The sequence below is a fragment of the Carassius auratus genome, chromosome 35 (assembly GCF_003368295.1).
Source record: "Carassius auratus strain Wakin chromosome 35, ASM336829v1, whole genome shotgun sequence".
Taxonomy (NCBI): Eukaryota; Metazoa; Chordata; class Actinopteri; order Cypriniformes; family Cyprinidae; genus Carassius; species Carassius auratus.
In genome coordinates this window covers 19,097,328-19,209,585 of record NC_039277.1, presented here as the reverse complement: position 1 = coordinate 19,209,585, position 112,258 = coordinate 19,097,328, and the positions used below count along the sequence as shown (strand labels likewise).

At 38.9% G+C, this 112,258-nt stretch overlaps 5 protein-coding genes and 1 long non-coding RNA gene across 15 annotated transcripts in view; 3 read left to right on the top strand and 3 right to left on the bottom strand.

Annotated features, from left to right (window-relative positions):
- LOC113053945 (neuropeptide FF receptor 1) overlaps positions 1–3,472 on the bottom strand; it is a 16,094-nt gene extending 12,622 nt beyond the window's left edge. The window contains exon 1 of the mRNA XM_026219101.1: positions 3,259–3,472. Coding sequence (XP_026074886.1) covers positions 3,259–3,472 — 214 coding nt within the window. The remainder of the gene's footprint in view (positions 1–3,258) is intronic.
- Positions 3,473–13,484: 10,012 nt separating this feature from the next.
- LOC113053944 (uncharacterized) lies at positions 13,485–16,418 on the top strand. Its single transcript, XM_026219100.1, has 2 exons — positions 13,485–13,888; positions 14,411–16,418. Exon 2 carries the CDS (start codon positions 14,559–14,561, stop codon positions 16,416–16,418), a length of 1,860 nt encoding a protein of 619 aa, XP_026074885.1. The 5' UTR covers positions 13,485–13,888; positions 14,411–14,558.
- A 23,550-nt stretch (positions 16,419–39,968) lies between these two features.
- LOC113054765 (mothers against decapentaplegic homolog 4-like) lies at positions 39,969–49,233 on the top strand. 4 transcript variants are annotated; one of them, XM_026220552.1, is made up of 12 exons: positions 39,969–40,264; positions 41,241–41,578; positions 41,657–41,831; positions 41,914–41,943; positions 42,071–42,280; positions 42,811–42,936; positions 43,063–43,170; positions 45,338–45,388; positions 45,468–45,645; positions 45,721–45,889; positions 46,897–47,035; positions 48,174–49,233. In XM_026220552.1, exons 2-12 carry the CDS (start codon positions 41,339–41,341, stop codon positions 48,383–48,385), a joined length of 1,638 nt encoding a protein of 545 aa, XP_026076337.1. In that variant the 5' UTR covers positions 39,969–40,264; positions 41,241–41,338; the 3' UTR covers positions 48,386–49,233. The 4 variants fall into 4 exon arrangements, with proteins under 4 accessions (XP_026076337.1, XP_026076335.1, XP_026076336.1 ...); XM_026220550.1 differs by having other exon boundaries at positions 45,462–45,645; XM_026220551.1 differs by having other exon boundaries at positions 39,969–40,265; positions 41,238–41,578; positions 45,462–45,645.
- A 6,035-nt stretch (positions 49,234–55,268) lies between these two features.
- LOC113054764 (transcription factor RFX3) lies at positions 55,269–70,109 on the bottom strand. Of its 5 annotated transcripts, none has more exons than XM_026220545.1 (18): positions 69,931–70,109; positions 68,721–68,792; positions 65,744–65,859; positions 63,802–63,893; positions 63,023–63,272; positions 61,480–61,554; positions 60,449–60,630; positions 60,245–60,364; positions 59,943–60,067; positions 59,753–59,865; positions 59,549–59,664; positions 59,314–59,468; positions 58,574–58,671; positions 58,317–58,466; positions 57,191–57,399; positions 56,879–57,032; positions 56,739–56,781; positions 55,269–56,100 (listed from the first exon to the last, which is right to left on the bottom strand). In XM_026220545.1, the coding sequence occupies exons 2-18, from the start codon at positions 68,749–68,751 to the stop codon at positions 55,838–55,840; spliced, it is 2,292 nt and encodes a 763-aa protein (XP_026076330.1). In that variant the 5' UTR covers positions 68,752–68,792; positions 69,931–70,109; the 3' UTR covers positions 55,269–55,837. The 5 variants fall into 5 exon arrangements, with proteins under 5 accessions (XP_026076330.1, XP_026076329.1, XP_026076332.1 ...); XM_026220544.1 differs by lacking the exon at positions 69,931–70,109 and adding an exon at positions 68,937–69,837; XM_026220547.1 differs by lacking the exon at positions 68,721–68,792 and having other exon boundaries at positions 65,744–65,976.
- A 2,417-nt stretch (positions 70,110–72,526) lies between these two features.
- Positions 72,527–94,356, bottom strand: LOC113054762 (zinc finger protein GLIS3-like). 3 transcript variants are annotated; one of them, XM_026220541.1, is made up of 11 exons: positions 94,151–94,356; positions 92,888–93,207; positions 90,465–90,633; positions 88,624–89,545; positions 82,412–82,573; positions 82,223–82,333; positions 80,085–80,217; positions 79,714–79,813; positions 74,945–75,075; positions 73,200–73,373; positions 72,527–73,115 (listed from the first exon to the last, which is right to left on the bottom strand). In XM_026220541.1, exons 2-11 carry the CDS (start codon positions 93,168–93,170, stop codon positions 72,979–72,981), a joined length of 2,322 nt encoding a protein of 773 aa, XP_026076326.1. In that variant the 5' UTR covers positions 93,171–93,207; positions 94,151–94,356; the 3' UTR covers positions 72,527–72,978. The 3 variants fall into 3 exon arrangements, with proteins under 3 accessions (XP_026076326.1, XP_026076327.1, XP_026076328.1); XM_026220542.1 differs by having other exon boundaries at positions 72,527–73,112; XM_026220543.1 differs by having other exon boundaries at positions 92,897–93,207.
- Positions 94,357–108,103: 13,747 nt separating this feature from the next.
- Positions 108,104–110,939, top strand: LOC113054885 (uncharacterized). The gene is made up of 5 exons (XR_003277457.1): positions 108,104–108,272; positions 108,964–109,010; positions 109,141–109,220; positions 110,685–110,728; positions 110,908–110,939. It is a non-coding gene; the product is annotated as an uncharacterized LOC113054885 (long non-coding RNA).
- Positions 110,940–112,258: the final 1,319 nt, after the last annotated feature.

Below are 112,258 nucleotides of genomic sequence, written 5' to 3'. Positions count from 1 at the left end.
TAAGCAAGTCACCCAGATGCACTTAAAACTTTAGCAGTGTCTCAGACATGATGAACATAGATAATAATCAGTGGAGCGACCTGTTGAATCTGAAGCGTCATATAAAAATAAACAACAGGCCAATTAACCCAGTTTACAGGCTCAATTAAATGTGTTGCGATAAATGGCTGTGTATTGAAAAATAATATTAAACGTTTATTTTATTGAGTTGTTTTCGCAGGCTGCACGCAACCTGACATCATATTTTGCATTCTATCTTCTTCCTAAATTGTATCTCGAGATTAGAAAACATTCAAATGCATTGGAATCCAATTGATGAAAAAAATATATATATCAAAAACATACCTACAGCTATAATGCAGTCAGATTTGCGAGTATGAACTCTGAAGAACTGGATATTTTTAGTGACTCTAAAACATCCTTTGCAACCACGAGTGACTCATGAGCTGGATATTTTTTAAAAAGTGCATTCAGGGTCAGATTCAAGAACAAATTAACAATATTTCACACAATTAATGTACTGTAGTTGGATTGGGAGTATGAAGTCTCACGATTTCTTTTCATTATTATTATTATTTTTTAATGAATCTAAACATATGGTGCAAGTGACCCCTGTGAGCCAGATATTTTAAAGAATGTTTACTAAAGACTCTGGTTTAACAAATCCTTAAATGAATGAACACACTAAGAGTGGTTCTTGAATTTTATTCACTTAACAAACATCATATTACTTTTATCCATGTTAATATGTTATGAGAAGCATTCAGAACTTCTCTTCTCTAAACAATTAAATGTCTTCCTATGAGCAGAAAACAACAAGTTTTCTCCTTTTTATCTACTCAAATGAACACCAATTAACATATTGCAAATCCACCATTTAAGAGGGCTGTTAGTCAAAAATGACGATGCCTACAAAGCAATTTAAGATTATAATAGCATTAACATTGACATTTTCTTTAGATAGCCTAATTAAAAGCAAAGTTTCATTTTTTTTTTTTTTTGACAAAAGAAGGTAGGTGTGCATTATACTAGCTTTAAGCAAATATACAGAATTAATTTGTTCAGCCATATAAAACATCTTTCTCTGGAAAAACAGGTGAGGGCCTATGCATAATACAATCATTAACTGTGTCACATAAAATGCAAAAGATGCTGATTGCCAAGGACTTCACACAGCATTGGGTTTAATGTGTTAATGGGTGATGAAGAAACCAGTGTATGATCTATACACCAAGGATGTATTTTACTGGCCTAACTAATAAAATATCATGCTGTGTTGTTTTGCTGGTCAGCTTTAGCAGTTACTGATTACATAAATAGGCCTAGAACATGTGAGCAAAAAAAACCTCAACTGACAGCCATTCAATAGCATATTCTGATAAAAGTCATTTTTTGAAAGACAGAAAGTCACAAGAGATTTCATCAGTGACACATTTTAGATCAGTTAGAATTGTGAAACTGACTTGAGGTATCGGTTTACGGTCTGATAGTGTAATGTGGGTTCAAAAATGGTCACAAAAATTGAATACCCAAGAAGCAAAGTCAGTCACTTCAAAGTTTGAGCACTTTCAGGGTTTTACGTGCTAGCAGAGCAACTAGAAATGCTAACATATAGCCCTCTTCAGTGGTCTCTTGGACTTTATACTGACACCTACTGATGTGGAGGTACCATCACACAAAAGCAAAGGTCTTCAGTTGAAACCATACCCTATATTCATCAATTATTAATTCTGCAACCAAATGTGACTGATAATGAGATGGCTACCAAGATAAAGTGAACAATATTCATGTGATCTCAATGGCGGCCACCATAAAGGAGCTTTTATAGACCACAGATATGACCTATCCAACACATCATCATGAACACTTGCCCAACATTACTATTAATATCGCTTCAAAAACAATTTTTTGCAACATATGTAGAGATTATGTAAGATTCATTGTTTACGGAGGTGCGCTGATGAAAGGGATGTCAGTTTCATTGTTTATGGGTTTAAGTTGGACTGTCATGACAATAATAGAGCAGGCCTTTCTAATGCTTTCAAGAGGAACATCACAGTGTCATCTACGGAGATTAATCTCAACAACAGAGACACACCTAAGAATATCGGGTTATTTTATCATTCAAATTCTCCACAATGGCTGATTTGACGCTCGTGCTCATAAAAACAATTAAACCAGTTTCTCGAGTTTCGGGCGCTTTGCAATTTACCGCGGGGCAGAATCATGTGCTTCCATTCGCTCTCTCAGAAAATCTCTATCACTGCTGTCACTCTTCAGTGGCATCAAATCAAAAGAATCCATTTAATGCGTCAAACTCAGCAAACATGCCTTAACTTCTTGAAGTAGCAATTAACTTTTGATACTTGTGTAAAACTGCATTGATTTCAGTTATGGATTCACCTCCACTATTAAAAATAAAGAGGTTTTCACAGCGAAGCCATAGAAGAAAAGAACCCTTCTGTGATGGTTCTTAAAAAAAGTTAGTGTGAAGAACATTTAAATAATCTAAAGAACCTTGAATGGAAAGGTCAGTGCATGTTCTTCATTTAACCTTTATAGATGCCAATAAAGAGTTTTGCGCAGTAAAGGTCACAAGTAAAACCAAGAGGGTTAATTTTCGGTAAAGCTAGTCTACACAAACCTTAGAAAACTGTTTTACAACATACAGTGAACAACAGGGCATAGACCCCACCACATTTGCTAGGTAACGCTAATACAACAAACATATCAGTTTTAGAAGCATTGGCTGCATTGTGTCTCATAAAAAGTTGTGCTCAAAGCTTCACCCTTTTATAACATCATTTATCATTTACCTATTATAATATAATTTAACAATAAAGCTGATATTATCTGTATACTATTTAGGGGTGCGCGATATATCGGCGATGATTAGTTCACATCTAGTCAGTAAAGCCGGTTATTTAATCAGTGGTAAATTCAATCAGGTGCGTGATTTCAACACAGAGCAGTTGTTAACTGACAAACAGCGCAAATCCACTTTATTATCAGCTTAGATTCATGCACCTGATGGGATTTAACCTACTGCTGATTAGATAAGCGCTTTACTGACTAGATGCGCATTAATCATCAGCCGATATATCTCTTGCACCCCTATTACTATTATGCCTATATTATAGGGTTTTTTTCCCAAAAGTTTTTAATTTTAGATTTTTAAATGTTTAAGTTGTAGTGGTTTTATTGTTGTTTTTATGTATTCTAGAGTTCAAATAATAAATAAATAAATGGAATGCTCACTTTCTTGTTGTTCTGAAGATGAAGACAACTTTTTCTTTCTCATTGAACGGTAAAACCGTGAATTCCTGCGTATCGGAGCTCTCATGGACAATGTCTCATCGTCGTCATCATCATCATCCTCGCTGGGCAGATGGGGCACTGGCGCCTGAGGTTTAGGCTGGACCACTTGAGGTTTATGTCCCCACTTCATTCTGAACAGGGCTGTCATCGCCATCAGCTATCAGTTACAAGAGCCAGCAATTCATGGAATAATCCCCATCGGACAAGCACAGCAGGAATTCCCATCCATACTGAATCAAAAGTTCAGGCTCCCAAACACACAATCCCACCACAGTCACAGAGAAGCTATGCACCCTTTTTCTAGATAATCAACTCTCTCATTCTTCTTTTGCCTCTTTCTTTTTCCTCTGCCTGAGGGACAGGCGTGTTGTTACTGACTAGTTCAGAAGTCTAAAGTCTGTCTTTCTCTCTCTGAATCCTCTCCTGTCTGGCAAACCTGTCCCTTTGGCCCTCAGTGTCAAAGTTCTCCCCCTCCTCCCTCTCATTCATTCTCGCCGGCCCAGCCTCCCTGTCTCTCCCGCCCTCTTTGTCCTCCTCTATTTCACTTGCCTTACCCTGTTCTCTCTTAAGCGCATAACTTTCAGCTCCACGTGTCAATCAAACCGGTAGAGTTAGTCATCTAAAAAGCAGATCTTGTATTTTTTAGTTGTCACTTTGCTAATATGACGTTGACACCTCACCCATGATGTCTCATCAAACATCACTATGGACTTCTCCCACACTCTTTACAAAGGCTGGCGCTGTCAAAAAAGACCTACAACAAGTATGTTAAATACAACAAAATTACTGGAGTATGTTTTTACACAAAATGCTATTTTAATATTTTCTACTTCAGAAATTTGTGGTAAAATTCATTGTGTTGCTTGCTGTTTCTTTGGTTGTGAAATTTGGTCTTCATGTTTGTTTTTGTCTTTTTAATTTATTTTTTTAGTTAGAATTTTTGTTAAAGGCAACATTTACATTTTTTTCATTTGTGTTTTTCATCTAATATTTATATTTTATTTCATTTAAAGGGTTTTTAATAGTTTTAGTCAAAAAAAAAAAAAAATACAGTCAGCTAAGTACTCAGGGTTAAAAAGTTCTCTCTCTCCTGCCTGGCCAAAAGCTCTCAGTCTAATCCCATTGTGCTCCTGCTGATTAACACACATTGACAAGCACACAAAAGCACAGACACACACACACACAGATCAGAATGTGCATGCAACCACAAACATTTACCGAAAAATAATCCTAAAATTTCTATTGAAGCATGAACTTCAAACACACGCACATGGAATAACATGCATCAAGCAAAGACGTAAATAAGGCACACCTGAGTTAGGCAATTTCTGTCACAAAAAAAAGGGGTTTGATGTCTCTTACCATTACCTAGTCAAGCCAAAGATCAGTATGATACAAGGAGAAAGAGCATGCATACATGAGAGAGAAATAAGAATATTGTAGGCCTACTTTGTTGCCAGAATTGCTGGATAATGTAAGTTAAGCAAATTAGAGAAAACCAAATTTACAGTCTTCTTTTGAGTTTGCATGTTGCCATATATTTTAGATTTGGTATGTCCCCACATAGACAGCTAGGTTGAATGTGTGTGACTCTGGGTATTCAGAGTTACTGAGTGTATAAAAAGCCTGCTGTCTGTATTGAGTTTTGGGATGGAATATGGATTCACTGAGTCTGCGGATTTCTGGAGATTGTGTAATGCCAGTGGAAAGAGCCCTGCGTCATGTGACGGGCACACCTCACTCTTATAAACTTCACCTGTGAAGAACAGGTGTGCCGCAGTTCTACAGGCTACATGAGAAACTGCCCAGCCTTGTCTAAACGATCATCAGCAGTGAGATCAAAGTCCCTGTGATAGCAGTTTTACCTCTATAATGCTTATTCACTAACCGTGTGAACAAATATTGTTTGTGATGTTGCTTCATATTAGCCTATGAAAGTTGCTAATATTTTTATGTTTTTAAACATATGCAAATAAATAATCGTTTTAATTATAGTTGTCATTAATACTTAAATAAATAAAGTGGAATCATAGGGGGAAAGGGCATTTCAATTGAAGTATTCCTGGAAAACCAGCTGAAGAGCAGTTTAGAAAGGCTAGGAGAATGGCTAAAACCAACACAGGCTGTTTTCTTTAGCATTTTGGTGGTTTTATGAGTCATTAACAGTGGAACTTGAGGTTTGTCATCATCTAGTGGTGAGGTTTGCTTCTTATGCAGGAGGGCCCTATGGTAGGATACTTCTGTACATGTGTTCACTTTAAAAAAATAAAATAAAAAATGAGATGTCTTGTTTCCAGCCAAAATATTAAAAAAAATCTTAAATCAAGAAGGATTTTCTAGACAAGTAAAAACTATTCAAAATTAAGTTAAAATTAAGTGACATTTTGCTTAGAAAAAGCAATTTAATCTGCCAGTATATATAGCGTAAGAAAAATAATCTTATTTCAAACAGAAAACATGATTATTTATCAAAAACACTTAATTTGGACTTTTTTTTATTTATTAGAAAAACATTTTTTGCATATATGTTGCTGTGAGAAAAAGATGAATGTTGCTGAAAAAAAAGGAAGTCAAAATGATCATTTTGGCTTTTACAATGTGCCATTTCACACACACACACACTGTCTAAACCCAGCAGCTATCAAACAAATATGTTAAGTTATGAAAACATTATTTCCAAAATGTTTTTAAACTTTTTTTTTTTGGTTATACCATACGAACTTTAATGGATACTGTCTCTCCATATCACCGTATGCTCTTCTGTATCAGCCGTGCCACAAGGATGCACTGTTTTCTTTCAAATCAAAGCTAAATACACGGAGAAACAGCACATCCTTGTGATGCATACGCAGCATACATTGATTTGGAGGGACACAGAAGAGACTGTTGACAAAGGAATTGTTGAATAAAGTCATTATTTTAGTTTTCTTCTCTTACAAATAGTATTCTCGTTGCTTCATAATGTTACGATTGAACAACTGATGGCATATGGACTATTCTGACAATGTCTTTCATACTTTTCTGGACCTTGACAGTGTAACTTACTTGAGCCCCTTTCACACTGCCATTCCGGTAAATACAGGGGTTAAGTGTTCCTGTAATTGTTCCCTGGTCGCTAGATTTGGCACTTTCACACTGCCAGTGATGACCCGGTATATGTGCGTGCTTTCACACACAACCCTTGAAGATCCCGTAACGACACGTGACATCAGCGCGTGACGTGTGATGTATGAGTCGACTATGCTTGGCACGTTATACTTTAACTGAAGCAAACAAACGATCTCTGCGTCAGCGCGGAAAGTGAGAAACTAACTGATCTCTGCTTCATTACAGTTTGCACATATGTTTTCGTCGCGAATGATAACGCGCATCATCACTTCGATACGGAATTAGATCTGGCTTTTGTTCACACAGCGCTCGTTCCGGATCGATTACCGCAATGTTACTATGTCCCCGACCCGGGTTCGATTCGGTAATCAATTCCGGGACGTGGTTGCTTTCACACAGAAGGCGACCAGGCAATGTTACGGGAATATTGCGGGTCCGACGTGCAGTGTGAAAGGGGCTTTGGCGGTCTATGGGACAGTCACAGGCCTCCCGGTTTTCATCCAAAATATCTTAAATTGTGTTCCAAAGACAGACAAAGCTTTTACGGTTTTGGACCGACATAGGGCTAAGTGATTAATGATAAAATTTTCATTTTGAGGTGGAGTATCCCTTTAAGGAAACGTTATGGGAATGTTATTTTGTATGCTCTCTGGACGCTGTGAAGCAAGTGGGCTAACATTTAGAAAACTGTTAGAAGTGAGTCCAAATAAACCTTGGCCTACCATAAATATAAATATAGCTAATATCAGAAAATACACTAAATAAACCTTCTATTATTATTACTGGAAGAACGTTTGTTCATGACATTCATAACATTAGCCAAAGTTCTGAGAACGTTACTCAGGGATCTTTCTGTCTAGTATTATGACGGTAAAGGCCGGGACACACCAAGCCGAATTCAAAAAACTAGGGGCGACGAAAGCCAATGGTGTTGTCGCCTTGCGTCAGCGACGTCGGACCAAAAAGCTGCGCTGGAACTCAGTGCACTACAGAGCCCCGCACATGACATGCAGGAAAAAATATTAGGCTAAATCGTGTGCATGATTTACTAATTCATTCCCTCAATATACTAAAACGTGCACACGATTACTATAGCGTTCACTCGATTTATAAATTGTGGCCAAGATTTACTAATTCGATAGTAAATAGTAGTGAAATAGTAAATTGAGGGTACGCAATAGTAATCGTGAGCACGTTTTAGTAAATTGAGGGAACAGATTAGTAAATCGTGCGCACAATTTATTTATTTTTCTTGCATGTCATGTGCGGGGCTCCGTACTGCACAGACTACAGCCGAAGGCAAACTAACACGTGCGTCCTGCGCATGCATGAGAGGAACAAGCAGCTATTAATAGTCTATATATTCGTCATTCAAAAGGAGAAACTGAAACCAAGATATACTAGATAAGTCAACAACAAAAAAACAGCGTTTGCTTACCGTTTTGAGTATCAATAACTTTAATCATTTTAAGTGGCTAAAGTTTGTTATGAAAACATTTGCATATTAGAATGATTGGGAAAGATCACGTTACAATTTAAACGGCCTTCTGTCTCTACCCCCTTCATTAACATGCTTGTTTTCATCACTTTTGCTTTAATTCTCTGCACTGACTTTACTAAACTGAACATCCAATCAGAGCTCTCACTCTCGCCGAAGGCCCCGATGCAAACTGCCACTGATGTGAGCCACACGAGAGCCGAAGAGTGGAACACACCAAACAAACTAGCCTGACCTTTGCTCGCCATCGGCCTGACGACAGCAAACGGCCAATCTGAACCATGCTACGTGTAGAGATTTTACCCACTGATGATAGTGACTGTGTTTCTGCCACGGCCACCACTGTATAAACTCATGCCACCCCTGGGATTATTTGTAGTAGGTTCTATTAAATTAAATGCAGAATGTAAATACACAATAGTTTGGAAAAAAAAGGTGAAAAAATAATAATTGCAGCATTGTTTATTGTCCCACAGAGCTGCATTAAACAGTGTGTAAAAAACATCTAAATGGCACTTCAGATGCAGTTTCTGTTTTCTCTGCATTGCAAAGATAAGTTTTGTTGTTACCGATTGCAAACCATTAGGCCACAGTGGGTGCTGGCAGTAGTTGTAGGTGGGTTAGGGAGTTAATGAACAGTGCTCTCTTCCACCCTCATGGGTGCCCTTGAGCAAGGCACTGAACCCCCAGTTGCTCCCCGCCTGGGCACTGGATATATAACTGCCCACTGCTCTGGGTTTGTGTGTGCACTTGGATGGGTTAAATGCAGAGCACCAATTCCGAGTATGGGTTTACAATACTTTGTAAATGACATGACTTTTACTTTCATTTGCTTGGCAAATGCAGATTTTTGACCTAAAAGATGGTGTACACTTTTAGAAAAAATGGTGTAAAGGTAAAAATTCATGAGTCAGCTGTCAGTACAATTAGAAATAAGATATCAGCACAATAACACACAGCAAAATATAGTCTAATTATCGTAATCGCTAAAATCCCAGAAATCACAGAGATAGGCTATATTTTTTTGTCAATATTGCAAACCCTTAATTTTTTGTCTTTATTTTGATGTGCCACCCCAAGATTCTGCAGGAGCCACAGCTATACAAGAGAACACAATAAAACCCACACTTAAGTGCTTTATGTGTCATATTTGTTGGTCAGATTTCATAAGAGTTCATAATTATTTTACTGTTAACATGTAAGCATGTCTAACAGAAGATTGAGGTTCTTAACCTCATATAGTGTGAAAGCAAGTCTTTGTGTGTGAAAAGGTAACTAGCACACTTGGCTTCTAATCTGAATGGAATAAAGCCCACAAACACCGCGCGAGAGGCTGACGCGTGAGCGACTGCAGCTGTAGTTTCTCTTTTGGCAGATAAACCTCCACCAGTTTCTGTCTGACTGACTGCAGAGTTCAGCTTGTCTGCAACGGAAATATAAGTATACAGCACCCACTCGACCAACAACAGACAGAGCACGCGATGCTTCAGCAACTTTTTTCACAACTCATCTCCTGTGAGGACCTAAAACTTGCCTTAAAGTGTAGATAGCGGCAGAAGACAGCAAAAAATTAAAATTATTTTCTGTGGGAATGAACTCCAACGTAACGTGAGTATCCGCGTGTCTATTCTTTATAACGATCTACTAGGTACCAGTTTCCGCCAAACGCAGAAATATCCATGTGATCGTGTCAAAGTCAATTCCATTAATTCAAGATCAGTAGCCTATCTTTTGGATATATAGCCTAGGCTATATTTTGTTTTATTTGTTAAATATCTAGATATAACGTTGTTGTCATCATAACAGCTTGTCATAATTCTTGATTTAGGCTACTAAATTCATTCAGTGGTAAAAAAAAAAAAAAAAAAGGCAGCAATAAAAATTTTCTAATTTCGGTGTTTTTACAATAGAATAAATGAAGAAGAGAAGACAATAACTAAAATAAAAATTCCAAGGAGACCACATTTCCGTTTGCCGCCTTCAACACTGAAATCGTCAGAGAATTTCCATTTGATGGCGTTTGATCTCAAGTCACAATACAGATTTAACCTACATTTGACCTCCTGTTTGGAAGGAAAATCATTCATCTTGAATCGTTTCTAGAAGATATAGGTCTATTTATCTGTTTGATCCACAATTGTTTCTAAATAACATGTATCCTGACCATGTTTCTCAAATACAGAAATTCAGTATTTTAATGATGATACACGGATGTGGTTCGTTCCAGTAAACGTTATTTGCAATGTAGATTTTCATATATTGTTTGTTTTATATGACACATAGGATATAGGAGCCTCACCTCTACAACTCAGGGCTGGTACTGGGAGCACCTGTTCACAACAGAAATTATAAAAGTAACTGTTAGCTTTTACTCTACACCAAGGCACAATAAAGCTTTGTTTATTATAAGCATTGGCTGCTTATGTCAGGTGTAAATGCTAGAGTTTTTTTTTATTTATTTTTTTAAGTTGGATGGATTCTGATTGGCTGTCAGTCTTTTTATTATTCAACAGCTGAAAAACAAAATTGTCTTTAAAGTTATTCCAATGATATCGATTATTCAGGAGAGACAATGCAGGGAGGATGGAAACAATGTGTTTAGTTTCAGGGTTCAGAAAATATAATCTCTATTTAAAACCATTTTGGCACATAGAGTAAGAACTAAGCGATGCCAGCTTGATAAAAAAAAAAAGCAAGTAGCACATTTCATCAGGCAGGATGTGTTTTAAGCATGAAGCTAGAAAAACCTCAAACCTTTCCCCTATATTTTGAAAATACTGTGTGGTAGACCGTCCTGAGAGGTTGCTCAGGACAGTTCCAGCAAACTGGAGTAAACTAGAGCTATGATGTCACAAATGTGCATACAGTATGTATACTTTGTTCTTTTAACACCCCCCAAAAAAATGGTTTCCGTCTTGATTTCTTTAACGTATCTAAATATTAAAGACAGACACTTGTGTTTCAAACCCAAACAAGTTTGATTATCATGAGAACAATAAAATATGTTTAAAATACAAAACATAATCTTACAGTCATCTTTGTTCTTGAAAGCCTTTATAATGCTCAGTGTCATGAGTACAATGTGGGTCTATAATTAATTCATAATGTCTGCTCCACAATAATAGATCTTTCAACCCGCTATATAACCATGTACCATATTAGCTCATATTTAGACAGAATGGGCTGATTCTGGATTCATTTTTAGTGCCTGTTTGTTTTAATATAAATATGTCAAACTTTCATTATAAATGTCACCAACCAGTTATTGCGCCTATGTTCATTCTCACCTTTGTACAAATTTTACTGTTTGCACCAAGTGTAAATGGCAAGAAGTAACATCCTTTTTACACTTTAACAAAATAGAAGTACTTTACTATGATGCAAATGACTGTCCCGCAGGCCTGCTATTCTTCCTCTGAAAAAAATCATCATCAGATTACTCACCTGTTTCCAAACCTGTAAAACATTATTCCTGGAACACAAAGGCAAATGTTAGGCAGAATGTTTGTTTGTGCTTCTTTGCATTACAATAGCCATTATTTAGAGGATTTAAAAGTAGTTCTTTTGTATTCTATTAATTTAAATGGTAATTTTTATTAAATTTTTTTGAAAACTCCTCTGTTAAAACGTATAATAACCCATGAAGTTGTATAAATGATTAACACTTAAAAACAAGGGGTGGGTAATTTAGGACACAACACATTTTGGGTTAATTTTACCCAGAATATTGGGTTATTTATTTAAATCCTTGAAACTTTTGTAAAATACTCCACACAACCAATGGTTTGCATGAAAACTTATTAGCGGAAAGCTTTATTAGCTAATATTTTTATATCATAGTCATACATATTGCCTACATTTAAACTTGTTTAACAAATATTAGAAGTAAAAATTAAACATTAGACAAAAGTAATTCACACATAATTGGCCAGTCTCTGTTTGGTGGGGAACTACTAACTTCAGAACTCTTGCAGTGTAGTATTTGAAAGTGAAAGTCGTGACAAATTGGTGCGCTGCATTTAACCCATTCAAGTGCACACACACGGCAGTGAGAAGTGAACACACCGTGAACACACACCCGGAGCAATGGGAGGCTATAGATCCTGCGCCCGGGGAGCAACTGGGGGTTCAGTGCCTTGCTCAAGGGTACTTCAGCCATAGGTATTGAGGGTGGAAGAGAGCACTCTTCGTTCACTCCCCCCCCACCCACAACTCCTGCCAGCACCGAGACTCGAACCTGTGGGTTACAAGTCTAACTCTTTAACCATTAGGCCACAGCTATCAATCAGACACACAACTATTTGTTATATTTTACAAATAATATCTAATGATATACCTAACCAAATGGCCAACTTTGAGGGTCTATGGACCCCTCCCCCAAAATGCAACAAACAACTCAAAAGTGCAGAACAGGCCTCTAGTTCCATGACAAGCAAAGACAAACCATCTGATAACACTAGTTTGATTGCTCAAAAGAAAACAGCCAGCTCTTACTCAAGTCTCTCTAAAACAGACACGTAATGCCCCAAAAAATGGCTCCTCTGTAATTAATTCATAGGAAAATCCTTCTTTGAACGAAAGCGTATATCCTTCGGGTAATTGTGTAGATTATTGCTGTTTTTGTATATTGTCTTTTGTATTGTATACTGCTTTATGCATGCCTATGATAGAACGAACCACTCATTCACGTAACTTTACATATACCATGTTTGGTCTTTATGAATTTGTCTTCAGATTATCTAAATGAGAGTGTATATTATGTTTTTACTTATGCAACCATATTAGTAGTGTTCTAAGAACCTTTAGTAGTTTTTGCATTCAACAACCAATCAAATTACATATGCAAAATACCATGCTCTAAGACAGAGTCGTAAACCTTCCCTCCAAAAGTGCAAGTCACCATTGGCTCTGTGACCTCCCTGAAGTGTGAGCGCAATAGGAGATAAAGCTCAGTCAGTCTGCTGCTCGGTTAGATTCTGAGGAGATGAGGATGTGAGCTAGAATGCTTCTGCAACACTTAAGTCTGCAGCAGGCTTCGGCCTTGACTTTACATTCACCAACGATCCTTGGATCTCAGCTGACGTCTCTCTTAGATCTTCTCCATCTGGGAGAAATCTCTCCCGACCGCCAGAGTCAGAATAACATCTTTTTGGAGTTCATTAAGAAGGTGATCGTGACTCCTACACCACCGAACTTCCAAACCATCAAGACTTTCGTACATTTAACTAAACGAAACAGAGGTTTAGTATAAGCTGTAGACCCCGTTCTAAAATTACGCTGATGGTTTTACCAACTGACTCTTTTCATTCTCTGGTTTTCCTGATGGTTTCAACCAACAAGCCTTATTTGGACTTTGCCATGTATGAGTGATTGTTTGTTTGTTTGTTTGTAAGACTAGTTTGTGTTAGTGTTATTAACTAAAACTCTTGTTCACAAATTACACGAGCTTTCTGATTTAGCCTTACAAATTAATTGTCCCTTTACGATTCTGATCCTTACTACATGCTCTAATGCATTATTAGTTTTTTTTTTTTTTTGTGGCCACAAAAATATCCTTTCTTATAGTTTATATGAAATTATGCTAAATGTTCGCTGGATGAACACATAGCACATGTACGTCAACAAGACGTCTGTTAAAAATCGCTTCATCTGGTAAGCATCTGCTGTGCACAAACATCCGATAGACATCTTTAAGATGTCAGATTTACATACATTCTAAATCACAAACATCTTTGTAAAAAAGGCCACACGCAGGTTATATTCATTTGGCTAAGCTTCCCCTGCAATACACCACACTCAACGCACACGCAGCATCCATCCTGTGAGCCAATCAGGACTACATGCAGGATGCGAAAGGTCAGCGGTCCCGCCCACAGAACGGAGTTAGAGCGATCGGGAACGCGGACAGATGCGAGCTGCACTGTAGCGATTTATATTTGCCAAAGTTGTGTGCGTGCCTAAAAAGTGAGTAACAGTCTGCTCATCCATTGCTTTCTATATTGCTTGTGAACATTGAACTGCTTTGAGTGTTTATAAATTAATGCATGCGATTGACAAAGACGAACTCGCTGGTAAAGATGTTCGTGTGTATTTACATACTAGTTTATCTCACATATACTACCGCTATGTTTTAAGGACATAATCTGTGTGCTATTTAATCATTATATGGTTTATTTAATATATATCTAATATGTATCGCTCATTTCTAAGAGTTAAAGCACTCTTTTGGCGCATGCGCATTAATGTTCTAGACAGAGCGGCTCCATCTCTGTCCTCAGCGCTGAGAGGTGTCGGATTTCAACTGTGCATTATTAGTCATTTCTAACAGCGCATTTTCCCATATAATTGCACATGTTTCTTATTTGATTGTTAAATCACTGTATTTAATATATTCTCTGTGTAGATACTGTGTTGTTGTTATACTCATTGTGACCACTGTTGTTATTTGTATTTATATATATATTTTCTTTTTATCTTTATTTGTAGAAAACCACACACACTCATGCAAATTCTGTGGTGACAATAAATGGGTTAATCCCGTACAAGTCTTTTACTGGACGCCCCGTTGTGGATCTGTTGCCAACCAGCAAATACATTTAAAAGAGAAGAGCTACCTGTAGCCACTCAATTTTACATGGTCCTTCGAGCCGGAGCCCAGATTTACTACGGAGAAATGTCACAGCATGAAGAGGATGAGCCGGTCGTGCGTGCCAGGAGGAAGACAGTCCTCCCCGTGCGATATGAAGATTATAATCTCAGCGGCTTCACTCTCCCAAAGCTGTTTCCTGAATGCATGTCACCACATTCTCAGCTTCATCCTACAGTGCCTCCCAGCCTAGAACCAGAGGACTGTGCACGTGCAACTGGGATCACTCCACAACAGTTACCGCACAAAGAGCTTGATAACCCTCTACAGTGGTCTGACGATGAACCATGGGGCTCTGAAACCAGCATCCTCCAGCGAGAAAATAGGGACCTAAGACTTGCCCATGACAATCTGCTACAGACCCTGCAGACAATGCAGCAAGAAAGGGACACGTTTCAACAAGCTACAGATCGGTATTCACAAGAACTTTCTCAGTTAAAACAACAAATGCAGCAGCTACAGATTCAAATGGTGCAGCAACAGCCTGCAGAACAGTTTTCTCCACCGGTCACTCCTACGCGACCTGTACCTGCACCACGCCGTTTGTTGAGAACACAACAGAGTGATAAGAGCATTGCACCACTGTCAGCCCCACGAGTCAGGCCTGCTGAGTCAGATCAGCCTGAGCACAGTTCTGAAACATTCTTAGCTCCAACCGCTGTCCCCAGCACAAAGCCTACCTTGCCGTACCATACATCACATTCTGAAAATGTCAAGTGGGATGAATCAAGGGTGGAAAGAACCTATTATTCCAGGGCTGAGATGCCTGACAGGCTGAGTTGTACATCATATGAGCCAGAGTCAGCAGTCCCTCCATCCTTCGGGTCTCCCAGACGCTCTCACCTGCCATGCAGAGCATCCAGTCCGGTTCCGCCCGAGCTAGAGCAGATGTACCGAGGTCCAACCCCCACAATTCCAGACTTCGTATATCCAAACCCTAGAGAATTCTCGCGGCTCAAGATAGCTCTGGAAAATATTCTGCCAGCTACAGCCACTGAAAGATTCAAATTCCAAATACTTACTGATCACCTCAAACTAGAGGAGGCCCAGCTTATCGCCGACTCATACAGCCATTCACAACAACCTTTCACAAAGACCATGGCAGCACTGGATCAGCAATACGGACAGCCACATCAGCTCGCATTGCAACGCATAGCAGAGCTCATGGATGGTCCAAACATAGCCAGTGGGGACATTAAAACATTCCGACTCTTCGCCCTCAAGGTTCGTTCCCTCGTCGGCATGTTAGAACAACTAGGAAAGAAGGGCACCTTTGAGTTGCAGTGCGGCTCTCATGTCTCCCGGCTCCTAGGGAAGCTGCCGCACGATCTCAGGTCAAGTTTTCGGCGCTTTGCACATCCCTACCAAGTGCCAATCCCCACCCTTCTTGATCTGTCAGAGTGGCTAGAGTATGAAATTCAAGTGCAGGAGGACACAACAAGGTTTGCAGGAGCCGGTCGTCGTGGATATCCAGCACGACCACGAGAAGTGATCAGAGACCCCAAGCCATTCACTAAAAGTGCCACCATTCTGCTTGGCACAGAGAAAGCACCTCCATTGACAAAGATGATACCTACGGCCAACAAGCCTGTTTTAACCCCTTACTGCCCTTACTGTGACCACCACAAACACTCCCTCAACAACTGCAACAATTTTAAGCTGCTTACCATAGACCAGAAACGGAACTGGATCAAAGACTGCAACAGATGCTGCCGCTGTGGAAGGAATCATCAAGCTTCAGAGTGCAATCTGAGAATGCGCTGCAAACAGTGTAATAGCCGTCACCTTCTGGTCCTTCATGACATCAATCTCAGGAGTGAAGACCTCCCAAAGACTAACCCCAAATGAAGGTACTTCTGCTAATGCCTGCCTCCTCAATACTATGAACGAGATACTTCTCATTCGTAAGCCTCCTGCCAGTCGAAAGGTTCTTCTGAAGATTGTCAAGGTCATTCTTCGAAACGGGGCACACAAGATAAAAGCTTATGCCATCTTAGATGATGGATCGGAGAGGACCATCCTTTTGCACAATGCTGCTCAACAGTTGGGCCTGAAAGGTCAGCCAGAAGATCTTCCACTTCGCACAGTTAGGCAGGAATTACAAATGCTCACTGGTGCATCAGTGTCATTTCATATCTCCCCCCTGTCTCAGCCCAGCAAACTGTATCGCATAAAGGGTGCATTCACAGCCCAGCAGCTAAGTCTTGCTGAACACACACATCCGGTTAAGACTTTGAGAGAGAAATACCACCACCTCAGAGGGCTTCCTTTGAGCCATTTAGAGTCAGTTCGCCCTGTCCTGCTCATTGGATCAGACTATCCCCACCTCATTACAGCAGTGGAGCCAATCCGTCTAGGCCCCCCAGGGGGACCAGCAGCTATCAAGACTCGTCTCGGATGGGCTTTGCAAGGTCCTGTACAACACCTGCAACATGAGGTCACTGAACAACAGTGTCTTTTAACCTCAGTAGCACCACCTGAAACTGATCTTCTCAGACAAGTGGAGAGACTCTGGCAGATGGACGTGCTTCCATGGCAAAGTGAAAAAATGAGCACAAGATCCAGACAAGATCAGGAAGCAGTGAAAATTCTGGAAAGCAAGACAGTGAGAGTAGAGGTGGATGGCGTCAAGCGCTATGCAACCCCACTTTTGCGCGTTAAAAACATGCCAGACCTTAAGGCTCCCAAAAATGCTGTTCTCCCACATCTGCGGGCCATAGAGAGAAGGCTGGCCAAAGATCCAGAGCAAGCAGCTGCCTACACAGCAGAAATTCAGAAACTAGAGCGGGCAGGTTATGCAGTCAAGGTGGAACTAAATGTTGAAGAATGTCTAACCAACACCTGGTACATTCCCCATCATCTGGTCCAACACAACGGGAAGAACAGGGTTGTATTTAATTGCTCATTTCAGTATCAGGGCCAAAACCTTAACAAGCTCTTGCTCCCTGGTCCTGTGTTAGGCCCATCTCTTCTTGCAGTGCTGCTCAGGTTCAGAGAGCATTCCGTTGCTATCAGCAGTGATATAAAGGGGATGTTCCACCAGATCAGATTGCTTCCCGAAGACAGGCCACTTCTGCGATTCCTCTGGAGGGATCTAAATCCACAGGATCCACCTAACATTTATGAATGGCGGGTTCTCCCCTTTGGCACCACATGCAGCCCTTGCTGTGCCATCTTTGCATTACAAAAACACATCCTGGACCATAGCCAACCTGGGGAAGACGTCCGCCATGCTGTACTGAAGTCTTTCTATGTTGATAACTTTCTGCAGAGTTTCACCTCAGTAGAGGCAGGCAAGGGTCTCGTTGACAAACTCCGGAGCTTATTGGCAGAAGGGGGTTTCGACCTGAGGCAGTGGTCCAGTAACCAACTCTCCACCATAAGCCATTTACCTCCTGAGGCCAGATCTGACAGCACTGAATTTTGGATTTCACAAGGATAAGAAAAGAGACTGGGATGACCCGCACTTACCTGCAGATCTTCTACAGACCTGGACAGAGTGGGTGGAGGAGCTGCCTGCCCTACAACACATTGTCTTTCCAAGGTGTTATACCAGTCCAATCAGAGATACCGACATGAGTCAGCGAGAGATACACATCTTCTGTGATGCCTCTGAGCGGGCTTATGGCTCAGTCCCTTATCTCCGCACAGAGGATCAATGTGGGGAGGTAGAGGTGGCCTTCCTCACAGCCAGGTCACGAGTGGCACCCAAAAAACAGCAGTCGATCCCCCGTCTGGAACTCTGTGCTGCACTGACTGGGGCACAGCTGGCTAAAGTAGTCAGAACAGAACTGAACCTTCCCATACACCAACTCACTCTGTGGACTGACTCCACCACAGTTCTCACTTGGCTGCATTCAGACTCTTGCCGATTCAAAGTGTTTGTTGGAACTAGAGTTGCTGAGATCCAGGACATTACAGACCAGCACACATGGCGTTATGTTCCTTCAACCTATAACCCAGCAGATGACATAACACGGGGGAAAAGCCTATGTAAGCTAGGGCCAGATAGCCATTGGTACCAAGGGCCATCCTTTCTCAAAGGTCCTCCAAATCAGTGGCCAGAAATCCCACACCCCATGCCTGCAGACGAAAGTGAGCTTCGTAAAACAGTTCCCTGCCTCCTTACCTGCTTCACAGCCAGCTTGTCATTCCCTGACTTCAGCCAGTATAAGACATTTGAAGAGCTACTGGAGTCCAGGGCCTGTCATGGGGCGGCAGGCAATCCAACAGCTGATGACTACAAGATGGCGGAAATCAGTGTCCTACAGCAAGCTCAGGAAGAGTGTTTCCCCTCTGAACTGGAGCAGTTAAAGGCAGATAAATCACTTCCCAGAAACAGTCGGCTAAAGGCACTGGCCCCTGAACTGAACCATGATACACAGCTAATCAGGGTAGGAGGTCGCCTTCGCTGTAGCCCTTATCTAGATCCTGATACTGTGCACCCCATTGTCCTAGACCCAAAACACCCAGTGTCCAAACTGCTCATACAGAGTTATGACACTAAACTCCATCATCCAGGCCCAGAAAGAGTCTTTGCAGAGCTTCGGCGAAAATACTGGATTCTTCGCGGCAGAGAGGCAATCAAACGTTGTCAGAGGACTTGTGTGGAGTGCCAGAAGTGGAGAAGAAACCCTGAAGTCCCAAAAATGGCAGACCTCCCTCCAGCCAGATTACGTTTATTTAAGCCTGCTTTCTACTCAACAGGAATGGATTGCTTTGGTCCATATACTGTCAAAGTAGGTCGCAGAAATGAAAAGAAATGGGGCATCCTGTTCAAATGTCTTACTACAAGGGCTGTTTACATTGACATCCTTCATAGCCTTGACTCTGATTCATTCCTTATGGCTCTCAGACGATTCATCGCTAGACGAGGCAAGCCATTCGAGCTATTATCGGATCAAGGGACTAACTTCAAAGGAGGGGAGAGAGAACTGAAGGAAGCATACGCAGCTATCGTCCCTGAATTGCAACAGCAACTGGCAAGCCAGCAAATACAATTCCACTTCAATCCCCCTAATTCTCCACATTTTGGTGGCAGCTGGGAAAGAGAGATTCGCTCCCTTAAACAGGCCTGGATGACAACACTTGGTGCCCAGTCTGTCACCTTCGAAGTAATGTACACTGTGCTGGTGGAGATTGAAGGGATCTTAAATTCCAAGCCACTAGGCTACAGTTCATCTGACATTTCTGATCTAGACCCTATCACACCAAATTCCCTTCTCATGGGGCGGCCAGATTCATCACTTCCTCCTGTAATATACCCTGAATCTGAACTGATCAGTCGACGCAGATGGCGTCATAGTCAAGTCCTTGCCGACCAATTCTGGAGGCGCTTCATCAGGTTCTACCTTCCCAGCCTCCAGACCCGCCAGAAGTGGCAAGATGAGACATCTGATCTCCAGGTTGGCACCATTGTCCTGATTGTCGACCCCCAACTGCCCAGAGCCACTCTGGCCAGTGGGCCAGGTGTCGAAGGTATTCCCTGGAGTAGACCGCAGAGTAAGAGCAGCAGAAATTAAAGTTGGAAAGAAGTCATACACACGCCCAGTGGCACGCCTCATCCGATTTACCTGCCATACCAGATTAAAGGTACTTTTAATGGTGTAGGACAGGTTATAGGCCCTTTTGTTATTGTACATATTTCCCTTTGGAAATCTGGGGGCGGCTGTAAAAAAGGCCACACGCAGGTTATATTCATTTGGCTAAGCTTCCCCTGCAATACACCACACTCAACGCACACGCAGCATCCATCCTGTGAGCCAATCAGGACTACATGCAGGATGCGAAAGGTCAGCGGTCCCCGCCCACAGAACGGAGTTAGAGCGATCGGGAAAGCGGACAGATGCGAGCTGCACTGTAGCGATTTATATTTGCCAAAGTTGTGTGCGTGCCTAAAAAAAACCACACACACTCATGCAAATTCTGTGGTGACAATAAATGGGTTAATCCCGTACAAGTCTTTTACTGGACGCCCCGTTGTGGATCTGTTGCCAACCAGCAAATACATTTAAAAGAGAAGAGCTACCTGTAGCCACTCAATTTTACACTGAGGCTTTTTTTTAACCTGACGATGTGATTTTTAATTGATTTCAATGACTTTTGGAAGTTAATACTTCTTGTACCTCAGTTGCATGTGTTGTGTTTTATGAATTGTGGATGGATTAATCAACTGAGAAATAAAGTTGAACATAAATTATCATGAACTCTTAAAGATGATGATGAAAGAAAAGGTAATATTGCATATAAAATTATATCTAAATATGAACTAACTTGCGCAATACAGTAAATATTCTTACTCTACCCTAAATCAGTGAAAAAATGTTTGGCTCAGTTTACAGAAAAGTGTATGTCACACATCCTTTTATTATGATGCAACATTGTTTCCTCTTCAGATGAGTATTTAACATGTTGATTATTGTGGGGATTAGTGTGTAAGTGCCACTCACACACACACACACACACACACACACACACACACACACACTGGTCAGAGTTTGGGATCAGAATGATTTATTATGTGTTTTTTTTAAATCACAGAAATAAATGATATTTTAAAGGAAAATTAAAACAGAAACCATTATTTTATACATTTATTTTTGATAAGTTTGAATTATTAATGATTTTTGACTTTAGGCATCACTATCAATAGCCGCGTGTCAATAGCATGTGGCGCTGTTGATCTATAATCACCTGCAGAGACACTGAAGTACAACCTTTTTTTCTTTCAAACAGTTCATTGAACAATAATAAATGAAGTACCTGAAGCTGACAATGAAGTAAATGTATAATAATTAGCACAGATGATTAATTTAGTGCTGTAAACACGCGTGTGAGGGGCGGAGACGCGCCTGAGGACCAAACACAGCAGAACAGTAGAAAACTTCACTCCTTTTATTAATTCTCTTTTACTATAGCGATTTATTTTTAGATACGTGATCTGAGTCTTTCATAGAGTTGTTTTATAAACGCAGTAACTTTGAAATCAGCTCTGAAAGTTCCTGTAAGTGTTTGAAAAACGAATTATGATTTAATAACCTGTTGAAATGAATTTGGTAAGAACGGTATTCTATTTTTTTTTACATATAGGTTATTAATATAGACTGAAATATAGTGTTTTTTTTACAGTGTAAAGGTGATCTTATGGTGAATTGCACGTTAAAAGGATGTTAATATAATATAGAGGAAGATCAATCTTAATTATTCTTACTATATTAAAATGTATTCATTTTTTACATTCCTTGGTCGAAGTTTTCAGATACTTCGGAGCCTGTTTGCAACTCGGTTAATTCGGATCGGCACTTCGGAGCCTGTTCGCGACTCGGTTGATTCAGATCGGCACTTCGGAGCATGTTCGCGACTCGGTTGATTCAGATCGGCACTTCGGAGCATGTTCGCGACTCTGTTGATTCAGATCGGCACTTCGGAGCCTATTCGCGACTCGGTTGATTCAGATCGGCACTTCGGAGCATGTTCGCGACTCGGTTGATTTAGATCGGCACTTCGGAGCCTGTTCGCGACTCGGTTGATTTAGATCGGCACTTCGGAGCCTGTTCGCGACTCGGTTGATTCAGATCGCCATTTCGGAGCGTGTTCGCGACTCGGTTGATTCTGATCGGGACTTCGGAGCCTGTTTGTGATTTTTTAAAATTAAGATCTGGACATCAGAGCATGAAGTGTTTGTCAAACAGTTAATTTGTGATAAATGAATATTTGACCTGAGGCTTTTTTTTAACCTGACGATGTGATTTTTAATTGATTTCAATGACTTTTGGAAGTTAATACTTCTTGTACCTCAGTTGCATGTGTTGTGTTTTATGAATTGTGGATGGATTAATCAACTGAGAAATAAAGTTGAACATAAATTATCATGAAACTCTTAAAGATGATGATGAAAGAAAAGGTAACATTGCATATAAATTATATCTAAATATGAACTTGGCGCAATACAGTAAATATTCTTACTCTACCCTAAATCAGTGAAAAAATGTTTGGCTCAGTTTACAGAAAAGTGTACGTCACACATCCTTTTATTATGATGCAACATTGTTTCCTCTTCAGATGAGTATTTAACATGTTGATTATTGTGGGGATTAGTGTGTAAGTGCCACTCACACACACACACACACACACAGACACACACTGGTCAGAGTTTGGGATCAGAATGATTTATTATGTTTTTTTTTAAATCACAGAAATAAATGATATTTTAAAGGAAAATTAAAACAGAAACCATTATTTTATACATTTTATTTTTGATAAGTTTGAATTATTAATGATTTTTGACTGTAGCATCACTATCAATAGCCGTGTGTCAATAGCATGTGGCGCTGTTGATCTATAATCACCTGCAGAGACACTGAAGTACAACCTTTTTTTCTTTCAAACAGTTCATTGAACAATAATAAGGGAAGTACCTGAAGCTGACAATGAAGTAAATGTATAATAATTAGCACAGATGATTAATTTTGTGCTGTAAACACGCGTGTGAGGGGCGGAGACGCGCCGCGGAGCGTCAGACGCGCGTGAGGACCAAACACCAGCAGAACAGTAGAAAACTTCACTCCTTTTATTAATTCTCTGTTACTATAGCGATTTATTTTTAGATACGTGATCTGAGTCTTTCATAGAGTTGTTTTATAAACGCAGTAACTTTGAAATCAGCTCTGAAAGTTCCTGTAAGTGTTTAAAAAACGAATTATGATTTAATAACGTGTTGAATGAATTTGGTAAGAAACGGTATTCTATGTTTTTTTTACATAGAGGTTATTAATATAGACTGAAATATAGTGTTTTTTTTACAGTGTAAAAGGTGATCTTATGGTGAATTGCTCGTTAAAAGGATGTTAATATAATAAAGAGGAAGATTAATCTTAATTATTCTTACTATATTAAAATGCATTCATTTTTTACATTCCTTGGTCGAAGTTTTCAGATACTTCGGAGCCTGTTCGCGACTCGGTTGATTCAGATCGGCACTTCGGAGCATGTTCGCGACTCGGTTGATTCAGATCGGCACTTCGGAGCATGTTCGCGACTCTGTTGATTCAGATCGGCACTTTGGAGCCTATTCGCGACTCGGTTGATTCAGATCGGCACTTCGGAGCATGTTTGCAACTCGGTTGATTTAGATCGGCAATTCGGAGCCTGTTCGCGACTCGGTTGATTTAGATCGGCACTTCGGAGCCTGTTCGCGACTCGGTTGATTCAGATCGCCATTTCGGAGCGTGTTCGCGACTCGGTTGATTCTGATCGGGACTTCGGAGCCTGTTTGTGATTTTTTAAAATTAAGATCTGGACATCAGAGCATGAAGTGTTTGTCAAACAGTTAATTTGTGATAAATGAATATTTGACCTGAGGCTTATTTTTAACCTGACGATGTGATTTTTAATTGATTTCAATGACTTTTGGAAGTTAATACTTCTTGTACCTCAGTTGCATGTGTTGTGTTTTATGAATTGTGGATGGATTAATCAACTGAGAAATAAAGTTGAACATAAATTATCATGAACTCTTAAAGATGATGATGAAAGAAAAGGTAATATTGCATATAAAATTATATCTAAATATGAACTAACTTGCGCAATACAGTAAATATTCTTACTCTACCCTAAATCAGTGAAAAATGTTTGGCTCAGTTTACAGAAAAGTGTACGTCACACATCCTTTTGTTATGATGCAACATTGTTTCCTCTTCAGATGAGTATTTAACATGTTGATTATTGTGGGGATTAGTGTGTAAGTGCCACTCACACACACACACACACACACACAGACACACACTTGGTCAGAGTTTGGGATCAGAAAGATTTATTATGTTTTTTTTTAAATCACAGAAATAAATGATATTTTAAAGGAAAATTAAAACAGAAACCATTATTTTATACATTTTATTTTGATAAGTTTGAATTATTAATGATTTTTGACTGTAGCATCACTATCAATAGCCGCGTGTCAATAGCATGTGGCGCTGTTGATCTATAATCACCTGCAGAGACACTGAAGTACAACCTTTTTTTTCTTTCAAACAGTTCATTGAACAATAATAAATGAAGTACCTGAAGCTGACAATGAAGTAAATGTATAATAATTAGCACAGATGATTAATTTAGTGCTGTAAACACGCGTGTGAGGGCGGAGACGCGCCGCGGAGCGTCAGACGCGCGTGAGGACCAAACACAGCAGAACAGTAGAAAACTTCACTCCTTTTATTAATTTCTCTTTTACTATAGCGATTTATTTTTAGATACGTGATCTGAGTCTTTCATACAGTTGTTTTTTAAACGCAGTAACTTTGAAATCAGCTCTGAAAGTTCCTGTAAGTGTTTAAAAAACGAATTATGATTTAATAACCTGTTGAATGAATTTGGTAAGAACGGTATTTTTTTTACATAGAGTTTATTAATATAGACTGAAATATAGTGTTTTTTTTACAGTATAAAGGTGTTCTTATGGTGAATTGCTCGTTAAAAGGATGTTAATATAATATAGAGGAAGATCAATCTTAATTATTCTTACTATATTAAAATGCATTCATTTTTTACATTCCTTGGTCGAAGTTTTCAGATACTTCGGAGCCTGTTTGCAACTCGGTTAATTCAGATCGGCACTTCGGAGCCTGTTCGCGACTCGGTTGATTCAGATCGGCACTTCGGAGCATGTTCGCGACTCGGTTGATTCAGATCGGCACTTCGGAGCCTATTCGCGACTCGGTTGATTCAGATCGGCACTTCGGAGCATGTTCGCGACTCGGTTGATTTAGATCGGCACTTCGGAGCCTGTTCGCGACTCGGTTTATTCAGATCGGCACTTCGGAGCCTGTTCGCGACTCGGTTGATTCAGATCGGCACTTCGGAGCCTGTTCGCGACTCGGTTGATTTAGATCGGCACTTCGGAGCCTGTTCGCGACTCGGTTGATTCAGATCGCCATTTCGGAGCGTGTTCGCGACTCGGTTGATTCTGATCGGGACTTCGGAGGCCTGTTTGTGATTTTTTAAAATTAAGATCTGGACATCAGAGCATGAAGTGTTTGTCAAACAGTTAATTTGTGATAAATGAATATTTGACCTGAGGCTTTTTTTTTAACCTGACGATGTGATTTTTAATTGATTTCAATGACTTTTGGAAGTTAATACTTCTCGTACCTCAGTTGCATGTGTTGTGTTTTATGAATTGTGGATGGATTAATCAACTGAGAAATAAAGTTGAACATAAATTATCATGAACTCTTAAAGATGATGATGAAAGAAAAGGTAATATTGCATATAAAATTATATCTAAATATGAACTAACTTGCGCAATACAGTAAATATTCTTACTCTACCCTAAATCAGTGAAAAAATGTTTGGCTCAGTTTACAGAAAAGTGTACGTCACACATCCTTTTATTATGATGCAACATTGTTTCCTCTTCAGATGAGTATTTAACATGTTGATTATTGTGGGGATTAGTGTGTAAGTGCCACTCACACACACACACACACACACACACACACACACTGGTCAGAGTTTGGGATCAGAATGATTTATTATGTTTTTTTTTAAATCACAGAAATAAATGATATTTTAAAGGAAAATTAAAACAGAAACCATTATTTTATACATTTTATTTTGATAAGTTTGAATTATTAATGATTTTTGACTGTAGCATCACTATCAATAGCCGCGTGTCAATAGCATGTGGCGCTGTTAATCTATAATCACCTGCAGAGACACTGAAATACAACCTTTTTTTCTTTCAAACAGTTCATTGAACAATAATAAATGAAGTACCTGAAGCTGACAATGAAGTAAATGTATAATAATTAGCACAGATGATTAATTTAGTGCTGTAAACACGCGTGTGAGGGGCGGAGACGCGCCGCGGAGCGTCAGACGCGCGTGAGGACCAAACACAGCAGAACAGTAGAAAACTTCACTCCTTTTATTAATTCTCTTTTACTATAGCGATTTATTTTTAGATACGTGATCTGAGTCTTTCATAGAGTTGTTTTATAAACGCAGTAACTTTGAAATCAGCTCTGAAAGTTCCTGTAAGTGTTTAAAAAACGAATTATGATTTAATAACCTGTTGAATGAATTTGGTAAGAACGGTATTCTATTTTTTTTTACATAGAGGTTATTAATATAGACTGAAATATAGTGTTTTTTTTACAGTGTAAAGGTGATCTTATGGTGAATTGCTCGTTAAAAGGATGTTAATATAATATAGAGGAAGATCAATCTTAATTATTCTTACTATATTAAAATGCATTCATTTTTTACATTCCTTGGTCGAAGTTTTCAGATACTTCGGAGCCTGTTTGCAACTCGGTTAATTCAGATCGGCACTTCGGAGCCTGTTCGCGACTCGGTTGATTCAGATCGGCACTTCGGAGCATGTTCGAGACTCGGTTGATTCAGATCGGCACTTCGGAGCATGTTCGCGACTCTGTTGATTCAGATCGGCACTTCGGAGCCTATTCGCGACTCGGTTGATTCAGATCGGCACTTCGGAGCATGTTCGCGACTCTGTTGATTCAGATCGGCACTTCGGAGCCTATTCGCGACTCGGTTGATTCAGATCGGCACTTCGGAGCATGTTCGCGACTCGGTTGATTTAGATCGGCACTTCGGAGCCTGTTCGCGACTCGGTTGATTCTGATCGGGACTTCGGAGCCTGTTTGTGATTTTTTAAAATTAAGATCTGGACATCAGAGCATGAAGTGTTTGTCAAACAGTTAATTTGTGATAAATGAATATTTGACCTGAGGCTGTTTTTTAACCTGACGATGTGATTTTTAATTGATTTCAATGACTTTTGGAAGTTAATACTTCTTGTACCTCAGTTGCATGTGTTGTGTTTTATGAATTGTGGATGGATTAATCAACTGAGAAATAAAGTTGAACATAAATTATCATGAACTCTTAAAGGTGATGATGAAAGAAAAGGTAATATTGCATATAAAATTATATCTAAATATGAACTAACTTACGCAATACAGTAAATATTCTTACTCTACCCTAAATCAGTGAAAAAATGTTTGGCTCAGTTTACAGAAAAGTGTACGTCACACATGCTTTTATTATGATGCAACATTGTTTCCTCTTCAGATGAGTATTTAACATGTTGATTATTGTGGGGATTAGTGTGTAAGTGCCACTCACACACACCACACACACTGGTCAGAGTTTGGGATCAGAATGATTTATTATGTGTTTTTTTTTAAATCACAGAAATAAATGATATTTTAAAGGAAAATTAAAACAGAAACCATTATTTTATACATTTTATTTGGATAAGTTTGAATTATTAATGATTTTTGACTGTAGCATCACTATCAATAGCCGCGTGTCAATAGCATGTGGCGCTGTTGATCTATAATCACCTGCAGAGACACTGAAGTACAACCTTTTTTTCTTTCAAACAGTTCATTGAACAATAATAAATGAAGTACCTGAAGCTGACAATGAAGTAAATGTATAATAATTAGCACAGATGATTAATTTAGTGCTGTAAACAAGCGTGTGAGGGGCGGAGACGCGCCTGAGGACCAAACACAGCAGAACAGTAGAAAACTTCACTCCTTTTATTATTTCTCTTTTACTATAGCGATTTATTTTTAGATACGATCTGAGTCTTTCATAGAGTTGTTTTATAAACGCAGTAACTTTGAAATCAGCTCTGAAAGTTCCTGTAAGTGTTTAAAAAACGAATTATGATTTAATAACCTGTTGAATGAATTTGGTAAGAACGGTATTCTATTTTTTTTTACATAGAGGTTATTAATATAGACTGAAATATAGTGTTTTTTTTACAGTGTAAAGGTGATCTTATGGTGAATTGCTCGTTAAAAGGATGTTAATATAATATAGAGGAAGATCAATCTTAATTATTCTTACTATATTAAAATGCATTCATTTTTTACATTCCTTGGTCGAAGTTTTCAGATACTTCGGAGCCTGTTTGCAACTCGGTTAATTCAGATCGGCACTTCGGAGCCTGTTCGCGACTCGGTTGATTCAGATCGCCAATTCGGAGCATGTTCGCGACTCTGTTGATTCAGATCGGCACTTCGGAGCCTATTCGGGACTCGGTTGATTCAGATCGGCACTTCGGAGCATGTTCGCGACTCGGTTGATTCAGATCGCCAATTCGGAGCATGTTCGCGACTCTGTTGATTCAGATCGGCACTTCGGAGCCTATTCGGGATTCGGTTGATTCAGATCGGCACTTCGGAGCCTGTTCGCGACTCGGTTGATTCAGATCGGGACTTCGGAGCCTGTTTGTGATTTTTTAAAATTAAGATCTGGACATCAGAGCATGAAGTGTTTGTCAAACAGTTAATTTGTGATAAATGAATATTTGACCTGAGGCTTTTTTTTAACCTGACGATGTGATTTTTAATTGATTTCAATGACTTTTGGAAGTTAATACTTCTTGTACCTCAGTTGCATGTGTTGTGTTTTATGAATTGTGGATGGATTAATCAACTGAGAAATAAAGTTGAACATAAATTATCATGAACTCTTAAAGATGATGATGAAAGAAAAGGTAATATTGCATATAAAATTATATCTAAATATGAACTAACTTGCGCAATACAGTAAATATTCTTACTCTACCCTAAATCAGTGAAAAAAATGTTTGGCTCAGTTTACAGAAAAGTGTACGTCACACATCCTTTTATTATGATGCAACATTGTTTCCTCTTCAGATGAGTATTTAACATGTTGATTATTGTGGGGATTAGTGTGTAAGTGCCACTCACACACACACACACACACACACACACAGACACACACTGGTCAGAGTTTGGGATCAGAATGATTTATTATGTTTTTTTTTGATCACAGAAATAAATGATATTTTAAAGGAAAATTAAAACAGAAACCATTATTTTATACATTTTATTTTGATAAGTTTGAATTATTAATGATTTTTGACTGTAGCATCACTATCAATAGCCGCGTGTCAATAGCATGTGGCGCTGTTGATCTATAATCACCTGCAGAGACACTGAAATACAACCTTTTTTTGTTTCAAACAGTTCATTGAACAATAATAAATGAAGTACCTGAAGGTGACAATGAAGTAAATGTATAATAATTAGCACAGATGATTAATTTAGTGCTGTAAACAAGCGTGTGAGGGGCGGAGACGCGCCGCGGAGCGTCAGACGCGCGTGAGGACCAAACACAGCAGAACAGTAGAAAACTTAACTCCTTTTATTATTTCTCTTTTACTATAGCGATTTATTTTTAGATACGTGATCTGAGTCTTTCATAGAGTTGTTTTATAAACGCAGTAACTTTGAAATCAGCTCTGAAGTTCCTGTAAGTGTTTAAAAAACGAATTATGATTTAATAACGTGTTGAATGAATTTGGTAAGAACGGTATTCTATGTTTTTTTACATAGAGGTTATTAATATAGACTGAAATATAGTGTTTTTTTTACAGTGTAAAGGTGATCTTATGGTGAATTGCTCGTTAAAAGGATGTTAATTTAATATAGAGGAAGATCAATCTTAATTATTCTTACTATATTAAAATGCATTCATTTTTTACATTCCTTGGTCGAAGTTTTCAGATACTTCGGAGCCTGTTTGCAACTCGGTTAATTCAGATCGGCACTTCGGAGCCTGTTCGCGACTCGGTTGATTCAGATAGCCACTTCGGAGCCTGTTCGCGACTCGGTTGATTCAGATCGCCACTTCGGAGCGTGTTCGCGACTCGGTTGATTCTGATCGGGACTTCGGAGCCTGTTTGTGATTTTTTAAAATTAAGATCTGGACATCAGAGCATGAAGTGTTTGTCAAACAGTTAATTTGTGATAAATGAATATTTGACCTGAGGCTTTTTTTTAACCTGACGATGTGATTTTTAATTGATTTCAATGACTTTTGGAAGTTAATACTTCTTGTACCTCAGTTGCATGTGTTGTGTTTTATGAATTGTGGATGGATTAATCAACTGAGAAATAAAGTTGAACATAAATTATCATGAACTCTTAAAGATGATGATGAAAGAAAAGGTAATATTGCATATAAAATTATATCTAAATATGAACTAACTTGCGCAATACAGTAAATATTCTTACTCTACCCTAAATCAGTGAAAAAAATGTTTGGCTCAGTTTACAGAAAAGTGTACGTCACACATCCTTTTATTATGATGCAACATTGTTTCCTCTTCAGATGAGTATTTAACATGTTGATTATTGTGGGGATTAGTGTGTAAGTGCCACTCACACACACACACGCACACACACACTGGTCAGAGTTTGGGATCAGAATGATTTATTATGTGTTTTTTTTAAATCACAGAAATAAATGATATTTTAAAGGAAAATTAAAACAGAAACCATTATTTTATACATTTTATTTTGATAAGTTTGAATTATTAATAATTTTTGACTGTAGCATCACTATCAATAGCCGCGTGTCAATAGCATGTGGCGCTGTTGATCTATAATCACCTGCAGAGACACTGAAGTACAACCTTTTTTTCTTTCAAACAGTTCATTGAACAATAATAAATGAAGTACCTGAAGGTGACAATGAAGTAAATGTATAATAATTAGCACAGATGATTAATTTAGTGCTGTAAACAAGCGTGTGAGGGGCGGAGACGCGCCGCGGAGCGTCAGACGCGCGTGAGGACCAAACACAGCAGAACAGTAGAAAACTTAACTCCTTTTATTATTTCCCTTTTACTATAGCGATTTATTTTTAGATACGTGATCTGAGTCTTTCATAGAGTTGTTTTATAAACGCAGTAACTTTGAAATCAGCTCTGAAAGTTCCTGTAAGTGTTTAAAAAACGAATTATGATTTAATAACCTGTTGAATGAATTTGGTAAGAACGGTATTCTATTTTTTTTTACATAGAGGTTATTAATATAGACTGAAATATAGTGTTTTTTTTTACAGTGTAAAGGTGATCTTATGGTGAATTGCTCGTTAAAAGGATGTTAATATAATATAGAGGAAGATCAATCTTAATTATTCTTACTATATTAAAATGCATTCATTTTTTACATTCCTTGGTCGAAGTTTTCAGATACTTCGGAGCCTGTTTGCAACTCGGTTGATTCAGATCGGCACTTCGGAGCCTGTTCGCGACTCGGTTGATTCAGATCGGCACTTCGGAGCATGTTCGCGACTCGGTTGATTCAGATCGGCACTTCGGAGCATGTTCGCGACTCTGTTGATTCAGATCGGCACTTCGGAGCCTATTCGCGACTCGGTTGATTCAGATCGGCACTTCGGAGCATGTTCGCGACTCGGTTGATTTAGATCGGCACTTCGGAGCCTGTTCGCGACTCGGTTGATTTAGATCGGCACTTCGGAGCCTGTTCGCGACTCGGTTGATTCAGATCGCCATTTCGGAGCGTGTTCGCGACTCGGTTGATTCTGATCGGGACTTCGGAGCCTGTTTGTGATTTTTTAAAATTAAGATCTGGACATCAGAGCATGAAGTGTTTGTCAAACAGTTAATTTGTGATAAATGAATATTTGACCTGAGGCTTTTTTTTAACCTGACGATGTGATTTTTAATTGATTTCAATGACTTTTGGAAGTTAATACTTCTTGTACCTCAGTTGCATGTGTTGTGTTTTATGAATTGTGGATGGATTAATCAACTGAGAAATAAAGTTGAACATAAATTATCATGAACTCTTAAAGATGATGATGAAAGAAAAGGTAATATTGCATATAAAATTATATCTAAATATGAACTAACTTGCGCAATACAGTAAATATTCTTACTCTACCCTAAATCAGTGAAAAAATGTTTGGCTCAGTTTACAGAAAAGTGTACGTCACACATCCTTTTATTATGATGCAACATTGTTTCCTCTTCAGATGAGTATTTAACATGTTGATTATTGTGGGGATTAGTGTGTAAGTGCCACTCACACACACACAGGAAGACGACAGGGGGAAGTCGTGGCCTAATGGTTAGAGGGTTGGACTCCCAATCGAAGGGTTGTGGGTTCTAGTCTTGGGCCGGACAGAATTGTGGGTGGGGGGAGTACATGTACAGTTCTCTCTCCACCTTCAATACCACGACTTAGGTGCCCTTGAGCAAGGCATCGAACCCCCAACTGCTCCCCGGGCGCCGCAGCATAAATGGCTGCCCACTGCTCCGGGTGTGTGCTCACAGTGTGTGTGTGTGTGTGTGTGTTCACTGCTCTGTGTGTGTGCATTTCGGATGGGTTAAATGCAGAGCAAAAATTCTGAGTATGGGTCACCATACTTGGCTGAATGTCACTTCACTCACTCACTTCACACAGACACACACTGGTCAGAGTTTGGGATCAGAATGATTTATCATGTGTTTTTTTTAAATCACAGAAATAAATGATATTTTAAAGGAAAATTAAAACAGAAACCATTATTTTATACATTTTATTTTGATAAGTTTGAATTATTAATGATTTTTGACTGTAGCATCACTATCAATAGCCGCGTGTCAATAGCATGTGGCGCTGTTGATCTATAATCACCTGCAGAGACACTGAAGTACAACCTTTTTTTCTTTCAAACAGTTCATTGAACAATAATAAATTAAGTACCTGAAGCTGACAATGAAGTAAATGTATAATAATTAGCACAGATGATTAATTTAGTGCTGTAAACACGCGTGTGAGGGGCGGAGACGCGCCTGAGGACCAAACACAGCAGAACAGTAGAAAACTTCACTCCTTTTATTATTTCTCTTTTACTATAGCGATTTATTTTTAGATACGTGATCTGAGTCTTTCATAGAGTTGTTTTATAAACGCAGTAACTTTGAAATCAGCTTTGAAAGTTCCTGTAAGTGTTTAAAAAACAAATTATGATTTAATAACGTGTTGAATGAATTTGGTAAGAACGGTATTTTTTTACATAGAGGTTATTAATATAGACTGAAATATAGTGGTTTTTTTACAGTGTAAAGGTGATCTTATGGTGAATTGCTCGTTAAAAGGATGTTAATATAATATAGAGGAAGATCAGTCTTAATTATTCTTACTATATTAAAATGCATTAATTTTTTTCATTCCTTGGTCGAAGTTTTCAGATACTTCGGAGCCTGTTTGCAACTCGGTTGATTTAGATCGGCACTTCGGAGCCTGTTCGCGACTCGGTTGATTTAGATCGGCACTTCGGAGCCTGTTCACGACTCGGTTGATTCAGATCGGCACTTCGGAGCCTGTTCGCGACTCGGTTGATTCAGATCGGCACTTCGGAGCCTGTTCGTGACTCTGTTGATTCAGATCGCCACTTCGGAGCCTGTTCGCGACTCACTTGATTCAGATCGCCACTTCGGAGCCTGTTCGCGACTCACTTGATTAAGATCGGCACTTCGGAGCCTGGTCGCGACTCGGTTGATTCAGATCGCCACTTCGGAGCCTGTTCGCGACTCACTTGATTAAGATCGGCACTTCGGAGCCTGTTCGCGACTCGGTCGATTTAGATCGGCACTTCGGAGCCTGTTCGCGACTCTGTTGATTCAGATCGGCACTTCGGAGCCTGTTCGCGACTCGGTTGATTCAGATCGGCACTTCGGAGCGTGTTCGCGACTCTGTTGAGTAAGATCGGCACTTCGGAGCCTGTTCGCGACTCGGTTGATTCAGATCGGCACTTCAGAGCCTGTTCGCGACTCTGTTGATTCAGATCGGCATTTCGGAGCCTATTCGCGACTCACTTGATTCAGATCGGCACTTCGGAGCATGTTCGCGACTCTGTTGATTAAGTGTACGTCACAGATCCTTTTATTATGATGCAACATTGTATCCTCTTCAGATGAGTATTTAACATCTTTATTATTGTGGGGATTAGTGTGTAAGTGCTACACACACACACACACACACACACACATATGTCAGGGTTTGGGATCAGAATGATTTTTATTTTGGATGTGGACATCAGAGCAAAATTGTTTGTTAAACATTTAATTCGTGATAAATTAATATTTGGACCTGAGGCTTTTTTTTTTTACCTGTCCTTTGGATTTTTAAATGATTTCAATGACTTTTGGATGTCAATACTGTAACCTCCTCTCTGTTTGCTCTGGTACCTATCAGCTACGCTACTCAAAGTGGTTGCTTTTTTAATGTGCCACGAGTTACAACTGAATTGGGAAAAACGACCTTTTCTTATTTAGCACCTTGGAGGTGGAATGATCTACAAAAAGAGCTAAAGTTAGATACCCTTATGTTAGATACCCTTATGTCGTGGTCTAACGGTTAGCGACTCGGACTCGCAATAAAAAGGTTGTGAGTTTGAGTCTCGGGCCGGCAGGAATTGTAGGTGGGGGGAGTGCATGGACAGTGCTCTCTCCACCTTCACGACTTAGGAGCCCTTGAGCAAGGCATTGAACCCCCAACTGCTCCCCGGGCGCCGCATCATAAATGACTGCCCACTGCTCCGGGTGTGTGTTCACAGTGTGTGTGTGTGTTCACTGCTCTGTGTGTGTGCACTTTGGATGGGTTAAATGCAGAGCAAAAATTCTGAGTATTTTTTTAATATTTTGTACTTCTTTTATACTGAAAATGTAATTTGGTGTTTGTTATGTGCATTTGTTGTGATTTGGCTGCTACCTTGAAATGAATCAAATGAATCGGGAGTTCAAAGCGATTTTGCGAATCATTTGAGTCAGTTTGGGGATCGCAAATCATTTGAATAAGTTAGGGAGTTCGGAGCGGGATCGCGAATAATTTGAATCAGTTCGAGAGTTCGTAGCGGGTTCGTGGACCATTTGAGTCAGTTTGGGAGTTCAAAGCGGGTTCGCGAATCATTTGAGTCATCATAGCTGTATATGGATAGGCATTTTTAACTAATTTAGTAGCTAGTTCTAATTATGTTTTCCAAGCGTGTTTAGGTGTTGTCACGGTTTACGCTGCCGGAAGGAACACGGAGCCGAGGATAAACGAAATAAGGCTTTTAATATCCAACATAGGAGTTATCCAAACATGGATCACAGAGGAAGACACATGTAAGTAGCTCGTGAGTATCAAGTAGTGAGCAAGTAACAAGTAGACCCGAAAAAAACAGAACTGAAAGGACAAGGTTTAAGTACAAAGGATAATGGGGAAACACAGGTGGATGGAATAACTAAATTAACAGGGACATGGAACACATGAGGAAGATAATAGACACACCTGGGAACTAATCAAACTAAACACGGAAGACAGAAACTGGGTCACTGGGGCAAAAACACTAAATGAGTCCAGGTGTGTGACAGTACTCCCCCCTCCCTGTAGGTGCGTCCTCGCACCGTAGAAAACAACCAAGGAAGGCGTGTGTGGTAACTTGGGAGGAGGTTCCGGTGGAGGACGGACTCCCAGGAGGGGGCCAGTAGACAGGGACCACGGAGGAAGGAGCCAGGGAGGAGACAGGAGCAGGAGGAGCCAGATGGTCCACCAGAGACCAGCCAGAACGGAGATCCAAGGTGGAGTCGACGGCGGGAGGAGCCATGGTGAAGGAGGGGTCGACGACACCAGGGGGCCGACAGGCGGAGACTGCACCGGTGGGTGAGGAGCCCAAGACGGAGCAGCACAGCCGCAGAGCCAGGGGGACGTCGAGGATCCGGAGGGCCTAGGTGGAGCAGAAGGCTCAGGCGACCAAGGCGGAGGCAGGGTCCTGGCAGACCGCTGTGGAGCCGGAGCGACCGAGGATGGAGGTGGAACCGGAGGGAAGGAGGAGCCTGACAAAGCCGGAGGGATGGAGTGACGAGGTGGAACCAGAGGAGAGGAGTCCCGAGGCGGCGGATGGTCGACGACTGACCAAGGTGGAGCCGGCGGGACGAGGGAGCCCGGTGGAGCAGGTGGGATGAAAGGCCACGGTGGAGACGAGGGAGCTAAGAGCCAAGGCGGAGCCGCTGGGTCGAAGGACCGAGGAGGAGTCCAGGGCTCGGAGGCTGGAGGCGGAGACAGGGCCTTAACGTGCCAAAGCAGAGCTGGAGACTGGCAGTCCAGTGGCGAACCATCGCACCCCGATGGCGCGGACTGAGGGTGAGCTGCGGGACTGACTGGCACCAGCAGGGATGGCGAGGAACTGGCTGGTCTAGGAGGAGGACAGAGAGGAAGGATGGGAGGAAGGACAGGAGGATCAGGACTGGACGGAACCAGCGAAAGTGGAGTAGAGGGACCAGCAGGTTTGGGAGGAGGCGGGAGAGGGAGGCTGGGAGGGAATACAGGAGACACAGAAGGTTCAGGGCTGGGCGGAACCAGCGGAGACACAGAAGGTTCAGGGCTGGGCGGAACCAGCGGAGAAACAGAAAATTCATAGCTGGATGGAACCAGCGGAGAAACAGAAAACTCAGGGCTGGGCGGAACCAGCGGAGAAACAGAAAACTTAGGGCTGGGCGGAACCAGCGGAGAGACAGAAGATACAGGGCTGGGCGGAACCAGCGGAGAGACAGAAGATTCATGTTTGGATGGAACCCGCGGAAATGGAGCAGAGGAAATGACTGGAGGAGGTAGGAGTGGGAGGCTGAGAGGGTATACAGGGGAATCAGGGCTGGACGGAACCAGCGGGGAAACAGGAAAATTAGGGATTAACTCCATAGACCAGTCCATCAGATCCAGAACTTGCTCCATACGATCTTCAGAGACTGCATACAGCTCACCCTCAGTCGCAGGAGTGTGGGCAGGGCTTTCCTCCACGCCCTCGATCTCCACGAGGACTCCCACGATGCACGGTGTTGCCGGCTCACACACCTGGTCAGTCGCGCTCTCAAGATCCTGTTCCCTGTCAGTGGATGGCTCGGGCTCTGCGGCTGCGGTGGGCTCTGGCTCCGTGCGGCGTGATGGTGGCTGGCTGGTCTCTGGGTCGGGAGTGGGACTGGCGAGATCCTCTATCGGGCAGACGTTGAAAGGTGAGCCATTTCTCGCCAGAGTCCACTCCACAAATGCGGCGAAATCCTCCCGAGGACCATCTTCGGACGACAACGCTCTGCACTTGGGGTTCAGGCTGGCGTTGTAGAAGGCGCAGAGCGCGTCGTCTGGGTAGCTGGTGGCATTAGCTAACAGAAGGAACCGTCAGGTGTGGTCCTCGAGAGAGCGTCCTTCCTGCTCCAGCATGAGGAGGAGGAATCCGGGGGTAGAGAGGGGATCCATCAACACTACGAAACAAAAAGGACTGTGAAAACACAAAAACAAAACGGAGGGAAAAACACGCAGTTTTCTACTTTCTTTTGGATCGGGTCTTCTGTCACGGTTTACGCTGCCGGAAGGAACATGGAGCCGAGGATAAACGAAATAAGGCTTTTAATATCCAACATAGGAGTTATCCAAACATGGATCACAGAGGAAGACACATGTAAGTAGCTCGTGAGTATCAAGTAGTGAGCAAGTAACAAGTTGGTAACAAGTAGACCCGACAAAACAGAACTGAAAGGACAAGGTTTAAGTACAAAGGATAATGGGGAAACACAGGTGGATGGAATAACTAAATTAACAGGGACATGGAACACATGAGGAAGATAATAGACACACCTGGGAACTAATCAAACTAAACACGGAAGACAGAAACTGGGTCACTGGGGCAAAAACACTAAATGAGTCCAGGTGTGTGACAGGTGTGATATGTGAACTCGTATTTTTTGTTTTAATGATGTGCCTTTTAACAGTATAAAGTATATTCAAAAACTAAACGAATCGTGCCTAAAAAGTGCACGCATCTAGGCTAATGTAAAGTTACATGATGAAGTCCATACTAGTGCGCGTGTGCATTTTGAGTGCGTTCTTTCAATGCATTATTTGGTGTATTCAAATGCATTTATGTATGCATGTGAATGATCACAAAATTCAAGATATAGGGGGTTAGAAAATGTATATATTTATATCATTTTTATGTAGTTAATCAATATCACAAGAAGAGTGCCATTTCAGTTTTTCTCCAAAAATCAGTTACTACAAACAATAATTTAATTACAAATACAAAATGTTGCAGAATAATGTAATATATGAGTAATAGCCTAAAGAACCTTTGGGCCAATTATAATCTGTCATTATAGAACCTTTTTAGCATAAAAGGTTCTTTGGAGTTGAATAAAGAACCCTATGGTATATACTGAACCCCAATGAACCCTTTTTTCTAAAGCCCCTTTCACACTGCACGTCGGACCCGCAATATTTCCGGAACATTGCCGGGTCGCCTTCTGTGTGAAAGCAACAACGTCCCGGAATTGATTACCGAATTGAACCCGGGTCAGGGACCTAGTAACATTGCAGGGTTCGACCCGGGACGAGCGCTGTGTGAACAAAAGCCAGATCTAATTCCGTATCGAAGTGATGACGCGTGTTATCGCGCGACTCTTTTACTGGCTGTTTTGGAGGAAGATCAACATTCGCGACGAAAACATATATGCAAACTGTAATGAAGCAGAGATCAGTTAGTTCCTCACTTTCCGTGCTGACGCCGAGATCGTTCGCTTGCTTCAGTGAAAGTATAACGTGCCTAGCGTTGTCGACTCGTACATTACACGTCACGCGCTGATGTCACGTGTCGTTACGGGATCTTCAAGGGCTGTGTGTGAAAGCACGCACATATACCGGGTCATCACTGGCAGTGTGAAAGTGCCAAATCTAGCGACCAGGGAACAATTGCAGGAACACTTTACCCCTGTATTTGCCAGAATGGCAGTGTGAAAGGGGCTTAAGACAGTTACTGCGTTTCTGGTCTCCAATTGTAGCTTTTAACTTTTTACTTGAAGGAATTCTTACTTCTAACTTTTAAACTTGATGACTCGAAGATTGAATGGTTACTCTGCACTCTCTCTAGATGTGGACAACAACATCTAATCCAAACTCAATCTTTGTTTTTTAATAACTGGTTTGAGAAAGTTTACCAGTTCCTCAGAAGGTCTTATTTTAATTTACGAAGAATTCTTATGTAAATGTAACTTTCCAGTAAATCCCAAATAATTCTCCAATGTCATGGATGCTATTCAGGTGAACTAGGGGGAAGTCGTGGCCTAATGGTTAGAGGGTTGGACTCCCAATCGAAGGGTTGTGGGTTCTAGTCTCGGGCCGGCAGGAATTGTGGGTGGGGGGAGTGCATGAACAGCTCTCTCTCCACCTTCAATACCACGACTTAGGTGCCCTTGAGCAAGGCATCGAACCCCCAACTGCTCCCCGGGCGCCGCAGCATAAATGGCTGCCCACTGCTCCGGGTGTGTGCTCACAGTGTGTGTGTGTGTGTGTTCACTGCTCTGTGTGTGTGCACTTCGGATGGGTTAAATGCAGAGCACAAATTCTGAGTATGGGTCACCATACTTGGCTGAATGTCACTTCACTTTTTAGACTAATTCCAGAACAGAACATGTAGAATATTGCGCATGCGCAACTGAACGACTCACTTCCCAAAACGACTCTTTCTTCCCGAGTCACATTAAAGACTCATTCAAAAAGACCGACCCATCACTAGTGCGCATGCGCGTCTCGCTATCTCGCACAGCAGGGTGTGAGACCATCGCCCTAAATTGTTTATTTTCGCTGGACGCAGTGACTGTTTTTGCTCTCCTGTTGATAGAAATATTGTGCCAAATCACGTCTAACAGAGTTCTCGCTCAGATGAAGATCTATTGACATCTGTTGTCGCTTTAAATCGTAGATAACGCGTGCTAAGACTGCTAAGCGCGGAAGCCGCTAACAAGATTCACATCAAAACCACCAAAACTGGACAGATTAAGCCAGATTCATCCACAGTAGGCATAGCAGGTATGTCTTTTCAACACCCACTTTCATATTTAAACGTGTTTAATTTGTCTCATTCATAAGTTTAGTTCAGAATTAACCGCTGCTCGTGTGCTAACATGTAGCATGTTATGCTAACACGCAGATCTCACGTTGTTTACATTCTCTTCAGCTCGTTTATACATCTCTGAGATCACATCCACTAGTTTACGACACTTCTACACCTGTATAAGGCTGAGATCACCTGTGTGAAGGATCACTGTGGTGTGAGAGACGCTTTATCAGATTAAACTCTTGGTAAACACCGTGTTTGGGCTGTCAAGAGTATTATTGACACTTTCAGTTCTATAAGAAGATTTATTTTACCTGCTTATATTTGTTTTAAACAACTTCAGGTGTGTTTACTTTAATGAATATTCACATTTAGCTTTAGTAAAACCAGTGTCCTGATATGAACCTGATATCCTGACATCATATTACTATTTTATAATATTTATATACACTGCTGTTCAGAAGTTTGGGATCAGTAAGATTTTTGTTAGTTTTTAATGAAGTCTCTTCAGCTCATTAAACGGTTATCTTAAATTGCTATAATATTTCACAATTTAACTGTTTTATGTTCTGTGTTTTTGAGCAATTAAATGCAGCCCAGATTAACTTCTTTAATAACACACACATATATATATATATATATATATATACACACATATATATATTTTTTTCTCATAATTGCATGATATAAACTTGCAGTTGTGAGTTATAAAATGGGAAATGTGTGATATACGTGAATGTATGAATTGTGATCAGACTTCTATTTTTCAGAATTAAACATAACTCGCAATTCTAAGAAAATAATTCAGAATTCTGGGATGCAAACTCAGAATTGCAAGAAAAAAAGGCAGAAGTTTGAGATCAAAAGCCACATATCTATGTCTATCAACTAATTTTAAATATGTTCAGAATCATCAGTTGCTCATTAATAATCTCAATTCTTCGGCAGGGGACGTTTGGATGGACCCTTCACTGGCCGCAGTGCATTGCTGAAACGAGTCTGAAGCAGCACACAGGAGACTCTCTGAAGCCTATAACCAGCGCAGGATGTCCATCACAAACCCCCCCACCAGTAACGACGCCTGTCTGAGCATCGTGCACAGTCTGATGTGTCACAGACAGGGCGGCGAGAGCGAGACCTTCGCCAAACGGGCCATTGAGAGTCTGGTGAAGAAACTGAAGGAGAAGAAAGACGAGCTGGATTCGCTCATCACCGCCATCACCACCAACGGTGCTCATCCCAGCAAATGTGTGACCATACAGAGAACACTAGACGGCCGTCTGCAGGTGCGACAGGACCGCATCCACACTCTTCACATTGAATCTGTGTGTATATACATCTCATATACTCTCTTCTGCCTTTAGGTGGCTGGTCGTAAAGGATTCCCACATGTCATCTATGCACGGTTGTGGCGATGGCCGGACCTTCATAAGAACGAGTTGAAACACGTCAAGTACTGCCAGTTTGCCTTTGACCTGAAGTGTGACAGCGTGTGTGTGAACCCTTACCATTACGAGAGAGTCGTGTCTCCAGGAATAGGTCCGTGTGATGGCTGTTTTAATAGTGTAGAGCTTGTTCATGATGGCTTGATTTAAGTCACCTGTCTTGTGCTTTCTTCCAGACTTGTCTGGACTCACACTGTCAGGCTCTGGTGAGTGATGCTCTATTGAAAAATATATAATAATATTTTTTAGCATCCAGTCAAACACGACGCATTACGGAAGCAGCGGTTTGATTTTGCCGTGCTGTAATGTGTAAGTCCGTGTGATTGTGTTCAGGTCCGTCGGGTCTGATGGTGAAGGACGAGTATGATTATGAAGGCCAGCAGTCTCTGTCCAGCTCTGAGGGACACATGCAGACGATTCAACACCCTCCCTCTCGCCCGGTGGCCCCGGAGGCCTTCAGCACGCCCTCCATGCTCCCGCCAGCAGAGGGCAGCAGCTCGGCCTCCACCTCCGCCTTCTCCAGCATCGCAGTGGGACCCACAAGTACGACACACGTCACAGTCCTTAAACACTCAGGCCATGCTGGAAAGCTTTCTCGTTTGTGGAGGAATCGTATTCTTGATTAGGGCTGGGCGCTATTCACACACCAGAACAACACGGAAACGAATGCGAAATACTGAGTGTGACACATTGAGCAGCTTCCTGTACATCTAAATGCATTCCCTGGGAAACTAGCTCATGTTCTTCTGGTTGCTACAGAATATAGACTTCAGCTGTAAAACGTAAATACAACTATGATTAGTGATGCACCATAATACATTTGTTTACTGAAACACAGAAAGCTGTCATTAAAGCTTTTTTTCAGACATGTTAGTTTTAATTGCACACAATGCAGTTTCAGTTTTTATATCAGCTTTTTAATGATATGTGTAACTATGGAGCACAAAAGCAGTCTCTCCATGTGTTGTGCGTGCAGGTGAACCTGATGTAAGTGTCTGGTACAGTGATGCACGCTCGTGGTGTTTGATGGTTTGTGTGTGTGTTGACGTGTGCATGCCGCCCTCTCTCCCCAGCTCAGCCCAATAGTGTTCTCTCAGGAAGCCACAGCAGCGATGGTCTGCTGCAGATTGCCTCTGGGACGGGGCAGGGCTCACAGCAGAATGGTTTCCCCCCCGGCCAGTCCTCCACGTACCACCACAGTAAGCCCTCAGTGAACCTCCACCCAGCAGCTCCTCCTAGAGTCCGAAAGCTTTTCAGCATCTCCTGAGCATGAGTAGATGTGATGTTCGGAGTCAGACGTGTGCTCTCTGCTCTTCTGTTCACAGACGCCGGCTCCAGCTGGACGAGGAACAGTAACTTCCCCCCCACCGTGCCTCCCCATCAGAACGGTCACCTCCAGCATCATCCGCCCATGGCCCATCCAGCACACTTCTGTGAGTGTCTCGCGCAGAAACACACTGAGCTCCAGTCTGGAGCGCCGCTGGAGGCTATGAGAGAGGCTTCGGCATCACGCTTAAACAGGGACTATATTACAATACAGAAAAATGTAAATACTAAAAAAACTTCATAGGGGACGATTAGTTAAATGAAATACAGAAAAAGTAAAAAAAAAATGCTTTTATCAATTCAGTTCACTACACATGAAAAAGTATTTCATAAGGCTCTATGTGTGTTTCATGATTTCAATTAATTGCACGTTTTTTTATTTAAAAAAAATAAATTTAACCCTTATGCGTTGTTGGAGATGTTTTCGTCCACTAGGGGGTAAAGTTGAGTCTTATTTTGGCCACAACTTTCTCTGCGTTTGAGCTAATGGTATTATTTCTGGTGACAAATCTTATTTTGACCCATATTTTGGGAAAATGCTTTGAAATTTTTCTATACTCCATATAACTCCATATACAAGCCAGAAACTAAGCCTTTTTTTGTACAGGCCTATCTAAAGGGTTAATGGTCCCACCTAGTGATCAACTGTAAAAATAACAAATGTTACCTCTTCCCAACAGGGAAAACCACAAACAATCAAAAGTGCATGATTACATAGTGTCATGGCTTTGCAATCAAAAAATGTCATTATAATGGAAGTCAATGGGGCAAAAACAGCCACCAACAACAAATTAGGGAGAAAAAAATGTAATCTAATGCTGCACAAAAACTAACAATGCATCAAAGCCAATGTTGCTACTAATCTTTGACATGCCCAAGACTGTTATAAAAAGTAAAAAAATCCAGCCACAATTATTTTTATATTGAAAAAGTTATTTTGTGTGTTTTTTCCCCCCCAAATCAGTGACATCATTTATGAACTTAGCAATTAAAGAGTTAAAATCTTAGATTTTTTTTAAAAACATTTGGTAGTGAATATGAATCTGACACGTGTTTACAGCAGTTTAATTGAGTGGATGTTTTCATCCCGAACATAACGAAAGGGTAGTGAATTTAAACAATCCACAAGGGTTAAATGGAGTCCAAAAAATAATAAACGGGGGGAAGAATTTAATTAAAAAGAAATTTGAAGACATAAACATAAATACAATAGAATTTCACCATTATGTTAATCACCATCCATCACAAAAAGGAAGCAAAGAGCATTACCATGTCTTATACACACACACACACACACACACACACTTTTTTTTTTTTTTACTGTTATTAGGACAGTAATAAAAAGGCAATGAAGGAGACTTTTTGTGATGAAGGACAGAACTCCTGTCATGAGGTGCACTCTTGCCATAATTTAATCTATTACTTTTCCTTTGTTTGTATGTAGTGATATATTAGTACATAAACCAGTTTCAATATGTATTTATTCATTTCTGCTCTAAGAGTTTTTCCTCAACAGTAGTATATAAGGGAACATATGATTATAATAATACAATACAAAATGTGAGTCAAAGATGAAAAAGGGTTTAAGTATAAAAACAATACTGCTTTAAAATTAATGTTTTTCTAATAAAAAAAAATAAAAGGTTTTCTGTTTCATGTTATTTTATTTTTTGTTTTTGTTTTTCTGAGCAAAAAATAAATATTAGACATTTTCCTCTGATTTACAGAAGATCTCCACTAAAATATCATTCAGGGTAACAAACTCGTCAGGCATATTTACAACAAAAGTCAATTTATGACACAAATTCCTTTCTCCCCAAATACTAACTAGTTATCTTACATTTTATAAATCCTAGGTTTAACCATTTTTTACTCCTTTAAAACACTGTTTTTATGTTTTAATACGACATGTCAGAATTGTGCATGTTGTTAGAATATCACTGAATCACAATGTAACATTGTTTCAACCAAATCTATTATTATTTGGAATCTTAGATGTGTAGACACTTGCATTCAATCTGCTTTAAATGGAAATAAAATCTGATTTAGTTATTTTTTAATGCGGAAAACTTAATGTCTTTGACTCATGTTTCTATTGAATAAAGCATGTCTTGATTATTGAAGCGTAAATGCTGTTTTGTAGCTGAACGTGTGCCACAGTCTGTTAACTACAGAGTAAAACAATCTGAGATTGATGATTTACATGGGTCTGTTCACACAGTTGTCCTTTAATCTGTTCATCTCTGTGACTCTGTCCGTGTTATTTCTCCTCAGGGCCCGTTCACAATGAAATCGCGTTCCAGCCACCGATATCCAACCACCCTGGTAAGAGTTTGATTCTGTCTCGATCTCATCTCGCTCGTGTTCGGGTGTCTCATGGTCTCCTGCTCTCGGGCAGCTCCAGAGTACTGGTGCTCCATCGCTTACTTCGAGATGGACGTTCAGGTGGGCGAGACCTTTAAAGTTCCCTCGTCCTGTCCCATCGTGACCGTGGACGGGTACGTGGACCCCTCCGGAGGAGACCGCTTCTGTCTCGGTCAGCTCAGCAACGTCCACCGAACGGAGGCGATCGAGAGAGCGAGGTAGAGCTGACGCCGTGCCCCTGGTGAAGCTGGTGATTACTGGGCTTGATCTGCTGTGTTGTGTCCTGTTTTCAGACTGCACATCGGGAAGGGCGTCCAGCTGGAGTGTAAAGGTGAGGGGGACGTCTGGGTTCGCTGTCTGAGCGATCACGCCGTCTTCGTCCAGAGCTACTACTTGGATCGTGAAGCCGGTCGAGCTCCAGGAGACGCTGTGCACAAGATCTACCCCAGCGCTTACATCAAGGTCAGAACGAGAGGGGCGTCTGGGGGCAGCCCTGACGGAGACATTTAGGGTTTTGAGAAGTTAAAAAATTAAGAAGAAATATTTGAGATAAAGAGAAATATTTTCTCTACCATAAGAAAAAAAAACCTCACAATTCAGGACTTCAGCTTTGGAAATGTATTGCCTCATTTATGGAAATACATTTAGTTAAGATACAAATAGTTATTTTTTAATGGTTTATATAGAAAAAAATTAACAAATAAAGGGGGAAAAATATAAAAAATTATTTTATATATATATATTTTTTTTCATTTTAGTTTAGTAATTTTGTTTGTTTTAATCATTTTTTTTATTTTTATATATATTTTAATAAAATATTTTATTTATATATACAAATAAATAAATAAATATTGTATAATTGATTTAAAGTCAGTTAAAAATGTCTTGGATAAAAATTGTCTGTATGCAAATTGTTTAATATCCAAGGTACACATTTCTAGTGACTGCATGGTTAATTTTCATATTTTTTCAAATTTGTTGAAACACAGTAATAATAATTTAATTAGAAGGGTTATATTGACCTATTAACATTTTGCTTGCATCTACATTGTAAATATATATTTTTGCTATTTTATGCTTTTTTTTCAGAGGTAAATTAATTACATTTTTAACAATATTTCAAGTGTAATTTATGAGATTTTTTTATTTTATTTTTGAATCCAACTTCTACCAAGGGCTAAAACTTCTGTTAATTATGACTAATAATTATGTTAGTTGGTAATAATAAATGGCCTGGAAATAGATTTCCTTTTTTATTTTTTTTTTATTTTTTTGATGTACAGAATTTAGATTTTTTTTTCTTTTACAGGAGCCCCAGACTTTTGAACTTCACTGTATATTTCCTGATATGAAATGCAAGATACATAAAACATTTATTTTGCAAAGTATTAACTCCAAAATATTAGAAATCTAGAGAGTTCTGCACATGTTCTATTTGGCGTGGAGCTGAGAGGTGTTGTGTCCCGCAGGTGTTTGATCTGCGTCAGTGTCACAGACAGATGCAGCAGCAGGCAGCGACCGCACAAGCAGCAGCAGCCGCTCAAGCAGCAGCGGTGGCCGGGAACATCCCCGGCCCTGGATCTGTGGGAGGAATCGCTCCTGCTATCAGTAAGAGCGCCATAAAGTCTATATCATCTCGTACTAGCAAATGCATGATGCTGATGCTGTTCATATGATTTGTGCAGGTTTTATTCATATATATCTGTATATCTGAAGGCTTCTCTCTTTTGAGAGACACTAACTTACCGTATTTTTCAGACTATAAGTCGCACCTGAGTATGTGGCATCAGTCCAAAAATACATCATGATGAGGAAAAAACATCTATAAGTCACATTTATTTAGAACCAAGAGAAAACATTACCATCTCCAGCCGCCAGAGGGCGCTCTATGTCTTCAGTGTTGACTACAGGAGCACTGACCAGCATAGAGCGCCCTCTGGCGGCTGGAGACGCTAATGGTTTGCAGAGTTTTTGCATTCACATTACACACTGCATGAAGCCTCATTTTCAAAAATCCATTTAATAGCATAGACATCTGTGTTTTAAAACAAAGTTGCTGTCTAAATAAGTGTAGTTCTGTTGTAAATCAGAGTTATAAAATAACTATTTATAAAATAAAGGTAATTGAGAGTTTAAATGAATTCTGACTTTTTTCTTTCAGTTGAGTTTTTTTTCTCTCAATTTACAGATTTTTTTTTTATGTTTATCAGTTGCAAGGCATGCATTTGAAATTGTGAGTTTTCATCTTGCAATTTTTTTGCTATTTTTCAGAAATTTGACTTTGTCATATTTACTTTTTTCTCAGAATTATGATTTTATGTCTCTGTTGTTCTTTCTCTGTTAATCCTGTTTTTGTTTTTTTTTTGTCCAGAATTCTTTCTTTATATCTTGCGATTTCTAATTTTCTCTGAAAGAATTATGGAAAAAAAAAAGTTACTTCATCTGACAAATAATTTTTGGTTATTGTGAACTTAACTCTCTCAGTTCTTCCCTCAGAACTGCTTTTTTATAAAAATTTACGTCTTGCAATTTGTACTTTTTTCTTAGAATTCTTAATCGTAAAATTCTGAGGTTGCCTCTCGGGATTGTAAGGAAAAACTAATAATTGTGCAATTAAAGAATTCACATTTTTCAGTACTTTATTTTTATTAGATGGTGGAAATAAGCTTCCGTAGCTCTGAATGTGTTTTGGTGTAAAGTGCATCATGTGTTATCACCGATTGACTCAGTGTCATCGCTCCTGCAGGTTTGTCTGCGGCCGCTGGAATCGGTGTGGATGACCTCCGCCGGCTCTGCATCCTGCGCATGAGCTTCGTCAAGGGCTGGGGTCCGGATTACCCCCGACAGAGCATCAAAGAGACGCCCTGCTGGATCGAGATCCACCTGCACCGTGCGCTGCAGCTGCTGGACGAGGTCCTGCACACCATGCCCATCGCTGACCCCACGCCGCTGGACTGAGACCAGACCCTGGACCTCACAAACCCAGGACCGCCGACCTGTGCGGACGATGCCGAGAGACCGTTACGGTTCAGAGGTCAACATCACGGCTGCGTTTATTTCATTTGCTTCTTCTGTTTTAGCCCGTGTTCTAACATTCAGACCCTGAAGTGCACAGGTCCCAGTGTTGTAGTGACACTAAAGCTTCAAAAGTGTTTTGCATGAAGATGAGGTGCATGCTGGGAGCTGTTAAAATGAATTTGTTCTTAGACCCTTGCTTCCTGCTGTTCTTCACTAGTCACTAGAGTCTCCCATCGTGTCTGAACCGAGTCCGTTTCAATCAGACTGTCAGATTTCACTTTTATTTCCTACTTTGTTTTGGTCTTCATCTCTTGATGCAAACCAGAGTCTCTCAGGCCGAACGTTTAAAAGCTGCTCTGGAAGACTGACGTACACCTGAACATCATGTGACATCATTTCCTCTCTCGTGAGTCGTGGCGTTTGGGTTAAAGCGGTTTGGGTTCGGACTCACGGTTGTATTAGCAGGTGTTGCATGTACAAAAGATGTGTTTTCTTTCGAGCTTCTCACTAGTAGCTAATAAGCTGGTTGACGTTTTTATTTTGCAAGTTTCTCGCTGCACTCTGTTATCAGTCAAAGCAAGATGTGTTAACGGTTAGTTTAGACTCATTCATCTACAAGCAATAACAACCAGTTTCTTCTGAATGCTTTTTTTTAGCCATTTATTTGTTTTAGCACTTTATGTACTATTTTTTTTTTCTTTTACATCTTTCAGTTTCTCTTCTTTGCAGCCTGTGATTAAAAATTCAGCTCTTTTACAGAAAATAAATTTGGTTTACAGGAATCATAACCAGAAATTAAAATGTGCTCATCCTCAGATCACCTAAGATGAGTTTGTTTCTTCATCAGGTTTGTAGAAATGTAGCATTGCATCAGTGTCTCATCAACGGATGCTCTGCAGTGAATGGGTGCCGTCAGAATGAGAGTCTGATAAAAACATCACAATAATCCACAGCACTCCAGTCCATCAGTGAACATCTGGAGAAGACAAAACCTGAAACACATCCAGCATTAAGATGATTTTAACTCAAACACATAGAGTCTATAATCCAGAATAACACTTGTTGTTGTCTCTCACAGATTTGTTTAGATCTGTTTAAACGCTGCTTGATCTGTGCAGATTTCTCTCCTGATTCAGACCAGAACACTTTTTCACTGGAGGAAGTGTTATTATGGATTATAGACTCTATGTGTTTGAGTTAAAATCATCTTAATGCTGGATGTGTTTCATCTTTCGTCTTCTCCAGATGTTCACTGATGGACTGGAGTGCTGTGGATTATTGGGATGTTTTTATCAGACTCTCATTCTGACGGCACCCATTCACTGCAGAGCATCAGTTGATGAATCACTGATGCAATGCTGCATTTCTACAAACCTGATGAAGACACAAACTCATCCTGATCTTGTACAAGTATTTCTTTGACACATTATTGGTTTAATGCAGCTTTCACAGCTGGTCAAAGGTCACAAGGGCTCCATTTGATCTGTTTCTAAAGATCCTTTCACAGGAAACGGATTAATTCACTCTTTTATACCATTTATACCACACGCCTCTGATGCCTGAGATGATCAGTTACTCATATAACAAATGATGGCCATGTATGGATATGAGATGAACTGGAAAGGAGTGTTTTGATGTGAACGTTTGAAAGCCATACGACATGAATATGATGGGAAATAAGATCCAAGTATTCTTCAGAGATGGTGTTTTCTCTATAAAATGACAGATTTACTCTAGACGATCACGTCAGCCTTGCGTGTCTCGAAGAGAGTTTAGATGACGGATCAAACTTCTGTTGAGCCGAATTCATATTCTGTTTAAAAAGAAATGAGAAATTTCTGAACAAGAAGAGAGCACTTGTGAGAGCATTTTCTCAAATAGCTCGTACTTTTAGCAGGTAATCAAATACAGTATATTATTAAATTGATTTTGAAGTTTTGTGTGTATCATACTTATTCATCTTCACAGAAATGTGTTGTTTTTTTTGTGCTCGGGCTTTTCATATCGGAGCAAAATCTCTCTCAGACTCCAGTCAACATGAAACCGAATTATTGCAAGTAGAAAAAAAAGGTATGTTTAGGTGAGGTCTTCTCATCCAAGCAATTTCATTTTAATGAAATATTACAAACACAAAACTATATATTTTTTTTCATTAGTGTAATGTGCACTGATGAAACAATTCACAAAAAGAGCAAAAACATATTTAGAAAATATTTGCTAAAAGATAGTGTTGGGTTAGAAGATTTTTTTTTTTTTAAACAATCCTTATGACAATTTCATATAACGTATTTGTGAAGAAACCTTTTGTTTTAATTTAAATTTAACCATTTACTTTCTCCGAATGTTACCTGATCTGCACAGGTGAAAGACAATACTAATTATTTTTAATTTATTGGTTAGAACAGACTTTTTGTTGTTGTAGTAGAAGAGTAGGCTACTATAGAGCATCACAGTCCCGCCCACAGCCCGAGAGAGCTCTGGTGCCGGAAGTAAATTTCCCATTCATTTCTCCCGTTGACTTTCGGAAAAATCCGTATCTAAAGAGTTTTGGAGCATGTGTGAGGATAACCAGCTACGCCTGAACTCATAAGCATATAACATATCATTTCGAGTTAAAAAAATTAAGAGAAAATCCAAAAAAAAGTCACAAGACTGTGTAGATATTTTCATTTCGAGCGCAGGAACTACTCATCCCATAAACCACCGCGCCTCATTGAATTCGACTGAAGCCCACAACCGCGAACGAGCCTTTTGAGCGACTTCAAAATCTGATGACGGTTGCCCGCGCGAACTCTTTCCTCCAGTGAATTTTATTTTATATAGTGAATGTGCAGTAATAGCAGTTCTTTCAGTATTAATTGTGTAAAAAAATAGTGTTTTATATAGGTATTGTGTATTGATTTTTATATTTATAATCGTGTATTTTATATATTGTGTGCGTGTGTGAATTGAAAGTGGTTAACGATAACGTCAGCAATATGGTGCAGTGCTTTGTACCTGACTGCAATCACCGCTCAGTCGTCAACACATGTCGTTGCCATTACACAAATGTTCAGTAAATGCACAAAAAGCTATGCCTAGGCTAAATATTGTTTTGACAGTGGCATTATAAAATGCTTGATATGACCCATACCATATGATGGCTACAGTAGCCTAGCTAAAGTTACCAACCTCCCTGCAAAACTCTCATGGCAGCCATGGAGATCATAATTGCACTGATAAGTCTACCGTGCAAAAACGCAACACAGGTTTTTATTTTATTTTTTTATTAATGCTCTTCAGTCTTCGCGGGGTTTAACCTATGGGTTTAACCAGACTGTTACACGAGCTCCACCAATCAGATGCATCACTGTGGGATTGTGGGTAATTAAGTACTTAGCCAAGACATCGCGAATAAAAGACATTTATATCAAAACAAGGTTAGTGCCCCATGATCCTTTTTCGTTTATATGAGCATATACTATTGATTATTACAGCCTTAGCTGGTTTTAGGTACAATGTATGGTTACGTTTTTATGCCTTATACCCCAAATGTTTATTTTATTTTATAAACCTTTATTAAATAACAAGGCATTAGAGAATGTAAAATAACAGATCACAAAAAAAAATGCTATGTAGAACAGTACAGAGTAGCACAAGTCTTTTCAACATTTATATAAAAATATCAAAAGGAGAAAGTTTATACCTCAAATGTAAATGCATTAATTGCATTGAATTTTTACTTCCGGCACCAGCTGTGGGCGGGACTGTGATGCTCTATTCGTGCGCCTCGACGTAATTAGTGACGTAATCATCATATGAATATTCATGTATGGGCGTGGCCAGTCACTTCAACGGTTTTCTCATGCACTACAAACATCAAGGCCTCCCTCATTAAGGTAAATACTGAGATTAAACTCGTTTTTCCACTTTTATAACTTTGAAATTAGTCCTGAAAGAGTATAAGTTTGCTAGCCTGAGTATATGTGCTTCATGCTTAGTTTTAAAGCTTACTTTAGCCAACAAATCTGGTGAATCTGTAGTAAGGTAAAAGAGACTAAGTAAATTCGCGCCATTACCGGAAAAGCTAGACAACATTTTCAATGTATAAATTAAATTATCCAATCAGGTAAATAAAATCAAGTTCATTCAAAAACCTTTAACCTTTAAATATGAAACACTAATGATCTAAAATATGCATATATACACAAATGATGAATCCGTAAAAAAAAAAAAAAGTCATTTTGCAAGAGTGAACACAACAAGGTCTCGTTTCAACAAGAAAAGATTTATTAATTGAAAGACAAGCCACGAATTTAAGAAAACGACACTAATAAGCTAGCCTGAGCTCAAGTCTGAAATATTCAGAAAAAACAAACTACATGTGTCTTGGATAATTCCTATATTTTCCTCATATCGACACACTAAATGTTAATATATCATTTTATAAATATAAAAGTTCCCCGGGTTTTGTTATCCTTCATGTAAAATACACAATACAAATCACTCTACACTTATTAGTCAGCTTTTACCAATTTTCAAGAAGATATAATTTACTAAGAGGTAAATTGAAACAACACACAAAAAAGAAAAAATGTACTGTATATGTAAGTTACATCATCCAAAACGATAAAGAGAGCATGAGAGATGGGGGGGGGGGATATCACAATTTACACTTTCAAAGCACATCTGTTATTAAACTGCTTGATGTAAGGGACTGTAAATAAATATCCTTCCATTTTATCTGAATATTTACATCTAGGATTTCAGTTCTGAGTACCACGATGCTTGTGCTTGCATTTGAACGCGCTACAGCAGGCCACGACTCACTACGTAAACAGTCAAATGGCACTTAAATATATTCTGAAAAACTCCTAAAATAAGACGACATAGAAACCAAGCATGTCACTCTACGTACAATAGAAGTAAACCAAAAGCAAAACCCCTCATGATGACACTGATAGTGCAGTGCTCGTATTGGTGGAATCCCAATAGAGTTCTGTTCATGTCATCGTTTCATCAGAAGTTGAATCAGTTTGGGTGCCTTTAAACTGCATATGTGTCAAAGGTGAGTGGTGTTTTTGGGAGACGTCCAGCCGTGCGTTGGCTTGTACTGGTTCTGGAGGTCTTGGAGAAGTCAAAGGCACTGAAGTCTCTAGTCTTGTCTTCACGCTCCTCAGCGCTTGATATGTTGATATCAGAAGCGTCTTTGCATTGATATCCAGAGAAAGGTTGCAAACGTCCATTGAGGATTTCCATTTAAATATTAGTGTCTTGGTCAGAAAAAAACAAAAAACAAAAACAATGCAACAGAGTAGACTTTCCGAATCAAAAGTATGTGAACCCCTCCGTTTTGGCAAAGTTAGAGTCGAAACAGGCATGTGGTTTGAAATTAACGCAATGAACTGTTCTATACTTTCTGGCACGCTGTCCGAAAGCGAACTCATGATATTCTAGCAGCACGAGAAAAGGCATGCAAGACCAAAAGCACTTTGAGTCGAGTCATCGCACACGATCAACACATCTATCCAATAGTGAAGAGCTGTCTGTAGTCCAGGCACGAGGACAGAAGGAAAACAAACCAAACCAAAGCTCTTCTGTAGGAAACGAAAACGAAAAATCTTCCAACTCGCAAGTACAAAAACCATAATGAGTAAATTACGTAATCTCAGAAATAATTCTCCAGCTGTAGAAAATCTTTAATAACTGGGTGTTACGCTTAAAAAGGTGACTTTCACAGATTGCACACACAAATATAAATCAACATCACGATTATCAGAAAATTGGACACGTCAGACGGGATCTCTTCAAGTGAGCGGTAACGATCAGGATGGTTTAAACATGAATTAAAATTAAGATAATACATATCGATTAAAAAGATGCATGAAACCACTTCGGCGCACACAGTCATTCATTTAAAATAACGTCAGTAGTGAAGAAAATAATGCTTTTTAGTTTTCAAACTACAATTTTCCAGTGTTTTCCACAATAGTACAGCAATTGACAGGTCAAGTACAAAAATTATCCATTAGTTAGTCGCACCAATCTGAAACCAAACAGCAGAGTTCATCCTCAACTTTACATGAACATATGTGCTGTGATCTCCAGAAGAGGATTTAACATTTGTCATTTCACAGTAATTAAACAAACTCTCTAAACTCCATCATCTTTTCATGCAGAAGATTAAGAAAAATTATAAAATCAAAGGTCTCCTGCATGAAATGAATGGTTGGTAAAATCAGTAGTACAATTTACGTAAATGTAAAATCTGCTTGTTTGTGAACAGGACCCAATGTTTAAACTCTTTATCAACTTTTGGTCCACCAATCGCGATGTTGGAGGGCAGCTGATGTGAACTTAAAACAAGAACATGTGGGTCAGCAAAGAAGAGACACAATCCCATCAGGACTTGTGAGTAAGACCGGCAACGCCGGCGTGAGGTAGGGTGACGCAAAACACACCACGACAAAACAACTCGGCCAAATCCACGCTTTCGCTCACACAACTTCACCTGATTCCAGAGGCGAAGGAACGAACGCGCCTTGACGTTAGATAGGGAGCAGTAAGTGAGCGACAGACACGTTTTAGCAAACCATGACCCTGAATTTTCATGTAGGTGCTCAGTGTCAGATCACAAATCCAGCCACGTGTCCACCGTGATGAACTGGGTGGCAGATGTCTACTATGAATATTCTCTGGCGGTGTGGGTTACAGTACAAACACAAGTGGCCTCTTCGGTGTCGCTTCACCGGTTCAGACGAAATGAAAAGCTGTTTTTTGGGTTAAGGCACTAAGATGAACCCGAGGTACATAAAATCCCTGACATTCGCTCTGTTCTGCAACATCGCACCGAAGCAGCAAAGCTTCGAAATGGCCCTGTTGTCTCTCACACTTGTGTTTTTGGTCCAATTAGTAAAAAGAAAAAGACCCACAATACAGTTCGCACATGCAGCATATATTTACAACGAAAAACTCGAGCTACCACACGACTAAATCTACTAACAGAAGGCATTTGGAAACACTCGTCTAGCCCGCTTCGATTACACACAGCGAGACTTTCCACTCCCTAACCAAACAGCACGCAACATTTGGCCAATTACAATGTTCTAAACCAAACCGTAAACAATAACCAGTACAGTAATAGAGAAGTGATAAATATCAACTAGGCGAATGGTGTCCCTGGTGGAGCTAGTGGCTTGGATTTGAGTTCTGGGTCATCCAATAATGCTTTCTACTAACATCAGGGCTTTAAACTTTACAATCAGCATCCCATCACATCATAAAGTTGATTTAATAGCTCGCTGGAGCTGTCGTGGAGATCCATTTTCGCTTTTAAGAATAGATGTCTTGGAGACATGGTACTGAAAGAGATAGAAAGCGCTCATGGGGGATAAGAGCGAAACGGACGTGCTTTCAGACCGAGGCGTAGGTGTTTCCCACACTGCCGCAGTGGCGGATGGTGCTGGTTCCGCTCGAGCTGAGGATGTGCTCGGTCGAGGGTAAAGTGCTGAGCATGCTGGACTGAACCACGCTCACCACCGCGCCGCTGCCGTCCTCCACGGCTCCCACCTGCAACACCTGGATGACCTCCGTCTCCGCTTTCTCCCGCTTGGCCAGAGGCTCGTCAGACTCCTCCATCTCCTCGTCCAGATCACTGTCCATCTCGCTCACCTCGTCTAGCAGACATCAGAATGAGACGTGCCAATTAAAAAAAGAAATGGTGTTCACAACCCATTTATCACCCAAAAAGTTTACTCAGCCTTTTGTTGTCCTAATGTTGTATCCCCTTATTTCTTTTTCAGACCATAAAATGTCCTGCGCACTTGTTTGTATAAGGCAGTGTATGGCGATCAACATCAAGCTTTCTTTTTTTTTTTTTTAAAGACACAAAATTAAACACATGCTGTATATTCAGTATAAGTGTTCCTTTTGTGGTCTGAAAAAGAAAGCACATACAACACAAGAGTGAGTAAATAATGACTTTTTCTTCAAAAAAGAAAGAAAATGTAGGGCAATGTAGCTTGATTATTTTATCCATCGAAATAAAAATGGATAAGCTATTCAACAATGGGCTGGATTGGTGCCAAAAAGGATGTAATGTGCAATGATGAATCACAATATGTGCCTCGTGATGCAGGAACACAAACTGTAGAGTGTTTGTACAGTAATGGCTCCTCCAGCAATCCAGTTTCTCAAAGGAAAGCAACTAAATCTGAGAGTCCCCTACTGGTCTAAAGTGGCTTGGCTCGTTAGTCCAGACTGTAATTATATAACTCTGGGTGTAATGAGGTCTCCGCTTGCAGTCTGAGCTTACCTTTGTCGATGTTGGCAGGTGACATGGTATTCAGGTCCTGAAACTGCGATAGACGGAGCAGCACAAAGAAATGGTGATTAGAGAGAAAGACTGACTTCATGGCTCTTTACGGCTCACGCTGAGCTACACACAGTCTTTACCTCTCCCATAATGCCGATGGGCGTCTCTCCTGTGGCCTGTGCGACGCGGTGCTCCACCAGATAGAACATGTACTCGTCGTACAGCAGCCGGATCAAGTGGAACGAGCCGAAACTCGCCGCGCTGCGGAGGGTCAGGTCTCTGATGACCATAGAGCTGTGAGAGCACAGTAAAACATGCAAAAGTACAGTTAACACTTTGATCGTAAGGGTGTAGGAGAGATTCTTGCTTCATTTGGTTGGTCTACAAGGATTTGGGGAGATCCCAGTATGGTTTCAATCTACACAATCTGAACCAAGTGTGAAATGTCTTGCCTGTAGAAGGACCACTTGAGCAGGAACTGGCGTGCAGCTTTGGGGAGGGATGGTTTATCCTCGTACGGCTTGAGTATTTGAGTGACCACGTTGTCCAGCCAAGCTGCCCACTGTTCCAAAGAGCTCTGCTGCTGGAGGGTGGCCTTGAAGTCCTGCTCGAGGCGTTGAACTACGCCCTCTTCACACTGGCACACCCACGAGGCCTGCTCCTGTACGCCATCAACAACCATCAGAACATCACTGTGATGGACCTTCTCATGGACATTGTGAGGCTGGAATAGTCTACAAAACTTCTGCTCAGATTTGTTTGCCCCTGATCTGCAGTCTGGACAAGTTGCCAAAAAAAAGAGCCAGTCTGGAGATTTTTATCTCTGTTATAAACTGATCAAACGGCGCTGATGTAGAAAACCAGTAGTAGTAAAGATAACTATAACCGTGGTGTTGTGGCAGAAATAGTCAAATGTTACTACTTTATTCATCCTTTTGAGAGAGAAATTGAATGACTTTCAAGCATTTCACACAACTATTTCCAGCCCTGTAAATCTCAATTCAAATGTTATTTCTAATTGAATGACCAAATTAGACATTATGATAAATAAACACTTATTTAAAATTCAAAAAAGACCTCAAATTACCACAAAAAAAATCCAGTAGATGGCATTTATTTCCAATATTTTTTTTGCTTTAAATTACAAAATCATAAAAATCAACAAGAAATCAAATTTTGTCAAGAGTTTTTTGCTTTTTTTTTTTTTTTTTTTTTTGTGTGTGAAGAAAAGTCACAGAGTGCCTTGAAAAACAAATACGCATACAAAGCAAATAAAAAGCACTGCTTTTGTAATCACTAAAGTTGCCGGTCAGTTCAGGATAATATTATTCAGTTCAGTAGAAAATATAAATTTCCTTAAAACAATTACTGTTAAGTAAATTTTGCATGCCTCCCAACTCAAGCTCAGTGCTTTACTGTATTACCAAGAAATAAATGTGTAATATTATTAGTTGCTTCACTTATTAATGCAAAACAATAGTAATTTAATTTTATGATTCAATTCTTTATTTTTAAAACCCGCCCCTAGATGGCAAGCCTTTTCTGTTAAGAATGGATGCCACAAAGAGCACAACAAACCTGAACATTGGCAAAGTCGACCCGGTTGAGATCGCTGAGCATCTGGTTGATCTGGGAGGTGTTCTGCAGCACTGCACGGGCCGCCTGCGCCAGATGATTCAGAGACGTGTATCTGCGGAGCGTCTGAGCGAAGGCACTAACAGCGGAAACCTGCCAAACAAAGGATCAACTCTTTTGGGATTTCTATGGTGGACAAAGGCTTTCATTATGGACTGTGGGAAGGCAGTAAAACAGCTGGTAACCCTCTGCACTCTTACCTTGGTCTGGATCATCCTCTGAGGGATGCTGCTCATGGCGTTGGTGAGCCAGCCCTCAAGGCTTTTGGCAAAATTACGGATGGCTTGAGTCAAGGCACCTGTCGAACGCAAATGAAGATTCACAAAAATAAGGATTTTATATTATCGGGAAAATTCCACACGAGGGACAATCTCAGAGCCAGATTATAGTCTATCAACAAAGTCTGGTGAGAACCAGCCAATTATAAAAGGTGTTATCAGACTAGTGTTTACCATTTAGTATTTGTAATTTGGTGCAAGAATAGGCTAGTGTTTAATAAAGCAAGAAGCTGTGGTTTAAATTAAATTTATAACAGCTAAATTGTGTTATTCATTGTAAACCACGGCTTCACAGTGCTTATTGCTTTTTTAAAACTGTTATTCCATATAGATAGTAAGGTTTCACAGAGCAAATAAAGTGTAATGATATTAATAACAACAGTATTCTTCCACCAAACAATATAGCTCCTCAGAATCAGTTGTGGTTACTACAAAGTGGTTGCCGAGCAACACACAAACGTAAACAAAGGTGTATGTTACTTTTGTAGCGTAATTTACTCGGCTTTGAACGCAGCTCAACCAATCAGAATCAAGGAGCGGAACTCTGTTTTTTTAAGAAGGTTTATAGTATCTCAACTGTACAAAACAGTGAAGATAAGAGTGTTGTGATGATCCACAATGATCTGTGCCTTCTGAGGCTGTGACTATAAAGAGAGACTCACTAGGAATGGGTCTGAGAACATCAGGGATGAGGATCTCCACCAGGGCCTGGTACATCAGGTGATCACAGGTGTTCATCCACTTGAGCACTGCCTCGTTTCTGCAGAGAAGAATCAGTGTGCTCCGCGGCAGGCGGCCCTCGATCTCGCTCAAACCACTGCATACAAAATAACCATACTTGTTCAATCTAATATAAACTTGTAGAAGCACCAAAGAGGAACGTAACGAGTGACACACCTGTTTTCAGTGATGGTGACGCCCTCCACGGAGCTGGAGGGAGAATAGCGCCAGAAAGTCTGCCACAGGTTCTCGATGAGATTGAACTGAAGGTTCACCACTACGTCCAAAATGGCCTACGTGTGAAAACCAGTGACACCACATTTAACCTTTGAACTCAAGGAGCTGAGAATTGAACTGTAACTGATGTCCTGTACGACTGACCTCGCAGTGCTCTCTGTACAGCGTCTGAAGGGCTTTGACGTCTTCGGGTCCGACGCCTTCCACAGGCTCTCCGAGGTCAAGTTCGACGAACTCTGGCAGAGCTCTGGACCCGTCTAAATGGGGTATACGAGGAGAATTAGAAAAGCTCTTCTGAAACATGAATGTGAGCTAACGGTCTCTAGTGTTTTACCCAGGAACTGCTGATGGTGCTGGCTTTGAGCGATGAACGTCTGCTCCGCAGCGTTAGGTGTGTGCTGCCCCCCGGTGGAGAAGTTCTCCCCCGAAACGCCATCCAACTTCTGTACTGGCTTGAATCTAGAGATTTAATTTCCCTTTATGCATTTGGCAGATACTTTCATCCAAAGTGACTTGCATTGCATTTACGGTATACATTTGATCAGTTCATGCATTTCTTTGGGAATTGCACCCTTGACATTTGTTTTGTTGGGAACCGTACACTACAGATCTCTTTCGTGACAGAGACTACAGTACCTCTGCTTCTGCTGGACGGGCTGCTGTCTCAATGCCATGTACTGCATGTCCTCCTGCAACCGGTTCAGAGGAGAGTCCGGCTTCACACGAATCCCGTAATAGTGATATTTAGAGTTCCCTCTGAGAAAACAAGTCTGCTGTGAATGAATGCAGCTTTGGAGAGTACAGAACAGAGCTGAGCATGTGTTAATGAGAGGATTTTACCGGGTGCCCAAGCGGCGTGTGCGCAGCCCCATGAAGATGGAGCGGATGAGCTTCCCGAAAGACGCAGCGTTGACCGGATCCAGCTTCTGCTCCTGACAGTGGCGCAGGTAGTGATTGTAGAGAGTGGAGCGTGGCAGACTCACGCCCTCCGCTGTCTCGTAATTATCCAGGAGCCATTGCAGCTGTGGAGAACAGCTAAACTTGTCAGCTAGATTCTCAAAGTTCACATTTCTTTAACCCTCTGGGCCTTTTCGTTTGGGAGTCACACATGTCTCCTTCGCCGTCAATAGTGACCGGAGCCTCAAAAGGTTTTTTTTCCCCCTTATGAAAATAAATGTAATACATTTTTGTTCTATAATATTTTTTTATTCTTATTTATAATTTTGAGGAAATTTTATAATAATATGCAATATTTATACAATTTTAATGAGCTATTTTTTTCATTAGAATTATTTTTATTTTTTTTATTTTTTTACCTTTAACTTATCTGAATCTTTTTGTGTGTGTGTGTTCACATATCTAATGCTACAAAAGTCACTAAGTGTCATCTCATTTCAACGAAGCGACGATTCTCAAAACATACAATATTTTTCCATTCAAAAATTACCAAAAAGGCCCAGAGGGTTAAAAAAAAAAATTGCATCTTGTGTTCTATGGAAGAAAGAAAGTCACAGGTTTGGAATGGCAATGGTCCTATAACCTCAGCAAATCATTAAACATCTCGTCCAATACAAAAGTTTACAAATATTACAAATGCTAAAAGTTAATTCATGGAAAAACAATCAAAACAAACTTAACAAAATAAGATGCATAACCTAAAAAAGACAGTGCCATTTAGAAAGTCCACACTGGTAATCTGAAATTAAACACATTTTCAGAACTTTTTTCAAATGTAACCAATAAAGAAAAAGTTCCGAATTGATCATGTGACTCTTTTGAATGGCACAGTACAGGAAAGAGAGAAAGCGAGTGAGAGAGAAACCGAAGCAGATCGTGCAAAGAAAGCAAAGCTGTGCATGTTCACAACTTACATGGCTGTTGAGCAGCGAACTTCTCTGACTGGACAAACCTTCAGACTTTTGGAGCGTCTCAATCGCCATTTCAATCTGATAGACCAAAGAGCAAAAGAATAAAGGAAAACAAAAACAAAAAAGGGGGGAAATAAATCAAATGAAGGCTGTAGCGACAGAGAGCTGAGCAGCAGAAACAGACCCGACTAAAGCATCCCAGCCACCAAACACACACTTGCACCGCAGATATAATCATGATCATCCAGCTTCTGTTAACTTTCATTCAGAACAGAGCAAAGCAAACGCTGACACTGAGACCAATTAGTCAGAAATTAAAGGTAATTCACTGCTGACAAGAAAAACTTGGCTTCTACGTGAGAAAAATTTCCTTTTGCCAAAATGGTAGGAGAACCACATTACCCATAATGCACTAGACTTGATCCAACTATCTCTGAATGGAGAAAGTATGATCTGTAGTTTTCACAAAATGATACATTTGTCTTTTTTATATATAGTTCTGAAAGTGTAACAATAAGAAGCTGGAAGAAAATCTAAAATGACCCTTTAATGATGAAACTACTCTTTATGTAACATCTCATTTTAAAGTAAATCTTTACTTTGCAACAACTTCATCTTCTGGATAGTACATTTTAATCCTCTAAAAATATTTTTCCACTAAGACCTTTTGTGCATTGGAAAGATTCTTTGTGGAACAATCAATGCCAATAAAGAATATTACAAGAGTGTTCCATTGCATAAATGTTTTTATTTTTTATTTTTTAAACGTACTTCACTTTGGGGAATCAGAAATGGCATCACTGCGAAAGCCCAAAATTGAAAAACCAATTTTAGAAGCTGTATTTTTAAGAACAGACCCATTATCACAAAATATGTTGATTTATTTTAATAGGTAACCGCTTAAATGTGACTCTGGAGCACAAAAGCAGTCTTAAGTTTCGGGGTATATGTGTAGCAATAGACAATAATACATGGTATGGGTCAAAATTACACATTTTTCTTTTATGCCAAAAATCATTAGGATATTAAGTACAGATCATGTTCCATCAAGATAATTTGTAAGTTTACTACCGTTAATATTTAAAAACTTAATTTTTGATTAGTAATATGCAATGCTAAGAATTCATCTGAACAACTTTAAAGATGATTTTCTCAATATTTAGATTTTTTTGCTCCCTCAGATTCCAGATTTTCAAATAGTTGTATCTCAGACAAATATTATCCTCCTCACAAACCACACATCACTGGAGAGATCATTTATTCAGATGATGTACAAATCTTAAGACTGGAGTTGTGCTCCAGGGTCACATATAATTATACAAAATGACATTTCATTTTAATTAACAAATAAGATTGCAATATTTTATTCTGAAGTGTTTTTTTAGGCTCTCACAGAGGTCTCTCATTAAAAATGACCCAGAGGAAAATTATTAGCCTTTAATTAAAAAAAATATATATTTTTGGCTTTAACCACCCCAAGCATTTCCAGAGCAAGTTCAGCATGTTTTTGAACATTCAGTCGTGTGCGTCTGTGATTGGAGCTCACCGTGGCGGGGGAGGCTCTAGTGGTCTGAGCCGTGCTGTGAGGGGCGGAGCCATCCATGGAGTTTCCTCCAATCAGATACGCTCCTGAGCTGCTGATGATCTGTCCTCCTGACAGCCCCATGGCCAGAGCACCGTTCCCGTTGTTGGTCAAACTGTGAGAGCTCACCTGAGCCGAGCTGCCCTGCGTGTCGAAGTAGTTCCCGCTGCTGTTCTGGTTGTACAGCTGTGGTTCTGAGTATGAATACGTCCGTCTGCCGATGAAACAAGAGTGCTTCAGACACGGCGGCCAGCTGTTTTTTCACTCAAATGATTTCTGACATTATATTAGCGCACACGGTTTCTTTAATTGACTCGAGAAACATAAGTCATGTCTTGATGCGTTCGCATCCTTTCAGCTTCAGGTGAGAGTGCTGTTTCCATGGAGGCACAAATCACCAAAGCATAACTATTTGATAGAGAACATTGCTTCTGATTGCCTTTCTGATATGTGCTCTCTCCTCGTCTGATGACATTTTATTTATAATAGCCAATTTAAAAGATCTTAGCCTCTTGCTGAGTGAATTTCTAAATATGAGCGATCCGAATGTTGCAGAGAGAGAGAGAGCGAGCAGACAGAAGAGTTTCAGGTGACCTGAGTGCTCTCGTCCCTGTTACGCTGGACACTCGTGGTCATTTCCAGGTGACCGCATGAGTCGATCTCGATCAGAGGCAGCATGTTTCAGTGACAGGACAGAGCTGGAGTGCACTAAATCACATTCACAATCTCATTAAAACACTCACATGGTCCCGTTGGTGTAAACGGCGTTGTTTTCCTCCTGAACGTACTGCACCTGTGTTTGATACACATGCTGGACCTGTTGAACAGTCTGCGCCTGAAATAACAACACATTACACTGGAAATATGGACATAAAACTCTATCACAAGATTTTCTGGTATTTCTTGCGCTAATATCAAAGACGATATAGAGATGTTCAGAGATGAGGACTGTTTGAAACGCCGTCTCCGTTTAATACATGAACAGCAAATGATGCGATCGCAAAACAATCAGGAAAAAAGGGATTGCATGCACATTTTTAAGTTATAACATGTGAATATAGGCCTTGTCACCAGTGGCGACCTCATCTAAAATTTCACTCGCAATTTAATATATTTGGTCGCAGTTTGGAGCCCTGCTATAACTATAAATCATCAAGGTTTTATTATAAAACATTAAATTATTATGATAAATCTGTGACAGTAATTTCTTGATTCAGGAAATCTCATGCATCCACCGAGACAAAAACAAAACAAAACATGGATTTACATTTATTTACTTCAAATTTCTTTAGAAGGAAGTATTTTTCCCTATTTTTAACCAAAACAGGGTGTTGTGAGCCTTATTGAGTATACACACGTCGTGTAATGTGTGTTTCATTCATACAGAAGTAACAGAACTCATGACACTCCAGGAAATCCCTTATATGGACAAAAGTGTCCAGCTATCGCTGTTACTGAATTAAAAGAAGATAGAAACACTTGAACTGATTAATTATGATTTCCTCTTTCTGGTATTGCCTCATTCTGTCATAGGAAACCACATCAGATCACAAAAAGAAGTAATTATAAACACATTGTGAAGTCAATTTGGGGTAAAAACTAACATGGGATGTAAAAACAGCAGCTGTTTACAAGAAAGGGCTTCTCTGTTGCATGGTATTTCTCACTGTCTGTAGCAAATAAGAACAAACTAAATAAAAGATAAAGATAAAAAAAAGTGCATAAAGATCTTTTATATCATCCAGTATAGCTCTGTTAAATCGTTCCTCTCAATAACAAAACAACACATGAAACACTGACAGCGGTGAGAAAGCAGCAGTTAAGAAAGCATCAGATTACAGCGATGTGGATGTTTGCGTTTTTTTTCTCCCTTTTTAATGTCTAAATCTAATTTTATTAATCAAAAAGCATGTCTAATTACTTAAAATCATGAAACTTAAACAATTTCATATCAATATATTAAAAGTTTAACAAATTACATGTTTCGGGCCCTATGAAATGTTTATTTTTTTCCAACCTTGTTTTATTGCTACCAAATTCGGTTTTAGCATGTCTAATTAGTTGAACGCATAAAAACAAGTTTAATTTTTTTCTCAAAATAGCCTTATGATTTTATCCTCAGAAATTCTGTGTTAATTAAGTCATTTAATATATCTTTTAAAAAAATATTTTTTTTTAGGAAAATAAAGGGGATTTCATTTTACAATTAATATAAAATATTGTATGATAATTCATTAAAAATAAGGTTTTAATTTTAGTAGAAGTAGTAGCTTATTACGTACATTCTACTGAACAATAGTAATATTTCTGCAGCGATATCTTCAGGTTAAACCAAACTTTTTTTTTTTTATCGTGTTTGTATATGATAGCAGTATAGTTTTACTCCAATGAAATGGTAAAATGCTCATGAAGTGACTCTCAGAGCAGATCTGGAGATGTTGTTCATGTATTTATGTCTTAATTAGTGAGACGGCATACAGTCATATCAATAGAAGCATCACGCGTGTTTTACAAAACTGCACGTCTGCACCATTTATTAGACATTCGACATAAGACTATTTATCTTGTTTAATAAAAGAACAAGGTATAGACCCTATAGAGAAAATTACATTTAAGTAGCCTAAAGGGGCCACCCATGTAATGTAATGGAAGCGGTGTGATGTTTTTAGACACACATGGGCTCACCTGTTGCTGGACGGGCACCTGAGACGCCCCCTGCTGGGCACTGACCGCAGGCACGCTGGTCTGGAGCGGCACGCTGGACGTGGAGTCCGCGCCTGCCTCTGGGGTCTGCATGGCGCCTTGGAGACACAAAACCACCATCAATTGGCCGCAGGGTGTGATTGTGTTGGTATAGACACACAGTGCTGATGTAGATGGGATCTTTGTGTTCTGAGCAGGCCAATGTGTGGAGATCGCTGCTTGTACCCAAAGCAATAAATGAAGTTAATATTTAATCGCCTTCTCTCAGCTCACACTTTAAACAGACAGAGATCTCAACAGCAACCGCTCGCTGCTAACGTTCCTCCGTCCTGAATTCAGTATTGATGAAAACATGTACGTCAGAATGGTTTGCAATGGTTTTTCTTGCTCTTGCTGCATGCGAGCCGTAATGCGGCATGTAAACAAGCCGTGTTTGAGCAGCGGCGCTCGACCGTACAAGCAGCCGAAGGCTCCTTAGCTGTAAAAGTTTCCATGATCAGGTCTCTGCAGGTTAATTACCCTCGTGCTCCTGACAGCCGAGCATCTCTCCCCAGAGACTCTCTGCCGCCTCCTCTTCCTCTGCTCCTCATTTACCTGAAGGGTACAGGTGCTGTTGTGTTCACTTCACCTCCCCCTCAGCCCTAAACGTCTGATTACCCAGAATTCCTGACTCACACATAATCACGCCATTTCCAATGCACACGCTAACGAGTCAACACCCTTCATCTAGAACACGCTTAAACTAGTCAGAGATAACATACTAGCGTTTAACGCCAGACAGTGTGGATCGACATCAACTTTGTCGCTCTTAAAACATCTTATGGCTCCGAACTAGATGACTTTTAGTCTTTTACCAGAATCCTACATTAAACAGACTTTTTACAATTTAAACTCTTCTTGGTAAACGCTACAAATATGTCCTCCGAACAGATGAGTCTTTGTAATAAAAACACACACAAAACCCTCATCCTGTTTATAAAGATGCTAACAAATCAGAAACGCATCGAATGCATTGTGACCAATTACACTAACAATGAGTTGCTAGTTTTTTACTTTCTGGTGTCCCTTAATCTCCATAATATCAGATTCAAGGAAAGAAAACATGGCGAATGCAAATGATCCAATCCATTTGTGCACTTTATGCTATTTCAGCCACACATTAATCTGTTTCTCGGACATTTGACAAATTAGACCGATGCAGAAACGGACGTTTATGGCCTATGAAATGCGGATGGGTTGTGTGACACACCTTCATCCTAACAAAAATATCACAAACAAAAGCACAATGTTAATAATTTCGTTTTACCGTATACACAGCTCACTGAAAAAATACATTCCATCGTTTATTTTTGGTAAATAACCAATTGATATATAATTGTGGCACTTGCTCTATGTTGTCTTAAGTAACCCCACCTGCTCCCGGCACCTGTCTGAACACCCGTCCCCCCCCCACCACCGCCCCCCGCTGACTTCACCTCCTCTCATTCATCCGCTCCCCCGTGGGCCACTTAAACCCAGAGCTCCACTGAGAAACTGCAGCCTCAAAAGCCGAAGGGTAACAAAGGCTCAAGAGGAGGGCAACACTTGCTGTCTCTTCCCCCACGGCCCGGAATCTGCCCCGGCACAGAGCGAGGGGTCAAATGTGCTTTTGGGACGCCATACCAATAAAATTGGCCATCAAAGTTAGAGTCTAATTTGGAATCATGTAATTGTACATGCACAAACACTCTTAAAACCAAAGGTTACTACAGGGTTTTTTGCAACAGTGCCACAGAAAGAACCATTTTCTTGCTTCCCCAAAGAACCATCCAGTGGTCAGCTCTAAACTCTAAAGAACCTTTTGTGAAAGTAGAAAGGGTCCATGCACCTTCAGTCTTTATATTCAAGAGTGCACTGCTATCTTAAGACACTGGAATCAACCATAAAAAAAAAAAAACTCTTACATTTTTTTTTTTTTTTTTTTGGCATTGACCGTTCAATGAAGAACCATTATCATCCATTAATCAAATAGTTATGTGTAGCTTTGTAGATCCTTTAGATTAAGAAAGGATTATAAAAATGGTCTTTTAAGAACTGTTCACTGAAAAGGGAACCAAAAATGATTAAAAACAACCCCCCACCCCCCCCCACCCATTTTAGAACCTTTATTGTTAAGAGCATGGTCAAAAAAATGAATCCACCGCGCCAATTGAGCTTAAAGTGAAATGACCAGAATACAGTAAGAATCAATAAACCAGAAACATCAGAAGTGATTTCAGTAGCTGATGTATATTTAGCATTGCCAGGGGTGGTTTAGATTAAAAACACTAAAATAAAGAGACTTGATTAATGTTAATTAAAAAAAAAAAAAAAAACTATTGTAGATGCTCTGAAACATTTTTTCCGAGCAGCATCCGCCCACACGCTCGTGAGCGATGAAGCTCAAAGGGTTTAGCTTGAAATGAAATGGATATGAATTATTTACTCAATCAGTATCTCTTAAAGAGATTGGAAAGGGAACAGGATACTGTGGACAGGTGGCACGGCCCCGATTTTAACTCTACACCTGGCTGTGGTAACGTGAGCGGATGCCTAGCGGTCTCTGACATCCTGTCCTCTTGGTTTGACCACTAACAGACTGAAAATAAACCTAAGACACCGGACCAGAGAGAAACTCCTGGAATCAGCTTGCTTTCCAAGAAAAAACAGCTACTCTCGAAAATTAGTCGAAGCACCAGATAGTTCACTATTAATTTCAACTATATCAAAAGTTGCATTGAAACTGACAAACACTTTTAGTGTTTACAGACCTGTCTAGTTCTCCAGCGGGAGTTTAGTTAGTGTGTCTTAAGACTGTGTCAGGGGCAGTCTATACGTTTGTTTATATCGTCAAAAAAGATTTGGGAAGCTCATTCATAGATCGTCAAGCTTTGAAGAGTCACACAAAGCTCTTTGAAGCTGCATTGAAACTGATTTGTACCTTCAACCCGCTGGTTCCCATTGAAGTCCATTATATGGAGAAAAATCCTGGAATGTTTTCCTCAAACACAGACTGAAAACGAAAAAGACATGAACATCTTGGACGAGTAAATAAATCATCAGGACATTTGTATTCTGAAAAATAATTAATGATGCTAAAATAAAAAAGAGTGGAGCGACTGAACAGCATTAATCAGGAATATGATTTGGGATGCACCTTTAATCCCGTGAGCTTCCCTGCATTTCCTCATTTATCCAATGTAAGAAGAATAAAGCCAAACAACTAGATAAACTACAAATCATAATATCAAAAGATGTTTTGATTCAACCAGTGACATAGACACGAATAAGTCAATGAATGTGCAAATAACCAGATCTAGACAGAGACAGCTGCTCAAAAATGAGGTTTAAGATAGCCAGCCCACTTGTTTTTGTCCAAGGATGCCTCTGGAGCACCATGTAGGGAGCACTATGTAGGGAGCACACTGGGTTTTGAGACGCGGCCCCAGAGGGCTGAGGGCCAATAGCTTAGCAGCTTTATAACAATAGAAGACAGACAGATAATCTACATGTGCGACATTATATTACACAGAAGCACACTTTAAATCCTCCAGCAGCATTTATCAGAAGAAAACAAATACACAAACACTTCGGTGAGGAGAAAATCCGTTCGCTTTCATTACAAACGAGCGTCAGAGGTTAAAGATAATGCAGCACCCAGCTACTGAAATTACTTGGATATGCATGTTAAACACAACTAAAGCGCGTTTAACGACTAAAAACATGAAAAAGCATCCAGAACGATGTGATTTTGAAGGCAAAGTAGTAAACAATCGCTCCATTCGTTCTCACGATGCTAACGCTAGCCGCTTAGCAACACCTGCTTCGAGAGAAAATGACGCGGCGCTTCGATTAAACACCGTTTTCATCGCGTTTCCCGCTGTTTGGTCTCACAGATGATGTTCGTGAACGCTATTCAGACCCAGACAGATGTCGTTTAGTAAGGTTTAGGGTGAATGAGTGAAAGCAGATGGGAGGAGAAACATCTGGATTGAAGCAGAATGAAGCAGCAGCAGATCGACACCCAATTAAAGCTCCACAACACACACACAGCAGCTTCATATTCACTCATCCGCACACAGACACTGAAACACACGAGCATTATACAATGAGCGTGTTTATAAGCGAGCGGTTAATGTGGAGATATTCACCTGGACTGGTGTGAGGATGAGGATGAGGAGGAGGAAGGTGGCGGTTAGGATGAGCGGAGAGGAGGAGGTTGTTGTTGTTATTGTTGGTGGGTTACAGTCGCCAGGACTACGGTGACTACGGCGCTGCAGCTCGGGGCAACGGTTGCTATAAAGCTCGCCGCGCAGACGAACATGACGCTGCGGAGGGAGGCGGAGCCTACGGCGGGAGACTATAAAGCTCGGCGCAACCAAACATGACGCTGGTTGTAAAGGGCGGGGCCGCTGACGGCTAGAACTCCGTTCGTTTTCCGAAAGAGGGCGGAGTCTGGATTACGTAATAAGATTCCAAAAATGAAGTACTTGTAAATTAAATTAAATTACATAAATCTTAGTCTGACTACGGTTTTAATATTTTTTTTTATTGATTACATGATTGCGTATTATTCACACAATGGCAATAAATTACCCATAATTAACTGATTCTCCCTAATTCCTCCGCATTCATAAGGTCTTACAATTTTGTGGACAGTCACACAAAGACAAAAAAAAAAAAAAAGAGGGTGTCAGGTGGATATCATTACACATAACATTGAGAGAACACAGCATCCTGACCACTTGACTTACAAAACGTGTTTTCTTAGCATTTCAACATCACATCAACTACTAATGAACCGTTTTTATTTTAATTATCACGCAGAATATATTTAACCGTGTGTTAGTATGTCTTTGGAAGGCTTTTTTTTTTTTTTTAAACATATTACCATGCACAAGTTCACCTTATTTCTCATTTACATTTAATGCAGGGATTCCCAAACTACTTTTTTTTTTCAAGATTTATCCGAATCGTTCACAGAATATATTTATTTGAATCCTCCCCTGAGATTTTAAGGTAATACGTTAATAATTTGCACGTTCACCGTCCTGTGGTGTTAGTTAATGATCACACAACATGCAGGTAAACAAATATAATCTATTTAAACGTTGTTATATTAAAATGTATTTATTTTAATTTCACATTTTTATGATTTAATTAATTATTAGCTTTTCATAAAACACTCCAGGACCCCCCTGGAATTCTGTCACAAACTCCGGTTTAGGAAACCTTTATGTAATATAATGTTTAATGCACTATATTATGTTATTAACAACAAATGTAATGCATTTTCTTTTTCTCCGCATATTTATATTAATATGGCACGATTATCCTATTTAAATCAATATGAGAAACAAGTTAGGTCAAAAGTAATCTAAAAGTAATCTGATTATATTATCTAAAATGTGTATTGTAATGGATCACGTTACTAACTACAATTTTTGTCATGTAATGAGGAATCGTAATGGATTGCAATTTTCAAGTAATCTACCCAGCTGTCCGTATTAATTATATGTTTTGCCTAATAAAGTACGATTATTAACATTTCTTGTGTTATCATAAAATGTAATTCTACGAATCTATTGTAAAAAGTAATATTGCGGGCTTTTCACACACCGTATTTAATCCACCAATAGGAGACGCCCGTCACTTTGTGGGCGGGGCATTCCAAAGCAGCTCTGGTTGAGATGGAAGAGAAAGGCGGGACTTATGAATTCTGACCACATCTGCTGAATAAAGAGAAACCAGATTAGTATATTAAAAAACTTCAGTTGGCACTCTTAATTACTTTTTAAAATATATATATTTTTTTAACATGTATATTTTCCAAAAATGTTAGATAGATTGCTCTAGATTAGATCATAACAACAGAGTATTAAAGAAAAAGCAATACATTTTATTATTAACCTGAATTTATTTATTTATTTTTTAAGTCGACTACTGGTCTGTTATAAAGGAATTTATCCAAAATTAAAATACACAACTACTGCATTCAGTGATCAGCAATTAAAAGGTGTTCACACACAAACTGGACGAGGATATGTAAACCTCAATAGGCAATTCATGCTCATAGATGATTTTAGTCAGTAAAACATAACAAACATATCCTTTATGTATAAATATTTACATCAAAATGGCTATAATCTGTGATAAGTGCATTCTTTTGCTTATTCAATAATTATTTACATACTGTAGTGGCACCCCAAAAATATTTGTATACCTAAAATATCAAAGCATGTCATTTATTGTAAAGAAAGATACACAAACACTCTTTTAAAGGAATAGTTCATCCAAAAATCTGCCATGCCTTATAAAATCAGATCTTCATCAGGTTTGTAGAAATGTAGCATTGCATCAGTGTCTCATCAATGGATGCTCTGCAGTGAATGGGTGCCGTCAGAATGAGAGTCTGATAAAAACATCCCAATAATCCACAGCACTCCAGTCCATCAGTGAACATCTGGAGAAGACAAAACCTGAAACACATCCAGCATTAAGATGATTTTAACTCAAACACATAGAGTCTATAATCCATAATAACACTTCCTCCAGTGACAAAGTGTTCTGGTCTGAATCAGGAGAGAAATCTGCACAGATCAAGCAGCGTTTAAACAGATCTAAACAAATCTGTGAGAGACAACAGCAGATGCACGTCTTCACTGGAGGAAGTGTTATTATGGATTATAGACTCTATGTATTTGATGATGTTTTTATCAGCTGTTTTGAGACTCATTCTGACGGCACCCATTCACTGCAGAGCATCCATTGATGAGACACTGATGCAATGCTACTTTTCTCCAAACCTGACTAAGAAACAAACTCATCCAGATCTTGGATGGCCGGAGGTTGAGATTTTTTTTCAACACGATTCCTTTAAGACAAACATTTGGCAAAATTAAGTTTGTCTAGTTTGGAGTTTTGTGGTGTGAAAAAAAAAAAAACAACAACAACAACAAAAAAAGATCCGTCAGCATTTGAGTTGCACAGATACAAGACACTTGCTTCAATATTTTATCCGGTGAAGGCTTAACGTGGCTTAAAAGTCCAAATACTTCAGGCATCTGTGCTTATACAGTCTATACAAAATCCATTAGGAGTCCATGAGGAAGTTCCTTCAAAAAAACTCATACATTCAACCCAGGTGAGTTGACCAAAACGTCTCAGGTGGATGAGATCCCCTGAAGGGGAGCGTGTGTTCACCCTTCAGTAAAGACGCATGAGATCCGGCTCGGGCTTCTCTCCACGCTACAGATGTGAAGGTAATTGTCCTCCTGCACCGAAGGCCCCTGCTCTCCCAAAAACTCTTCAGGTCCAGTTTGGCAGTCGAACACTGCTGTCACAAACACACAGAACCATTAGCATGCTAGTTTCTGCAACACACACCAGGCTGATTTATAGTATCTGTCAGTGTTTTTACCAGCGATGCCTGACAGAGTCGTGTGCAGCAGGTCCAGCTCTGACTGAGACGCGTCTGAGGAGCCCAGATTGTCCTCAAACATGGGCATCTGCATCATGGAACAAGGAGTAATGTGTTTGGCAGCCTGCGGTGTGTTACCGTATGAGAACACGGTTTGTGCATCAGCAGAGAAACCTGATGGATGTTCATGCACACAAAAAAATACCATTATGCCTTTTGATTATACACAACATTACAAATCTAACCGCTGTAATCCGACTTCTGCGTTCTTCATTTAAGAATCCAGGCTTGAGAATGAGGTTATCGTATCTGTCAGGGAGAACTTTATACAATTTGTATGATGAGATTAAGACGTGGATCTATTTTTGACTTCGCCCGACAGACTGCCATCTGTTGCTGTAAGAGTGGAATGAGCAGATTGTGAATCATTCAGCGCTGACCGGTTCCTTCTCCGCTTACAGTCACGTCTTAAATATGCATTTTGCATCTGTTTACTGCATATGTGGCGTGTATGTAAATGTCCTTGTGTTTAGTGTTGCTAGGGTGGTGTTATCTGGTTGCTAGGACGGCTGCTAGGTTATCTTTTGCTGCACTAGTAATCTAAATAAAAATTAAAATCACAGCATGGCTTTGTGTGATTATCACACAACAATTTATATCGTTATTTTACATTTGTTATCTATAATTAAATCGGTCAGGAAAAGTTTACTTTCTGTCTTTTCTCTATAATATTTTATTTTATCGAAAAGAAAAGCAACAATATAAATCTAAATATATAGAATTGAGTTTTTTTCCAGGAAAATAAAATTGTATGTTGCTGGTTGTAAACCAGGTTGCTTTAAAAAGTTTGTAAAAATGCACTTAATTCAGAGATCAGTCAACAAAAGTTTGATGGTTTAACATTTGAAAATAAAGCAATTAAGGCATACATGAAAATGTGTATTGTTATTTTACAAATGTAATGTAAAATTAAGTTTAGTATTATTAATAATAATAATAATAAATTACAGTAAAAATAACAATAGCATTTTCCACTGTATTATTGTACATAGTAATATTTCATATTCAGTTTCTTAAAATGTATTTTATTTTTAATAATTATAATACTACTATTAATGCTCAAAATTATTAATTATTAATATTTTTTATATGACCATATTGATATACAATCACAAAATTCTGGCCTGTATATTTTCCCCCTTAAAAAATTATATGGTAATTTTACAATTGTGATGGAAAATTAATTTTAGTATTATTAATAATAATATTTTGTTTTTTAATTTTTACAGTAAAATATAATTGCATTTTTCACTGTATTAATGTACTGGTACAATAGTTATATTTCATATTTAGTTTCTAAATATTTGCTGTATTTTTATTTAATAATTATAATACTACTATTACTGCAAAAAATATTATTTATTATTAATCATTTTTTTATCACCATATTGATATACAATCACAAAATTCTGATCTGTATCTTTTTTTTTTTTTTTATTTATTTTTTTTTTTTATCTGCGTCGTTTTAATTTAGTTTTATCAGAAAAAAATCCAAAAAATATTCTTACCAAATCATGGAGCAAAAATAGGCCAAAATCAATTTCTCTATAGATCATTTGTATTTTTAAAATATTTTAATATTTAAGTACAATTAAATGTGGAAACGTAATTTGAGGGATTCCATGACATCATCACACTTTTGCATGAAATAGATCAGATAAAGACATAAAAAAGCAGGTCCGTACTGTCAGGGAGGGATGTCCTGAGATGACTGGGGTATCTGGAGAGTTTGTGAGTGTTGTGGTCCAGCATGTGATGAGATGACAGGAGCGCTGAAGGGCCCGGGGACACCTGATGTGACACAGGAACCCTAAGCCTGAGAAATGAGACGCTTTTACAATAATAAATCATTAATATTAAATCTAGACAGCGGTTCAATGCATTTTAAAGAAGTACAGTAGTTCAGTCAACATTTACTCATCCTTATATGTTGTTCCAGACTTTCTCCTATAATGAAAGTGTTTCATGTTACTGTGTTCAGAAGGCCTAACCTGATTTTACCAAGTGAGACATGTTCCTGGGACAACATCGTTGTTGACCCTGGAACAACATTGTGATTAACCAATCAGATTTGAAGAACCAGTTTATAGATTTTGTGAAGTTTATGCTTAAAATCAGTGTTTGGTGCTTGTACATCAGTGTCATTCATCTATCATTTCCTCTGATTTTAGGGATTACTCATGGTTAAGGTTAGGTTTAGGTGTAGGGATATGGTTAAGAATACATTTTTGGAGTAAAATGTTGTTCCAGGGTCAACAAAATATGTTGACCTAGGAACACATCGGACTTGGCAAAATCAGGACGTGCGTTCAGAAGACAAAAGTGTCATTATTCAGTTCAAATTTGTTCGCATCTGATCAGTGCAGATATTAATATTGAATATTAAGTATTTGAGAACCCCAACTAAGCTAGGAAGCAAGGAATCCTTACTCCATCAGATGACAGAAATAAAAAAATAAAAAAACGTTTTGATTTACGATACCTCAAGTCAGATTTGTGAAATTATACTAGCTCAGAAATAACTGATTGTATGGGTTAACAATGAGTAATTTAACCTTTAAAGTTCATGAAATCCATTTAAAAAAATTTATTTTATAATGTTTCCTGAGGTGCAGTTATAATCTCTGTATATATTTTATATATATACTTGTCATAATTTAGATATAAATGGTAAATTTCTATGCTGAATTTAGTATATGATTTGAAGGCTCTGTTGAAATGCCCACTGCTGCGATTGGGTAACATCTTTGCACATGAAATGAACTTTTACATGGGGAACTCTCTGGAAATTTTGACTGGTTTTACTACAACAGCCACCAAGATGAACTATTGATTCATTTGGAGCTTGAGTCTGTGCAGTAATGATTCATTTGGAGCTTGAGCTTGTGATGTAGTGATTCGTTTGGAGCCCAATTCTGCCCAGTAGTGATTCATTTGGACCTCGAGTCGGTGCAGTAATGATTCATTTGGAGCCAGAGTCTGCAGTGAGTGAAGTGATTCATTTGGAGCCCAATTCTGCCCAGTAGTGATTCATTTGGAGTCCGAGTCTGTGCAGTAATGATTCATTTGGAGCTTGAGCTTGTGATGTTGTGATTCATTTGGAGCCCAATTCTGCCCAGTAGTGATTCATTTGGACCTCAAGTCGGTGCAGTAGTGATTCATTTGGAGCCCGAGTCTGTGTAGTAATGATTCATTTGGAGCTTGAGCTTGTGATGTAGTGATTCATTTGGAGCACAATTCTGCCCAGTAGTGATTCATTTGGACCTCGAGTCGGTGCAGTAATGATTCATTTGTAGCATGAGTCTGCAGTGAGTGAAGTGATTCATTTGGAGCCCAATTCTGCCCAGTAGTGATTCATTTGGAGTCGGAGTCTGTGTAGTAATGATTCATTTGGAGCTTGAGCTTGTGATGTAGTGATTCATTTGGAGCCCAATTCTGCCCAGTAGTGATTCATTTGGAGTCGGAGTCTGTGTAGTAATGATTCATTTGGAGCTTGAGCTTGTGATGTAGTGATTCATTTGGAGCACAATTCTGCCCAGTAGTGATTCATTTGGAGCTTGGGTCTATGATGTAGTGATTCATTTGGTACCAGAGTCTGCAGTGAAGTGATTCATTTGGAGCCAGAGTCAGTGATTTAGTGATTCATTTGAATCTAGAGTCTATCATTTAGTGATTCATTTGGAGCCAGAGGCTGCAGTGATTAATTTGGAGCCCAATTCTGTCCAGTAGTGATTCATTTGGAGCTTGAGTCTGTGATTATAGTGATTTAAAAAAAAAAATGTTTGTGTCCAGCTTCCCATGAAACAACAGAATGAACGAACTCATAACTATGAGTTTAACATGAGTAACTTTGCCTGAATTGTATCTTTCAAGTTCAAGCATATTGGTTCACCATTTTCAGATGTTTGATTTAGTTTCCAGCGACATCAATGACACTCTTTCATTGCTCCAAAGCAGCATTGTGTTTATTCCTGGATGTAAAAAGTGCATCAGAACAGTGGCACAGCAACAGACGAACTGATTTTAACAGAGACTCTGGAGACTAAGGTACATTTCACAACTGATTAAGCACAAAGTGAGGTAATTACGCCGATCCCATTGCCTGGGTATTTCTCGCACTTTATGATTCTCTTATTGAATTCCTGCTGCTCTGTGGTCGGTGGCTATAGCATCGGGACCAATGAGGCAGAGCAGGTCTCGATCTCACGAGCCGATTGTCTTCCTTGGATCCCGTGGCGTATGGCGTGCCCACCGCCGGTGCGGGGACAATCACGAGCAGCGAGAAGCCATGCGCATCTGGTTCCAGAAAAGCAGAAAAGGTTCTTCTCTGTGCCTTTGAAGTGGAGGAATGTGCCTCCAAAAACATCAACCTCTTCCCAAACGCTCTTGCCACAGCAGACGTGTAAAACACACAAAAGCGCAGTGGAGCCTTTCACCAGAGAAAAGCCTGCTTTATTTGAATCAGATTATTGCAGCCATAAAGCCATGACAACCAGGAACGCATTTGTCGCAGATCAGAGAGAAAGAAAAGATGCTTTTGAATCGGTCACAGCGATTCAAACTCCAAATGAATGTCAACTAGACAATGATTCAGTTTGTGGCAACTTGCTCGATTGAGGTCCGACCAAAAACATAGTAATAGGGAAAAAAAAAAAACCATACTGCATTGAGCGGCCCAGCACGGATTATTAGACTCGATTCATCAAGCTTGAAAGACACTGCTGCATAGAAGTGATGCCAGCTTGGTGTCGAGGCTAACCTGTCTTTCAGCGCTCTGATCTTTGAGTGAATACAAATGTACCTTCATTTTCTCCGGTCATAGATGCATGAACGACCGTCTTTTCTCCTTTTTCACGTCTTTCAGACTTCGACTGAACTAGCTCACAATTTTGAGCCCAGCAGGACGTTACAGAGGAAAGATTCTGTGATTCTCAGGGCGACGAAACTCACACACACTCATTTGTTAGCGAAGGAATCGGATATGGTTATCGTTTCCTTCAATGTGAGCAGACCGTTAATCAATCAGGGAAATCCAGATCTCTGATATGTTTTTGTGAACATGTCACTTGACAAAGATGGCATGACCAGAGCTATTAAAGGGGTCATATGATGTGATTTCAAGTTTAATTTCTCTTTGGAGTGTTAAAAGCTGTTAGCCAATAGATAAAGACTGAAGTCTCAAACCCAAAGAGATTCTTCATAAATGTGAAAAAACACAGTACAAGTCATTGTAATCAGTAATTATGTCCCCATTAGATGCAAAATATGCCTCGTTTGTAATGGGTTTTATTGGTTTTGTCTCATCGCGCTGGGACACACATCACAGTACAGTGAGGGGCGTAACATTTCCCTAACTCGCTTGAGGCATTCAGCCAATCACAACACACTGCACAGCTGACCAATCAGAGCACACCTCGCTTTTCAGAACGATGAGCTTTGTAAAAATCAACATGTTTCCGAAGGCGGGGCTTAGAGGAGAAACAATAATGTACAGTATGTGGAAAATTATGTGTTTTCTGAACCTTTAAACCATGTAAACACATTTCATTACACCAAATGCACTAAATAATGTTCTTTTTAGAAACGTTCCTAATGTTCCTGATTAGGGGTGCTCCGATGCGTGATTTCACACAGAGCCGTTGTTAACTGAGAAGATGCGGCTCTGTGTAGTAACTGTGCTCTATGTGAAATCACGCACCTGATGGAAATTAACCGCTGATTAGAGAACCGGCTTTACTGACGAGATGCGCATTAACGATCGGATCGGAGCATTAATCATTAATGATCGGAGCACCCCTATTCCTGATTGTGACTGATTCATCAGAAAAAGCCATACAAAAATTTGTTACTTAAAATAAATTGTAACTAAAATTGAATATATATATATATTCAATTTTAGTTACAATTTATAAATAAATATATATATTTCTTATAAAAAAAACTAAAATTAGATTATCTAATAGCATATAGACAAAAAGCACTCATAAAAATAACAAAAACACAGAAAAAAAAAGTGAATCTTTTAAGTGGAAACAGAAAATCTCAAAATAAAATCTAATTCAATATATATTTGAAAAAAAAAAATTATATTAAAAATACAAATTAAAAATTATCCTAAAATAACACTGGTTTCATTCAAAAATGTAATACATTTAATGTAAGTCCGCATAGGAAAATTAATCAAGTCGGAAGTAGTGACAAAACATTTCTTTATCCATATTTTCATGTACATCCATATATAAAAAAAGAAAAATGTTGGGTGGGATCTCGCTCTATGAATTGACTTTTGATTGGATGTTGAGATAAGGGCGTGGTTCTCAGAGCTTGTGGGGGCGGAGCTTAAAATAAACTAAATTATTGGTCATACGTCAGCGGAAAGATGAGAACATTCTGATTTAATATTACGAGCTCTAAACATTTTTGCCATTCATTGAAACTGATCAAGTTTTACTACCTCGGCAGCTGCATGGGGGTCTGGAGGGTCTGTGGAGCGCCTGGGATCTGCATCACGTTCTGCAGGGTGTTTGTGTGGCTGGGCTGGTTTAGGGTCATCCCTACAATAGAAAAATAAATAACCAAAATATACTGAAAGTTTACACAGAATGCATTTTTTGCATTACACTGCACTGCTTTTGCAGTGTTTTTCTGTGTAAATATGCACTAGACGGATAAATATTTGCATCTTTTGTAGTTTTAAAATCACTGTTTTTTTAAATATGCAAATGAGACATTATCTGTTTTAAATATTTACTATTTTGCATACATTTCCAGAAGAGATTACACTGTTGTTCTGACTCACATATAAGCATCAGTAATGTTTCATACCAGTGTAGAGATCCTCAATGGGTGACTGGCACTTGGTCTCAATCAGGTCCAGTGGTGGGAGGCTGTGCTGCAGCGGCTGAACGGTCAAACACTCGCTGAGTCCGTCCTGACTCAGATCTGTGCTGCGTCTCAACTACATCACATCAAACACATCCAATCAACATCACACGCTTTCACCACTTAAAGCCTTTATATATAATGCATTATAGAAGTAGCTTTAATGCATTAATTATACCTTTATAATGCATTGTATGACCTCATGAATCATTCTAAGCACAGTTATAATATAATATTGTCTATTGTTCATTACACCGTTTAGTGCAATGCATTAAAATGCATGAAAAAAACGTCAAATATTATAATGCATTTTATATTTGGTTACAATTATTTATGAATGCATTATTATAAAGCAATATACATAAATGCTTTAAGTGTTACCAGTTTGGACTGTATAAAGTACATTGCAAAAATGAAATTATTAGAATAAGAAAATATTTTTTTTACTGTTTCTACCTAAAAATCCCTTATTTAATTGTTACTTGCTCTTTCCATATAATTATTTGTGAAATTTAAAACCGTAACTTCTGAGTGAAAATTTTTCTATTTTATTTACTGTAGAAGTTACTGAATTCTATGCTAAAACGAAGTGCAAATGCCTATTTTCAGCTTAAAAACATACACTGATAAACCATTCACAATAACTCTGAAAAAGAAAAAGCTGTCCAATATGATTTCATGTTGATTAAAGACTGCATTTACTTTCCTAACGAGTTTAAAGCAAGATAATGGCACGGATAATCGGCTCTTAATCTTTTGCTTAATTGAGTGGAATATACTGTAATTAATCATGAGCATATGGTTTGATACCACAGCTTAAAATATCTCCGCGTTTGGAGCTCTCGACCTGCGTGATTATATTTAGCGTGTCTAATAATACAGTATATTCTGAGTAATTCACAATAATCATAGATGAGAATGATTGGACAGATGGTGTATAAGCGCAGGGTATTTTTTCTCTACCTGAGGAATCTGTATCTATGGTGACGTGACCTTTATTTGGTTCCTCAGTGTTAATTTAACGGCTCCGACACAAGTTACAAGTGTAGAGACTTGGTTATCAACACCCCTCTTTTACACATTCAGTGTCACAAACACACAACTCTGTGTTCGTTCTCTAAGAGACAATGCTTGTGGTGTGCAATCCTGTTCTGAGTGGATAGATTTTCAAACCTTTATGCTTTTATGTATTTATTTTTTATCTGTGGAACACAAAATAATCTTTTTTTAAAGTCTTTATGTACAAAGAAGTCTTCTCACTCATGCTGCTTTTATTTGATTGGTTTATTACAGTAAAAATAGTGAAATATTATTCTAATGTAAAACAGCTGTTTTCTGTGTGAATCTGTGTTAAAGTGTAATTTATTTCTGTGATGCTCCGCTGTATTTTCAGCATCATTCCTCCAGTCTTCAGTGTCACATGATCTTCAGAAATCAGAATAATATGATGATTTACTGCTCAAGAAACATTTCTGATTATTATCAATGTTGAACACAGTTGATATTTTTGTGGAAACTGTGATGCATTTTATTTTTCAGGATTCACAGATTAACAGAAAGTTCAAACTGCATTTATTTGAAATAGAAATATTTTATAACATTAAAAATGCCTTTACTGGCACTTTTGATCAATGTAATGCATCCTTGATGAATAAAGTATTATTTTCCCCATATTGTTTTTTTTTTTTTTTTTTACTTATCACAACATATGGTTGTGTATTACGGTTTTCAACATTGATAAAAATCAAAAATGTTTCTTGAGCATCATATTATTCTGATTTCTGAAGATCATGTGACACTGAAGACTGGAGGAATGATGCTGAAAATACAGCGGAGCATCACAGAAATAAATTACACTTTAATATGCATTCACATAGAAATCAGCTGTTTTACACTAGAATAATATTTCACCATTTTTACTGTATTTCTGATCAAATAAAAGCAGCCTTGGTGAGCGGAAGAAAAATTATCTTAGATATTCCAAACAATTGGCCGGGCGAATTATTTCTGTGGTGCATGAAAAAATAGATCATCATCAGAGTTTGGAATAAGAACTATAAGTGTTTGGGTGATTCTCGTACCTTCTTCCGGGCTTGTTGCTCCTTTAAGGAGTGTGACTTGACGTGTTTGCGCAGCGAGCTGGGGTCTGTGTAGCGTTTGGCGCAGCCCTGGATCTGACAGGCGTAGGGTTTCTGCAGAGACACAGTCTGTTAGTGACACGTCTCTGTGCGGACACACTCCGCTTCATGAGGTTCTCCGGCTCCACTCACCGTGTCGACGTGTGTTCGCTGGTGTTTGGCTCGATCGCTGGAGTTGCTGAAGGCCTTCTGACACCCGGGGTGTTGACACACGTAGGGTTTCTCGCCCGTGTGGCTCCTCAGATGGATTTTCAGGTTCTCCAAGCGGGAAAACGCCTTCGGACAGCCCTCAAACTTGAGTTAAAGTCAAGAATACAAGGAAAAACAGCTTAGATGTGTCACATTCTGGACTACATGACACCGATCGACCAGGAGGGGTCAGTGTTTTTCTGCACAACTGACCAGTTTACGTCTCATTCACAAGCTCTCATTACTGTGCGCTGATTGGAAATGAACTGGGCCAATGCAGAACTCACTCAAATTTGGCTTCCAGTCGTGTGCCATTTCACGCTCCCTCGGTTTATTCTGTGCAGTCTTCATTAGAGTAAACCAACACTATTCTCTGTGCAACTATTGTTATTAAATAAGATAATGTAGGCGACATGTTTTCATCCGTTCTCCTGGATGATGAGGATCTCAGACACTCTTAACGAGGCTTCACACTTACTCCGTTTTCAGGAATGTGTCTAAAGGTGTATAATATTTAAATCCATTAATAATTAAAACCATCATCACAGGGGAGAAGATATCAGGAAACCATAAGCTGTTGCACTGTATGGCCAATTTAATGACAATATATATATCATCAAATGATCAGATAAATCATAAATACATGTAATTTTGATGTGATGTTACAGTTTTGTTGTGCAATAAACATATTTTGCCATTATGCATTATGTAAATATTGCAACATCAAAGGCTCGACTGTTCTCCTTAATTAAATGACATCACAAGGATTACAGTGGCCTCATCTTGGAAGAATGTGAGATTCCTGATCTTTGTCCTTTCTAATGTCCTGACAGGAATGCCAGTGATCATGGTCACGGATACCAGAACCCACTGAGCTGTGAACAAACATCCTGACCTCATTTATGATCCAGAAATATGCTTTGGGAATAAATGATTACCAACTGAAATCATCTGAAAGCAACTTCAGCAATAGCAGGGATTCCTGTGCTCTGAGCTCATCTTACAGAAGAGGAAGCTGCTGAAGTCGAAGGGTGTTTCTGTCAGCATGTCTTGTTACTTTATAATCAAAGGGTTATTTTAGTAGATATTAACAGCAGTACTGTATGAAGAAGGTGTTATTAGAGTCACAACGCTTGTGTTGAGATTCAATCTAAAGGCTAAGCTGAAGAGGGTTTGTTTTGTGAGAACAGGGAGATCTGTAGTTTTTGGTTCTGCTGGTGCGTCTTTAATGGACAGGGATTGTGTTCTCCTGCTCTTTTCTTTGCGTTGGCAGAGGTGATGTCTGCTTGTAAATCTCAGCCGAGGTATTCTGCTTCACTCGGGCGTCTGGATGTGTTTAGTACTCGAGGTTTGTGCCTCATTACGTGCTGTTTGTTTAGCTGTTCGTTAGTGTCTGGGATCGGGATTAATCAGGATTGTTTCTAAAAGCAGCGGGAGAAAGACACGGCCATTATGCAGTTTGTTCACATCGCAGATCGTCATCTTAACAAAATCCTGCCGGTTCCCAACTTATGAATACTGATCACAAACAGACATGAGTGATAGCAGCAGCTAACAATTAATAATTAGCGGAGTGTTAATCAGGTTAGTTTGAACAACTTGGAAACAGACTTCAGTGTCCTGCAGTGTTTGTGATAGATGGATGGATGGATGGATAGGCAGATAGATAGATGGATGGACGGATGAATGGATAGATGGAAGGACGGACGGATGGATGGATGGATGGAAAGACGAATGGATAGGCAGATAGATAGATGGAAGGATAGACAAATAGATGGATGGATGGATGGATAGACTGATGAATGGATAGATGGATAGATAGATGGATGGAATGACTGACGGATGGATGGATGGATGGAGAAACAAATGGATTGAAAGACGAATGGATGGATGGATGAAAGGATGGATAGGCAGATAGATGGATGGATGGATGGATGGACGGATAGATAGATAAATGCATGAATGGATAGACATATGGATGGATGGAAGGATAGATGAAAGGATAGACGGATAGATAGATAAATAGATGGATGGATAGACAGATGGATGATAGAAGGATAGACAGATAAATGGATGAATGGATAGACATATAGATGGATGGATGGATGGATGGAAGGATAGACGGATGGATGGATAGACAGATAGATAGATAAATGGATGGATAGACAGATAGATGGATGGATGGATGAATAGATGGATGGATGGATGGATAGACAGATGTATGGATGGATGAATAGATGGATGGATGGATGGATGGATAGACAGATAGATAGATAAATAAATGGATGGATGGATAGACAGATAGATGGATGGATGGATGAATAGATGGATGGATGGATGGATAGGCGGATGGATGGATGGATGGATAGACAGATAGATGAATGGATAGACGGATAGATAGATAAATGGATTTATTTATTTTTATTTATTTATTTAAAGAAACAAGGACAGCGTACAATAAACATTAACCTCAAAGGGAGAGATGCATAGTACCAGGTTTTAGCTCAAGAGCTAATTTTCACCCGTAGTCCCTGGATGGATAGACAGATAGATAGATAGATAGATAGATAGATGGATGGATGGATGGATGGATAGATAGATAGATAGATAGATAGATGGATGGATGGATGGATGAATTCAGAGCTTGTTTCTTCTCTTGTCTGTCTCTTGTTCCTACAGACAGAAGATGACTGATCTGGGAGCGTTCATCTGAAGTCCCTGAGCTCCCTGACTATACTCATTAAAGTCAGAAGTATAACGACAGCTTCTCTAATTACCAGTGAATCATTAAGAAGCTAAACAACACCTAAACCATCCCAGCTGTCCTCACAAACACCAGCCACAGAAAAGAGCCGATCAATAAGCATTCAGATCAGGCCTGCTGGGAAAACAGACATCCAGCCATGTGCAGCCGTGTCTGTGCACTCCAGGACCTTTCACATGGACTTTATTTAATAAACCTCAGAGTCCTGCCGGCTGCTCAGAGAGACGGAGCCCTGAATAGATGGCAACAGGCTCCAATGTGCCGCTCAAAGTCACAAGCGGCCCCTGACAGGCCGTGGCAGCACGCCATGCACCGTCGCTGAACGAGAGCGAGTGCCAGCAGTCGAGAGAACGTTCCTCCGCATGCCAGAGCTTTACTAGCACCCAGACAACTACAACTCTTCAGTATCATTTATTTACGGTAAGGAAACGCCAGACATTAATGTGGGTTCGTTATATCAATTATTGCGTTCGCTCATACAATAAGGCAGAACGGAAGGCCTTTGTTCTTATAAAGTGAAAGGTCAATCAAAGTCATGAAGTTAACAAAGGAAACTGGAAGTTGCTGTACTTGACGGGTGTTTGAAGCTCTATTGTTTGAGATCCCGTCAGTTAAAGGGTTAAAAGCTCTGATCCCATTTCGCCTGAACAAAGAGTGTTTTCTGAAGAGACACAGTGGTTTCCCTCCTTACAACTGTTGAAAACCGCCAGTATTCTTGGCAGATCTGATCGGTTTTGGGATCAATACAGCATGCACTAATCAGATTAGCACAAACACTGCCCGAGGCATCAGCCACGGTGTCATTATAATACACTATTCTAGATAGATATATGGATGGATGTAGTGGCTGAGCATGCTGGGACTGGTCTGTGATTGTTCAGGACATCAGATCTGTGTCATTATGCTGCAGTGACTCACGGATCTGTTTACCCTCGACTCCATTCATCTGGTGCTCACAGACGCTGAAGACTGATTGTGTGTGTGTGATTCAGTCCACAGACAACAAGCAACTGCGCTTTACGCAGGAAAGCTTCTTTGTCTTTTCTTACGCTCACTGGAAAACCATCCGACTGCTCCCGGCTCCAAGGCAACAGCAAAGGCTTTGGTAATGAGTAAGTGTGCGGAGCTAAAGTTTGACCACAGGTATGTGTGTGTTATTAATGACTGACGGACTCAACCCCAGACGAGAAGTGTCTCCATGAGAAACACGCTCTGCTAGAGACGCTGTTCATAGATCGTGATCTGATCAGAACCCTAACACTGAAAACACACCATTCACAATCACTGAGTACATTCCGAGCTGAACTATCCCTTTAAATATATCCCCCCTTTTTTTACGGTGCATTCAAGCAGCACTTTTTTTCCAGGAAATCTGGTTTCTAAATAAAGCCTCCAGGACCGAATGCATCACACCACACGTCTCTGCCAGATCTTAAATGCAAGTCTTTTGTCCCTATTTAATAACAGCATAATCGCACAACTCCCATGTCAACTATAAAGGATAATCACTAATTAGTTGATGAATTTTAGAGTTAAAAGAGATATAATACAGCCTCTACACAACAGCACAATAAAGCACACAACTATACTGATTAAATAGCAGGGATTTCGTTTTGTGTTGATGTCTTAATGTGTTATTAGCTAAGCTTAAACCTAAACAGCAAGACATAGAGGGCTATTTCTCCACTAGAGATGCTGTCAATGGCAGACAGAAGAAAACTAGTGATTTGCTGAAGCACTGCTGTGTTGTAATGTATGCAGCCTTCTCTCTGTGATCAGATCCTCTGTGCTAATACAGCGTTTCAGAAAGTGCTTGTTTGTGCAGGTCTCTTAATTACTTTAAATAAAGAAAGCTCCTTAATGGTTCTCTAACGATATTAAAAGTTCAATTTAGAAACATAAAGTAGCTTTTTATTCTAATGTGGTTGTGTTGGAAACAGATGTGAAGAGAGTGTTGGCTGATGTATATCTGTGTCTGCACATTAAGATACTAGAAGAAACTTCATTGCTTACTGGAACGTAAAAAACAAAAGGATTCTCAGATGTTTACACACCCACACACACACACACACACACACAGTCTCACACACACACACACAGTCTCACACTCACACACCCACACACACACACACACACACACACACACAGTCTCACACACACACACACACACACACACAGTCTCACACACACACACACAGTCTCACACTCACACACCCACACACACACACACACACAGTCTCAAACTCACACACACACACACAGTCTCACACACATACATGCACACACACACAGACAAACACAATCTCACACACACACACACACACACAGTCTCTCACACACACACATACCATACACACACAGACACACACACACTAAACATACACACACACACACACAAACAGTCACACACACACAAACACACAGTCACACACACACACACACACACAAAAACACCGTCTGACACACACACACACACACACACACACACACACAGACAAACAGTCTCACACACACACAAACACACAGTCTCACACACACACACACACACACAAAAACACACAGTCTGACACACACACACACACACACACACACATATATATATATATATATATATATATATATATATATATATATAGTCTTTAATTTAATTTAGGTACTATTTCTATTAGTAGTATTAATTGGTATTAATTTCTATTAATATTCTGAATATTTTGTTCCATTTTTATTATAAAGTTTTAGTAATTAAACTCCCTTTACTAATTAATATTCTGGGTTTTTTCAGCATCTAAATAGTTTTTATTCATTTTTATTTCCGCTTTAGTTATTTTAGTAGTTCAAATTAAATTTAAATGGGAAATGTTGTATTTGCAACTAGTTGATATAAAAAAACTAATTGTATTCCAGTTAATGTTAATTTTATTTCCAGTTATGTTTCCAGTAAAATTACCTATACATTACACAAAAAAGATTTGTGTGTGCATTTATATGTATATGTGTGTGTGTGTGTGTGTGTGTAGGCATAAATATATACCGTAGTTTTCTATCCATATTTTGAATTAGTTTTATATGTATCTTCTGTTTTTATTTTAAAGTCTTCGTAACTTTGTGTTTTTGTCATTTTCAGTTAGCTTTGTTTTTTAAAATCTCAGTTATTTTTTGTTATTATAGTACTTTAATTTAAACTAAAATAACAATATATTTGATTGTATCCCAGATAACGTTTATTTGATTTCCAGTTACGAACATGTTATATTACTTATAAATGACCGATATTTATTTGTCATTAAAATGTTTATGTGTGTATATTTTATTATTATAGAATGTATTTATTTTTTTAGTCTGTGCTTGCATATTTAAATTCAATCGACTTTAAATCTCAAGCCAATCTCACCGAGCAGTTGTTGGGTTTCTCCCCGGAGTGGACCCTCATGTGTATGAGGAGCTTGTAGCGTGCGTTGAAGGGCTTGTGTTTGCGAGGACACCCGGCCCAGAAGCAGGTGAAGTCCTCGCCCTTGCGCTGGTCGACGTGGATCTTCTCGATGTGTTTGACCAGCTCCTCTCGCTGGGTGTAAACCGCGCCGCAGTCCATCCAGCAGCAGCAGTGTCCTCCGCTGACGTCCTCGTCCTCGTCCTCCTCCAGCATCGGGCACAGAGTCGACGGAAGGACCCTGAGGTTGTTTGAAGACGCCGCTGGGATCTGAATGTGGGCGTTGTAGGGCGGAGGAGGACCTCGAGGAGGGCTGGGCGTCCTGATAACGGCAGACAACTCAAACTGAAGCTGTATTGAAGGAGTTTGCATCTCCTGTTGGTGCTCCACTGCTAGATTGGTGAATTGGTCTTCTAGCGGCTGGACAGTTGGGGTCTGAATTGACTTGTTGGGATTGGGATGAGGGATGCAGCTGCCTCTGATGCCCAGAAGGTGTCCGCAAACATCCGTCTGCAGAGGTGAAGGAGTGGGACGCGAGGCCGGCGACGTGCGGGAGCCGATGATGTACGCCACTAACGATGTGGGAGAGGTTCTGATGATGGAGTTGAGGTCGAGGCCGATGCCGTCCGAGAGCGGAGACAAGGACAGCGCTCGCTTCTTGCACCGGTTGCTGTCCTCCTTGAAGAGATAATGCGGGAGAGACGTGGGGTTGGAGACGGACTCGGATCCGGGAATGAGATGCGGATCGGCTGCTTCTGAAGACTGAATCCCGAGAGGAGGAAGAACGCGGTAAGCGTAGGGCCAGTCCAGTTTACTGCTGCGGATCGACTGGGTCTCTGCGAGGCTGAGGGTCGTCGAGGCCAAAGACTCTCTGGACAGCAAAGACCTGCGAGAGATCACACCACAATTACCAAAAAGTATCCTCAAGTTATGTTCAACACAGACTTGGGGAATCTGAAGCGAGCCCGTCGTTGCATTAGTGTATGATTTTATCAAAGGATATCCCAGTCACTCTTTTCTTTTACTTTTAAATAGACCTGGAGCCATCACTTTTCAAAATCAAGATACGTAAACAATATTCCCAAGTGTATGTACGATGAAAAACACACACTTTAGCTCTTATACCATTAAACAGAAATATACATCGTTTTGTAAAACGTTCAGGTGTCTATGTTTCTTTGTCGTGTTTATAAAGTTACTTAATGTTTTCGAAAACATTTCTTACAGCATTCTGCTACCTTTATTTGTACCCAAAATGTTATTTTTTAATATTGTTGAGTGTTTTACAAAAACATTTATAAGTATTAAGTATAATGTTTAACACAAAACCAGTCGTAAGGGTCAATTTCTCAAAATATTGATTTGTACATCATCTGGAAGCTGAATAAATGATCTCTCCAGTGATGTGTGGTTTGTTAGGATCAAACGATATTTGTCTGAGATGCAACTATTTGAAAATCTGGAATCTGAGGGAGCGAAAAAAAATCTAAATATTGAGAAAATCATCTTTAAAGTTGTTCAAATGAATTCTTAGCAATGCATATTACTAGTTTTGATATATTTACGGGAGGACATTTAGAAAATATCTTTATGGAACATGATCTTTACTTAATATCCTAATGATTTTTGGCATAAAAGAGAAATCTATAATTTATAAATCTATAATAAAGTGCTTTTGTGCTGCAGGGACACATGTGGTTCCTTTGGACTTTAACAGCCTGAGGCCAATGCATGCTTTTGTTTTACCCAAAAATGGCATCACTGCTAAAAAGAGCTTTTATTTGTAAGTGTGTGAGGATGTTTACCTGGCGTCGGCGAAGGGAACCGTGAGTGAGTGATGTGGGCCGTTCTGGACCGAAGTCTGTGGAGAAACCGGACCCAGACTCTGGACCAACATTGCGTTGCTCATCACCTGCAGGTTTGAACCGCCACACGACCCAAACACTCTTCTGTTCGTCCCCAAAGACAAGTAACCTGAGAAAGACACGTTTATATCAGATCGAATAATGATGATTGACTTCCCCTGCATTATATAAAGTCTCCTGTAAGAGCTGCGCTAAATCAAAATTTCAAGTTTGTGAAAAGAACTACGTTTTGAAGTCTTGCACTAATGCCGAAGTTCAGACTGCCAGAGAAGCTATCCATTAAAGATTGGCAGTAAAAGACTCAAAACCAGTCTCCAGCAGAGAACTAATAATCAAGCTGTGTTTCCAGTAGATCAGAGACCGTTCTGCCTTGGAGACATACTTATTTTCCTTCCTTGTACGGCATAACAGGACTATGATTGGTCATATCCTGATTTCTCTGCCTTTATTGTTTTCCATAGTGTTGGTAACTTCACGAGAACTTCTTATGTTTGCATATGACTCATTAAGATTGAACTAAGATATTTTAATTCGGATTATTTGCAAGGCGCAAACAACAATTCAAAGCTTAATAATAATAACAACAGGCTTTTCATTTTTACAGACTATTAAATATTGTTGTTGTAAATTGTGCCGATTAAGCAAGCTTTACTTCCTATACCTCATGCATGAACTGACTCGCTGGGACAGAAGCTTTACAGCACATGCATGCGTTATACACAAACATATACTTGTAATGCATAAAAAGCTGGCTAAAATGTGACCTTGGAGCACAAAAGCAGTCTGAAGTCTCTGGGGTATATTTGTAGAAATAGTCAACAATACATGGTATGGGTCAAAATTATACTTTTTTTTTTTATAGGATATTAAGTACAGATCATGTTCAGTTCACATTTCCTACCATAAATATATCAACTCTTAATTTCTGATTAGTAATATGCATTGCTAAGAACTACATTTGAACAACTTTAAAGATGATTTTCTCAATATTTAGATTTTTTTACTCCCTCAGATTCCAGATTTTCAAATATCGTCCTCCTAATAAACCATACATCAACTTTCAGCTTTCAGATGTATACATCTCAATTTAAATAAATGACACTTAAGACTGGTTTTGTGCTCTAGGGTCACATATATAGTTGAGGTTTTGCTAAAATGGCTATAAAGACTTAATCTCAGAAGCATCAATAATACCGGGTTATAAATCACAAATCAATCAGTAATTTCCAGATATTATCTAGTTCCCGTATATTAACATTTAATGAAAACTAAACACATTTTTTCCGCATTTTTGGCTGGACTACCAGAGCTTTTGTCCTCTAATGTCATATTTTTTGGTCTCTATCAAACAGAAACACATGAATGGTCATGGAATTCTTATAACAAACCCGTAAAGCCAAGGAAGTGTTTCTGCTCTGTTAAGTTCTAATGAGTTTCTCTCTCTGCTTTGGTTCCATGGCTCGTTTGGGTACAAGCTTTCTGCTCGGTTAATCATCAGAAATATGAGAGCCAGGGTTTGGGGACAAGACATGGACGGAGCTGCTGGACGCGGGTGCGCGTGCAGTGCAATGTGTTTTTGGTCACAAGACAAGATGATGTCCAGAGAACTGAATGTATGTCTGGTCAAACAAAACAGAAAACAACAAGTTCTAAAGTTGATTTTGAAATGTTTTGATTAGAACGTTATTTAAAGGTTACAAAAATGTTTCTCACAACATTCTACTAACGTTTCCACCACGAATATAACATTTGAATGTTAATTCACGTTAAAATCTCCATGATATTACTTAAATGTTACAAAAACATTTCTTACAACATCCTACTAACTTTTTCACTCAAAATATAACGTGAATGTTTATTTTTTAATATTCTAAGAACGTTAGAAGTTTAACCCAAAACATGATGCTTCGAAACAATCTGCATAAAATATGTTACATTGTATGAGCAGCATTTGAAAATGCATTTTTTTCTTCAAAATTAATTTTTAGCTATTAATTGGATGGTGATGGTTGAAAATAGGAAAGTCAGGGTAAAGGATTTCATGGGTCTGATTTGACTTGGTTTGTTCATGTAAGGCCTGATTAAGTGCAATGCAAATCCTCGCTTTGTCCTGACAGTCAGAGACGAAATGAAGGCTGGAAGTGCTGTTTAAACAGCAGGGGGATGTTCAATAGTCCCTTATCCCATTCAAAGCATCGTGTCTCGTGATCTGGCTCACTGAGCTGAGCATTATGGGTAGAGAGGAGCTCAGACATGGCTTATTGCTTTTTAATTTTATGAACAGCAGCTGCTCTTTCAAGCCACTGAAAATGGCTTGTAGCAAACTCTGTGCATTTAAATCTGAGATTTTTATTCTTGTTTACCTTTCGTACCATTGTCTGGGCAACTGGGTCGAGCTGACTGTTTGGAAGAGGATGCTGGGAGTGAAAGGGGCGGAGCTTGATGTTGTGAGGAGTGCGGAAAGCCCAGCTTCTTATTGGTCAGCACCTGTCGGCGGAGGCTCAGTGTGGGGAGAAGGGCCGGGTTTCCGGATGTGGAGTCGGGATGGAGCGATGGAGAACAGGAGTGACCCGTCTGGACCCTCAGGTGAGGAGCCTGAGCCGGACCGGACGGAGAAACCATCAGCTTGCAGCCTTTCCCGTTCATGTCCGTCACTGGTCGACACAGAACATGTGCGAGCTACCTGATGAACATAAAGAGCAGTCAGATTTCACATTAGATTGGAAAACGTTTTGTCTGAAAATGTGAACTACATCTAAACAATCCACTTTTTTTCTACATTAGGTTACATAAGTAAATCTTAAGGATCAGATGTGGTAGGAATAGCTGTAATGCAGTACAACTGTACCACAGAAGGTGTAAAGTTTCTAAAAGTGCAATGGTGTTACCCGATAGCATCTCTGTATAACCATAACAATAAAGTTTGTCTCTCGTTCATATTTTTAATGATAGATTTAATGTTAAATGTGGGACAAATATAATATATTACAGCATATTTAAAGATGTCATAATATTATATATGAAATCGCTGCAGCAGTGACGTCACTGGAATATAATAAACAGCATCAAAAGATATTGTAAAGGTGAGGTTTTCAGATTGATATTTTTAATGTTAGACTTATTGTTAACTGGGACACATACAGTATATTACATTATACTTAAATATGTCGTCGTAATGTTAATAAAATAAACCGCTTTAGACAAAGTCTGCCGTGGTGACGTCACATGGACACTTTTTTATTATATATTCTCAGAATAATATTTTTAATGTTAATAGTGAGACAAATACAGTAGGCCTATATTATACTATTTAATCTTTATGTTCTTTATGAAATAGGCAAGCGGTTTAAAAAAATAGTAGTAAAAATGAGATATTTTCAGAATTATATTTGTAAATGTTAGTGGTGAGACAAACAGTATATTTGATGATTTCATAGTGATTCGGTTTGCAGTAAATGTTGCGCTTAATAGCCTATTCTTACATTATTGATATTATAAATTAATCGGAGTCTCTTTTCACACGCGCATATATTAAAGTTCATCTATCTCATCTCATGTTTCCGACATTCACTGAAGAATCGCGTCGGTTTAACGTGACTAATGCCGCTCAGTGTCGGTAAACTCACCTGTTAAAGTCATTAGATAAAGCACTTCAGACGAACTTCTGCCGCCGTGACGTCATCGGGGTCGCGTTCTGTGCCTCATCGCGGGTGAGTTTGAGCGGAGTTAGTCGGGTTTAAAGCGTGTTTGTGTTCGTGCTGAGTGAATGTGAGCTGCTGCTGCTGTTGTGTGTGGGTTTGTGATGGTTGTCAGGGGCGGGTAGATCAGCCTCAGTTTGCCCTTTTGCCCGAGAAACCTCCAGCATGTGAATGTTTGGCAGCATTACATCATGACACGCTTTTTAAACACCATATTTGGTTTCATTTGAGATCCACATACGCTTATTTAATATATTTAATAATTAAACCGGTGTTATTGTAACTTGTTTCATAACTTTTGGGAATATTTGCATGGTGGAATTTAATATGCATGCAATGCAGTGTACATAGACTGAAAAAATAGGTGTACGATTTACTTTCACTTAGAATTGGTTACAAAGAATTAATAATAATTCCAAAGACTTTAAACAGGAAATATTAAAATGGAAGTTAAGACAACATTATTAAATAATAGTATGTAAACACTGCAAAAAATGGTGTGTGATTTACTTTGAAACTAGAAACATGGACAATTGTTTGTAAAGAAGCGGCAAGTAACAAACCGAATTAAAAATAGAAAGTAAAAAATGACAAAATAACTTAGGATTAAATTAAATAAAAACAGAAATTATAAAATAAAACAAAATTACTAAAAAGTCATCTAAAATTAAGATTAAAAATAGTTAAGTCAAAAATATGAATAAATACTATAGTAAACAAAAACATGTAGGATTTACTTTGAAAAAACTTTCACTCTGAAATAACTGGTAAATTTCACAAATAATTACAAAGAAACAAATAACACTGAATTGAATCAAAAGTTGAAATAAAAAAAGAAATATAAAAAAAATCTTGTAAAAATGACAAAAGCTTAACAATTAGTAAAACTTTAAAAGAAAAGCTGTCAAGATATTAATAAATAATATAGACGTTAAAAAATGGTGCAGAATTTATTTTAAAACCATTTATTTTGTAAGAAATTGCTTGTAAAAAAACACAAATAATTACAAAGAAACAGCAAATGCTTCATTAATTCCAACAATTTACTGTAATAAGAAAGCACATCAAAATGAAGTAGAAGTTCATGCACAAACAATGATACAGTGGCCTTCCAGTGTGTGTTTTCTCAAGCTTTTATTTCTGGTCAGATCTAGTTTCAGTCCAGACAGTGAGTCCTGCTGCTCCAGGACTGATATTGATATATTACTCCAGGATTGATCTGTGATGCTCGTCTGTGTGTGTATTAAATGCTGTCCTCTAGTGGTAACTGCAGGGCAGAAATCAGAAGCAGTTCCTGTCTGAACAGACCAGAGCTTCTGCTTTAGTGATGCACTGCGTTCATTGTGTTATAAACTATAACTGTTCCTAAAATTACTGGTCTACAGTAAAAAATGAAAAAATCAAAAAATGATTCTGAAAACTATCAATGGCATTTGAAAGCATTGCATTATAATGATGGAGAAATAATGCTATGTTTAGTAATATTTTATTAAATATGCCAGAATATATTCTGATTCTGATGAAATATTTATTTTTGTTTATGTTTATTTGTACTAAAATGTGTTCTGGCATCTGAAAGCATGGGATTTGATGGAAATGTTGGTGTTTTTTGTCTCCAGCAGAGGGCAGTAGAAGAACAGACACACACTGTCTCAAACAGGTCCTGTAGGTGAAACTACAGTGTGATTACTTCATTCTGGCCAGAGAAACAGCAGCGTGGGGTTATTGTTCAGCTCTTAAACCAAACTGAGGTTTGTCAGAATCAATTTCCATGCTTCTCTTTATTATTCAAACACAGCAGCCATTTCTAAAACGGCAGAAAAAAACCTGAAAAATGATCCCGAACCTTTAAGCAGAGACAGAAACTTTTCCATTAAGCAGTGAAATAAAAATCTATTTCCAGGGGCATATTAACCATTATAGAGGCAACTATTCTAACCTTTTGGAAATGTATGTTTCCCTTTCATTTATCACTAAAACCAGATGGAGACATGTCACTGTCTTCATGATTGATTGATTCAACCATTCAAACGATTCATTCAAAACAGCTGATTCATTCAGGAATGAAGCAAGTCTTCACGAACGAGTCATTGAATCAATGATTCTTTAAAAAGCACTGAATCAATCAAAAACTAAGCAATTCTTTTGAGCAAAACAAATCTCAATCTTGACAATATCCCAGCTAAGAAAAATATCTTCTGGCTAACGTTCCCATGAAGTTATGATAATAGTTTATAAGTGAACATTTTATTTGATCATTTTGCAAACGTTAGGAAAATGTTAATTATGAACATTTAGTTTTTTAAATGTTTAACTTTTGTGATGTGTGTATTTTTTGCAAACATATGTTCCGTTCTATCATGGGAATGTTACATTTGAATGTTCCTTGAACATTCTGAAACAAGAAGTAACATTTAAAAAACGTTGTGTCTGAGCTGCATTTTTATAGTCTTCCTATTTGTCCTATTAAGATGTAAATGAATTACTTTTTTTAACCTGGCAACCCAATTTGATCCTTGAGTACTTTCTTTCCATTTTTTTTTATTACTGTACTACTGTACATTTGTACTGTTTAACAAAAGAAGACAGAAAAGATTAATAATATGTGCTCCAAAGTCCCAATCTGAATAACCATTCACAAACCATTATTCATATCTGAATCAAAAGATTCACAGACCCTAGAATCGATAAAAAAAAGATATATAATTGAAGTTATTGTTTTATTTATAATTTTTTATTTATGATATAATATAACCTTAAAATAGCAGAAAACACACAATATTTTAGTTGATGCTCATCCAGTTATATTTTACGCTGTATTTGATCTATAATTTGATAATGTGTGTAATACAAACACATGTTCTTGTGAAGAGAAAACTTTGTATAGTCATGAACACATAGAGTACATTCTGCACATTTTCATCCTCAAACGTGTCACGAACACAGCTGGACCTGCTATTGTGAGTTATTCATGGTTATTTGATTTGGAGGAGCACGGCGATTGATCAAAGTATGATTTGATTATGTTTTGTTTGCTTTTTATTGTGGCGGCGCAAGCAGAGAATCGACCCTCAGAAAACTGCGTTTGTGAGCGCCGAGATTCGCATTAAACATCCTGTGAAATTCACCGTGTCAACATAGTTCTTCAAAATCCAATAAAATATGTCAGCACGGTTTTCATGCACCTAATAAAATATAATTTTGAGGCGAGGAGATGTGTGTGTGTTCTTTCAGGTCCTCTGTTGCTCTCTTCCCTCCAGGGTTATTACTCTCATGATTTCTTAATTAAAAACATGGAAAGCAACACTGTTAACGACTGACCACTTCACCATTTTCTGCATCATCATCATTCCTCCGGTCTTCAGTGTCACATGATCTTCAGAAATCAGAATAATATGATGGTTTACTGCTCAAGAAACATTTCTGATTATTATCAGTGTTGAAAACCATGATACACTAGGCTACCATTTAAAAGTAGGGTAAGAACAAAGAAAAAAAATAATAAAGTACTTTTATTTATCAAGGATGCATTAAACTGATGAAAAGTGTCAGTAAAGACATTTATATTTACAAAAGATTTCTGTTTCAGATAAATGCTGTTCTTCTGAACTTTCTATTCATCTGTGAATCCTGAAAAAAAAAATGCATCACAGTTTCCACAGAAATATTGTGCAGCACAACTTGTGTTCAACATTGATAATAATCCCAAACTGACTCAAATGATTCGCGATCCCGCTTCGAACTCTCGAACTGACTCAAATGATTCGCGATCCTGCTTCGAACTCTCGAACTGACTCAAATGATTCGCAATCCCGCTTCGAACTCTCGAACACTCGAAATGACTCAAATGATTCGCGAACCCGCTTCGAACTCTCGAAATGACTCAAATGATTCGCGAACCCGCTTTGAACTCTCGAACTGACTCAAATGATTCACGAACCCCTTACGAACTCCAGAACTGTTTCAAATGATTCACAATCCCGCTTCGAACTCTCGAACTGACTCAAATGATTCGCGAACCCCCTACGCACTACCGAAATTCGCGATCCCGCTTCGAACTCTCGAAATGACTCAAATGAGTCGCGAACCTGCTTCGAACTCTCGAAATGACTCAAATGATTCGCGAACCCGCTTTGAACTCTCGAACTGACTCAAATGACTCGCGGACCCGCTACGAACTCCCGAAATTCGCCATCCCGCTTCGAACTCTCGAAATGACTCAAATGATTCGCGAACCCGTTACGAACTCCCGAACTGATTCAAATGATTCGCGATTCCATTCCTATTCGAGAAACAATATATATAAATTATGTTTAAAGATGAAATTGTAGGATTGAATTGTAGGATTGGTGGATGCCAACCGCTGTAAACACGAAGACGCACTGTGGACGTGTTTCCGTTTATTCAAGTATGTGCGGCAGTCATGGCGAGTCAAGGCGAGAGCAACACGAGTTTCTCAAAGGGGAAATATCCTCATTATTTAACTTTACTTGAGCATAAAGACAAAAACCTTTTAGTCAAATGTAAATTGTGTCTTTCTGGTTCAAATGTCCTATCCTAGCCCACGAATTTCCAATCCATGCGCTCAGTTTTTGTAAACCGTACCCTCGGTTTTTGAAACTGTACCCACAAATTCATAATCTGCGCGCACATTTTTGCAATCCGTTCCCATGGATTTGTAAACTGTAGCTTACTCACGGATTCATGCAGCAAGCTCCTACGTGTTAACATACAGTTTTAATGAATATTATTATGTGGAATGGGTCTACAGCAAAGTGTCTTAAGTGATTCTCTGTATGTTTTTCTCATACACGTGAAACGTTGAAAACACGCAGCCTGTCTCTACTTTGGAGTCGCTGGCTTTCAGTCAGCTCCTTAGCATGATAACAAATGCGACAAAATTGCGACATCATCCTTCATAAAATAGCCTGTGGTTCCTTATATGGTGTAATATCTAATTTGTATTCCCTTCCACTAGATGGCAGACATTTAGTGCTTTGATTCTAGACCAACAATATGCATAGTTTCTGTTATATGCAAAGTGTTCGAGGAAATAGCAGAGCAAGTGAGCTCTCGTGTCATTGATGCAGAAGCAATTAATTTCATAGCATGAGTGTAAATGGTGAGATTTATGAGAGAAAATCGCCAGATGGCTAATACAAAGTTGTACCGCGAGGATGTGTTGCAAATGTTGTTCGCAGATTCTGACTCTGAATGGTAATATTCGGCCATCTAATGATCGCGCGTCTCGCGGTACATCTTTGCAGCGCAATGGTGCCGCCGTGCAAAGCGAGAGTGTTCACGAAGCACAAGCGATCACTTTGACCCTTTGCTCAACGGGGATGCGGGTGGCAGAAGTGAACGTGGTCATAGTGTCCATAGGAGAGCTCTCTAATGCGCGGCCGGCAGACAGTAGCTACAGGTGCAGTCTGTGTGGAGAAGGTGCGCTCTGCGCTGGGTCCAGGCTGGGTACAAAATAGGCACATGTATTTTACTATGGCACAGTAATAAAGTAATAATGTACTACTTTTCTCATTTTTCCCCTGATCATTTGGAATGAGAATAAAAAAAAAACATCCATTCAATATCTATTATTTCCTGAATATTACTGATGAACTGATCAAAAAGTAGGCTACTGTTCACATGTGTTTTACTACTATATAGTGTAGTTCTATAGTAATAATTTAGTACTTTCTCCTGTTTTATTGTTGGCTTCCTCATTTCTGATGATTTGGAATGAGGATAAAAAAGACACATACACACAGAAACATGCAAATATGTTCAAACATCAATTCAATATCTAATATTTCCTTAATATTATGAAATTCGAGATAGCCGCCCCATGGTGGCGTCATAATATGCAAATTAGATAAGTATATTTACACACCACATAAACTTTCGATCATGCCAAACATTTTTCTAATTGACAGTAGATCTCTATCTTTAAGCCCTTTCAAACCACAAGCTTTTGAAATCTTGAAGTCAATGTCGTCAAAAATACAGTTTTTTTTCCCAAAAAAACCCTGGCGCCTTAAGGGTAATCAAAATAGTGTTTAAAAATAACTTTTGTTTTACTTTGTGTTTATATAGACCATAACGCATAAAAGCGCATTAATGGGAACATTAAAGAAAGTAACTAAAAGAGTTCGGAGAGGGTTCGTGAATCATTTGAGTCAGTTTGGGAGTTCGGAGCGTGAATCATTTGAGTCAATTCGGGAATTCGGAGCGTGAATCGTTTTAATCAGTTCGGGAGTTCGGAGTGGGATCGCGAATCATTTGAGTCAGTTTGGGGTTCGCGAATCATTTGAGTCAGTTTGGGGATCGCGGATCATCTGAATCAGCTCGGGAGTTCGTAGTGGGTTCGCGAATCATTTGAGTCAGTTCGGGAGTTCGGAGCGGGTTAGCGAATCATTTGAATCAGTTCGGGAGTTCGGAGCGGGTTAGCGAATCATTTGAGTCAGTTTGGGGTTCGCGAATCATTTGAGTCAGTTTGGGGATCGCGGATCATCTGAATCAGCTCGGGAGTTCGTAGTGGGTTCGCGAATCATTTGAGTCAGTTAGGGAGTTCAGAGCGGGATCGCAAATCATTTGAGTCAGTTCGGGAGTTCGGAGCGGGTTAGCGAATCATTTGAATCAGTTCGGGAGTTCGGAGCGGGTTATCGAATCATTTGAATCAGTTTGGGAGTTCGTAGCGGGTTCGCGAATCATTTAAATCGGTTCGGGAGTTTGGAGCGGGATTGTGAATAATTTGAGTCGGTTCGGGAGTTCAAAGCGGGTACGCGAATCATTTGAGTCAGTTTGTCCAATGTTGGGCAGTAACAGGTTATTAGTAACGCATTACTGTAACGCAGTTACTTTTGACAGTAACTAATACTGCAACGCATTCATTTTTAAATAAATTAACTGTGTTACCATTACCATATGGTGCATTGTCCATTACTTTTTAAAAAATTAATTAATTTTGACTGAAGTGCAGCCTAACCTGTTTGCAGCAGCAACGCATTGTAGGATTGGTGGATGCCAACCACTGTAAACACGAAGATGCACTGTGGATGTGTTTCCGTTTATTCAAGTATTTGCGGCAGTCATGGCGAGTCAAGGCGAGAGCAACACGAGTTTCTCAAAGTGGAAATATGCTCATTATTTCACTTTAGTTGAGCATAAAGACAAAAACCTTTTAGTCAAATGTAAGCTGTGTCTTTCTGGTTTGAATGTCCTATCCTAGCCAACGAATTTCTAATCAGTACGCTCAGATTTGGTAAACCGTACGCTCGGTTTTTGAATCTGTACCCACGAATTCATAATCTGCGTTTACACTTTCGCAATCCATTCGCATGGATTAGGCTACAAATGAAGCAGGAGACCATTTAAAGTTTCCATGTTGAGAAACACTTCAGATATTAGATTAGATTTTATAAGCGCTCTCATTTGTGATTGTAATCTCCTGCATGAGCAAGTACATTATAATCAGTGCAGTGCCAAATATAAATCATGTTTATTGCATGTAATCATTTGCATAAGTGTCATTGTGGGCGGGGCTTCAGACCCACACCCAATCAGAATGCAGTCCTCAGTCAGCACTCCAAACATATTCATTTTATTTTTAATTTAAGAGATTAGTCGTTACTAGATCAATCATATATCAAAATTGAAGATTAAGATTTATTAAATTTTTTTTACATGTATTATTAAATACATTTTATTGCATTTCCACTGTAGAATCTGATGGTATTTCAAGTCATCTGATGCACAGTGATAGATGAATCAGAATATCTAGAGCTTTATGAAGGCAGTCATGCATTTTATTCTTGTAGTTTTTTTCTTTTTGTAATGTTTTTTGATGTGTGATATGCTAATATTTTTTAATAAAACATGATAATGTAGATATTCTCACCATATCAGACCACATAAGCCATAACAGCCTGATTATCACTCAACAAAAAACGCATGCAAACTTTTAATGAAGAAGTCTTGATGAATAAAGTGTACAGGAATGCATTCAGTGTCTGAAGATGAGACTGTGATTATTGTCACTCGTCACAATAACAGCTGCACCTCTGTGAGAGCTGTATGTTATTTTATCTTTGTAAAGCCTTCGAGAGGAAGTCGGTATCAGTTCTTCATCTTCATCATCTCCTCTGACAGTCTGCATTAGATGGAGTGAGTGTGAGGGTCTGACGGAGCATCATGAGCTCATTGGCAGCTTGTTAAGGCTCTGAGAGGCTCTTGGCCTGATGTGTGTCCTCGTGTCTAATGACACATCTCACTTCTCAGGCTGGCGTTGAGTGGACTGGACAGATCGAGTCAGAGTTCATGGGGACAGATGATTTCCCTGCAGGGACAAATCTGGCAGTAATTGTAAGGTCACGACTTCATAGTGTGAGTTTAACAATGAAGCGACAAACATCAGCTATGACTTTACACCAATTAAATGTAACTTGCTGTGCAAGATTCACCTCGTATTATTTCCTTTTCATGACAGAAGATGATCTGAAATAGAAAAGACTGTAGTAGCATGTTTACTGTAATACTGAGAATGCAAGATGAGTTGCATTGCTATTGAAATTGAATTCTGAAATTGCACGCAATTTATGAAATCAATTAATGTTTTTTCTTGTTTTCCAGTACATTGAGAAAGTAAAGTTTTAATGAATGTTTTGAATCAGTTTTAAATCTGTTTTTATTTTCAGTCTTGTTCTAGTAATTATGTTGTGCTTTTGACATTTTTACATTTTATGTCTATATACAGTAGTTTTTATTCATTTTTATTTCAATTGAAGTTATTTTACACATCAAATTGAACGAAATTGAAATAAAAAAAAATTGCCATTGAAATTAGCTAAAATAATAATATATATATATATTTATAGTTATTATTTTTGTATTATTTATTACATTTCAGTTGCATTTACTTTATTTAAAAGTAACAAAACACTTAAAGGGGTCATGAACAGAGAAATCTAAATTCCCTTGATCTTTTCACAGACAAAAGGTCATTAAAAACAGTCTAAAACAGTGTTAATCTAAAAACAGCTTATATTGAAGCCACTGCCTGTTTAGCCCCGCCCACTGATTCTACATCTCTGTCAGTTTTATCCTTACTCACCGATTATACACCACTGCCGATTTAGCCCCACCCACTGACTCTACATTACCGCCTGTTTAGCCACGCCCACCGATTATACAGGACTACCTGTTTAGCTCCACCTACCGATTCTACATCAACGTCTGTTTATTCTGACGGGGTCAATACAGGACAGAAGATAGCCTTTTACTTTTCAGTTATGATGTTTTTTGATGTAAAAACATTGGAAGTGGAAAAAAAAAAAAAGCATGAACCCTTCAATATCTTCAGTCATTTTACTTGTCTCTTCATTTATTTGTACTGGCAAACAAGACAAAATAATGAGGAAGAACATAATTTTTGTTCATGAGTATGTTTCAGATCTAACACAGCTGTCACTCTAATGGTAGATTTAATTTAATTGTTTAAATTAATGTGAATGAAAACCAGGCTGTGAATGATAGACATGCAGTGTTTAAGTGAGTTTTTATCCGATATATTTTTTGCTAGAAAGACATATAATCAGCATTTTGTTTGCCTTAATGATCAACATCAGTGTGTATTACAGTAAAGTGCACCATAGCTCTGCTCACATCCATCTGCCCTGACCAACCTGGTCTCATGGGAAATACGTACCTCTGCACACTTTTTTGCAGCGCCACAAATATGTACCACCTGGTACGTATTGCCACAGTTTTGAAACACAAACGTCCACTGGGATCGCTAAAGAGTGACATTTTTTTTTTGTTTTACAAAGAAGAAACAGGACTGCATTGAATTAACCAAAAATAAAAATAAAAATAAAACAAAAACAACAACAATAATAAATAATAATAATAATAATAATTATTATTATTATTATTACTGTTGTTGTTTTATATATATATATATATATATATATATATATATATATATATATATATGTGTGTGTGTGTGTGTGTGTGTGTGTGTGTGTGCGTATGTGTGTGCGTGTGTGTGTGTAACGGAGGCCACTGAGTAGTGCTGTGCAGGTAAAACCTCACTCCCCGATCTCAAGTGAGGTTTACCTGCACAGCACAGTGCTATATATATATATATATATATATATATATATATATATATATATATATATATATACATATATATATATATATATATATATATATACATATATATATATATATATATATATATATATATATATATATATATATATATACATATATATATATATATATATATATACATATATATATATATACATACATACATACATACATACATACATACATATATATATATATATATATATATATATATATATATATATATATATATATATATATATATATATATATATATATATATATATATAAAATACAGAAAAATAAATGACTCCTCAACAAATAAGAAAAAAACGTACAGAGATTTTTTTTGTCCTTTTTTTATTGATTTATATTCTGTAGGCTTCTCATCGTCAGTAATTAATTCCAGTCAAAATATAGTAAATATAGTAAATATATTCTACCCGCTAATTAACAGAAGTTGCTGTTTATTTTTTGAGAAATAATGTTACCGTTTTTCTATCGGTTTGGTGTGTTAAATCTAACAGTAATATGCAGAACCCATTAGCCATATCGACAGTGACGATCAGTTTTAATTGTTTCTCCTTCGATTATGAGAACGGGGATTCGTTTTGGATAGTAATTTAATTAAAATACATTTAATAAATTTAATTTAATTAATTAGTGGACGCCAGCATTACCCGTGATGCTAAGCATCAGTTGCTATGGAGACGTAGCCAGTCCCCTTAGCGATTGGGTGATTTCTTTAGTGATTTCATTTCTCATTGCGCTCTGTCCAGGTAAGTTACGAGGTTCATAATAAGTAATGATCACGTTTTGCTTAAATGTTATAATTGATGGATTTCTTTGTCATTACACTCATGATGTGTCAGTAATAATAATATAACTTGGCCTAACGTTACTGCATAAATCTGGAATGAGAAACCCCAGACAAATACACGCGCTTTTTAACAGTCATACAGGAGGAAAAGCATGACTTTACATGTGGTTGCTGCTGTTGCTGTTTTATTAGTCAGTGGTTAGATCAGAGTAGCAGACAATAAACGGACAAGGGACATCGTGTATGGGCCAAATAAATTAGGCCTAATATGCGGACGTCCCGCCTAATAGGTGACACGTGACAGTTGGCATTGGCAAGTGGCTAGGTTAGCCAGTAGTACTAACCCCCTTTATAGTAACAACATAGTTTTAAAGAATTCTAACGTTACAATTGTGCCTCTTGTTCCTGGATATCATGTTACAAAAACAAGTTTTATTAAGGTTTTAATGTAATTTTTTACTTTATTTTAGAGATGCCAGGAAGTTCAACGAAAATGTGCCCAGGGTGCAATACCCTAATAAGTGTTGCATACAAAGCTTGCCCACATTGCAAACAACTGCAGCCATACAAAGCAAAAGTTGCAGCAAAGAGATGCAACTTTCAAAATAAAAAAAATGAATGGAAGGAGTCGGTCAAGAAAAACAACAACAGGACAGTTGTTCTCAATAGCAGCCATGTGTTGGTAAGGTTAGGTCAAAGTTCAGGATTCTAATAGGAATTTATGAAGTTAAGTCAATTAACACAGTAAAGTTTAACAGTCAGTTGCCATGTTTCCATGTAATTGTCAAGCGAACTTATGAAATGTTTCAAAAAAGTATAAAATATCAATCAGGTGTATTTCTATCAACTGGGTTGGAGGGAATTAATTAAGATCCCACGAGGGGATCACCCCTTAGATGGGACCTCGGCACTATGGGGGCCATTACCATCCTCACACCTTCCAGAGGCTGAGCCATGATCAGAAAGACTCAGGGTCTCAAGCAACACCGCCCAAGCGGTTTCCCATACACCACATTTCCCACGCCGCATGTCGGATGAGGATTTAGTGCTGGGCTCTTTGCTCGCTGCTACTGAGGGTTTCCTGGTTAGTTTCTTTTCCCCCACTTAGTAATGTTTTGACTGCGTAAACAGCTGATCAGTGATGTGACTTAACTGTTCTTCATGTCAGAACTTGTACAAAGCTGTTACCATGTTCCATTCAGCACATTAATTCTTTTTCGAAAAAGACAAAAATCACCTCAAGCGACCGTAAAATGTTTCTGCTAAATTGAGGACGTTTTTTCCCCAAATTTAGATGGAAACATGGCTGGTGAAACATGTTGTATAGTAATGAATCCCTTGATATGAGTTGTACATTTAATATGACCATTAAACCATTAAAATTGTCATGAAATTAATATTTAAATTAAATTATTGTATTCGGTGCATGTTTTGTTTTTTATTTAATAATGTTTTTATTTCAGCTTGACAAACTTGCTGCCCTCGATTTTTTCCCAATACTACTTTTGGGTAAGAAATGCAAAGGAAGTTTGGTGGCCGATGTCATCCTAGGAGGGGACTATATTTTGGATCCTGATTTGCTTCAGAGGGTTAAAGTTATGTATGAAGCTGTGCTAAAGAGTAAGTCTTTTTTTTTTACAAAAAGAAGCTCTGGATTAATCTGAAAATACTGGTAATCCTAAGGAACACAAAGGAATGTGAACCCACAAGTATCATTTTCTTTATTTTTCTATTGATGCATGAGCATTACTTTCAGCCATAATAGGATGAATCAGCATGTGATCACCCAATTGTTTTCTTTAGCAGTTAAGCCAAGTCAACAAGCTAGATAAAAAGTAGGCAGAAAATCTTGAATGTTCTGATCAGACATTAAGAGACAGCATTACCTTGACTGGGAACTCGATGACTATATTTGTTGATATAGACTGTAGATAATTAATTTTACATTTAAATCATAACAACACCTGTAATGTAGAAATAAATTACTGTAAATAGTAGCCTGTTATCATCACTCACCCGCAGGTCCTCTTCCTTGTGTTTCCATAATTATTCATAGGCTATATGGAATAAAGTGGCACTGAGATTGAGGCAAACTGTTTAATTTTTCTTGTGTGTGATGTTTGTCTTGTCTGCAAGTTCATTTTCAAAGACAGAAGAAGGCCACAAGTAGCACAGAAACTACTCACCCTCCCAAAGCCACTGCCACTGAGACCAACGTCACTCCAGAAGCCACTGAGACCAACGTCACTCCAGAAGCCACTGAGACCAACGTCACTCCAGAAGCCACTGAGACCAACGTCATTCCAGAAGCCACTGAGACCAACGTCATTCCAGAAGCCACTGAGACCAACGTCATTCCAGAAGCCACTGAGACCAACGTCACTCCAGAAGCCACTGAGACCAACGTCACTCCAGAAGCCACTGAGACCAACGTCACTCCAGAAGCCACTGAGACCAACGTCATTCCAGAAGCCACTGAGACCAACGTCATTCCAGAAGCCACTGAGACCAACGTCATTCCAGAAGCCACTGAGACCAACGTCATTCCAGAAGCCACTGAGACCACCGTCATTCCAGAAGCCACTGAGACCAACGTCACTCCAGAAGCCACTGAGACCAACGTCATTCCAGAAGCCACTGAGACCAACGTCATTCCAGAAGCCACTGAGACCAACGTCACTCCAGAAGCCACTGAGACCAACGTCATTCCAGAAGCCACTGAGACCACCGTCATTCCAGAAGCCACTGAGACCACCGTCATTCCAGAAGCCACTGAGACCAACGTCATTCCAGAAGCCACTGAGACCACCGTCATTCCAGAAGCCACTGAGACCACCGTCATTCCAGAAGCCACTGAGACCAACGTCATTCCAGAAGCCACTGAGACCAACGTCACTCCAGAAGCCACTAGGACCAACGTCACTCCAGATGCCACTGAGACCACCGTCATTCCAGAAGCCACTGAGACCACCGTCATTCCAGAAGCCACTGAGACCACCGTCATTCCAGAAGCCACTGAGGCCGTCACTCCAGAAGCCACTGAGACCACAGGCTCATCAAAAGCCACAAGACCCTGGGGCCAGAAGGCAAAAAAAAGACAAAGTGAAGTATATTTCTTTAATAGTCCAGTAATGTGTTATTAGAACTATGTTAATACGTATGTAAGAACTATGTTTTTTAATACACTACCAGTCAAAATTTTGAACCCACCTACTCATCCAAGAGAATGGGAAAGCGTTGCCAAACCTTTGACAGATATTGTACATTCTAAATTAGTAATAACTTACTGTATTTATATATTAAGCATAGCATCAGTTCTGGCAGGTCACATTAGTCAGGCTCGAATCAGCTGATCTACGTCTACCTATAGGAATACGACGCCCATTACTGTATACAGTACATATATAAGCTCCTTCAGTATTATCAGCAGCTGTCACGTTTCTCAGGAGCGAATTACCCTGCTCCATCCCCAGCTCCACCTCTCGTAAGTCATTATAGCATTCAGATTACCCCTGAATCAGACTTAAATTCTCTTAAATATATTGTACATTAAAATAAATTACTGATATCTGCAATACATTTATTTTGGTTCTGTTTTGTTTACCCTACGCTGGGTTATCACTGCTTTTATGATTGTATGCTAGGCTGCATGGATGCGTAGGGAGTTCTTGTCCAGAACAGAACCATACCACCAATCAAAACTATATGCTAACTGTCAATCATATTTGATGATAGTGCTCTTGACAGAAATAGTGTTTAATAAAATTTGATATCTTGTATATTTTTAATACAGATCCAGTCCAACAGAGGGTAGCCAGCAATATGAAGCCAAAAAAAAGTGTTAAGTACATTTCTTTATTTAAAATGATATGATGTATCAACTACACATTGATTCTGCCATCACAGTTAGGTATTGTCTATACTGGTATATTGGTATACTTATTTCAATGTTATATTGACTATCTTTCAGATGAGTGTCCAGAATGCTGTTGGAGAGTGAGGCAAAACAACTTTGACTACTCCAAGGTTTTGAAAAGAAGAGTGAGAGAGGTTTGTCTTTCTAAAGTATTTAAAACGCTCTTGCTTTATATCAATGTACTCGCACTCACTCATTATTAATATTTAAATTATTTTTGATTCTACAATGAATGAACAATGAACCTGTGTCCACAAAAGCATTTTTTCACGCGACTGGCATATTTGCACACGCCGCTGAGTTTCTTTTTCACGCTGATGCAAAGAGCATTCGTGGTTTTTTTACCAGTCGCCAAGAGTTGAAGAATGTTCAATTTTGGGTCAAATGCAGTGCTCATCACTGTAACTTTTTACCCAGCTGTCCAATCACAGTTGAGGAGGCGCGGGACTAATAACACACAACCACCACACTCTGCTCGTACAAAGTCAACAGATGACAGCAACAAGCATAATAATGGAACAAAATAATTTTAAACTAGAGCCAGAGCAAATACTTTATAATTATCGACAATTTTGTATAGAAACAACACAGAAACAAACAATCTGTGAATGAGATAACTAGTAACACTTTCGCGGATATTTAACATAATAACAACAAGCAAAGCACTGCCAAAACACTCTCAAGCACTCACACTCACGCACTTATCAGCTGGCTAAATGGTTTGGTGGACACACAGCCTAAGACTAAAAATATCTGCAGTGTTTGAGCACTTGATTCGACAACTAGATGTTTTGAAGACTGGATTTAGTGTTCATGGAGTGAGCACTAATGTCACCATTTTTACAAACAAGATACATACAAAGTTTACTTTACAATAACAGAAAATAATTTGGCTGTATGTATTGCTCACATGATGTAGAACGCTCTCCGAACAATACTTTGGTTAACATCAAATATGTAGAAAAAGTCTTAAATAAATCAAGGTATTATGTAGTAGGTTTTAAATGTTTAGGTAGGTCTTATTTATGTTGAAATTTATTTCATGGTATTTTTTGTAGTTCTTTGTTGTCTGTCTGACCAATATAAAACCTACAATTGCACACACAGTTCTGTAAATTAATGTACTTTTCAAGTAATTATTTGACTTTGGTTTTCCTTCAGAGCTTCATACTTTTTTGCAAGTAAATAGGTCTTACATTTCCTTCACAATGGTCTTCAAAAATGTGTTACAAATTTTACATTTTACTTAATGAAACTTGCAGAAACCCTGAAAACATTAATGCATAGATAAATATGGATAACTCTTTGGATATGTTATTAATGTAATGTCAACATGAATAGAAACTGTCACAAGGTTTTCATGTAATTTTCTAGATCCCTCTAGACCCCTAAGACAGTATATGATACTGTACTGTACCACTTTGAAACACAATCTTACAGCAGTAAATGTTATTTTTAAATGTTATTACATGTTAAAGCTACACTGTATAACTTTTTAAGATGATTCTTAGCAAAAAACAGTTTGCATGACTTGTGCCAAGACAAACGTTGCTGGATATTGAGTTGTGATAGATTTTTTTTTTATGTTTATTCTATAGGGAACAGAGGAGGTCCTCATTTGTTGGGTTCCATGCAAGACCTGGTAGGTGTACTAATGTACAGTTATTAAATACACAACATTTTAAACATTAACAATGTCGACAGTTACTAAAATGTTTGAACATTTTTTTAATAGTTATATTTCATAAAATGATATATCATTTTGCTAGCCTGAATTAAGTTACTCATTAAATCTTTACTCAGAACATTGTCTCTTTACAGTGGGACCAAATGGAAAGACTCCTGGGAGCCCCTCCTCCCTTCTTGAATAATGAATTACATTTTTATTTTTATTTTGTATTTTCTTTTATAATGAATAAAATAACTACAAACATAAACAAAGTTATTGACTTGTTATTCATTGCCTAAATTGCATATGCTATATAGAGTACACACAGATCTTTATAAATAACCTAATTAAAAATCCTCTGTTTATTGTCAGTTTTGTTTGAATAACTGTTATATCTACGTCTGTACGTCTGTTATGTTCTCACGTGTTTGTCTGTGTATGTAGTTATATATGTACTGTCTATATATTGGTTGTAAGCAGGATTTCTTGTAACTTGGTGGATGGGTAGGACATGGTACAGGAAGAAACCTATTATATTTTGTGGCTGTTAAAATTTTAGATTAATAAAATTTGATGTAGTTGGAGATATTTGCTCTACTTTATGCCTTTAATGTTCAGGTTTGTGTCTTTCTGTCCAGATGACATTGAGCGGAGAACATCATGATGGTGCTGGTTCCACCCCAGGGCAGGAAGTAGAACAGTAGTTGGCATGCCGTGTAGATGTACTATCGTTATCTGCCTCTGTAATTGGATAGAAGACCAGTAGTAGTTGTCTTTTGATCTATTATTCATTGGCAATGCAATAATTATGCATTCAAAGCATCAAATTGATTTAATATTGGCATATAATTATAAATAGATTTAAATACATTAGAAAGAGAACTGAGAACTGTTTCAAGCTGAACAGGATTAAACAAAATAACCTGTATTATGAAAATCAGGTGATCAGAGAACAAATATAAAATAATGGTTCATACACTAATAATAATTATCTTGTCTTTTTAGACTTCTAAAGCTATACAGATCCACTTTGGGAACTGGAAACCCTTAAGCTCACCTTCACCTGGAAATCAGAGAATGGGTATATGGTAAGAAATTCTGAAAATTATATCTGACACAAAAATAGTTTTGTGTTTATTATAAAGGTTGACCCCTGTGATAATCTTTTTGTCATATGTCATATGTTATTTCTGTAGTAATCACAAATTAAATTGCTTGTCTATTACAATTTCACAAGCTCTAGCACCAAATTTTTATAGTCACTTGTATGATATTTTAGAATAATTTTCATGAAGGTGGATTTTCTTTTGACAAGTAACGATAATGATTAAAGTTTATTTTGATGTTACTAATTCAGCACTGAATAATATTTGTAGATATTTGAATTGTCATGTTTTTCGGGGCTTTGACTGCTGTGTGATGATGTGTCATGTTTTTCTTCTGTTTTTCCTTGGCAATTCGTCTTACAGGTCTCGGTGACTTGACAGAGGATGCTACCTATGG

Excerpts from the sequence above, each read along its gene's own strand:
- LOC113054762 (XM_026220541.1), bottom strand. The coding sequence starts at position 93,170 with ATGAACGGGAAAGGCTGCAAGCTGATGGTTTCTCCGTCCGGTCCGGCT. Across the intron at positions 82,574-88,623 it reads AGAAACCCAACAACTGCTCG|TTTGAGGGCTGTCCGAAGGC; the intron begins GTGAGATTGGCT and ends CTTTAACTCAAG. Across the intron at positions 82,334-82,411 it reads AGCGAACACACGTCGACACG|AAACCCTACGCCTGTCAGAT; the intron begins GTGAGTGGAGCC and ends GTGTCTCTGCAG.
- LOC113053944 (XM_026219100.1), top strand. The coding sequence starts at position 14,559 with ATGGTCCTTCGAGCCGGAGCCCAGATTTACTACGGAGAAATGTCACAG.
- LOC113054765 (XM_026220550.1), top strand. The coding sequence starts at position 41,339 with ATGTCCATCACAAACCCCCCCACCAGTAACGACGCCTGTCTGAGCATC. Across the intron at positions 45,389-45,461 it reads ACCGATATCCAACCACCCTG|CTCCAGAGTACTGGTGCTCC; the intron begins GTAAGAGTTTGA and ends GCTCTCGGGCAG. Across the intron at positions 47,036-48,173 it reads AGGAATCGCTCCTGCTATCA|GTTTGTCTGCGGCCGCTGGA; the intron begins GTAAGAGCGCCA and ends TCGCTCCTGCAG.
- LOC113054764 (XM_026220545.1), bottom strand. The coding sequence starts at position 68,751 with ATGGACTTCAATGGGAACCAGCGGGTTGAAG. Across the intron at positions 59,469-59,548 it reads GTCACCATCACTGAAAACAG|TGGTTTGAGCGAGATCGAGG; the intron begins GTGTGTCACTCG and ends TTTTGTATGCAG. Across the intron at positions 56,782-56,878 it reads CCATCGGCATTATGGGAGAG|TTTCAGGACCTGAATACCAT; the intron begins GTAAAGACTGTG and ends CGTCTATCGCAG.